Source organism: Arvicola amphibius, chromosome 11, assembly GCF_903992535.2.
Source record: "Arvicola amphibius chromosome 11, mArvAmp1.2, whole genome shotgun sequence".
NCBI lineage: Eukaryota > Metazoa > Chordata > Mammalia > Rodentia > Cricetidae > Arvicola > Arvicola amphibius.
The window spans coordinates 79,522,545-79,666,723 of record NC_052057.2 but is presented as its reverse complement, the minus strand read 5'-3'; the positions used below and the strand labels follow the sequence as shown (position 1 = coordinate 79,666,723).

Here is a 144,179-nt window from a genome sequence, read left to right as displayed (position 1 = left end):
AACCCCTACTACCTTCCCCTCAGGCTGAACTGTGCCTTTGAAACTGTGAGCCAAATAAACTATTCGACCCTTGTCTTAGTAACTTTCATATTGATGTGATAAAACACCACGACCAAAGAACCAAGTAATATGCATTTAAATATTTATTCTATTTTTAAGTATATTATGTATGTGTCTAGGTTAGTTAATGCCACATGGTGAAAGGTATCCATGAAAGCCAGAAAAGTGTGCTGAATCCCCTGGAACTGGAGCTACAGGTGGTTGTAAGCCACTTCTCATGGGTTCTGGGAACTGAACTAGGCCCCTTGGAAGAGTAGAAGGAACTCTTAACCATGGAACCAGATCTCCAGTCCCAAAGATCTGATTTATTTTTAGTTTAGTATATGAGTGAAAGGAGCATTCAAGATTGAGCACTTCAGCAGGTATCATGGTACAAAGCTAAAGTGTGTGTATGGGGAGAATGAGTTAGAATGGTAAGATTTTGTATTAAATTTTTTCATTTATTTTGCATACTAACCAGTTTCTCCTCTCCTCATTCCCATTCTTTCCCCGAGCCTCCCATCTACCCAGCCCCCCCCCCATCCACTCCTCCTCAGTTCAAAAGGGGGCAGACCACCATGGGAAGATTTTACAGGTAGTCAGAATAAAAGGATTAACTTTTATTCTGAATTATTTTAAATACCAAAAAGGTCTGTTTAACTACATCTTAAGGGAGATTCCAGTGAGTGTGTGTCGCACGTATGGCTGGTGCCATGGATCTTCTGTAGCTGAAGTTACAGGCAGTGTGAGCCACCATGTGGGTGCTGGGAATTGTATCCTGTCCTCTAGAGGAGCACCCAGTACTCACAACCACAGAGTCCTTTCTCTGGCCCCTTCAAGAACTTTTTTAGTGCACCAATAACAGACATGTTGAGAAAGAAATCAGGAAGATTATGTTGTTTACAATATTCTCAAAAATTAATTAAATATCTAGAGATCAACTGAGCCAAGGAAGCAGTGCATTTCCACAACGAACCTTTAAAACCACAGAAGAGAGAAAACTGACAAAGATACTAATCAATGGAAAGGCTTCCTACACTCATGGGTTGGGGGGACTAATACTGTAAAAATGAAAATATCACCAAAATACAGCTATATATTCATTTTAACTGTCATCAAAATTCCAGTAATACTCTATAAAAATGGAAAGAAAAGTTCAAAAATCCATATGGATTCTCAAAGCCCCCCAAATTGCCAAAACAGTTCCAAGTAAAACATCAATAGCAGAAGTATTTCAGTTCCTGGTTCAGATTGTATACAGAGCTGTATTATTACTAAGGGCAGCATGGTACTGGCACAGAAGTAGAGACCAATAGAACAAGAGACCCAGCAATAAAGTCCAACAGCTACAGCCATATGAATCCTGACAAGGGCGTCAAAAACATGTAGGAGGAAAGACGGACTCTTCAAACAAGGGTTCTGGGAAAGCTCAATAGCCATTTGTCAACAAATGAAACTAGACTCCTCCCTCTTACCATGTACAAAACCAGCTCAAAATGGTTCACATTTTAACATGCATTTTACTTGAGGCGTATACCAAATTTCAATTGTTTCAAAATTTGTCAACAAAACAAATTACTCAAAAGTAGCTTAAACCATAAAGTTACAATAGGAAAACTGAATTTAACAAGCATTTCTAATAATAAGCCAACTAAAAATCTAGTAGTGTGAGGTGATGCATGCCTGCAATCCCGGAATTCTGGAGGCTGAGTGAAGAGGATGAGCAATTTGAGGCCAGCTTGCACTACACAACAACACCCCTTCTTAAAAAACAAAATACAATGAAAAAAAAACAAGCCTTCATAATTCCTAACCTGAAACCCGTGTATATAGCATGGCTTTAAGTGACTCACACTTACTAAATTACTTGCTCTTCCATGTATTCTGCATACACGAAGACGCTGCATAGTTGTCCAAGGCTATGGACCTGAAAAACACAGAGCAGGGACTTTAACTTAGCATGCTGGGCACAGAACCTGTGTATCAAAGGTCTTAATTCAAGACCCGACACGTTGAAATTGCTCGAGGGAAGCAGAGGGGACTCTACAGGAATTGGGCAGTTTAATGGCTCTCTGAGAAGTGCTCCAACAGCTCAGGAAACAATTGCCAAGTTGACAAATGGGATAGCATGAAATTAAAAAGCTTCTTCAGAGACTGGAGAGATGACTCAGCAGTTAAGAGCACGTGCTCTTGCAGAGGTCCTGAGTGCTGTTCCCAGCACCCACCTGGCAGCTTAGAATGGTCCGTAACTCCATTTCCAGGGGATCCAACATCCTTTACCTGAATGAGGCTCACACGTGATGCACATATATGCATGCAGGCAAAACATACGCATAAAATAAAATAAATGAATAAATCAGATAGGATTCACTAAAAACCTTTACAGCAAAGGAAACAATCACCAGAGTCAAAAGACAGAAAAGAAAAAAATTACTAGCTGGGTATTGGCCTGGGGGTTTATAGCTGGGGGTGGGGTGCTTCATGCCTATAATACTAGCATTTGTGAGGCTGACATAGGAGCATTGCAATACGTTTGAGGCCATCCTGGACTATTGTGTGAAACCACCTCTAAATTGAAAAAAAAAAAAATAAGAATGAAAGAAAAGAAAAAAATGGGAAGATGGAAGATTGGGGATAAACTACACTGACCTCTGCTCCATTTCTCTGAAAGAAGTGAGACACATGGACAGTGGGTGGAGAAGAGCCCTAATCAGCGGACTGTGAAATTAGATGAAATGAAGAAATACTAAACGCTAGGTTCATAAGAGAAGCAGCGGACTGTAACCCAGAGCACGGTCCGAAACAGCAAGCAGCAAAGGGAGAGAATTCCCCTCCCTCACTTTTGGCTAACAAAGAAAAGAAAATGAAAATCCCTAGAAACAAAGACAACTGAAACAAAATCTTTCAAAACAGCCCCACAAACTGCAAGGGGCAGCTAGCATATTCCCAGGAACAATAATAAGTTGGCACAACTGAGTCAACAAAAGCCCCAAGCCTCACTTCTACCTACAGACAACACAAAATCCGGAGAAACACACGACCAAGTGAATACTATGCATCAGATGTCCTGAACTGAAACCTAGTGGATCAAATTCCAACTAAATCTGCAAATTCTGACTAGTAACTAACAAATCAGAGCCCCAGTAAGACAGGCATTTAAGACCAAAGATCCAATAATGAATGTGGCCACAAATTTAAAACCCACCAAAGAAAAGTGTGATTACCAGTCCATGTGGAAATCAGGATGGGCCTGCAGAGCACCCCAAGGGCCAAGAACTGCTGGGAAGGAGGGGTTAACCCTTGCTGACACCTGGGTAGACATTTAAATTACAGTATCTGGGAACAAATCTGTTCTGAATACACACCCAGCACACTTCTTAGAGCACAGTTTGCTCCCTAAGCCATCTCAGGGGGAGGAATGACCTGACACCTGTTCTTTAAGGAACAATATTGACTAATGCTATAGTTCTTTAAATTTTGCTTCTCTGTCCCTTTGGCTTTGTTTTTAAATCTTATGGATTCTCAAATATTTTGTTTTAATTTTTATATGCTCAATTATGTTAATGATAAGTCTATGTTTCTACACCTGTCCTATTTCTCTTCCTACAATGCATATACTTTTCATTTCTACCTCAATTTTATTTTGTTCATCCACCATCCTTCTTCCCTTTGCTTCTTAGTTACACATCTTTAAAATAACATTAACAATCTTTAAGCCTCACTTCTCCCAACTTCTCAACCCTCTTTCCTTACTTGGACTCCCTCTTCCATTTCTGTTGCTCTGCTACTAAATTGCTAGTCACACCAAGTTTATTGTTCTCCCATCCCTGCCTTTAGCAACTAATATCACGCCAATGGCTTTCCTCTCTTTATTCCCCCAAAGTTATTGGAGTTGATGGAACGATTATCTTTAATTGACTATTAAGGGCCTACTCCTCAGTTGCAGTTGCTGCTGTAGTTTGTGCTCTGCTCTCACAGTGGGGCTGGAGACTGCAGTTGGTGCTTTGAGCAAGTGGGCTAAGTTGTGAGTTACTGAGCAACACACCCAGACTCATGGGGAGGAATTACACCTCATCCCTGTTACAACCTAGTCTCACTTGAATATTATAAATGCTTCAAACGGAAAAGCAAAATGACATTTAAAAAGTCAAACCAGTGACCTAACCCCAGATGCACAAGTCTCAATTCAGAAACATAAGAAACATATAAAAACCAAAGCAACATGACTACTCCAAAAATGATCAGTTCGTCAGCAGTTAATCCAGTAAGAGTGAATTAGTTGAAATCCTAGAAAAAAAAATGATTGTAAAGTAGTGTAAGAACAATTAAGGAAGTCAAAGAGGGTACACTCTCCAGAAATAATTCACAGAAAAGAAATAAACAGCTGAATGGGATAGGGACACCAATACAGGAAATGAAAGGACAATTTAATGAGGAGAAAAAAAAATACTAAAAAAGTTGTGTTGAAATTTTGTAACTGAAAAGCTCAAAAAAATCAGATAAAATACTCAGTGAAAAGCTAACACTAACAGAATAGATCAAACAGAAGGCAGGATGTCAGGATTTGAAAAAATTAAAAATTCAGATATTGAGAAAGATATAATAATAAAGTAAAAGCAGAGCATATGAGATGCTACAAACACCAAAAGACAAGAGTTATGACTCACAAGTATAAAAGAACTACAATGTAAATGAAACAAAAATATAGCAGAGAAAAACAAATCTAAGAGATAGCCATTGAGATACGAAAGACATTTATAATGTCAGACAGACAAGAAAAAGCAAGTTCCCAATTAATATATTAAAATACTAATTACACAGAGCATAAAAGAATGAAGCTTCGAGAGAGGCACCAAGTCACATATAAAGGCAAATTCATTGCAGCAGCAGGAGAATTCTCAACAGAAATATCAATTCCAGGATGGCATAGAATGGAACATTCCAAAATCTCAAAGACAGTGCTTGCCAACCCAAATTTCAGTGCAGAGAAAAGTTACCCTTCCAATATGACTAACAAAGAACCTTTCCAAGATTAGTGCAAACTTGAATAATTTGTGACCACTTAGCCAGCATGCTATAGATGGCAGTTGAAGGAATCCATGAAGAGAAAGATCAGCACAACCATGAGGCCACAGGAAAGAACAAACTACATAAGAAGAGCAGCGCAATAAGGACTAGGAAAACACTAAGTATTAATACATACACGTGTGTGCGTGCACACACACATGCACCAGCAAAATTGGCAGGAAATAATACATACCTTTCAACAACAATTCAGTGTTAATGTTCTTAAATTTCCAATTAGAAAACATAAACAGACAGACTAGATTGGAAAGCAGGAACCATCTATTTGCTTTCTGTAAAAAGATCGTAACAGCTGGGCAGTGGTGGTGCACACCTTTAATCCCAGCATTCAGGAGGAAGAGGCAGGTGGATCTCTGAGTTTAAGGCCAGTCTGGTCTACAGAGCAAGTTCCAGGACAGCCAGGGTGGTTACACAGAGAAACCTAGTCTTGAAAAGACAAACAAACAAAAAAAGCTAAACACAGCTTTAGATTGAAAGGATGGAAAAAAAAAGTCACCCAGAGCAAATGGAATGAAAAAGCAAGTAGGCATCTCTATTTGAATAACTGAAAAAGTAAGGGGTGGGATTGCATCTCTGTGATAGAGAGCTTGTCTAGCATCCATGGGACCCTAGGAGCAGTCTATAATACTATGTCTCAGAGGGTAATACTACTTAATGCACAAGCATGAGGCCATGTGCACACCTATAACCCTAGTCCTGTGAGGAGCAGGATACTGCAGTATTGGTAGCTTCACGTTCAGTGAGAGACTGTGTCTCAAGGAAAATGAGAGGGTAAGATACCCACTCTCCTCCTTTGACCTTTGTGTACACGTATACGCATCTTCCCCATATGCCTCTATAACACATGCGTGCACATACTCACACGTATGGTTACACGGGTTTGTAATCTCAATACTGGAAAAGCAGAAATAGGTGAATGCTTGGGGGTCACTGGCCAGACAAACCTCTGAGTTCTAAGTTACATGAGAGACTGTCTCAAAAAACAAGGTGGACAGAACCTTATAGGCCAATCTCAAGGTTGACCTTTGGCCTTCACATGGAAGTGCCACGCATGTAAAAGTGCATATACTCAAAACATGCACACGCATAAAGAAACCTACTACTATGTACAATGAGTAAGCAATAATAAAAATATTTTTTAAAATAAATTAGTGTAAAAGCATCATATCCCAAATATAAAACTCAAAGATTATATACTGAACAGTCAAATAATCTAAGCAGTAAATAAATAAATTAACTATATACTTATTTCTCGAAAGAAGTGTAAATGGCTAATAATGCACAAAAGAAAAACATTTCAATGTCCCAGCCATCAGCAAAATGTACAATAAACCTCTCTAAGATTCCAGTCCCCAATCAGAATGGTTACCATCAAGAAAATTAAAAAGTAAAAACAACAAATATTTGCCTGCACATGGGTGGGAAAATTAATTCTTATTCATTACTGATATTAATATGCCCAGACCAGCCATTTAACTGAAGCTTAGTTTCCCTATAGAACTAAATAGCCTACGATCCAGGTATGCCAGCCCTGGATATGGACAAGAAAGACTTTTCTTCAGCATCTAAAGGATTTACCCACATATTCTATCTACATTTATTCCTGTGCTGTTCACATTAGCCAAGTTAGAAAATCATCTAGGTGCCCATTAATGGATGACTGCATTAATAAAATGCAGTACATATATACAATAGCGTATTTCGCCATTAAAAAAAATAAGATCAGATTATTTCGGAAAATGGATGGAACTGTAGAAGTATCATGCTAAATCAAAGACAGATTCAGAAAGATGAATCTTGTCTATGTTCTCTCACTTACAGAATCCTGATAGAGAGAAGACAGGAAAGCAGAAGGCAGCTCCCAGGGAAGGGGAGAGCATTAGAGGTTCCGGAGAAGGGGACTAAGGAACTGGATTGACGGTGAATGTGAGGCAGTCCATTGGTGCCTATGTTGCAGTGGCCCACTGTAACACTGTTGATATACTAGAGACAGTTCGCACGCTAGAAAGGGAATTACCATCCCCCAAATCAGCTGGAGCCATGTGGGCTCTGTCTGCCACCAGATTCTCAGTGTTTGTGGACTAGGAATTTACCTTTTAGACACTCTTTCCGCTTTTTTTTTCATAAATAATGATGTAAACAAACCTCCCAGTAACAACAGTATCTTAGTAATTTGCATATTTTAGAGCTAGTTAGGCTGAATTGAATATTAAAATTGAAAACAAGAGGAATATCACATTCTAGTACTTAATCTCCTATCCATTTTAATAAGGTGGCATATGAATAAAGAAACATTAAAATGCCATGGATCTGCCACAATTCTAGGAAAAATAATGAGTCAAAACTCAATAAAAATTGGAGAACAATGTGCATTGTTAACAAGATGTCAATAAATCAGCATTAGAATGAGCGCTTTACAGTGACAGTGGCCTTGGTAAGCTTGGGGGAAGCTTCCTTCTGAAACAGATGAAGATACTGTGACTGCAAGTTCAATGAAGGCCGAAAATTAGCACAGCATGGTCTGTGCCACCTTCTCTCCAGCTGTTCCACTGCTACATTATAATGACGTAGCCACATGTTTAGTGGCTTATCTGATTTCTTATGTCCCTCAGAATTCAGTGATGATCATATTTAGGAAAATGTTTTTATTTTTTTAACAACATGCAAGTAACAAAGATCCTTCCAAGAATTTTGAGTTTAAACGGATGAAATTAGTGGTACATTTCTTGGAAGATCACATCAATTGGTTATTCCATACAAAATGGTCAGCCCTAAATACATGCATACAGGAAACATTAGACAGACTGAGCAGGTTATAGCTATGTGTTTAGGAATGCACACACACACACACACACACACACACACACACACACCAATTAATGAAAAAAGAGGCCATGAATTTGAAAAAGAACAAAGCAAAGAGGAGTATATGGGAGGGCTTGAAGGGATGAAAAGGGGGAAATGATATAATTATATTAATCTCAAACAATTAAGGACATTTTTAAAAATCAAAAGGTTATTTTCCTTGCTGTTGACATATTTGGAGTACGTGGAGTCAGATGGAGTATTCACAGTCTTCCATACTGTGGAATATTCTTTTGCATTGTGTGAATATGTGTCACTGTGATTGGGTTAATAAAGAATCTGACTGACCAATAGTTGAACAGGCAGAGGTTAGGTGGGACTTGCAGAAAAAGAGTGTGTGAGGAAGAAGAGCAGGAGTGTTGGAGAATCGGAGGAGACTTGGAAAATGGCAAGGGGAAACGTGGGGAGAAAGAGATGAACTTGCTGTACTGAGAAAAGGGATTGAGCCACATGGCAGAGCATAGATAGGAAATATGGGTTAATTTAAAACGTAAGAGAGCCGGGCGGTGGTGGCGTACGCCTTTAATCCCAGCACTCGGGAGGCAGAGGCAGGCGGATCTCTGAGTTCCAGGCCAGCCTGGTCTACAAGAGCTAGTTCCAGGACAGGCTCTAGAAACTACAGGGAAACCCTGTCTCAAAAAACAAAATAAATAGATAGATAGATAGATAGATAGATAGATAGATAGATAGATAGATAGATAGATAGATAAAACAAAACGTAAGAGATTCCTTTGAGACTTCATTATTTTTATGTGTCCAGCACAAGGACTTGATTTGCTTTCTCATAATGTTTTTTTATCAAAACATTGACTATTCTGAAGAAAAGAAAAGTTATCTAGCAACAAGCCTGAGCTATTGGCCAAGAATTTACAATTTATAAAAAAAAAATTTCTGGAGAGATACCTCAGTTGTTAAGAGCACTGGCTGCTCTCCCAGAGGACCAGGGTTCAATTCCCAGCACCCACATGACAGTTCACAACTGTCTGAGTCTCCAAGATCTAACACCCTCACATAGACATACATGCAGGCGAAACACCAATGCACATAAAGTAAAAATAAATAAATTATTTTTAAAAAGAGTGCTTACTAAGTAATAATTCTCTGAATGGCTATTTGGGAGCAGCTGCTGAGACGCAGAGAAACTCCACCTACACTGTGTTACCTGCTTGTTCTTGCTTAGAAGTACAAGCATCCAAAGCCTTTGCATGTCATTTATACTGAATTCCTACAGGGAAAGGAGCTTATTATCTAATCACTGGTCTGACCACATAATCTTGGGCCAAGAGAATATAAACAAACTTGGTAACCACTGTATCCATTTAGAGGCTTTTCTGGTTCATTCCTGCTGTTCCCAGTTCTCTGCCACCATAGGGCTAAATTTTTAGTAAACCTCTGATTTGGCCCAGGCCCCAGATGACATGACTATGAACTTGGACTGTTGCCTGCACAGTCACTACAGCAACACAGGTCAGGCATGTCACAGCTGTGATAAAGACATTCTGTTTAAAACCACTGGAATTTTAGGTTTGCTGTTCACTGTGCCCAATGAAACCTCTGTATAAACGGACCTGAATCTAAATCTGCACCAAGACCTGGTGTCATTGTGGAAAGCTATCAAAAGCAAAAACGACGAAATCCAAGACCAGGGATTTTTTTTATAAAAATGAGCAAATATCAAAGTGCCTACAAATACATTAGTGATAGAATGTTTTTTATGCAGCTTAGAGCCTGGTGCATGATACATATTTGAATTATGGTCATTTGTGCTTAGAAATAGGAGTAATGAATCTATGTGACAATTCCATAATGTAAAATTATACCAACATGTAGGAAGGAAATGTCACAATTTATCTAGGGATACAATTTTCAAAGTCAATGAAAATTTTCAAACAATGGAAATATGGGGACTTTTATAACAAGTTAAAAGCTCACAAGGATGTGATGCTCTGTCAATTTACATGATTTATGTCAGATTTACATCAGCAAAAAATAATTTGCTTCTCCTTACAGTTTCAAAACATCGTTTCACGAGTCTGCCTTTGTATTAAATAATTACTAAACATCTTTGAGAAATTTTTCTTTTTCTTTTTTCTTCAAATCTATCCAAAGGCAAAGGATGCCATGGATTTTGAGGAAGACAGCCACAATCAGTCCACTTCCACTTATTTCTTCTCTTTCATTCATCCATTCTTTGCTTGTTTAAGATATGGTCACAGGCTTGCCTCAAACTCACGGAAACCCATGTGCCTCTGCTTCCCAGATGCTGGATTAAAGAACTGTACCACCACAACCACTCGCTTCCCCTTTTTTTTATAGAGTCTAGGTCCCCTGGATATGGTACCTCTCACGTTCAGAATGAGATTTCCCCGCTTCAAGCATGCCCAGATGCATCCTGTCTGAGTTTAGAGATCACCAGACTGATATATTAACCATTACAACTCATACCTAGTTCTTCAATAAACTCTGCTCACTCCCGAAACCCATGAGTTGGGCCTCCATGGTCCGTCTTTCTCTCAGCATGCCTGTCTTCCAAGCTCCCACCATGATGGTCCATTAAGCTCTTCTTGCAAGTCTCTACTGCTTTTGTAGCCCACAGTCGCACTGTTCCACAAACCAAAGGCCTAAAAACCACACAGTGAGACTTATTCCAGTATTGGTCCTATAGCTAGTGCTACAGTCAGCATTAGTCACGGTTCTCTAGAAGAACAGAACCAACAGAATGATTTCAATGGAAATATTACGAAGAGAATTTATTAGGTTCAGTTACATGATGCGGGCTGGGTAGTCCAATTATAGCCACCTGCATGCTGGAGAGATGGAGAACCTGGTATCTGCTTAGCTCATGAGGTTAGATGCCTTAGCAGTTCCTTTCTTGTAATGAAGGATGTCCCTGCGAGCATCAGCTTGCAGTAAAAAAAAAAAAGTTATCAGTGGAGAGGCAAGAAGAAGAACTGAGTTCAGTACAACATAGTCAGCCAGGCGGGATCAAACTCCTGGAGTCTGATGTCAGGACATCTATTGCAAGCAAAAGCACAATACAACCTGGAAAAAAGTTTCCTGATGTAATATAATCCCCTGTGCACAAGGAGGCATAATTACATTGAATCTCAATTCAAAGTACATGCCATTTCTTCCACAAAGGTAAGCTGTAGAGCCAGACCAAATGAATTAGCTTAAGGGCCTAGAGAAGGATCTGGCATGGTCTTGGCCATACAGATAGCATAGAGGTCATTTGGAATATTAGCCACCTCCAGTTCTGGTTGTGGGAACTTGGGGCAGCCCCTGGTTATACAGATAGCATAAGTGTCATCTAGACAATCAAGTATCTTTAGTTCTGGTTGGGGCAGCTTGATATGGCCTGGTCCTTTAGCTGATACACATAACTAGGCTCTTAATTATCTCCCATTTCTAGCTTTCTGGGTGAAAACAGGTTATACATCTTTTCTATGAAAAGACAACTCCACAGGTGCTTTACATTTTTGATTTCCCTGGTGATCTGTGGGATCAAAGACATTTGTGCTCCCAATAGAAGGCCAAGAGGAATCTGAGAAAGCTGCTGGAGACTAGCTCTGATAGCCATGAATCCAGAAAAGCCCTGCTTTTCTGAGCCCTTTATATCTGGGGACAACAGGAAGCTGCCACCCATGTTGGGGCAGGGTCTTCTCTTTACTCAGTAAGAACTGTGTCTTTCAGTTGATTCTAGCTCCAGGACTAACTAACTCAGCTTCTCTAACGGTTGGTATTTAAATGTTTAAAATAGTTACTAAAGCAGTTGAATTTGGTTTATGAGTGGGGTATTCAGTTGGGGATTGACAACTAGTGCTAGTAGCTGCTAAAAAAATACAGATGAACTCGAGGCACTGAATTATGTGGTCTGATGATGTTCCAGTCTTTCTCATAGTCCAGGCCCTGGGAAAGCCATGCACCCGGAGGAGGGAATGAAGCACCTGGCGTTGGCAAAGTGTGTGCAGGTGGGAAACAGAAGATGTTCAAGAGAAATACAGCCCTCCTCCAGCAACTTGACACTTTTCTCTTTGCTGTGTAATTATATGTGGTCATACACAGTTACTGACAAAATACATGATATGTTTACACACTGTACTGTTTTCCAGTGTCGTCAATTATAAGTACTTAAGGATATTTATTTGGGGCTGGACTGGGTAGAATTATTTTTAGAACTTTTAATATTACCAGAATTTCAAGACACATGAACTTTACTTAGAGCATCTGCTACCTAAAATATCTCAAGGAAGACAGATGTTGTGCCAGAGATACGTATTAACATTTCTTGGGTGTTGACCCAGGTTTCTGTCCCACCCAGTCCTTCAGTTGTTCAGCCCAAAAGAAACACACAGAGGTCTACATTAATTTTAAACTGATTGCCCTAGTACCTCGGGTTTTTCTTATTAACTGATTCTTACATCTTACATTAGCCCATTATTCCTGTCTATGTTAGCCACTTGTCTCTGTACCTTATTCAGCGAGGCAGTCACATCTTGCTTCCTCTGCGCCTGGGTGATGGCTGCAGACTGAGCTTTCCCATCCCTCCCCCTAATTCTTGTTGCCACGCCTCTACTTCCTGCCTGGTTGCCGTCACCCACCTTTACTACCTGTCTAGCTACTGGCTGATCAGCATTTTATTAAAAATAATACAAGTGAGAGGATAAAGGGCCATGGTCCCACAGCACTTTGGCCACTATTGTACTCTCATTACTGATCCGTAAGTATTCTAGAAAAAGAGCAGCAGAAACAACCTCCCGTGCAAAACGGTCCAACAAAATAAACACACATTTACCAGAGAGAATGGAAGAGTTGTATATGTATAAATATTTGTGAGTGCACATACGTGTGTCTGCTTTGGAAGAAGCTATTCTCAGGTAATACAGAAGTCACAGAAACCAACTATCATTTGGTTTAAGATGTCAAAAGTAAAATCTAATATAGGTATAAAAACTAAACTTAGTTACTTAGTCAAAGTGAGAAATGTCATACTGATTGGCTTGTTTTGTTTGTTCTTGTTATGCTGCGTACTGGACCCAGGCACCCACAGCCAAGAGATACATTATGACAATAATGTCACTAAAATTTTAATCCACTTTTAGGCCTTAAGTGACATGTAAAATATTTTATTAGGGATAACAAGGCATAGTCTTTGGCAGATTTGTTGAAAAGTTACTATAGTGAATACGACAATTTAATACGACTCCATGACATTTTTCAGACCACGTTCTGAAACGGTGAAGTCTCCAGTTAGGAACAGGTCATCCATGGGATCCTAAGAAGCATTAGAAACTTTGCAGCAGCACACCAGAGTGAGCGTCCACTGACTTCTCAAGGCCTTGAAGTTCAACTATCAAGACACCAGCTTAACTCCCACCAATACATAGAAAATGTCATTCTGTTGTTTAAGGTTATCATTTTATAGATCAGTGTTACTAAAAAAAATTTCCATTACTGACTCCTTTGCACCTCAGAAGTGGCTACATCAGCAATTCTCAACCTGTGGGTCACAACCCCTTTGCCAGTTATCTCCAAAAATATTTATGGTTCATAACAGCAGCAAAATTTAGTTATGAAGTAGGAATGAAAACAATTTTATGACTGGGGGGTTCATCTCAACATGAGGAACTGTATTAAAGGGTTGTAGCATTAGGAAGGTTGGGAACCATTGTTCTATATGAATCTGAATATATACTAGTATATAAAGTAGGTCTACAAATCCAATACTCACTGATAGTAAATCACAAGTAAATTTATTTTAAAATTAATTCTGTAAACATACAATTTTATTATTAAGTCAAAAGTAAATGTTGTATATCAATAAGGTGAATATGACGTATTTTTACACGAAGAATTAAAACTTACTTGAGTATTTGATTACATTTCCAAGAGATGATCAATATTTTATTTTATAATTGTTAATACTGAGAACACTGCTTAATGTAAACATGTAGTACAAAACAGCAAGGATATATTTCCAGTCTTTTCAGACATCATTGGAAATTCTTTTCTAATCCTAAGCTAAAGTTTGTTTAATGACTTTTGCATGAAATTTGTCAGCAACTCAAACAACAATTGTTAAGATCAAACATTCTGACAAATATAACTACTTTGATACTTATATACTAAGGAATAAAAGGGAAAATTGAGAATCTTTATTCTCAATAATTATATCATTGTCTTTATAATACCTATGCACAGTAAAGTGACCATAATTCACAGTATACAAAAGTCTGGAATCTGAACCAAGGTGAAGGTGTTCCAGGCAGTTTTTGTTCACTTTTGTTAGTCTGACGGCACTCACAGTACAATGTGCACACTTGTGTTCGGAACTAAATCTGCAAGACCACATACTGCATCATGGTTAAGTATTGCTAGAAACACTATAGATTCAAAGTACATTTAATTTTGAATTAATATTTGATGTCTGCGGGGCTGGAGAGATGGCTCAGTGGTTAAGAGCATTGCCTGCTCTTCCAAAGGTCCTGAGTTCAATCCCCAGCAACCACATGGTGGCTCACAACCATCTGTAATAAGGTCTGGCGCCCTCTTCTGGCCTGCAGACATACACACAGACAGAATATTGTATACATAATAAATAAATAAATATAAAAAATATTTGATGTCTGCACATTTGGAAAACTTTCACGGTAGCCAAATTGTGCTACCCCCCATTCAGTTACACATCATGACCTATGGATTAAGAAGCGGAGGTCTTGACCGTAAGGGCTGTGATACAAATCTCTTAGCCCAAGACTTCCATTATATTCTGAGATGTCCTGAATTGATCAGCTTCAAAAGTGAGCCAGGGAGACACTGATACATATTATTCCAAAATACACATCACAATGGGAGTCATTACACATGAACATTTTTATGCAAACGAAATCCAGAATGTCTTCTAGTTATCTGCACAGAGCCTTACCTGCGCCAGAAGAAATGGGGTTTTGTATATTCTGAAATCTTTCACATCATGAGATGATAATGCTGTAATAATTCTCATTGTTTTCATAGTGACGTCGTCACTTTTTATCACTTTACAAAACACATTGCAAAGCTCTCCGTGAAAGTGTCACTTCTGACAGAAATGCCCTTTTCATTTCGAAAACTGTCAAATACAAAAGCCTTACATCCAAAAGTCACAATTATAAGCAAGTATCTTGGATGTACTCTCTGCTATGCCGAGGGAAAACCCTGGCCCCTACCAATGCTTATATGAAATATATAACAATTATGACTTGTGATTAAAATAATGACCTTTGACAGAAGGCTAGCTCCCCCGCAACAGTGTCATAGCTGAAGCCCAGGAATGTAGGAATATATACTCAGCATGCAAATAAGGCAGCGGCTGGCACTTGAGGATCACTGACAAGGTTTTCAGAGCAGTTATCAAGTTATGACATATCCCATCAAATATGCCGAAAGAAAAGAAACTAAATATATGCTGATAGATGGATTAGCAATTAAAAAAAAGTCTGCTAGCAGTAACACTCTCTACAACCTCAAGTAAACTAAAAGATCAACATTCATTGCTAATACACATGACAGCCATATGCAATTTTTATTGATGCTCCTTACTCTGTTTTATTTACTCCCAAATACAAGCCTTTTAAAACATTTTTGTTTGCTCTCAATACATCCCCACTTCAGTCTCCCTCCCTCACACCTCACCTTCCCTCTTCCCCAGATCCATTTCTCCTTAATTTCCCTATAGAAAAGAACAGGCAACCCAACACACCCAACACACGTAACAAGTTAAATGACTAGGCGCAAACCCTTTTATCAAGGCTGGTCAAGACAACTCAATAGGAAGAAAAGGGTCCCAAGTGCAGGCAAATGCCCACTCCCACTATTAGGGTTCCCCCCAAAACACCAAGCTAGCAACCATAACAAATTCACAGGCCCTAACACAGGCTCCATTCAGGCTCCATGACTGTCATTTCAGTCAGTCTCTGTGAGTCCCTGTGAGTCCTGCTTAGTTGAAGTCTGTGGCTTGTGTTCTCCTGATGTCCTCTATCTCTCTGTCTCCTACATTTCTTCTTCCTCTTTTCCATGGAGTTCCCTGAGCTTCAAGGCAGGGTCCTAATGGAGAGCTCCTATTTGGGCTCTCTTCTTCCTGATGTTTAACTGTGCATTTCTGCATCTGCTCCCAGCAACTGCCAGTGGTAGCCTCTTTGGTGACAATTGGGTAGGCACTGATCTATGAGTATATAAGGATATGGTTAGGAATCATTTTATTGATTTTTGTTTTCTATCATAGATCTCTAACCTATCCAGCCTCCAATTCTCGGTCATCTAGTCAGTGTAGGGCATGTGCTCTGCCTCACATTGTACTGGTCATCGGTTGGCCACTCCCATAAGTTCTACTTCTCTATTTTCCTGGCACATCTTGCAGATGGGATAGATTATATGCTGAAGGCTATGTGAGTGGGTTTGTGTTCCAATCCCACCTCTGGAAATCTTGCTTTATAGAGGTTGGCCAGTTCTTCATTTCTAAGAGTCCTTGCTGGAGACGTCGTCATAGAATCCTGAGAATTTCCACTGAACCAGGTTTCTACATCACCCCACCCCCGCCCAAATATCCTCCAATTCCAGTTTTCTCTCCTAGTGCTCTCTTCTTCTATCCCCCCTGCCCACCTGATCCCACCTGCTCCCATCCCCACCCATTCCAAGTTCACCTGCAAAATCTATTCTATTTCTACTTCCCAGGAACATCCTTGTGTCTCTCTTAGAACCCTCCTTGTTACTTAGCCTTCCTGGGCCTGTGGATTATCGCATGATTATCTAATTAATAACTAAAGTCCATTTATGAGTGAGTAGATAATACATATGATGTTTGTCTTTCTGGATCTGGGTTACCTCACTCAAATGATTTTTTTTTAGTTCCTTCCATTTGTCTGCAAAATTCATGAAGTCATTTTTTTAAAACAACTCAGTGATATGCCATTGTGTAAATATACCACAGTGTCTTCATATATTCTTTGGTTCAGGGACATATAGGTTGCTTCCAGCTTCTAGAATATAAATATGAATAAAGTTGCTATGAACACAGTTGATCAAGTATCTTTGTGGTAAGATGAAGTATGCTTTGAGTTCCTAGTTATCTGAGGAACCACGATATTGATTTTCATAGTGGTTGCATTAATGTGCACTCCCATTAACAATGGAGGAGTATTCCCCTTGCTCTACATTCTTGCAAGCAGGAGTTGCCACTTTTGTTACTGATCTTATTCATTCTGTCAAGTGTAAAATGGAATCTTAAAAGCCGGGCGGTGGTGGCACATGCCTTTAATCCCAGCACTCGGGAGGCAGAGGCAGGCGGATCTCTGTGAGTTCAAGACCAGCCTGGTCTACAAGAGCTAGCTCCAGGACAGGCTCTAAAAGCTGCAGAGAAACCCTGTCTCGAAAAACCAAAAAAAAAAAAAAAAAAAAAGATGGAATCTCAAAAAGTTTTGATTTGCATTTCCCTGATGGTTAAGAATGTTGAACATTTAAATGTTTCTCAACCATTTTGTTTTTCTCTATTGAGAATTCTTTTTGTTGATCTGTACACCATTTTAAAAATTGGATTATTGCTTTTTTAATATCTAGTTTCTTGTACTCTTTATATGTTCTAGATATTAGCCCTTTATCTCATATGGAGTTTGTGAAAATATTTCCCATTCTGTAGGTTGTCCTTTTGTCCTATTGATAGTGTTCTTTGTTTTATATAAGCTTTTCATTTTCATAAGGTCCCATTTATTAATTGTTGATCTTAATCCCTATACTATTGATGTTCTGTTCAGGAAGTTGTCTCCTGTGCCCATATGTTCAAGGTTTCAAAGGCTTTTTCAGCATCTAATGAGATGATCATGTGTGTTTTTTTTTTAACTTGTTTATATGGAATGAAGCTTACTTGATCATGGTTTTTTTTTTTTTTTTTTGAAGCTTGGACTCAGTTTGCAAATATTTTATTGAGGATTTTCTCATCTATGTTCATAAGGAAAATTGGTTTATACTTTTCTTTCTTTGCTGAATCTTTTTATGGTTTGAGTATCAGGATGATTGTGGCCTCATAAAATGAATTTGGCAATGTTCCTTCTGTTTCTATTGTGTGAAATAAGTTGAGAAGTGTTAGAGTTAGTTCTTCTCTGAACGTCTGGTAGAATTGTGCACTAAAACTATCTGGCCCTGGGCTCTATTTTTGGTTGGGATACTCTTTATTTATTTATTTATTTATTTATTTATTTATTTATCTTTATGAGTATGTATTTTATATTAACAAAGGTAAGCTATGATGCCACAAAGTAGATGTCTGTGTAATGTTTATTTTTCATACCGTGCAAACATTTTGAAGTAGTATTCTGAAAGAATTATGTTTACATTTTGCTATAAACATTAAAATCTTATTATTTGTGGATTTCACATTATGCATCCCGATCCCTCCCATCTCTGTCTCCTCACATCCTTCCTCTATCCTTACAACCTCCCCCACAAAACAAAACAAAATTTTAAAAGAACAGCAAAAACCCAACCACACACACACACACACACACACACACACAAATTTCTTGATGTGGAAGCTGTAGTGTGGCCCAGTGAGTCACACAGTACACCCTTTAGTCCATGAATCTTTACTTGCAAGTGTTCATTGCTATGAGTCATGGCTCTGGTTTGAGGCCTCTGGCTTCTGTTGCACTATTGATAAAGAGCCCTTACTGTGACAACCCTTGAATATCTATCCTGTTGTTATTCTATGTCATGGCGATTCTGCAGCTTTGGATCTGCAGAACTGGTCCCTCAGTTCATAGATGAGGTAGATGCTGGGTGGGCCAACTCATAGCCCTGGTTCTGGGCCTGGGTTGGTCAGCTTTCCCTCACTGTCACCACCCAGGTGACCTCCCCAGTACTGCCCCAGCTAGCTCACACAATGCAGCAGGCAGCAAGGAATGGGCCAGTTTTCCTGCTTTCATGCCCTTGGGTCTGGCTCACCCACATTCACCCCACCAGAGACAGCTGCACCGTTTTGCCCAGGCGAGGTACAAGGCCCACTTTCCGAATTGCTGTGCGTGGGGGAATTAAAGAGGAGGAGGAGGGTCAGCTTTCCTGTTCTCATGCCATCAGGGCTGGCTCACCCACACTCCTGCCAACAAGGTCCTCTCTGTTGAGTTGTCCAGGAAAGGTGCAGAGCTGCTCTCCCAGGTGCTGCAGCTGGTGATGGAAAGTGTTGGCTCTCCAACTCATGGCTACTGGAAAGGGAGGGGGAGCTCTTCTCTTCCTCACCCATGCCCCAATATGGTAGGTGAGGGGTGGGGCTAGATTTCCCACCCAGGTTCACAAGGCAGAATCACCTTCCCCTATGCACACACCAATCAACAGGGTCAGCTCTAAGGTGTTGCCCTGGCAGGTGCAGGGCCCACTGTTGTTGGGAGACTTTTATCCGGTGCTTCTATGTCCTTAGGGGTTATAGATCAAGTAAAATTGTTTACCTGATTTTGATTTAACTTTGGTAAGTTGTATCTATTGAGAGAATTATCCATTTCTTGTAGGTTTTCTGATTTTATGGAATACAGGTTTCTAAAGTATGACCTATTGATTCTCTGAATTTCCTCAGTGTCTGCTGTTTTGTCCCATTTCCTTTCTGGTTTTAACTTGGGTATTATCTTGCTGCCTTGAAGTTAGTTTGGATAAGGGTTTGTCTATCTTGTTGATTGTCTCAAAGGGCCAACTCTGTTTCACTGACTCTTTGTGTGCTCTTATTGTTTCTGTTTTATTGATTTTGGCCCTCAGTTTTATTATTTCCTGCCATCTACTCCTCTTGGGTATGTTTGCTTCATGTTGTTCTAGAGCTTTCATATGTGCTAAGTTGCTAATATGAGATCTTTCCAGTTTCTTTATGTAGGCACTTAGTGATACAAACTTACCTCTTAGAGCTGCTTCACCGTGTTTCTTAAGTTTGGGTATGTTAAGCATTCATTTTCATTGAATTCTAGGAAGTCTTTAATTTTTTTTGATTCTGCCTTGGGCCAGAAATCATTCAGTCAATAGTTGCTCAGTTTCTATGAGGTTGTAGGCTTTCTGTTGTTGTTGCAATCCAACTTTAATCTGTGGTGAGCTGATAGGATGCAAGGGGTTATTTCAGTTTTCTTGTATCTGTTGAGATGGCTTTGTGACCAAGTATATGATCGATTTGGGAGAATGTTCTATGAGATGCTGAGAAGAAGCTGTATTCTTTTGTGTTTGGTAAAATGTTGTGTAGCTGTCTGTTAGGGCTATTTGTTTTATATTGTCTGTTAGCTCTGGTATTTCTCTGTTTAGTTTTTGTCTGAATGACCTGTTGTGAGAATAGGATATTGATAGTCTCCCACTATCAATATTTCTTTTACAATTGTGGGTGCCCTTGTATTTGGGGCATAGAACTGAAATATCATCTTGGTCAATTTTTCCTTTGATGAGTATGTAGTGTCCTTCTCTTTTCATTAGTTTTGGACTAAAGTCTATTTTTTTAGATATTAAAAATGGCTACACCAGCTTGCTTCTTAGTTCCCTTTACTTGAAAAATCTTTTTCTAGCCATTTACTCTGAGGTAATGTCTATCTTTGATGTCGAGGTATGCTTCTTGTATGCAGCAGAAGGATGGATCCTGTTTTCACATACATTCTGTTAGTCTGTGTCATTTTATTGGGGAATTGAGGCCATTAATGTTAAGAGGTATCAATGACCAGTATTTGTTGATTACTGTTACCTCATTCTTGCTGTTGTTAGTGGTGGTGCTTTGTGTCTGAGTGTAAATTGTGTTTACGTGTTCTTCCCTTCTTTTGGTTTTGATGGTGTGAAATTATTTATTTCCTGTGCTTTCTTGGGTTACATTAATCTCCTTAGATTGCTTTGTGTTAGAGTTTTCTTTCTAGGACCTTCTGTAGGGCTGATTTTTGGAACAGATATGTTTAAATATGACTTTATCATAAAATATCTTGTTTTTCCTTCTATGGTGATTCAAAGTTTTGCTGAGTATAGTAGTTTGTGCTGGCACTGTGGTCTCTTGGAATCTACAAGACATCTATCCAGGCCCTTCTGGCTTTTAGAGTCTCCGACAATTAGTTGGGTGTAATCTAATAAGTCTGACTTTGCATGTTATTTGCTCTTTTTCCTTGCAGCTTTTAATATTCTTTCTTCAGAATGTTTAGTGTTTTTATTATTATGTGGTGAGGGGACTTTCTTTTCTGGTCCAATCTATCTATTTCTGTAAGCTTCTTGTACCTTTATAGGCATCTCCTTCTTTAGGCTAGGAAAATTCTATGATTTTGTTGAAAATATTTTCTGGGTCTTTGAACTGGAAATCTTCTATTCTTATTATTCTTAGGTTTGATCTTTTCAAGTGTTCCAGATTTTATGGATATTTTGTGTCAGAATTGTTTCAGATTTAATATTTTATTTGACCAATGTATTTGTCCTATCATATCTTCAATGCCTGAGATTCCCTCTTCCATTTCTTATATTCTGTTGTTAATGTTTGCATCTGTAGTTCCTGTTGAATTCCCTCTTTTTTTTCAATTTTCATTTTCAGATCTTAAAAAGTTTTATTCATTTCCTTCAACTGAGTTTTCTTGGCTTTCTTTAAAGGGACTTGTTCATTTCTTCTAATTGTGTTTATCTGGATTTCTGTAAGAGATTTCTTCCTTTTTAAGGACTTCAACCATATTCATAAGTTGGTTTTAAGTTTTTTTTCTTTTGTTTCTGTTGCATTGGAATTTTCAGGGCTTGCTGTAGTAGGATATACATTAGGATAGGTGGGAACATATGTTGCCCTGGCTGTTGCTGATTGTGCTCTTATGCTGGCATCTAGGCTTCTGGGTTTGGGGTGATTATAGGTCTAGATGCTGATTTTTATGTTTGTCCTTGTGGGGTGGGTGTTTTGTTCCTTTGTTTCTGTTTCTTCTATGTTCTTCTTGGTTAGTGTGGCCTGTGGTTGAGTAGGTGGTCTTCACTTGAGTTAGGGGCTGGACTTCTAGCAGCCAGTATGTTCTCTAGTAGTGTTTGGGGTTGGGAAATGGCAATTAGAGGGGTGCCAGGATGGGGTATAACATGGGCAGGAAACTGAGAAAGTGAGAGACGGTGACTCAACAGCTTACCTGAACTTCTGGTGGCTGGTGTGGTCTCAGGTAGAGCAGGGAGTCTCCACTCCAGTTGGGGACTGGGGTATGATTAGATTAGGAGGGCACGAGACTGGGCATAGGGTGGGCAGACACTGAGACAGTAAGAGAGTGGGGGAGTTTGGCAGGTAGGCAGCTAACTTGGACTTCTAGCAACCTGTGTGTTTGGTTTCTCATTTTTTTTAATTTTTGAGATTATATAATTACATTTCTCCTTTCCCCTCCTCCCTTAATTCATGGACTCTTCTTGTCCATTGATTTTTTTTTTACATGCATATATGTATACACATTCCTAAATACAACTGGCTCAGTCTGTATAATGTTACTTTTATGGATGTTCTAAAAGCTTATCTTTGAGTATCAGGCAGCTAATTGGTATGCTATTCCCTTCAGAAGATGATTTCTCCTGCTCTCAGCATTTCATGGTTGTTTGTAGTTCTTTGTGTAGGGCTGTGACCTAATGGGATTTTCCCCATCTATTTTGCCATGGGTATTGGTGTCATTCTTATTCAGCTCATGTTTAGACAATAATATTGGTGAGACTTTATGGGTATCGCTTCTGACATTACTAGGAGACACAATCTCACAACAAACTCTCTGATCTGGCTCTTACCATTTTTCTGCCCCCTCTTCTTTGATGTTCCCTGAACATTAAACATCTAGGAATGGGACTGGGCTCTGCAACTCTACATTTTGACCAGTTGTGGTTTTCTGTTGTGGACTCTTTCCATTGCAAAGACAAGTTCCTTTGATGAGGGGTAAGGAGTACACTTATGTGCAGATATAAGGACAAATGTTTTGATTGTTGCTAGGGATTATGGTTAAAAAAAGTAGTAGTTGTAGATATTCCTCCAATATCCATGACTTCATTAGCACTGAATAGTTAACCAGGTTTCCAGTACCAGGCATGGTTTCCCTCTTATTAAATGGGTCTTAAGTTCAATTAGAGAGCTGTTGGTTAAAAGTATGTGTGCTGCTATGACCAAGAACCAAAGACTATCTAACGAAAACCCCAGTACCAAATATGAGAACTCTTTTAAATTGTTGGTCAGAGTTGTCCTAGAGACTCCCCAAACATACAGCCTATTGCTATTGCCCTAGGTTGCCCCCCAGATGTGGGAAGTAAATCCCTATGACTGAAGACACCATGCACTTTGTCTAAAGACCAAAGATACTTGAGCTGGCACTGACCTGAATGCCTTTTTCCTAAGGACCGGCTTTCATGGTATCAGAAGACACCATGCAAGTTTCCAAATGAGGGAGGAAGTCAGCAGTCCTGCCCAGCTATGACATCTTAGGCTTCACATTATTTGTGGCAAACCCTGGGGAAATAAAAACTACTTTCACCACCAATTTTACTTTTCTGCTTCAAACACTAATAGTAATACAAAACTTTATCAGTTACATAAAAGCTGACTAGTCATCTGTCTTCAAATTTTAATGACCAGAAGCTACAATAATTATTTATTAGGGCAAATACATCAGTTTTCTCTAACACAGTAAGTTATGATTTTTAAATTTTAATTTCCAAATGGTAAAATAAGAAAGATAATGACTGAGAACAGCTTGACTTTAGTTTAGAAAACGACAAAGAATCTTGTAGCAAATGACAAGGCATGGTGGCTAATGCCTTTCATCTCGGCACTCAAGAAGCTAAGGCAGAAGGATTACATTTAATGTGAAGTCAGCCTAGACTATATAATGAGACCCTGTCTCAAATATATCAAAACATCAAAACAAAAGACAATAATATCCTAGGGAGAGAGTTGCAATATTGGCTCAATACCTGAAAATTAAAAGAACTTTAAATTTGCAACACATGAAACGCAAGAAATTCAAGTTCTTCTGGCTACTGCTATACCTGAAAATAGTGAGGAGAAAGACCAAATCCATGATTACCCAATAAAAGCAAGCTGTCTTTTGGGGTGCACCCAGGACTGGACAGCTGGTCCAGTCTCACTCTAAGTTGGGACTGAAGGCAGTCCCCTGTCTCTTAAAGTCCCTTCCATAGGAGAGATAAAGTGTACACAGGGGTGAGAGAGGTGGCCGCTATACATTGTTCAAAAGATACAATGAACAGGAAGGAACAAAGGTAAGGATATATACATCATATGAATGGGTCACACATTAAGTGTAGGTTGAAAAACATATTTTGCAGATCTCGGAACAAAAGATCTAAGAAACAAGAACTTATTCTTTTTTCTTTTATAAATATTAGTAGGAGCTACAATTTTTATATTTTTTTTTCTTTCCCCTTTTATTCTCTCATATATAGCATCCAGACCTTAGCCTCCCCTTTCTCCAGTATCTCTGCCCCTCCCCCATCTCCAAAAAAGAGTAGGCCTCCCAGGGACATCAACCAAACACAGCACAACAAGCCACAATAAGACCAGGTGCTTACCATCACATCAATGCTGGACAAGGCAACCCAGTGGGAGGAAAAGGGCCCCACAAGTAGACAAAGGTCAAAGACAACCCCTGCTCCTACAGTTAGGAATCCCACAAGAACACCAAGACACTCAGCCCTCCAGGTCAGAACCTTAAAGACTCCCTGATCTCTGCAAGCCCCCATGAGCCCTGGTTAGTTGATTCTGTGAGCCGTGCAGGAACTTGTTCTTGATTACAAAGAGAAAACTAAACTTGTAAGGCCTTAACACGGGACAAACGAACTTATTCTTTAACAACAAACAGAAATGTTAACCTGCACAGGACAGAGAGGAACTTATTCTTAACTGTCTTAACAAAACACAGAATCCTTCACCTGCAAGCAATATTATTCCTGTTTTGATCTACCATTAACTTACAAGGTGTATCCTTCCTGTTTTGGTCTCGGACTATAGAAATTTGACTGTAACATGGCTCCATCCCTCACCTAGATATTGTCCAGACTGGTCTCACACTGAAGTTGCACCGTTGAGGAGATACCAAGGAGACTTAGGTGGTTCTCTGTTTGGTACATTATACACGGTAATGACTGAGTTGCGACCTTTAGCACTGTGGATGCCTCAGAGATCATCAGACCACATTTTTTTTTTTTTCACTTTCAGCACCAGTATCCAGAATTTCAAAATAAAAAAAAAAAAAATCAGGAAACTGCTGGGCGGTGGTGGCACACGCCTTTAATCCCAGCACTCGGGAGACAGAGGCAGGCAGATCTCTGAGTTCGAGGCCAGCCTGGTCTACAAGAGCTAGTTCCAGGACAGACTCTAGAAACTACAGGGAAACCCTGTCTCGAAAAACAAAACCAAACAAACAAACAAAAAAAAAAAACCAGGAAGCTTGAAATACCACGTGTCTAAGGCTCAGAAGAGCAAAGGTTCTCTGGTTAAAATTAGATGGCAAAGCTTGATATTTAACATGCACTGACACAATGGATACCCTAAAAGAATATCTTATGCATTAGAATTAACGAAACCTCACTGGAATATTTTTAATCCACAGGATCCAGTGATTAGAAAAATTTAAAACACGGTAATTCATCATGGTAGAATATACCATAATAAAAGATGAAAATTTCACCCAAGGAAGTCAAATGTTAGGAAAGCGACAAAAACCTTTTACCAATGGTAACCAACTTTTGTTTGATTTTTATCAGATGAATCAATGTGTGCAGAGTAAACTTGCTTAAGACTATCATACTAATTTTTTGGCAAGAACAGTTGAAGAATGGAGAACAAGGAACATCAATAGTCAAGAGTAGTGATTAAAAACAAGGGGGATGGTTTCCCTTGGATATTAATGAATCAAGGATTATAGTGTATTTGAGGAACTAATGCCTGGGATGAAATGACTGAAGAGCTGGTCTCCAAATTTTTGTATGGAACATTACAGGAAAGAATATTTTGTGCTGGGTGCTGGTGGCACATGCCTTTAATCCCAGCACTCGGGAAGCAGAGGAAGCTGTGAGTTTAAGGCCAGCCTGGTCTACAGAGCAAGTTCTAGGACTGGCTCCAAAGCTACACAAAGAAACTCTGCCTCAAATCTAAAAAGAAAAACAATATTCTGTAAGAAAGAGGGATTCCACACAACCTGCATTAGAAGCTGGGAAAAGCTGTCACTAGAGGTAATAAAATTATGTGTGGTAAAAAAGTGTTGATTAAACTTATAAACCTTATGAAAATGGAAGATGTTTACAACCTATGCTGGTTGCAGTTACTTTGTGCAATATATTTCACTCAGTCTTGTGCTATTGAACCAGGGATGTCAAAAGTGACCTTTGTCTGCTCTCTCAGGTTTAAACACTGAATATCCTGATTTATCCTCCCACAGAGCAGTTAATGGGATGAGTGTGTTTGGAACTCAGGGCTGATATGCCCTCAAATATTATAAGAATTGATGCGGTATTCAATATACTGAATGGCTTTTGATTTTAGCCTTTGATGCAGACGTGATTGTGTTTTGTAATAAATTCAACTAAAAACTGTAGTGCATATAATATTTAAATATGAAACACAGTTAAACATCTAGTTTTTCCATAGTTTCATATGCTATCAACAGGTAGACAAGACCTGTACTCTCACATAAAGCTGTAGTCAAATAAGTTTGAGCAACAAGTTAAGAACCTTGCTACAAAGGCAAATGCAACTTCCAGTGTCCAAATCCCCTCAATTATGTGATAGAGGGGCTTTTATCTGAAGTGATTAATCTATCACATGCTAAAGTAAACATATCAAGAGGAAAGAACCAAAAATTTCATCAATACCTTCCTTCCAGGTGATGAATATGCTTCATAAGACACATCTTTTACTCACCCCTGTAAATATTTGGAAATATCTATCTGCAAAAAACGACTCTCTCTCTCTCTCTCTCTCTCTCTCTCTCTCTCTCTCTCTCTCTCTCTCTCTCTCTCTCTCTCTCTCATGCCAACTCAGTATAGACCAGTGTCGGCACTAAGGAGTTTGTGTTTCTGGGTGTGGATGGTGTATATGTGCTGGAGACTGAATACAGGAGCACACACGTGGTAGGCAAGCTCTATTCTACTGAACTACTATGCTTAGTTGCTGGCGTTAATTTTGATGTTAGGGCACAATTAAGTGGAATCTTCCCATAAATGTATTTCATTCTTCCAATTAGTAGAGCCATGTTGCAAAAGGGTTTTCAGTTTTGCCTCTTAGCTACCAAAGCCTCAGAGTCGCTGTGTAGCGCCACAACACGTTTCCTGGCCTCTCTGTTCCAGAGTAGAAGCCACACTGAACACTTTCAGACCACAAGCTGACCATCGTCACTCCTCAAGCCTCTTCTGCTATAGTTGCCTCATTTGTAGATGAGGGTGAGCGATGGCATCAGTTTACAGTGTTAGTGTGAAGAATGAAGTGAGGGAGTAAACGCAAACCTCGTAGCAGTGCTTGGCACAGTCAGTGTTCAAGAGAAGGTAAGCTGCTAGATCAAGATCAAAGCTTGTAACCAATTACACATTCCCTAATCTTTGGATAAAACATTAGAAATCTCTATATCCATTCAGAGACAAAAATAACGTCCCAGTGTATGAAGATGGGAGCGAACCAAGCCTGCTCCCACCATGCTTGTCTCCATCAAATAGAAGAGCGGGCCGAGCATACCGCAGTCTCATCAGAATGGTAATTCTCACAGCCCCCTTTTCAGTGGACAGACTGTGCTAATCTTTTACTACTTTAAATTTCATATTACATTCTTTATAGTCTAAATAAGAATAAACACAGTAATAGTAATGTATGATGTTCACACTTTTAAAATGTGACAACTCAAAATACATACATTACTTGTTAAATAAATATATGCTGAATGCCTGCCATTTGCTTATGTATAAATTTACTAGTTTAACACCTTTGAGAGCAAAAGTGCCCTTATATGTACTAGTGAAAGTTGTAAATGAATTATACTATGAAAAAAATTTTCAGTTATTGCTATCCAAAAGCTTTCTGCAATGATAAGAATGTTCTACACCCCATGTCCAACATGGTAGCTACTAGCTGGCTGTATTCACCTAATGAGTTAACTGAGGTCTAGACCGTGCAAACTGGGAGGCAGCAGTTTAAATTAAAATACAATTAAACAGATAATCAGACAGTACAGATCTACAGGATTACCACAGGAGGACACATGGGTGTTGGAATATCACATTCCTGCATTGAGTAGAAAACTCTGCTACACTACAGGGTTAATAGGGCCCAACACCTGACTGCCACAAAGCATTTTTGTCTACCAAAGGAGGAAAATTCAATCAGTTCATTATGTAACAAATTTCCCCTCTCCTTCTGACCCTGAACTACAGCTGAATTTATTTAAGTTTTGAATCATAGAAAAAGTATAGATGCAATCCACATATATACTGTCATACATGTAACTGAGCAGTCTTAGGTGAAACCCACATGTATGTTTCCACACATGTAACCCAACAGCTTTAACTGAAGCCCACATATATGTTGTTATACATGTAACTGAACATCCTTAAGTGATGTTCACATATATGTAGTCATACATGTAAATGAGCAGCTTCACGTGAAATTCACATATATGCAACTGAGCAGCCTAAAGTGAAGTCCACATATGTTGTCATATAGGTAACTGAGCAACCTCACGTGAAATTCACATGTTGTCATGCATGTAACTGAGCAGTCTTAAGCCTCGAGGGCAGATCCATAGGGCATCTGCTCAGCAGCTGGAGAATGACTTCAGTTAGCAGTTTACCCCTTGTACTAGGATATGCCTCTGTTTTCATACAGCCAGCAGTCAAAGAAAGATAAAGACAGAGATGGGAAAAGCACTTATTTTCCAGCTTAACAATATAGCAGCTTTAAAAAGTCTCATAAGAAGCCTTACAACGTTGGATTTGAGGCTGGCCTGCGTTACACAGGTCTCAAAATAAACAACCAAACAACAACAAAAACCCAGTTATATTTACAAACAATAGTCTAGACAAAAGCAACTCTTCCCAATTGAATTTTTTTCACTTAATTTTTTGTTGCTTTGGCACTAGGTGAGCACTGTGACTCTGAGCTATGTTCTCAGTTCCTATACTTTTAACTGTGATGTGGGAGTCCCCTCTGCATGCTGTGAATACCATTGGTTAATAAAGAAGCTGCTTTCAGCCAAGACTTAACAGAATATAACCAGGCTGGAAGATATATATATATATATATATACACACACACAGAGAGAGAGAGAGAGAGAGAGAGTAGACTGTGTCAGAGAGATACCATGTAGCCTCTGCAGGAGACAGACACTGGATGCTGGACAGAACCCTGTGTAGGCCACAACCACATTGCGATACAAAGGATAATAGAAATGGGTTAATTTAAAATATAAGAAATAGCTAGGAATATGCATAAGTTAATAGGCCAAGCAGTGTTTTAATTAATACAGTTTCTGTGTGATTATTTCGTGTCTGGGTGGGTGGGAAACGAATGAGCAGTCTCTGCCTACATAACTGGCTCTCCCAATTTTCTATCTGGCAAGCTAAACACTTGCCAGGTCAGAAGGTTTAATAAAGACTCTTTACAAAGAGGAGATGTGCAAAATTACTTTATTTTCATAAACATTTTGATTATTTTATTGTTCAATGTATTCCTTTAAAATAAATTAGAGTATTTCCATATTATTCCTTTTACATACAATTATTGATTAAAGCATAGCATTGACCAACATAATGGGAAATAACATCAGCAAGTCACACATTTCTAAAGAAAAGTGCCTGCGATATTCTAAAGAACATTCTTTATATTTTAACTTGATTTAATGATTAATTTTACATTTTCCTTTAAATTTTACAAATGTCTTCATTCTCAATATTATATAAAATACCAAAGTCATCTCTCAAATAAAACCTCCCCAAAGCATGTTGATTTAATGACAGAACAGGTATGAAGTCACTGGGTAAAGCTCTTCTTTATGAACACTTTTGGAAAGCTGGCATTGAGTTCCAACACCGCCCTGCTGTCAATCTGAGAACAGAAGGACACGTCAAGGAGGGAAAGATCTTTGCAGGACTCCAGGAGCTTTCTCAACGACGCTGGACTCACCATTCTTGTTCCTGTTTAAGAAAACAAAGCATCAAAAAAAGTGCTAATAATGAGTTCCTCTGCTTTTAAGCTTATAGAAAATATACAAAATATAAGCTTATATTAAATAAGCAAACTTTCAAAGCAAAGCATTTTAAAACAAAATACTTCATATTAAACGATTTTGCTTAACAAAAGAAAAACTGACTATTCTCAGACAATTTGGCAATGAGAACCTCAACCTTGTCAACTCTCTACCATTCCTACGTCAACACCGTCCCTTTGTCCCCTCACTTCCCTGCATCACTGCCCCAGTGCAGAAAGGCTACTCACATCTCACCTAACTTAACTCATGGGCGACCCAATCCGCCCATTATGTAGCAAAGCTGATGATTCCCCTTCTATTACAGCTTAGCAGGAGCTACCATAGCAGACATGAGCATCTAGTTTAGGTCTGGGAAGGGAAAGTGATGCATCTGCCTTAGAGAGCTACTGATCAGGGCATAAAACAAACACAGCACAACTCGCTGTCCTCTAGTGGACGGCTGGAAGACAGATGAAGGACGACAAGTGACTTCTGCCAGGGTTAAATTTGCAGTGATTATAGTATATCCAATAGGAAGCTAAACTTAATAAATTATGAAAAGCATCTAATAACAATAGGCACTTAATAAATATCAAATATTACAAGAGTCTATGAGATGCTCTTTATAAAACACATCCTGTTTTAATTACAGCTTTTCTGGGAGAAACAATTACTGTCATAATACATAAGCACATTTACTGACAGAGGCATTAGGATCTGGGTTTGTCTTTTTGTCTGTTTGTTTGTTTTCTGTAGTGTTAGGGATCAAATCCAGAGCCTTGTGTACACTGAACAAGGGCTCTATACTAATCTACAAACCCAGACCAGGAAAACACAAACCTCATTCCATGTAACTCCTTTCCACACACCTTACTCTCATGGATTCCCATGCTGTAATTATAAGGTACTTCCTGCCACCTATTCGTACCTGGCCCCAAGTTAAACCTGCCCAGATTACCCCTGGAACTGGGATTCAGGACGGCCTCTACTTTCCATAACTTCAAGTTCCCTAAGACACAGAGAGCTGGACTGGCACTGCGATGTTTGGTTGTCTACACAGAAAAGCAGGAATAGCTTTTATGAGAAGAGAACAAGCTTCACCAGGAGGGAAGCATATACGGAAGTCATTGTGAAGAAACACTGGTCTAGGGCAGTGCAGGGCACAGGGGTAGGAGGAGCACGTAGGACAGGCAGACTGGCAGCACACAAGACCTTCAGAGGTCCAAGCCAGATTGGGGCCAGCACCAAGAGCGAGAGGAGGACACAGGCTCCACTTTAACCAAGAAGTTAAGTACAACTGATAACTACTGGCAAAGGAAATCAGTTTTCTCTAATGCAGCACCACATATATCAACCACAGTCCAGAGCAGGCGCCAAGCCAAGGCGCAGATGGCCAACACAAAACAGACTCCGTGGATGTGTGGTTTCAGTTTTTTTGTTTGTTTTTTAATCGTATTAGTGGTTTGGTTATTTATTTTAAATTTTGGTTTTGCTTTGTTTTTTGGCTTTTGAGAGAGAGAGAGACAGAGACAGAGACAGAGAGAAAGACAGAGACAGAACCAGGAAGGTTGGTGGGCATGAGACTCCTGAACTGAAGAAGAGTCCTGATGACAGAAGCAACATCCCAGCCTGAGGCTTTGTTCTGTCTCATAGTAAAAGCTAAGCTTCAACTATGGAAGACAACAATACAACTCCCTTAGATCAGGTAAAATATAACACAAGTGAAGCATTTTGTTCAAAATGTGTTAATTATGTATGACTTCCTGCTTAAAATTACTTAGAATCAGTCATATGCAACAACACAAGCATCATCTACTAATGTATCATAAATGTGGACATGGAGAAACATTAGCCCAAACCAAACCGAGATGCTGAAAATCTTCAGGTTTTTCCTTTGATGAATATTATGTAAAGAGGAAAGGATATGCAGGTACTCTATTAAAATTGAAACCCGTTATTATAAGTACTGACATATTACCAAAGACAGTTCAGGTGCTATGAGTTCATGTATTCTGTGATAATGTGTGAGCAATAATGGTAGCACCACTGGCACCTCTGGCGTGGGTTGCTTGCTGATGAATTCAGTGAAGACACACAGAATTCCAGGATTCTGAAGAATTATCAACAGATATATCTTGTGGTAGAACAATTCCTAAAAACTAGAATTGCCACAGGCAGAGATTGCAGGCTTTTTTTTATTTTTCTTTTTTCTTTTTTTGGTTTTTCGAGATTCTCTGTAGCTTTTTTTTTTTTTTTTTTTTTTTTTTTTTTGAGCCTGTCCTGGAACTAGCTCTTGTAGACCAGGCTGGCCTCGAACTCACAGAGATCCACCTGCCTCTGCCTCCCGAGTGCTGGGATTAAAGGCGTGCGCCACCACCGCCCGGCTCAGACTTTTTTTTAAAAAAACAAGAGTTTAACATTAAAACCTTTTCAACTCTAATTTGAATTCATTTTCTGTCCTTAATAAAATTGGAGAATACAACTCATGTAAATCTTACACTCTGACTGGACCCAAACTTGCTATTGAGAGCATGTAAAGCTTTTGGTTATAGTATACTCGCCATTGTATTCTCCCTGTGTCTGTCTTTCTCTCGCCCTAGGCCAATGTATCCATCCATCTTACAATGTATCCATCCATCTTACAATGTATCCATCATCTTACACTGTATCCATCATCTTACAATGTATCCATCCATCTTACAATGTATCCATCATCTTACACTGTATCCATCCATCTTACACTGTATCCATCCATCTTACAATGTATCCATCATCTTACAATGTATCCATCCATCTTACAATGTATCCATCATCTTACAATGTATCCATCCATCTTACACTTTCTACCAAGCAGTCATATCAGGACAACTGTTTATTACAAGTTGATTTGGCTTCCTTGCAAAAGGTCAACAATTAGGTGTTAGGTCAAAGAGGCAGACTTTATAACAAATTTATGGAAGAAATTCATCATGTCCAACAACAATAAAAATCCCCCAATACTAATAGAGAAGAAAAAAAAGAACAGATAATCACCCAATCAGCCAGGAGACAACCACTCAAATGACAGGACTTAGTAAGCACCTCTCACTAATAAAGTTACTTAAAGGTAACTACTCTCATCTCACCAATGAAGAGACATAGACTGGCTGGCTGACTAAACTAAAACACTAGCTCCAACTGTCTGCTGTGCTCAAGAAACACCCCTCACTGGGAAAGACATCCATAGACTGAGAGTCAAAGGAAAAAGTCAGTCTATCAAGCAAATGAAAGCCAAAATCAAGCTGGTACAAGCATTCTGATATCTAACAAAGTAGACTTCAAATGAAAACTAGCCAGGATAAAGCCCACTGCATATTAATAACTTTGAAGATACATCAATAACAATATATATGCAAAAATATTTGTACCAAATGTTAGAACTTATGATTTCATAAAATAAGCACTAATGGGCATAAGAAAATATGGCAGATACCCATTATAGTAACACTAGGTGACTTCAATATCCCCCTCTTATCTTTAATTAGGCAAAATTAAAAATCAAGAAAGAAATTTCAAAGTTGGGCAGTGGTGGCGCACATCTTTAATCCCAGCACTCGGGAGGCAGAGGCAGGCGGATTTCTGTGAGTTCGAGACCAGTCTGGTCTACAAGAGCTAGCTCCAGGACAGGCTCTAAAGCTGCAGAGAAACCCTGTCTCGAAAAACCAAAAAAAAAAAAAAAAAAAAAAAAAAAAAAAGAAAGAAATTTCAGAGTTAAACTATCTGGCAGATCAATTATTTAGCAAATGTCTTCAGATCCTTCCAACCAGAAGCAATGAAATACAGTCTTCTCATCAGTCCATGGAGTCATGTAGAGGGAGTCACATTCTAGGTCGCAGAGCAAGTGTTATCAAATACCCATGGCTTGAAATAATTTCCCACATCATCACAGTGAAATAACTGGAATCAACAGCAAGAAAATCTATAAAAATTCTTGGTGACTGAAGAATATACTTTTGAGTGATGAAAAGAGTCACTGAAGAACTCCAGAAATTTTTTTCTCAAATTCCTATAATCAAACAGAACTTAAAGCGCTACATACTAGAACCCTGAAAAATAGCTCAGGCAATCCTAAGTAAGGAAAAGAGCAATGTTTGGGTACCATAATACCTAACCTCAAACTGTTTACTATAGAGTGACAGTAACAAGCTGGCATGGTACTAGTACAAAAACAGATACACAGACTGTGTTGATTTTTGTCAACTTGACACAAACCTAGACATATCTGGATGGCAGAAATGTCAACTGACTGACTGACTTGTAAGAAAGTCTTTGGGAGAAGGGCCAAGTTCCCAGTGGGCAGTGCCACTTCTGGGCAGGTGGTCTTGGGTTTTATAGGAAAGCCACAAGGAAAGAGCAAGTAAGCAGCATGCGTCAATAGTCTCTGCTCCAGTTCAGGCCTCCACGCTCCCACATGAACTTCTGTCCTGACATCCCTCAGCAGCAGACTGTGATTTGTAAGTTACAAGATTAAATACCTTTTCCTCCCAAGTTGTTTCTGTTGTAGTGTTTATCATAGCAATAGAAAGCAAACAGGACAATGACCAATGTGGAAGAATACTTATTAAATAAATCCACATTATTTTTGTCACAGATGTCAAAAACATACATGAGAAAGAATGCTCTTCATTGAGGAAATCTAGCTACCCACCTGTAGGAGAATGAAACTAGATCCCTATCTCTTATTCTCTACAAAAATCAATTCAGACTGGATCAAAACCTTAAATGAAAGGCCTCTGGAAGGGCTAGGGGAAAACACTCCAGTAAACAAGGACTTTCTGAAAACACCCCAATCATAGAAAATTATCCCAAGACTGACAGACAGGATTACATGAAATTTAAAAACTTCAGCACAACAGATGAAATAATCACTAAAGAGACAACTTACAGAATGGTTAAAAAAAAAAAAAAAAAAAAAAAAAACCTTGCCAACTGCATGCTGGAAAGGAGATTAGAACCTATATGAAGAAATACGCAAAGAACACCAAAAGAGAAAGCCACCTAATCAATCAGTGTACTAATCAACTGCAGACAATCTCAACTACATTCCTGAAAAAAGTGTTAAACATCTTTAACCATCAAGGAAATGCAGATGGGAACCTCTTTTAGAGTGTGTCCACCCCCATCCCCAGCTCCTGAAGAATGGTTACCATCAAGCAAACAAATGTCAACAAATGACAGTAAATGTTGATGAGGGTGTGGGGAAAGAAAGTCTGTGGGTGAGATTGTAAACTGGTACAGCCACTATGAAAGTCAGTGCTGAGGTGCCTCAAAAAGCTAAAAACAGAAGCAACACACAACCCAACTATACTACTCCTGTGTACACATCTGATAGACTCAAGTCAACACACCAGAGTGATACCTTCAAATCTGTGTTATCACTGCATGTTCGCAGTAGTGACTGCAACCAGCCTAGATGTCCATCAATGCACAAAGGGATGAAGAAATTCTGGTAAACACATGTAATTTTATTCAGTTATGAAGAAAAAATGAAATCATGACACTTGCACGAAATGGAAGTCTTTAAATATAATTATGTTAAATGAAATAAAAGCTACATACCACAGGTTCTCTCTCATATGTGTACATTAGATTTACATTCACGCATTCCTGTTTACATTTAATTAGAAATTTTTATGACAGTAGAAAGGAGTAGTAGAGAGTTTAAGAGAGGAGAGCAGGGTAAATAAGAGTGGTGGAGCACATCTGACAAGGTAAGAGCCAGGAAGGGAGCTATGGTGTAATGAAGGGCTTTGGGGAGAGGGGAATGAGTAAGAATAAAGTAAACTGGTGAATGGATATAAAAATTCCATAACAAAACTCATCATTTTGTATACAAACTTAAAAATATTTATATATTGCTCCCTTACCTAATATGTCCAGTTGCTGTAATCTGGTACAGTTAGATGCCAGTTCTTCTATGTCTGTGTCACACACAGACCTGTTAGCTGTGAGAAAGAGTTTCTGCAAGTTTGGGAGCTGACGTGCCAGTCTGGCGAAGCACCCAGTGCTGCTCTGAAGGGTGGGACACCAGCCAAGGTCCAGTTCCTCGAGAAGCACGCACCCAGAAGCCAATTCTGCTATCCCGTTCTCTGTAAAATTCTTGCATCTCCACAGATCCAGGGTCCGGAGGTTTTTACACTTGGCTCCTATCATGCTGGCTATCACATCATAATCTTCAATCTGGAAATCAAACAATTCCAATTCTTTAGATGTCACATGCAGGGATATAAACAGCTTAAAACATTCTTTTTCTTCTTCTTTTTTCTGGTTTTTCGAGACAGGGTTTCTTTGTGTAGCACTGACTGTCAAGAAACTTATTCTGTAAACCATACTAGCCTTGAACTCAGAGATTTGCCTACCTCTGCCTCCCAAGTGCTGTGATTAAAGGCATGAGCTACCACTGCCAGCTCCTTAGAACATTCTTAATCATCTCTTATTGTTGCTTTCAAGTAAACACACCCATGTCCTTGCTAATACACATTTGGTTACTCATCCCACATCTCCCAATGCTTCAAAAAGCATGAGTTATGAGCTGGGCAGCCGGCTCATCTGATAAAGTGCCTGGCATGTGATCGTGAGGACCTGAGTGTGATCCCCAGCACCATGTAAAATCTAGGTGTGGAGTATACGCTTGTAATCACAACACTGGAGAAAGAAGAAATAGGAGGATACTGGGGCTTGACGGCTGGGTAATTTACCAAACAGGTGAGCTCTAGCTTTAGTGAGAGACTGTGCCTCAAAAAGAAAGTAAGAGGGGCTGGAGAAATGGCTCAGCGGTTAAGAGCACTGCCTGCTCTTCTAAAGGTCCTGAGTTCAGTTCCCGGCAATCACATGGTGGCTCACAACCATCTGTAATGAGGTCTGGAGCCCTCTTATGGCCTGCAGGCATACACACACACAGACAGAATATTGTATACATAATAAATAAATAAATATTTAAAAAAATAAACTAAGATGTCCACATTAACCTCTGGTTAATAATGACCTCTGGTAATAAAAGAGACGTCTTGATTGGGGTTGGGCTTTTTTGGGGTTAGGGAGAAACCTGGTGCCAGGGAAAACTCCAAGAACCCACAAGGATGACCACAATTAAGACTCCTAGTAATAGTGGAGAAAGTGCCTTAATTAGGGATCTATGGTGAGCAGACTGGTGACTTCCCTAACTGTCATCAGAGATACTCTATCCAGTAACTGATGGAAGCAGAGGCAGAGATCCACAGACAAGCACTATGTTGAGCTACAAGAGTCTTATGGAAGAAAGAGAGGAGGGATTATATGAGTCAGGGGGGTTATGATGGGGGAGGGACCCACAGAGGCAGCTGACCTGAGCTCATGGGAGCTCATGGATGCTGGACCAATAGTTGGGGAGCCTGCATGGGACGGATCTAGGCCTTCTACTTGTGTGTGACAATCATGTAGCTTGGTTTCTTAGTAAGGCTTCTAAGAGTGAGAGCAGAACCTCTCCCTGGAGCTTAGCTGACTTTTGGTAACGTGTACCCCATGCTGAATTACCTTGACTAAGGGGAGGAACTCAGTTCTGCCCCAATTTGATTTGCCACCTTTTGTGCAAGCCCATGGGAGGCCTACCCCTTTCTGAAGGCGACGGAAGAAGAGTGGATGGGGGGGCACAATGGGAAAGGGGAGGGGACGGGAGGAGAGGAGGGTGGGAAAACTGGTTGGTATGTAAAATAAATGAAAAAATGTTAACTAAAATTTAAAAGAAAAAAGAATGGAAAAAACCAAAAAGCAATGACTGTCAGGGTATACATGTATGTGCATATGCTTCTTCACAGACATGTGCACACTCATATAGACAAAAATTACTTAAAAACCCATTTAACAGAAGTAGAGAGAATATTAATGAATTAAATTCCACAGCAGTCCTCAGTCTCTCATGAACAAGTCGTATTTTTCTGCCGACCATTTTTGCATTGTCACAGCTATCTGTTGACAGGGCCTAGTTTCTTCTACTTTACATATGACTAGTGCACGCAGATGGATACTTCATCTCTCCCTGACAAACGTGTATACTTTGGTAGTTTCTAAACTGTGTGGAAATGCTGAGAGTAATAAGTAGGATGGTAGTTTGGGGCTCAGTAAGGATTTATAGACTGAACGTGCAACAGAAAAGGGCTTTAGACTATAGTATGCTAATCACTAGAGGTCCCCAGTACTTACTCATGATAAAGGATAGGCATCTAGTAACCAAGGATTAAACATTCCTACCCTTGTGCTTTCTATGCTTTAATGTTTCTTTCAAGGAGGTCATGTGACCTCATTATAATCAGGTATCAAAGTTACCACCAGAAGTCAGAAGGAAACAAAATAGTATTTATAATGACTTTTTCTTTTGGGTCATTTATGTATTCATTTTAAACATATATATACAGTCACTATGATAGACCACCCTATATGCTAGGAACAAGAATAACTTCCCCCATCCTTGAAACATTTTGCTTACAGTTTTAGAAAGACAAATAAATGAGGGGAAACAATTCAGTGATGCCAAGTGTGACGTAATAAAGCAGAGCGATGTAGGAACCCCAGAGGGTATCAGCGGAGGGTGGGAACGGTTCTCCAGGGATGAGGAGGCACATTCAAGGAACAGCACTGGGACTGAATGAGAACAGTGAGAGAGACAGGCTATGGAGAGAGCAGAGTTAAGCAGGGCCTGGAGATTTAGCTATGAAGGAGCTGAATTTTTATTTTATACACTGAGAAGAAAGGGACTATTTCAAGTTAAGGACAGGTATACGACTGACACTCAAGCAAATCCCTTTCTGGCTTTTGGAGGATGGAGATGCCCATGGCAAGTGAGAATGAGGAGGAAACATACCTGAGCGGACTGAGACAGTTCAATGTGACATCTCAGGGTCCTTGATGACGAGGACACTGAACAGATCTGGGGCTGTTTCTGAGTAGGGACTAAAGACTACACAACAGGTGTCCTCTAAGGTTCTGGTCTAACTAAGCAAGTGCATCTGGGGGACTCAAAGTCCACAACAAACCGGTCGGGGGAACACCACCACCTCTACAAGTGAGTTCACCTGCATAATTAGTACATCTGTTGCAGAATATTAGTTGAAGATGCATTACTTTTGTTTTTGCTGTTGAACATTTTTTCAACGATGTAAAGATGTGTTGCATTCTTTTATGCTGCATTTGTTAACTCTGTGAAGTTGTGATAGTATGCCTTTCTAAAACCTCTGATGGTCTAATAAAGAGCTGAATGGCCAATAGCTAGCAGGAGAAAGGATAAATAGGGTTGGCAAGCAATGAGAATAAATAGGAGGAGACATCTGGGAAGAGAGGATCGAGGAACATGAAAAGGAGAAGGAGAGAGGACTAAGAAGTAAAGAAAGATATAAGGGAATAGAGCAAGATAAAAACTCACAGGCAAAAGGTAGATGGAATAATTTAAGAAAAGCTGGTTAGGAACAAGTCAAGCTAAGGCCAGGCATTCATAAGAAGGAATGTCTCTGTGGAAGCTGGGTGGTAAGTCCCCCAAAGAGCCTAAGAGTAAAACAACAACAACAACAGCAACAGACATCCAATTAGTATCTTTAAAGAAGAATCGACCTTTCTGACATCCATGATATGATGGTGCTGATTCTGCCTTGGGGCACTCATTCACATGCAGAATGAGTCTCTACCAGCAGACCACAAAGGGGAAATCCTCCAACAGTCCTGGGTGTAAACTTTTCACAGCATCGTTAAACAAACAAGGAAAACAAAACCCAAGGCAGAAAAAATAACAATCTAACTGCCCATTTTTGTTAAATTGAAAGCAATCTATGTTTTTTTTAACTAGTGTGCAATATATTTTTATTTTGAACTTACTGAAAAATAGCTACATCGGGGTATTGAGAAGCATATGGCCCCCTGAAATTTTGGTTAAGGAGATGGCAAAAGATCCATTCTTAATAATGACAACTTTTCCATATAAAGTTGATTATTGTCCTCTCAATATCTGTGAAGAATTTTGATGGGACCTTGATGGGGATTGCATTGAATCTATAGATTGCTTTTGGTAGAATTGCCTTAATAATGACAACTTTTTCTAAATTACAGAAATAATTGAAAAGTGTTTAGATACAACTATTTTCTTTTTTGTTTTTATTGAGCTATACATTTTTCTCTGCTCCCTTCCCTTCCTCCCTTCTCCCTTTTTCCCCTCTTATGGCCCCCATGCTCCCAATTTACTCAGGGGATCTTGTCTTTTTCTCCATCCATGTATGTCTCTCTTAGGGTCCTCTTTGTTGTCTCGGTTCTCTGGGGTTGTGGACTCTAGGCTGGCTTTTCTTTGCTTTATGTCTAGAAGCCACTTATTAGCAAGTACCTACTATATTTGTCTTTCTGGGTCTGGATTACCTCATTCAGTATGGCACACCTATTTTTTTATTTAGTTATTTATTGAGACAGAGGGTCTCACTGTCTACAGTAGGCTGGTCTTGAACTCCCAATCATCCTGCCTCAGTCTCTCAAGCGCTGGGATTATAGGCATGGATAATTGTGCCTGGCTTTCATTGTCTAATTTTAAAGAGATATGTCAGGTGTCTCCAAGGAACTATCAGAAAGAAGACAGCTAATGTGACTAGGGGCAAGCAACAGGAAACCTAAGGAAATGCAAGCTGGTTCCAGGCAACTTTAAATTAGTCCAACAAACACCAAATAATGCAAAGAGCACATAGGCTATTTTTAATCATCCTTTCCATAGCAGAAAGAAACAACATTATTTTCAACAATACATTTTCCTTAGCCATAACTAACACTAACAATTCAACATGAAGATATTGCAACAGTTCAAATTTTTTGATACTAAGCCTTCAAAATTGGGCAGGTATCTTACACTTGTATCATACAAAAATTGAAACTAGTGTATTTCCAATCAGCTATCCGCTAACAGACTGGACAGCACAGCAGTAGAACCTACCGATGAATACAGTGTTCTCAGAGCATTACGTGTGTTCTCTTTTACACATGGTTCCTCTTCTGGTACCCACTGGGTAGAAAGTAGACAGAAATCCATTGACTGAGTTTTTACTTTTATTCTAAATTCTGCCTGCTCATGACTACTCAGAACATAGACTGTATTTCTTAGCTTCCCCTGCTACAAAGTGTGCCATGTGATTGAGTTCTGGATAGTATGAAGTAGTCTGAAAAGGCACGATATTTCTAGAAAAAGTCCTTAAGGGAGAGTACTGTGCCTTTGTCCCTTCCTCACAGTTTGGCATGGGAATGGGATGGGCAGAGCCCTATTCCTAACACCGAGGTCAAATGTGCAATGCAGTTTTCAAGAGCGAAGTCTAGATCTGTGAGGAATGAGGAGTCAAGCTGGCAAATCAGCCAGGCTTGTTTACTTCCTACACTCCACTTACAGGTAAGAGAAATAAACAGTCTTGTAGAAACAGTCATTGGAAGGTTTTACCCAATTTTAATCAGTATGCTTACAAATTTGCCAAAAGATTTTTAAAGATTAAAGATTGAAATAAACTAATAAAGCAAGCTTCAGATTGCTATGAGGCTTTATTACCTACATGGCATTGTTTTCTATTATAATAGATTATAAGATGTAAAGCTGGCTGGATATGAATGGTGTCCTGGAGCCTCTGGAGATATGCTGGGAATATGGCTTCTATGTGGTGCTGGCTATAAGCACATTTCCAAAGATAAAGGGGGCAGACAACAATTCCTAGAGCTGATGCTATTCATGCCTGAAATGGAGCTGAACTCTTCTTGGGAAAGAGGTGTGCTTACGCACATCAGAACGATACAGCAGAAAACTTGGTGGCAAACCAAGCAAAACCATAGTAATCTAGAAACAGAAATACAGTTCCTGTCAAATTCTGCAAACAACCTTCCCGACAAAGCTGCTGGACATGAGTTCATATGATACTGTGCTCCATGGGATTTAAACTAATGTAAAAGAAATAAATATGTAAAATAAATAAAACTAAAAATAAAACAAGCCCTCAAAACTTTAAAGGACTAATCATCTATTCAAAGTAATCGTTTTGTTCGCCTCACAAACTGCAGGACAACTCAGAGTTACCAAAGAGTGCTAACAACTAAAAGAGGGCCTAGGCTGTTAGGAGCATGGGCCAGTGTAGCAGCATCTCACAGTAACCACACACTTCATTGTGAAAACCGCCTGTTTACTGACAGGCTCCACTGCTCCTGTGTGCTACGCTCTAATCTATGTAGTATGGGAAAGTGAGTTCCATATTGAGGAAGGCTGGAAGGCAGGAGTTAAGCAAAGGCAAACTTTGTAGGGAACAATGCTACGTTAGCACCCCAAAGGGAAGGGACACCAGAGTCATTCCCTAAACTTCATCAGGAATCCCTGCTCTGCTCTAACCACATGGAAACTTTTATAATTCAATATTCTTCAGGGCTATTTTTCCACAGATCAATTTTGGGAAACATTGAATTAAAATACAGTATTTTAACTATAAATATTTATGTATATACATATACTCAATCACAAAAATTCTAACTCAAGCTGTGGCCAGAGGCCTGCTTTCCCAGAGAATGATGCTCCAATTTAAGAAAGGGGTAGGAATAACAAACAGACTAGAATACTCAGAGTGAAATGAAGTAGGGTCTTTATCATCTTAGTGGGGCAGCCTAGCAATATGTAAAGAGCAAAGCAGCTGATCTGTTGTCCCAGAAACTGTCATCAAGGGTCACTGGGTTCCTTTAGAACAGCAACAGAAGAGATCCAAAGAAGTCTGTGAAATGGCTCACAAAAGTAAGAATTTGACTTGAAGAATGAGAATCTACTGGGTTCCCAAGATTGTCTCTGGGAACTGGGACTCTTTTGGTCCACATATGTACTTTAATAAGACCTAGGCACTGAGTCTAGATGTGAAAGCACCTTATATACACCATTATAAAGGTTTGTCTAGACTCCATTGCCAAATTTTTGGACATCTTTGAAGTAATTGCTAAATGACAAAGAAGTCCAATTAGTATCCAATTAGTATCCAATTAGGATACCAGATTTCCCTGACTGCCAGCTTATTGAATGCCGGAAAGAAAGTGGATGCAGTGCTGGACAGGTCTGGGATTGTAGGCAGCAGAAGACATAATAACGGGCTGGTCCACAGGAAGACTCACTTCCTTTTCTGCCTATGTAGAAACACAGAGCCCAACAGTTCGACTGTCCTTTAAGTCTCAGAATAATTTATAGGCCATTTAACTACATAGTTTAGATCAACGAATTTACATTTTCTCATTACCTCTTCCAGGACAAATAAAGCTACAGTTTATATGTTGAAGGCCTTCAGAAGTTTTCTAATGTAAGAATCAGGCATCTGAATTCACACTAGTAAATTTTTAAAAAGACCAACCAAAACACAACTGAGTCCTAATATAGGACATCAGCCTTTTTATTGTGCCTGATAAAGAAGTAAAGAAGCTCACAGAAACAACACACCTATCATCTATCAAACTTCTAAGAGTTAATCGCAGGATTTAAATTGAGTTTTGTGAAATCTCACTAAGCCACCGACATCTGGGTGTGATACCTGTCAAACAGTTTTGTAAAGGATCCATACAGGTAAAGAGCCTGAGACAACACTCCTTGCACCCAAGGGAGTGATTTAAAGACATACCCTCCAGTGTGAGGAGGGGAAGTGTTTGAATGTGGGACACAAAGTATGCGGGTATGTATGTGGTGGGTGGGCCAGGTAAACCTCACCCCCGTAGTGAAAAGGTAACAAGGCATTAGGTATGAAGAATACTCAAGCACTTACCATCACACAGCTGCCCAGGCTGAGGTGCTGGAGCTCTGCACAGAAGTTCAAGATGCTCAGCAGTGCTGTTTGCTGCCATCGGGGACCACATCAGAGGCAAAGGCAGAAAGTGAATGAGCGTGAAACAAAGAGAAGAGGTCAATTAGACATTAAAGGCTGTCACTGCCTTTCCTGAAATACAGATGAAAACCTAGGTTACAGAGCCCACAGATGCCATTTAATGAGTCCCCAGGTGCTCGCACCATTGACTGGCTGGGTTTCAAGGTAATCATTAGCAGTCCCCGTGTAAGACATCACTTAGTGTGGCTTTACATCCTCTAAAGACATCTATGTTCCCCATGGCCTAGCAGTTTATTTCCCAGGTAAGCACTTGAGGAGTGAGAGAGAGCTAGAGCAAGAAAGCAATAGGGCAAAAGCAAGAGAGTGACAGAGGGAGGAGGGAGGGAGGGAGAGGAGGCGCCCCACAGGGGGCTGGTGACACTCCTGAAGAGCAGCTGCAGCTCTGACATTCACCCATCAGCTGTAGTCTGATGGAGCTGCCAATAGAGTCACCCCAAATCAGGACTGAGCTGGTGACTTTAATGTCAAAGGATTCTCTCTGCTGACAAGGATACCAACAACCATTGAGCACCTGTCAGTAGCAGATGCTGACGGAAACATACCTAACATGCACTTTCTAGTCATGTTCCTGCCATTTAATCCCGCCTATCCTCTGCTGTGAAAATGTCTGACCATTAAACATCCACAAGCATGCTAGACTGCTGTATAGTCAGAAGTAAAAAGACAGTTTTCAGTTTTGTGTGTGTGTGGGGTGTGTGTGTGTGTGTGTGTGTGTGTGTGTGTGTGTGTGTGTGTGCACGTGCGTGCAATGTACATTCTGAGGCCAGAGAAGAATGTCTGCTTTCTTCTGTCCCCACTCTCGCCTTATTCATTTGAGAAAGGGTCTGTCATTGAACAGGAGCCCACCGTTTCAGGTACACTATCTGGCCAGGAGCTTTCGTCTGCCTGGTTCTCCTTTTTCTACCCCAGTGCTGGGTTCCATCCAGGCACATGTCAGTCATTATTTTCTTTTCACATGGGTACAGAGGTTTGAGTCCTCATACTTGCATTTCAAGCACTCTTACCCACTGTGCCATACTGCCAGCCGCTAAGAATACATTTAAGGTGCCAACTCATTTCATAACATGTCTACCACAGAAAATGGTAAAAAAAAAAAAAGGCAAAAGACGTTCTAGTTTCTCTTAGAAGAAAAATATTCAAACATATGCATGACAATCTTTCTTTCTAAACATTTAAACTAATTTTTTTCTGTGACAAATTTAAGATATTAACAAATTATTAAGTCTTCCTGGTGTGGGAGAATGGTCTGTATTTTGTCAAATTTATTTTAAATAAACACTGATTGGCCAGTAGCCAGGCAGGAAGTACAGACAGGACATCCAGACAAAAAGTAGAGGCAGGTCAATAAGAACAGAAGAATTATGGGAAGGAGAAAGCCCATTCCTCTGAAGTCCCTGACCCAACCATAGAAGAAGCAAGATGTGACTGCCTTGTTGAAAAAGGTACTGAGCCATGTGGCTAACATATACTAGACTAATGGGCTAATGTAAACTATAAGAGTTAATAAGAAGCCTGAGCTAATGGGCCAATCAGTTTATACTTAATGTAGATCTCTGTGTGATTTCTTTGGGGGAACCTGGCAGGACAGAAACCCCAATCAACATCTTCCCTCTGTTCAGGAATTGAAAAGGATCAGTTGAGGGAGGGGTGAAGGTCTGGCTAAACCCCAGTTAGCTCTCAATAGGAATGTGGTAATTAAGTACCTCCTACAATGTAGAATCACTTAAAACAAGATTAAAATACTAATTATAAAAGGCATTATAAAATATTAGACTCCAGTCTATTATCCTATTAACTATTTTTCAAAGCTAAGCAAAAGATTATCTTTGACTTTATACCCAGTTCCTAACATAACACTTGTAAGACAATTGTAAGTAATTTTTAGACTTAATAGTAGACAGGCCATATGAGACAGGTTGACTTCGAGTTTAACCATTTCACCCAACTAACGATAACTGAGCCGTTTAAAAAAAAACGAACAACTTGCTTTATAGTAATTTTCGCTCCCAGTAATACTTTGGACATTCCTACTTCCTTTCTTCTGGAACTTCTGTTCAGTGAACACTAGACTCTCCCAAATGTTTGTAGTGGTTTAAAAATGTATATCTAGACTCCTACCTTTCAGATACAGAGCCAACTTCCTGTCTTTGGAGGGACTCTCTTTTAAGAGTGTGCAGTGACTATAACTGGTGACTGGATGCCTGGACCACAGAGTTCACAGCTATTTGATCAAGCACTATGCTGGGTGTTTCTATGTGGGGCTTGCTGGACAAGATTAACATTTAAACCTGCGGGCTGAGTAAGGCAGACTGTTCTCTCATGTATCAGCTACTCAGTTTAAAGCTTCAACAGAACAAAAGTGCAGAGTCCACCAAACACAACAGAGAGCCAATGTCTGCAGAGGAGTTCTGCCAGTTCCCAGGGAGTGAGCCCAGAAGCCCAGCAGACAGCGTGGCTGCAATCTCCCTTCCTTGAGTCTCCTTAGAGCCAAAACGACCAGCGGGAACACTCCACATTCCCCAGTCATAGAACTGTGTGAGATGATAAATGTAGGTTGTTTTGGTATAACTGATATATAATGAGTTTAATAATACAGTGATTGACACAAAGTGAATATAACATTTATGAAATGAATGAACAGGTTCCCTTTGACGATTAAAACTATATAAATTTATAGCAGTGCCTGATGTTCAGTGTCTATAAATGAACAGACTCTTCAAACTGTGCTAATTCAGTAATTTATTCTTTGTATCCAGTTTGGAATTCATCTCCTTTATTGACTTTAAAATTCCAATAAGTATCATTTACCTCCTAGACTTCAAATCACTTCCTTCTTACAAGTACATGTTTTTGTTTAGTCTACTTATATTCTGTTCATTTCTAGTTTTGTTTGAGACAGGTTCTCATTTCATAGCACTGGCTCTTCTGGAACTATGTAATCCTGGCTAGCCTCAAAGAGAGGTCTGCCTGCTTCTGCCCCCAGTGCTAGCACTATGCACCACCACACCCAGCTTTGCTTGTTTTCAATAGCTCTTTTTATTTACTTCTTGGAACCTCACGCCCAAGCCCAAACCCCACTTCCTACTTCTTAGGGTGGTGTCTTGACAGCATCCTTCCAGGACCAGGACTTGTAAGAAGGCCCCACTCTGCAGGAGACATGGGGATACTGCAGAACTACAAAGAAACTTAGCTCAGTTCTGACCATAACACATGACCAAGATGCAAGGCCCTTTTTGGTATACACGCATGGGGCCAGATTCTTTCTTTCTCTCATTCAATAGCCTGGCCCAGAGTAGCCAGGAAAACCAACATCACTCAGACCTGCTACCCAGCCCCAGGCTGGGACAGTAATGTTCTCTTGGAATAGTTTGAGATAAAGCTTTTGAACTTGTCTAGGCTATGCCTTAGAGGAAGCATATCCATCACTGGGTATCTACTTTAAAGACTATAATTTTTAAGGTATGTTTTTATTCTATGAAAAATTTCATACATGTACACAGTATATATTGATCATTCCCACCCCTGCTCCTCTTTCTGTCTTCTTCAAGACCTCCCCACTTCATCCCCACTCCCAACTTTAAGTTCTAATTTTTAATCTACTAAATCAAATTAGCTGCCTGTAGGATGTGCACGAGTACAGGGACAGCCACTGGAACATACCAGGGCCAAATACTCAAAGAAAACTGACCCTCCCACAGCAGTTATCAACTGCTAATAGTGCCTCAGTCAGCGGTGAGACTGAATCCTCCCCGTCCATGATGATGAGGTGAGACTGTGTGTCCTCCCCGTCCACACTGATGAGGTGCGACTGAGTCCTCCCCATCCACACTAGTGAGGTGAGACTGAGTCCTCCCCATCCACACTGATGGGTGAGACTGAGTCCTCCCCATCTACACTGATGAACTAGCTGTCTTCTTGCTCTGGTACCAGTCTTGTGCAGGAACCACATCGACTGAGTTCATGGATACAAAGGTTCAGTCATGACCAGAAGACACTGTTTCACCGAAGTCTTCCAATCTTTCAACCCTGTTTAGGGTTGATGTTCCACGAAAAGACTGTAACTTTAAGGTACAGGCTCCAAAATATATCTTCCCAACTCATTAAAAAAACAATTTATTATTTATTTTTATTTTATGTGTATGAATGTTTACTTGCATGTATGTATGTATGTTCACTACATGTGTGCCTGCTGTTTGTGGAGGTCAGAAGAGGGCACTGGATCTCCTGGAACTTGCTTTGCAGAGGCTTGTGAGCCATCAAATCCCAGGCCCTCTCCAGAGTGGTAAGTACTCTTGATACCTCTTCTTCCTGCCCAAATCACTTTTGAACTAAGAGTTCAACTAAGAGTCTAGAAAACATCTCAAAACGTTCTTTCCTCTGAACAAACTTTTTCCTTTTAAATTATATTCTTAGTATTTAAAACAATTTTTAAATTTAAATAGTCTTATCATATTCTTTCCACCCCCAAACCCTTCTATATCTTCTCCCACTCCATACTCACTCAACTTTAAGTTCTTTCTCAAAAAACGACAAAACGCCCAAATCATAATCTCCCCAAAACAACAAAAAACAAAATAAAACCACACCCCTCCCCCAAAAAACCAACAAAACAAGAAACCACCAAACTGTAATCAGATAAAAGCAGGCACACACATAGCTCTGTGGAGTCCACTTTTTGTTGGCCAACGACTCCTGAACATGAGGCCTGCCTGGTGTGGTTGCTATCCCCACTGTCCTTCTATTGACGAAATCTGATTTTCCCTTTCCCAGAAGGTATAAATGACAGTTCAGTTGTTAACCTTTACCCTAGTAGCTAGGTTTTCATTCATTTTTAAAAAAATAACAAATCATAGTAAGAAAAAAAATTCCACATCATCGATGGACAAGACAAGCAGCAGACGGAAAGGAATTCAAGAGACGGCACAAGAATCACACTCAGGAGTCCCATAAAAACATTAAACTGAATGCCATGACACACACACACACACACACAGAGGCCCTGTGTATGCTGCTTCGGTCTCTTTGCGTTCATAAGAGCTTTGCTCACATGACTCAGAGGCCTTGCATTCTTGGTGTCCTCCATTCCCTCTGGCCTTTACACTCTTTCAGACTCTACTTTCCAGAGGTTTCCTGAGCTCTGAGGGGATGGAATTGATGGAGACACCCCATTTAGACCTGAGTGTCTGCACTAACTTTAAAATATAGAAAAGGGAGTTATATCTGAATATTTTGGCAAATATTGCACAAAAATTTAAAGTCTTCATGTTAAATTGGAAATTACAAAAGTTATGAATAGTAAAGAAAACTATCATTTTTATTCTCACTTTAAAGGGGAACTATCACAGAACAAAAGAAGCCTCATGTTTAAGGATCTCATTCACCTTTGCTGAAAAGATGTGAGATCAAAGGAAGACTGCGGTGCAGAAGGATGAGGAGGATGGCAAAGACGGATGCTGCGAGGACTTAACAAGGAGCTAAAGATAAACCAAAGGCTGGAATGTAAGGGCGGAGTGAGCACACACAAAAGACCCTACGTTCAGGGTCCTCTCCAGCCAGGCTGAGGAGTGACGAGCCAATCCTAGGTTAGGAGACTGCAGTCTCGCTACCCCTAGTAAACTTTCCTCACAGGACAGGCGCAGAACAGTCTCTGTCTATGGCATTCATATCTAGAATGAAGGAATTACTACTAACGTCAAAGCAAAGAGAAGAACTGATTCTTTATATAGAAGATGGTTCGATTTTGAAAGCCTCAGCAGTTTAGAGTAAGAGTTGGCAAGCTACAACTCACAGGCAAAATACACTTTGCTACCCATTCTTGTAAATGAAGTTCTAAAGGAATCTTTTCAGCATTGACTACAGCTGTTCTCTCACTCAGCAATATAGTTAAGTGTGTATGATCTAAATATTTAGAGCCTATAGGATCCAAAATATTTGCCCACTCAAAACAATTCTACCATAGCAAGTATCTAACATTTCTATATATCTACAGCATACCAACAGGTGAATCAAAACGGCATAAAGTATACTATTAAAAAGAGACATTTGCCAGGTGGTGGTAGCATGCCTTTAACTCCAGAACTTGGGAAGCAAAGGCAGGTGGAGGCAGACCTCTGTGAGTTTGAGGCTAACCTGGTATACAGAGTGAGATCTAAGACAGCCAGGGCTATACAGTGAAACCCTGTCTCAGAAAACAAAGAAGCAAACAAAAACCCTGACACAACAAAACAAAATGAAAACAAACAGAAAAGATACTCAACAGTAAAAAGTTTTACAAAACTCCTTTTAAGGCTCTAAGTACCCTTTAGTATAATTTAACTCAATAGAAGCACATATAATTTTAAATAATTTAAATAGTAGCTTTAAGAATGCAAGGCAGCATATTCACTTTTAAATGAGTTTATCATTTTCATGTCTGAGTCAAATTGCTTTGAGAAGGAATATGCTAAGAAGTGATTGGAACCATGTTTTCTGCATAATGATCAAGCCAGACTCTAGGAAAGTAATGCTGTCTAGTAGAATATAAGTTCAGAAAAGACAGAATTCATCTACACTCTACCTAAAAATCTACCTAACCTATTCTGCAGCTTCAGAATCTAATGGACCAGTATTGGTAATAAATCAACAAGTCTATCAATACAGTTTCATAACCTAGTACCATATTATAAGAACAAATATGTAATCAAATATTCATGTAGATCACATGACTGTTGGTAAGCTACAAAGTAAAGCAGTCAATGGCAATGTACTGTAAAAGGTTGGAAATAGAGAGAAAAGCGAAAAGCACCAGGCAAAAATCCCCAAATGTCTGCCCATAGGGCGGAAGCGCCAGACTGTGAAGAAATCAAACCAAAATCGCACATTCCAGCTCTCGCAGCAGGGTGAAGGCTCCTCTCTAGCCTCTGCCCACTGCCACCCCCTCTTTGTTTCTTTAGCAGTTTTCCTAGCAATGTTCTCAGTGGGGCCCCCAAGTGGTGAGATGTAGAAAACACACAACTTCAAGAAGAGTGTTGACAGGTCAAAGAACAGAGAACAGACATGAAATTTTGGTTTAAGTCAATATGAAGTCTCATGTGGTTACAGAGGACTAATGCTAACACTTTTCTGTTACAAGGTAATTTATTAATAGGTAAAAGAAGGCATAAATTCAAATCTTCACTGATAGTTTTTTTAAGATGCCACCTATACACTTTGTCACTTCTCACCCTCTAGACTTCTAGAGTGCTGAGCAAAAACACTTGAAGTTATGACATTTATACTTGGATAACTTTAAGAAAGTCTAGATTTATGGATAAGTAGAGTTACCTAAGGATATTATGCACATTTCATAATCAATGTGTTTGGTACACTTGGTTTCTTACATATGGTAGCACAGGCTTATAACTGTTATAACTAGTTGGCACCCCCCTTTTTTAGCTTGCTGTTAAAAATTAATTGTTACTTATTTGTAATAACAAATGAAACCTCCAATTATACACACAATATTGCAAGACAGGATTACAAATCAATATTCTCTACTCTAAAACATGATTCCTAGAAAGCATATTGAAAAGGGGCATTTAACAATTTTATAAGCCGGGCGGTGGTGGCGCACGCCTTTAATCCCAGCACTCGGGAGGCAGATGTAGGGAGATCTCTGAGTTTGAGGCCAGCCTGGTCTACAAGAGCTAGTTTCAGGACAGGCTCTAGAAACTACAGGGAAACCCTGTCTCAAAAAACCAAAAAAAAAAAAAAAAAAAAAACCCAAAAAACCAATTTTATATATTACAGACAGAACCTAAAATATGGACTACTGACACTCATGATCACAAAAAAGTTATTTCACTGATAATAATATCTTCCAAACACTTCAGGGCAATATCTACAAGTAATAAATTTGGATTTTATTGAAGTATATTAACCAAATAAAAATTCATAAATGTACATGTAGATATTTTTGGCGAAATCCTAAGAACACAGTCACTTAGCTTAAAATACAGGCATACATGTGAATTTCTATGAACATTTTTTTTAATCTTTGAGTGCCAAATCACTAAATCTGAAGAAGGGAAAACTTGAAGTCTCTTAAGAACTATTTTGAGTACTTCAAACTATCTATACACAGAAGTAATCATTATTCTAGATTATTTAAATTTATTTAATAGATTTCCCATAAGCTATCTACTATAAATTATTCTCTTTATAGACTTCAGATATGCAACATAATCACAACTTGAAAATACTGTCTTTTACAAATTGAATTTTAAGATCAATCAATACTGTGGTGAAAAAGTTAGGCTTCTGCTTAAAAGGGTCAAAGATCATAAATGATATGAACAAATCTTACTCAGACCTTTGATGGGGAAAAGGAATGTTCTCTAAACCTAACTACAGGTACTGTAACTTTAGTCTCTCTAAACCAGAGACTTAGAATTTTAGCTTTAGGTTTCAATTTCAGTACAAAGTTAAGATGCCTGCCACATTCCAATAGCCTGTATCTATAAAGAAGCACAATCTAGGATTACACATTTACACCTCTGTCTTGCTCAACCCTCTCCCATCTGGACTTATCTTACCATGGTATACTAACACCATATACTCGCTATAAATACTTTTTTTTTTGTTTTGTTTTGTTTTTGTTTTTCGAGACAGGGTTTCTCTGTGGCTTTGGAGCCTGTCCTGGAACTAGCTCTTGTAGACCAGGCTGGTCTCGAACTCACAGAGATCCGCCTGCCTCTGCCTCCCGAGTGCTGGGATTAAAGGCGTGCGCCACCACCGCCCGGCTCGCTATAAATACTTGAACTTATCTTTCCTTATAGATGAGTAAACTGATCAATTTATTTACAACACACATGGAAAAAAATTGGAAAATTGCAGTAAAAATGATATGGTCAGCTGCCAAATAGGTTTGTTAATATCCTTACTGAAAACATAAGTCATGTTTTTATCAAAGGATAAGGGTTAGGCTGTCACAGAAACTTAAAAGAGGAATCTGAAACACACGTTGTTTGACACTATCCATCGAAATGAGGCCCAACTAAGATAGGCTAAAGACTTTCTTTATCTCCTGAAAGTAGTTCTTTCCTCTTTGTTAAGATGTCACAAAACAGCATTGGAAACCTAGCCAACTACCTGTGACTGGTGAGATCACAGAAAAGAACCTAGCAGTGTTGGTCACCTTCTTAAACCAGTATATTTCCTAACTGCATTTCAAATACTTACACTCAAAATTAAAAGGAGTTCTCCTCCCTCATTTTGCAGCAGATGGGGACCACGACAGAAATCAACAATGGTTAAAATGCAGACAACTGACTGTTGGTACACAACTCCAACTGCTACATCTACAACACAACTCCTTCACCTAAGGCTCAGTGAATATCATGGAAGAGGGGACAGAAAGATCGAAGCGCTAGAGGCCCAACTGTCTGCTGTGATGTAGTATCTTCGATATTTGGTAAGAAAGCTTCAGTCATGAAATCTCACCAATATGGTCAACTAAATAAGACCTATATAATATAATGACACCAATCATTGACATACTAGCCAGGTTGGAGAAAAGTCTCATAAGGCCTCACATCTACCACATGAATAGCTCAGGTAAAGGCAACTAATGGGTGCTGCGTGACAGATAATATGCCACAAGGGCCAAGTTATGAAATCTGCCAGGATAATCACCACAAGCTGAAGGGAAAAAGGAAATATGGTACATATTTATAATATAGTATTATTCAACCATAAAGAAGAGTAAAATTTGCACGGACATGGATAGAACTAGAAATTATGGTTATAACTTAGACTCAGAAAGACCTGTTCTCTCATATCCATAATCTAGGTTTTAAAAAATCGACATTAAAGTAGAAGATGAACTATGAGAAAGGGACCAGTGGACAAGAAAGGGTAATGGAGCAATGGCATTTTTCAGAGTACAAAACATGCATGCATAAAATGTCATAATCCATTGTTTTATACAACCATATGCACCAATAAAGACACCAACCTCTTTTATGGAGTCTTAAGAACTTTAATTCACTTAACTCTCAATGTCCTTCCATCCTCATCAAACAAATCTTATCATTTATTTACCCTAAAGACATACCAATGATAGAATGGGTATTTTAATTTCTTTTTCGGTTACTATGATAAAAGTAACTTAATGGAGAAAGTTTTGTTTCTGACTCTCAGTTCAAGGACTGAATCTGCCAGGCTGGGGCCCTGGTTAATTGTTTGTTAACTGACACAAGTCAGAGTCATTTGAGAAGAGGGAATCACAGTTGAGACAATTCCCCCACTAGACTGGCCTGTGGACAGGCTTGTGGGACATTTTCTTGATTGATGGTTTATGTGGGAGGGCCCAGATCACTGTGGATGGTGCCCTCTGAGCAAGTGGTCCTGAGCTGTCTAAGAAAACAGGCTTAGCAGCCACGAGGGGCAAACGGAGTTCCTCCACGCTTTCTGCTGCAGTTCTTCCAGATTCCTGGCCTGCTTGAGTCCAGGTCCTGATTCCCCTCAGTGATGGACTGTCACCTGAAAGTGTAAGCTGAAATAAACTCCTTCTCTCGGTCACTGTGAACAGAACAGAAGCCCTAAGACAGCAGGTAAGTCAAGGCAGCAAGAAGTAGAAACAGCTGGTTAAAAAAAATCCACAATCAGGAAGCAGAGGATGAATGCTGCTCTGCTCAGTTCTTTTTCTCCACTTTAGTTCAGGGAATGGCACCACCTGCAGTGGGTGGCTCTTCCCACCTCAATTAATGACCTGAGCTAATCCCCCACAGCCGCCTCTAGACTATCATCTTCCAGGTGAATCTAGATCTGTCAAATTCACAATTAACCACCACAATGAGCTAATCAATAGTGTCCTTTCCTGGCCAAATTTTTGGAAATTTCTCATACCTGTCTTCTGGTCATTATCATGACTATTGTCAATGTGGCTATAACCAAGGGATAACCTCCTTTTTCACTGTAGTGACCAAGTAGGCCCTGTGACCCTGACCACAACAACCTTCTCACTTAAGAAACACAAAACTAATGCCACCAAAAGCCTCAGTGTCTCCTTCAAGAGGTCGACCAGGTCAATCAGGAGAGGAGCATACAGATATAATCTGGTCTGGAGACACATGTCAAGGACTATAAAATGGCTGTTTATCATGTATTCTTTAGTTTATTGTCAACTTGACACCAACTAGAGTCACCTGGGAACAGGGAGCCTCAATTGAGGAACTGCCCCTAAAAGACTAGCCTGTGGACAAGTCTGGGACATTTTCACGACTGATGTGGGAAGGACAAGCCCAGTGTGTGGTCATGGGTTATAAGAAAGCAAACTGACCTAGCTGGGGGCGTCTTCCTGGACACCTGGGAACCCCTCTAGAGTCGAGCCTCTGCCGACCCTAGAATGGCTCCATTAAGTAAGATATATAATTCCTTGTTCCCATATCCACCCTTCCTATATCCCAACCATCCTATTCCCCCAAGCTCTTCCCATTCTACACTTCACACTTTTCTCGCCCCATCCCCCCTCCCCCCATCCCACCCCACCCCTATGTTCCCATTTTTTCTCCGGCAATCTTGTCTACTTCCAGTATCCAGGAGGATAACTATATGTTTTTCTTTGGGTTCACCTTCTTATATAGCTTCTCTAGGATTTTTACGAATTATAGGCTCGATGTCCTTTATTTATGGCTAGAACCCAATTATGAGTGAGTACATCCCATGTTCACCCACTGAGACGGCAGGACAGAACTAATGGGAGACCACCAAGTCCACTTGGAATGGGACTGATGGAACATGCGACCAAATCGGACTCTCTGAGGGTGGCTGATGGTGGAGGCTGACCGAGGAGCCAAGGACAATGGCGATGGGCTTGGTCTCTACGACATGGACGGGCTCGGTGTGAGCCTTGTCAGTTTGGTTGCTCACCTTCCTGGACCTGGAGGGAGTTGGGAAGACCTTGGACTCAACATAGTGTAGAGAACCCTGATGGCTGTTTGGCCTCAAGAAGGAGGGAGTGGGGGTGTGGGTGGAGGGGAGGGGAGGGAAGGGGGAGGAGGAGGGGAGGAGATGGCAATTTTTAATAAAAAATAAATAAACTGGAAAAAAAAAAGAAAGCAAACTGAGTGAGCCATGGCAGTAAACAACTTTGTTCTATGGATTCTGTGTCAGTTCCTGTTTCTGGGTTCCTGCCCTGGCTTCTCTCAATGAAGGACTGTGAATGGGATGTGTAAGCCAAACAAACCCTTTCCTTCCCAAGTTGCTTTTGGCCAGTGTTTCATCATAGCAACAGAGTAAATTGGAAGTGGGACCAGGATTTAAGTTCTCACATTCCACCCTAATCTTCCCAAAGAATGCCACCTCAAATGGGTGACAAAAGGCTAGTCCCTTACTGCGTCTGTTTGCTAGTTGCACTGTGCCTACCGGCACAGAATATGGTAGGGATATTTTGTTATTGTTGTTTTTGTTTTGTTTTGTTTTGTTTTAGTTTTTTGAGACAGGATTTCTACATAGCCTGTCTTGGAACCTACAGCTCTTGAAGACCAGGCTGACCTCAAACTCAGAGATCATCCTGTCTCTGCCTCCCGAGTGCTGGAATTAAAGGCTTTTTAAAAAATCAGATAAAAAAGCAGTAAGAAGGCCACCATATCTACGTGTCAGAAAATGAATTCATGGTACCAAACGAAAACATACTGCTTTCGATAGACAATTAATGCCTCTTGTGAAAAAACTTTCATCAATAGGCTGGTATGAAGTTTTACTTTGCAGATTAAAGAGGCACATAAAAAAGAAGAGAGGTACACTGTTCACCAACAGAAGGAAAGATCAACTACTTTTGTTGCATGCTAGTTCATCAAGATGTAGGCAAGGGGTTCTAGAAACTGTTGACACAGCCTAGCAGGCCGGTAAACAGCTGCTGAACTATACTTGTGGATTACTGACATATACTAGTCCCCTACAAAACCTATAATCAGTTTTTTCACTTCCTCAGATTCTTTCAATTTATGCTCTATCATTCTTGAAGTGAGGCAATCAAAACTGGATGCAGGTGTTCCATTTAAAACTCCAACTTTTAAAAACACTCTTGGTTTTCTCGCCTGCTGCTAAGCGACAGGATGGCATCCTTACTGAGCTATCTGCCATTCCATTCTCCAAAGTGTAAACAGGCTCAGACTGTTCACAGTAGCTCAGACTGCTCTGGGAAATGCACGGGACTTATCTGCAAGACACTCCTGATGCACAAATCAGAACAGAAATATGTGGAAAAGAGATTTTGTTGTTTTCAACAGAAGCCACCAGGTTTTTAGAGCAATTTTTCTATGATCTTATGTATTTTTACAAATTTAACTATACAACCATGGAGAGCAGACACAGATTCAAATATGAATGTGAAAACTGTTCTGGGCCATATCTTCTGAAATTTTAATAAATCTGTGAAATAGAAACACTGCCTACTCTCGCTGGAATGGTCAGAGGTAAATATCAATAGAGTGTCTGGCAAAGCAAACAGGATATATTCCAAAATTTATCAAACTTTACAACTAAAACATGTCTTCAAATCCCTTTAAGTCTTTGTTTGTTATAAACACAGACTTAAGTTTTACAAAACTACACAAGTATACTATATTTACTACTATGAATTATATAGGAATATAAAATATAACTTTATTGTATCATAATTTGATATGTAGCATCAATAATCCACAACAGAGTCAATACCCTGTAACATTGATATTTTCTTATTTTTTATTTCAAGTGTAAAGGTTGAGGTGGCATAGTGAATATACCTGTAGTCCCAGTCACTCAGATGATGGAGACAAAAAGACAGCTAGAGCCCAGGGGTTCAAGAACAGCCTGGGCTTCATAGTGAAAATTAAGATATTAAACAAGGCACTGTGAAATTGATGGCACTTTAAAAACAAAACAGTTTCTCTAAAAAGCTCAGTTTCATCCTTTTTTCCCCTCATATATATATCTTCAAGGCAATGAGGTACATTTAAAATCAGATCCAAACATTAGAACATGCTGCTGCTGATTTTGCAGAGAGCTAAGAGAGGTCAGTCCCCTTACTGCCATCTTTATCTGCTCATTTCCATTCACCAACACCATTGGCCATTCACCAACACCATTAACCATTCACCAACACCATTAACCATCAACCAACACCACTAGCCTTTCACCAACACCATTAGCCATTCACCAACACCATTAGCCATTCACCAATACCATTAATCATTCACCAATACCATTAAACATCAGGTCATTCAAAGGATGTAGGAGTAGAAGGGAGGAAGTGACAAATGCTTTACTTAATAAGGCCACACTCTGATGCCCTCTTGTGGCATGCAGGCAAACATGCAGACAGAATATTGTATAACAAATCTTTAAAAAGAAAAAAGTAAACCATATATATATATATATATATATATATATATATATATATATATATCAAACATTAAAAATTGTTAATTTAGCAGACAAATTGCCAAAAAGTAGGTAAGAGGTAAGATGAAGTACCATCTAAATTTTATATAATATATACATATAATATATACACACAGTGAATAGGTTTACATCAAAGTTTAAGCGAGTGGAGAAAGCTAGAACTGGTACTATCAAGACCTCCCCCCCCCCCCCGTGTGTGTATGTGTGTGTCTACTCTTATGATAGGAGATCTCAATCCCTTACATCACTTTACAAAACATAACCATAGTCCATCGGTCTCTTGAAGTAAATTTAAGAAAGCCATTGACTAATAATATATTTACAATTAGGTTGTATGAAAAAATAACATTTCAAAAGTTTATTTCCACAAATCATCACCAATGTAAGATGTCCTGCAAGTTTGGTTTTACCTTATTTTCATTTTCAAGACATCTTTAATAGTTAAATATATTGTAATTCTTCTTAAAGTCAAATAATCAAAGAAATGAAAACGGAGGTATTAGAAGGACCAAGACATCACAAGAAATCAGCCCAAAGAATGAATGAACCAGGACCCATAAAGGTTCACAGAGACTGAACTGACAGAGCCTGTATGGGTCAGACAGATGTCCTCTGCATATATGTTATGGTTGTGAAGGTGGGAATGGGGGCTTCCCGTGACTTGTTTGCCTACTTTTGGAACCCTTTCCCTCCTACTGGGTTGCCTTGTCCAGCCTTTTTATGAGGGTATTTGCATAGTCTTACTATTTCTTGATATGTCATGTTTGGTTGAAATCTCTGGAGGCCTGTGGGGAGAGATGAGTGGGAAAGACTAAGAGGAGGAGGTAGGGGAAGAAGAAGAAAGAGAAAGAAAGAGAAAAAGGATGGAAGGAAGGAAGGAAGGAAGGAAGGAAGGAAGGAAGGAAGGAAGGAAGGAAGGAAGGAAGGAAGGAAGGAAATGGATATCAAGGGCTATAATTCTGTTCAGTAAAAAGGCAATCTTGTTACAAAGTTGAAAGGTGGGCAAATAAGAAAGAAATTCACAAAATGTAAAAGAAAGTCTGGTAACTGATAATTGTTTTGTCCTTTAAAACATTTACATGAATGAATTATAAACTTAAGGAAGTCAGAGTAGGAACAATAAAATATAAATATTATGAAACCAGCATGGAAGCTCATAATAAATGAAATGTGTAGTAAAATAACACTATAACTATGCAATTATTATTACTTATTGATTTCCTCATATCATCAGGCAGATAATCTTTCCAAGATCAATGCGAATGAATTACAAAGTTGTCTAATCCAAAAATTTTAAGTAAAAAGTTTTTAAAAAGCAAGGCACTGAAAATATAAACAAACAAACAAACAAACAAAAGGCATTATCTCATTCAGGAGGTTTCAAGCTATACAGTACACTGACCAATAAAGTACAGATTTGCTTAAGTCTTTTAAAATAACTATAGTTTATTAATCTAAACTATACAGTCACATAAAATATAATTATCAAGCACAATAGCATAAAACATACATACCAACAAGTTGCATGCAAATATTATATACAGTAGATATAACAAACCATGGCATTTCAGAATAGATAATCCTATTTAAGACAGTAGACAAAAATTTTTGACAGTTAAAAATTTTACAGCCACATAATGGATGGCTCGTTTTCCACAGACAACTGAAACATTGGCTATACTTCACATGATACTTCATATGATACTTCACAGTCTTCTCATTTTACAGATAAAAGTCTCAGGGTGGGTGAATGACTTAGCCTAGATCACAAAGGCTACCACTGGCAGGATCATAACTGGAATAGCCTCTTTCCTATGATCCCAGATCACCTCTTACATTCCAGCTCAACAATCTGCACCAAACTGATCCCAACTGCATTTGATCAGAGCTCCTATCCACACGTTCAATGTCTATAAATTACGGGGGAAGCTATACTCCACATCTGCTATGAAATCAAGTGTCCACTCGGATGTGTTATTAAAAACGGCATAAGCCTACATAGTTTCTAAAGTGCATTCTGATTATTCACATTTATTCAAATCAAAGAAACAACTTCCTAAATACTTTACTAAACTGAGATAGCCCAAGCCTGATTAAGAATGAAAAGATCATAACTGATCTCGCTGAAGACAATATACATAACCAACATCTATAAGTATAGACCTTACTGTGAAGCTAGCTCTGTAGCAAATGCTTACATGCACTAAATAAAACATTCAATCCTCACAGCCTTTCAAGATGGTGTATGTCTCTAGTTTATAAAAGAGAAGAACTGGAAGATAATAACCTCAAGACATACAATTAGGAAGTGATCAACTGCATCCATAGCCATGCAATATAGTTCTAAAATTCTAGGAAACCAACCTAGCTATGCACTAACTTTAACACTTATGGAGGCAGCAGGAAGCACAGCTCTGTGGTAGAGGAAATGTTTTGCATATCCAAGGCTCTGGGCTCAATACCCAGACCCAAACATGAACAACAAACCACAAAGGGATTACCCAGCAATGTAGGGACTCTGTTAACTGAGGCCCAAAATTTTACTATATTTCCATATAACATTCTTAATTAAAATAAGGATGATCAAATCAAAACCACCTTCTGTATGAGATGTTGTCTGTTTAAGTCACATGGAACCTAATGATAGGTCCAGTCAAATATTTGGTATGTGATTAAAAAGAGAAAAGTTAGAGATTCCCATTGCATTAGGAAAAACACTGAGAAATCTGTCAAAACTCTAGGATTCTACATTTACAAAATTCTACCTAGTAAGCAATACTTCAAATACTAGAAAAAGTATTAATTTCCTGATTATGTAACTATAAGATAATAAAGTCCAAAAGTTGTAAATGAATCAGTAAGAGGGACACATATGAGAAAAATACATCTAAAGATCCAAATTTCCTTCTATATTAAAAATAACCAGTGAAAGTTACATGAAAGGGAAAACTAGCACCTGAAAGTGTAACATGCAACACATAAGTGGAGCCAGAACTACTCAGGAGCTAGGTGAGGAGAACAACAACGTATCTTTAGACGAAACAAGACCTCTGTGAGCAGATGGGAAGCTCTATCAGAGGAGCAACACAGAATAGAAGGTCGTCTCAGCGAAACCCCTGATAAGTGCATATACATAAGTATATAGACACACAAGAAGCTATTGAGCAGAATAGCGAGGAAGCCTTTCCTTTACAGTAAAACATTACACTACAAACTCCTCTGATAATGCTACATGACCTTGAATAATTGCTTATATTCTCTAGGAACGCATAAATACATTACACATAATTTAGTACTCATAATGACCCAGTGAGATCTGTATTTTTATCTTAGATGCTGAATACCCTGGACCAAGTAACATTCAAGACACGTAAAGGTCCACTACAGTGGGGATTACCAGTTCAAGAAATGTTCTGGGTTTGTTTATACACTCATTTAGTAGACAATTGCTTATGGTCAATCTTGACCAAATTCTGTTCTAGAACCCAGAAACAATGCAATGAAAAAGAAGGGCATTATTCACCACCACCTATAAAATTATGTATCCTAATGTGAAGAGACAGAATACAAACAGGAAAATAACAATCATACTAGAGCATTGCAGGGATATGAAAAAGGAAATAAAACTGGGTAATACAAGAGATGCAAACAGAAAAGAGGTTTCATTCTAGTCAGTGTTCAAGAAGCCATCTTAAAAAATGTAAATGAACTATGACTCTGCTAATTATTAAGAAATGTAGTATGTTGGGAATAAAGAGATGAACAAAGCCCTGTGTTGGGATTAAGAAAGAATGCTCAAAGAACCAAAAGCAGGCCTACATGTCTGAATGAGAAGGAACAAGTAAACAAAGTCGCTGTTTATTACGGGATCTTTCTATCTGTCTTTTAATCCAGAAATATCAGCATCCCATAGTGACGACAGCAAGAAGATGGAAACCATATATAGGCTGTTACTAGTTGACATTTTATAACATGGACATGCCAAGAAAAATAAAATTTTGATGATTTGGAGAATGGTTAGTAAACTATAGTACAACACACAGTGTACAATTAATGGAAAGTCAGAAACTAGCATGCACTGACCTGGAAAGGTGCCCTACAAATGTATGTGAAGAAAGCAAGCATATATATGACAAGATACTGTTTTACTAACATGAGATTTGGGATCTACAGTGCCATTAATTTTACCCCTATGGCTACTTCTAATACTATGCATTTTGCTTCCTACAACTGCAAGTAAAAGTCCTCCTGCATAGCACTTGCCAGCCCCTTGCTCTAAATCATTCCCTTCACTCACTCCCCCACCCCTACTCATTTCGTTCCCTGGGATCATGAGAAGCATCACATTGGTAACATTTAAAAGTTTATAATTTAAAGTAACAATATATTATAACTTTGAAGTGACTAACTAAGCTCTAATGATTCTAGAGTATCCAGATGACATCCTAACCTTTGCTTTAAAAGTGAGAAACCACATGAATAATTGAAGACAACTAAATATGCAACTGGATGCTTCATTAAGAACACAAATGAGTTATTCTTACCTCTACTTTTGTACGATAGAGAATGAGCCGCTTAAGGCCGCGTAACTTGGCAATGTGACCGAAGGCCTGAGGCGGCAGTTTATCACAGGATGAGAGATTTAAGTCTTGTAGATTTGGGCACATTTCAGAAATAACCTCCAAGCAAGTTTCATTAAGAAAGTGGCTGCAAGATAACTCAAGGCGTAATAATTCAGATCCACACACCTTTAGAAACCTGTGAAAAAAATATTCAATGAAAATTTTATAAAATTTATAAAACAATTTTCCAAGAATTTTGAAATTATATCACCCCTTAACAGACATGCTTAGGAGAATAGACTGCTAAATAAAATACATAACTTGATTCACTTAAGTTCTTTCTTACTGCATGCTGAAATGTCCATGACTAATTAAAATAAATCAAGCCGGGAAGATGATGGATTCACATGGCACAAAGTCTGCTGCTATTAAGTGGGAATTAAGATGGCAGAGGAGATAGTTCTACACACCTGTAATTCACATCGGAGTTGTAAAACCAAAAATATAAAAACCCAGGCTCTTGGAAAATATATCACTCTCTTAACAATGGCCTTTCAGAATGGGGTAATATATTTTGAATAAAGCATACAAAATGGCAGATTTAATTAAAGGGCCTTGAAGTCAGTCAGACTGGCTTCCTCTTCATTCAAAAACTATAGAGGTTGGTTTAACTGTACTATGTTCCCCCTAGCTGTTGCCATTTAGTAACTGAACTGCTTAATTTCAGAATTAATATAAAACATCCAAATTCTGACAAATACATAGAAATAAGAAAAGATAAAAGAACAGAAAATGTTTTATCCTAAATTGCATTACCTATCTTGAGTGAATGAAAATTGGTGCTGAATTGTTTGTTCACAGCTGTCATAGAAAACAATCTGATTCAACGTGAACGTGAAGGTGGAACTCTATGAAGCTTTAGCAACTGAGCAAGCTGTGCCCTCAAACAACGCACCCACTATCCCCGGCCAGTGCTTACCCTCCACTGCCAACAAACCACGTTAGCACTCTTAACTTCATCACAACTTTTTCTAAGTGATTTAAGAAACTCCAAACACACATTCAAAATAAAATCCAACTAAATCAGATAGCTCAAGCTTTTAATGAATGACATGGGGCTAACAGCAAATATGGACTGCTTTCCTTTCGTCCTGTTGTACTCTTTTCCTACCAACTACCTGGGGGTGGGATGGGGATTCGCTCGCTGTAAAGAGACACCATGGCCATGACAACGCATAAAGGAAAACCTGTAGTTGGGTCTGGCTTACAGGTTCAGAGGTTTAGTCTATTACCATTGCTGTGGGAAGCTGGTGGGACACAGAGAGACATGTGCTCGAGAGAAACTGGACTACATCTGGCTGGCAGGCGGCAGGAAGGGAGCAAGCCACTAGGTCTTCTGAAGCCCCAAAGCCCACCTCCCTCCAACACACTTCCTCCAACATGGCCAGATCTCATAATCCCTGTCATGCAGCGCCACTCCCTGCTGACCAACCACTCCAATATATTGGCCTATGGGGAGCATTTTTAGTCAAACCACACACACGTCTCATCATTTTCTGTGTATCAAAGGCAGACTTGAACAGTACTCACTACAGTGCCTCATGGTTTTGAACATTAAATGGTACATGAAAGCAGTTCGCAAAGCATCCCATAAACATTAAAAATGTAAGTTAAACCTTGACTAGCGAAGTTTTAATCTCTGAAAAATTTATATGCACATGTGTGGAGTCAGAGAAGACTTTATGACGCCAGTTCTCTCTTTCTGCCTCATTGCTGGTTCTGGGGAAGAACTCAGGCAGCAGGCTTGCACAGCAAGGACTTCGACAGGACTGAGCCATCTTGGCACTCTGTAGCTCACTTTTAAACAGAAGAATGTGGTTGCTCCTGATTTGCTTTAAATTCCCATTCCTTGCTAATCTTCAGCAATCTGTCTTCAGCTCTTCCTAAATTCACCTTTTCTTTTTAAACTCTGAATTCAAACAGCCTACCTTATTACTGTGATTATCTGTGACATTTCTGCTCTCGCCTTCCTCAACACTCAGAGGCTTCTCCTGTGACTCCCGCCCCCACCCCCGGCCTCCTACAGCTCTATCTCCTCTGCTAATCTTCATCCTGCACATTCATTCACCCAGTAAATAGTTACTAAACTTCCACTAGGACATGCAGTGTACAGAGGGAGACACCATGGATAAAACAGTTCCCACTTTCAGAAAGCTGACTTACATTTTAGTGAGAGGAGACTAGAAACAAAGAAGTAAAATAAACAGTATATGATAGAGTGAAAAGTGTCAGGGGGAAAATAAAAGCATAAGAAGGCCATAGAAGCATGGTCAGAGAAGTCTCAGCAAGCGGGCAAGGTAGGCCTGAAGCAAAAGGAGGTAAGCAAAGCAGGCATCTAGAGAAGGAACATTCCAGCCAGAGGGAAGGGCAAGTGTACTGGCTGGGGCAGAAACTGATGCAGAAGGCAAAAGGGAGGGGCAAGAAATACATCAGAGGATAGGAAACACTTTCCTACGCCGCTATAAAGGCTCTGGCTTTCATTTGGGGAGAGAAGGGTTCCCATTTGCCAGAATCTATGAGCAGAGGAGTGAGGTCACTTCTCTTGGTGCCGGGCTCCTATGTGGCTTAGACCTGTGCAGACTCATTCCTAAAGTGTTAGTGATATAAGGTACTTTTCTATTCATGGGATCAAACTAGTCCCTCAGATTGGACAAATTAATATTGTTACTTTACTGTGTGTGCACAAATGGTTATGGTGAGCCATTCACTTACAAATCAGCAATCTAAGAATAAATGCTGGGTTTCATAAATCAAAAAGTCCTATTTTTAATTTAATAATTTCCAAAATGATTTTCAGATTAGAAAAGCTAAACAGAACACGTGGACTCTGAGAACAACATGCCTTAGTGTTCTCTTACCTCTTAATGGTCTTTGCTACCAGGCAAAGCACTTTTACCTGCATTTTTCCCCATACTTGAGTTAGAATGACTGCACATTTCTTTCCTTTCTTTGCTTTCATTATGGTAAACTTTTCCTCCAAAGAATGTACAGAGGAGGGTCGAGCTAATCACTAAAAACCTCATCAAGCAGAAAGGAGAACTTCAAGCTGACCTGGATGACAGAATTGGACAGCAACACAAAGACAATGGCTATCCTCCTCCTCCTCCATTTTTTTTGAGACAAGGTTTCTCTGTGTGGTACTGCCTGTCCTGTAACTCACTCTGTATGTAGACCAGCCTGTCCTCAAACTCACAGAGATCCACCTACCTCTGCCTCCTGAGTGCTAGGATTAATGGTGTGCACCACCACTGCCAGCAGAATTGCCATTCTTATACTCTCTTTTTTTCCCAGATATGTACTATTTTTTACTCTCAGTAGGTTATCTAATCAACATCTTCATATTCTCTCTTTCTAACTTTACATAAGATATCGATCCTGCAAAGGCAGTAGCAACAGACCCAACAATCATACATGAATCATTTCTTAATGCACCCCATGGAAATTTTCTTTTAATGAAGTTACACTGTTTTTTTTTTTTTTGATTGATCAATAGGTATTCAGCTCAATTACGACATGGGCCATATGATTTGGAAGGAAATAACTTATTTCCCCCAGTCTGTTTGTTCTACATTGTGAATTCTCATCTAGTATTACTTGATATTAAGGGGTTTATTTACTTCCATTTTTTCGAACTTTCTTTTTTAATCTTCCCCCTTTTACTAAAAATATTCTTTTCTCATACAGAATATCCTGATTATAGTTTCCCCTCCTCTACTCCTCTAAGTTCCTCCCCATTTTCCTTCCCATCTGGATCTACTTCCTTTCTGTTTCTCAATAGAAAAGAACAGGCTTCTAAGAGATTACATCAAAACATAACAAAAATATAATGTAATAAAATAAAGCAAAACTATCATATCAAAGTTGGACAGAGAAAATAAACAAGAAAAAGCACAAGAATCAGACCCCCTCTTTCACACACTCAGGAGTCGCATAAAGACAATGACCTGGAAGCCACACATACACTCAGAGGACCTGGTGCAGACCTCTGGGTGCTGGACATGCGGCTTTAGTCTCTGTGAGTTCATATGAGCTCTGCTCATGGTGGTTTAGAGGCCTTGCTCTCCTGGTGTCCTCCATGCCCTGTGGCCTTTACACTCTTCCAACCTCCTCTTCCATGGGGTTCCCTGAGCTCTGATGGCTAGGATTTGGTAGAGACATCTCATCTGTGTATTCCAAGCACTCTCTCTTTAAGAGTTTTATGACTCTGATAAACAATCCTGAATTAAGTCTGCTGCATGATAAAGGGGGTCTCTGGAAAGAAATAAATTACCTATTGTTACAAGCTGAATTAATTTGTCCATCTAGAGCAGTGGTTTTCAAGCTTCTTAATGCTGTGACTCTTTAATACAGTTCTTTGTGTTATGGTGACCCTCAACCATAAAATTATTCTGTTGCTACTTCATAAGTGTAATTTTGCTACTGTTATGAACTGTAATGTAAATATCTCATATGTGACTCCCAAAGGGGGCACAACCCAGTTTGAGAACCATTGTTCTAAAGGAATATATATATATATATATATATATATATATATATATATATATATATATATAAAAAATACTAAATAACTTGTACCCTAAAATAATTAACATCGCATGAATGAGTATTTTAATATGAGTTTATTCACCACAAAATAAAAGGCAGTGATGATCAAAATCTTTCTGATGCATAGAGATAAAGAGAGAACTAGCTATAAATGTCCATGGTTTCTGAATTTTAAAATTGTTTTGTTACCTGAGCCTACAAGTGTTATAATACAGAATACTTAAGATATTTTTTAATTTCAAATAACTCAGAACATTATTTAATAAATATGTTCCAAAAATAAAACCATTGGGGCTGGAGAGATGGCTCAGTGGTTAAGAGCATTGCCTGCTCTTCCAAAGGTCCTGAGTTCAATTCCCGGCAACCACATGGTGGCTCACAACCATCTGTAATGAGGTTTGGTGCCCTCTTCTGGCCTGCAAACATACACACAGACAGAATATTGTATACATAATAAATAAATAAACAAACAAACAAACAAATATTTTTTAAAAAAAAACAAAAATAAAGCCATTAAACTCCAAACTTCTTAGTTATTCTGTATGGTAGTACCCTTCAATAGTAGCTCTCCTAGTTAGGCTTAATACTGCTGTGATGAACCACCAGGATCAAAGCAAGTTGAGGAGGAAAGGCCTACACTTTCAAATCACAGTCCATCACTGAAGGAAGTCAGGACAGGATCCTAGAAGCAGGAGCTGATGTAGAGCTCATAGCGGGTGTTGCTTACTTGATCTTCATGGCTTGCTTAGCCTGCTTTCTTACAGAACCAGGACAACCCACTTGGGGATGGGATCACCAATAATATTGGGCCTTTCCCATCAATCACTTATTTAAAATTTAAAAAGTGCCCTACAGGCTTGCCCTTAGCATGATTTTATGAAGACATTTGTGCCAAATGGATATAAAATTAGCCAGAACATAGGGATAAGAGAGAAGGAAGTTTCAAAACCGCACTTAATAGAAGCCAGCAAGCCTCACTGGAGGTAGTGCGCCACTGGCCTTGGTATGGAGAAGCAGGGGAATGTGGCTCTATAGATCTGACTGCTATTCCTTCTGCTTCCTTGGTATAGAAGACAGCCAGCCTTCTCCTCCTGCTACCATGCCTCACTCACTCCATCTCTTCCTCATCTTGATGGTCGCAGTCCTCGAGAACTGCAAAACAAAACAACTCCCTTCCCCAAAAGGGTATCTGTCTTATATGAAATCAAATAAGACAATACTTAATAAAGTTCTTGGTTCTAAAAAGCATCCAAACATGTTTCCTAATGAGATGAGTATGAATTATTAAGCAGAGATCTAGAGGCTAGGGATAAAATCCCACATAGAGGAAGGGGTATCAGAGAGACTCGGCACCTACTGAAAAAAAAACTGGCACTGCTAAAGTGGACCCTAGGCTTTTAACAGAATACTATGATTAAGCTTTAAAGCACAAACAGGCAGAGAGGCAAGTGAATACACAAGACCTCAGAGATGGGGATGCAGAGCAAAGTGGAATTAAATAGAATTGATTTTTTCAAGTAATGACATGCATGGGCAGTACTTGTAAATCTGGGGATGGAAGTAGGTTTTAATAACTGGTTAAAATTTTTCTTTATTCCAATTTAACCATTTTTTCTGTTCTTCTGATGATAAGAGATCCTAAAAAGTTTTTTAAAATCTACCCAGTTCTAACTTTCACAAATAAGGTTTTTAGACCACAAATAACAGCAAACTTCTCCCCAAATCCTTATCCAGAACAGCACCAATGGTCTCTGCTGTAAAATGTGCTTTTTTTTCTTTGAAGTATTATATAAATCTTCACAGTAATGCATATAAATAGAGCACCACTTATTCATAGATGATTCATTAATAATCAAGCTATGCATATTTATTGTTTATTCTGAGAAGGCTGCCTCCAAGTCATAATGACTGTCAATTCAGTCAAGTCGAAGAGCCAAAAGCAATCAGCAGACAAAGTTGCAGCATGCCCCTACCCCTACCTTTCTCTCTTTGTATTTAAATATATTTCTAAATGGGAGCAGTGGCTGTGCTCAAAGGAATGCTAGCAAATGTATGGTTTGACTGAATGACATACTGCAGTAAGATAGGGTAACTTAAATGGATATACATATTCTGTGACCCTGGAGACAGCCCCACCACAACAAAGCAAGGTGAACTGAAAACCAGAAGCAGAATTGCTGATGAGAAAGAAGACTGAAGCTCTAACGGCAAACAAGACTCTATCCACTGCCAGTCTAAATAAATAGCACTGTTGAGATTTCTCCTCACAAGCGATGCTTCTTCTCTTGCTTATTCACACTACAGTTTCTGGAAACTTGTTTAATATAACTTCTCCAGTGCACCGGCTGTTGTCATCATCACACACATCACTGTGCCAAAGTCATACCTCAGCTTCTCACCACGACTCTTTTCCTTAACTTCTACAGTCACTAGCTGCCACCCTCTCATTTTGTTTTGTTTTGTTTTTCAAGAAAGGGTTCCTCTGTGTAACCTTGAGTATCCTAGAACTCACTCTGTAGACCAGACTGGTCTTGAACTCAGAGATCTGCCTGCCTCTGCCTCCCAAATTCTGGGATTAAAGGCATGTGCCATCACCACCCAGCCCCAGTCACTTGAAAGTATGCAAAGACTATGCTTATATGTTCATCTTATCTTTTCTTCATTTGTAGAAGGAAGGACTATATCAGATGTCACAAATATCTCTTTACATGGTCAACAATACCTGCTACCATGCCTTGACACATAGGTGAAGCAAGGCTCTACTGAAAATTATTTGTATTACACTTATTCATCATGGGTATCAATATGTGTGGGTGCATGCACACCTTGCAGTTTGTGACAGAGGACAATTGGAGGACTCCATTTTCTCATTCCATCTTGTAGATCCTAGAGATCCAGCTCAAGTTTTCAGCTTAGGCAGCAAGAGCCCTTATCCACTAAGCCATTTTGTCAGCCCTAAATTCCTAATTTTAAAAATAGAAAATTAATTTCTTCAGTGGAATCATTGAGGCATGATCTGGGCCTTTATAATGTAAACCAATATTTACTGACACCCTTGTTCCAGCTCATGCTGTTTGTCTGAAGTTTATGATGAACAGTATATGCTCAAACAGCCATAATTAGCTTCAGTTTTTATCAGTCTTATTAGCAGTGAGGAAACTTTGCAGATGGAATGTTTGAGGCAGAGAGAACCAGCATTAGACTAAGATCCTGCTGAAATTCAAAGACCCCAATACAGAAACTTGGCCTGCAAAGTCCTTTGCAAGGGCAGTGAAAGGTCTGAGAAGTGGCCTCAGAAGCAAAGTCCATCTGGTTTCTCCTGCCTGCGTGTCTCTTCCCCTTAGAATGAGTTACAGAGAGCTGCATTCCTCTTATCCAAGACAGTTTTGAGAAACTTAACTTCATTCTCTCAACTAAAACCACGAAACCTATTATTCTAACTTTTCTTTACCTTACTCCATAGATATGCTCTATGTCCCTAGCAGCACAGACCACAATCCCAGCTGCCTAGGGGCTGAAGGAGGAAGATTCCAAGTCAGATATTTACTTGGACTACAAAGCAGTTCAAAGCCACCTGGGTACTGTAGCAAGACCTTGTCTCAAAATAGAAAGTAAAATCACAGTAACAAGTAGAGCTAGGGATGTACAGATGAGGGCAAGAGCAGTTGTTTGGCGTGTGTGAGGCCTTAGGCGCAGCCCCAGTAACAGGATAAAAGAGTACTATGAATTTAAAATAACAGAGAGTGTCTGAAAGTTCCTACTCCATGTTTGACTTTATGAAAATGATGGGATCATATGGCAATACAAGAATAACTATCAAGGTTAAGAAAAAAGCACCTGTTTGTATCCTATGGAAAATTACTATGGCATTACTAAATGAATATGCACTTCCGCAAGCTTTCAAATGTTTAACAGGTGACATTTAATACCAAGGAAACTAAATGCTTAAATAGAAAGGAGCAGAAACACCTGGGCAGGTCTGCAAGCGCCGTCCTCTATTTAGCATGCAATTTCATTTTCAACATAATTAGCTTAAATGAGCTTCTAAATTTGGGTGATGTATTGCACATGTAATTAAGATTTAATTAAAAATGTTCTGTAATAAATTGTTTTCCATTTCTGACAAATCACATTAGAGAGGTAGATTTTGATTTGGAAATAGTTTTTTAAATGTGTTAATCATCTGTGCTGAAAATACGAGAAAGAAAAAAAGCAGTTCGGTTGAAAGTCATTTGAGACCTAAACAAGAAGTAAAGGATACAGTTGGCCCTTACGTCATTATGAAGTTTAGCTGAGAGGATAGTTAACACTCATTCATTTTTATAAATACCAATATTCTAACCATGAACTCTAATTCTTTTTATTCTTAAAATGTACAAATACAGCTTATAAATTGTACTGTGAGAGCACTTTTCCATAAGTCTAGTCTCTTAATAAAAAGCTTCAACAAGGTTTTGTAAGTACCTGCTAAATCCTGTCACGGAGATGAAACCCCTGTTGCCAGTCCAAGACAGATTAAGCCACTGGACGAGAGCACAGCGAGCCTGTAGGAACTCCAGTGAAGTATCGTCTAGCTTTGCCCAGTATGGCTGCAGATTAAGGTGGATGTACTGCAGAGGATCGCAGCAATGCTGGTGTAGAAGTCTGCAAGTCTGTGCTAATCTACACAGGTCTGGTAGTGAAAGATGATTCAGAATCAGTTGAATGAGCTATATAAAACAGAAAGCCAAGATCATCAAGAGTGAAGAACGGTATCACTTTTTACAAACACATAATGTGCTCTAATAAAGAGCAGTATCACAGTTTCAAGCAATATCTTCACATAGTAGATAAATCAATATTCACCAAAGTGTCCAAATAGAAACAAACTACACATACATTAGATTTTACTGAATTTAAAAACTGCTCAAATTCTCAACTTAAATTGACAACTCATTTTCATACTGTACAAGGATATATACACTAGTAATTGTTGAATAATAAAAATTTTCATGGACAACATTTTCTATATGGCAGATACTGGTTGTAACAATAGAAAAGAGCTTCCACTCAGTTGTGGTGGAATCAGTAAGTAGGATGATTTAATAACACTGACAAAGAGAAGCCCACAGTGTTACTGAAGACCTATGAGGACCTTATTCCAGAGAGCAGGTATACTCCTGTCAGACAAGTGCCATTTAGAGGTGAGGGCAAAGTAGGTGAAGAGAGTCTAGTGGTGAGAATGGGTTACATGGAGCTTCACTTGGATTTATCCTAAAGGAATGAGGGCCGTGGAAAGGATTCAAACTACAGTGGCACAGCAAGCTTGCGAAAGAAAAGGAGTAACACAGGGTACTCCAGGAGCTGAAAGGGAACAGCCAGGAGCTGATACACAATTCTAGAAAAGGGAGAAAAGAGGGACCTCTTAATTTCAGTCATCTTCCAATTAGTCAGAGATTTGCTTTCCAGCTGGGGCTTTCAAAACTAGTTTTCAAAGAACAATGTTTTAAGCAGCCTAAACTGAACCAAGAATCTTAATAAAAAAATTGCACATTAGCTTAAAAAATCTTTAGATGAGAGATGTTAAGTTTTTTAATTTAACAAAGTATCAAACTGAATTTTCTCTGTAAGCAATTATACCCTTTAAAATAAATGATCTTTTTCAACTTATATAAACTCAGCATTAATGTTAGATCAGAATTTCACTGCTTTGAGTCAAATATTCTAACATTCAGATGAACAATATAATCTTTAAAATAAGTTTCAAGATTATAAAACAAGAGCAGTTGCTGATTAACATGCTATATCTAATAAGGCTTGCTATTTATTTTTAGCATTTAAATTAGGCTATAAAAATGACTTGAGGATGTTTGCATGTCTGCATATGTACTTATAAAAATGGAAATAAAAACTATTCGTATAAAAGCTGAAATATTCTATTTGATCAATACTCAATCCATTTTATAGACATTATCTAGACTTCTCCTGTGTCCTTATATAGCTTTCTAAAATCCAGTTTTACCAAACAAACAAAATCCAAAACCACTAAGTGAGCAAGAACCCTCCTCCCCGTCCATGATGATGTAGGTAGCTGATCACCTGTCCCTAAGCACAAATCCCATCATTTCAGGTCAGCTCAAATCGCCCCTTCTCCTGCAGTACTTCTTAGCGATTCCCCACCCCCTGATCCTCAACTTGCTCAATGGCTTTAAGTACCCATGATGCATTCAACAAGAACCCAGTCTCACTGAAGAATCCCTATCATATGCCATGTATTGTTGACTCCCATGGGAGGCCTCATCCTTTCTGAGGAGTGGATAGGAGGGGGGTAAGGAAGGAGATGGGAGGAGAGAAGGGAAGGAAACTGTGGCTGGTCCGTAAAATAAATTTTAAAAATTAATTTTAAAAGAATGCATATCATAATCAAATATTTTAACAAATTTCCATCATCCAGATAACCCTGTAGACATATATAAGCAAAAATATGCAGTTAAAAAATTAGAAAAGTCAAACGCAGAAATGTGGAAATGAGGTAACCTCTCCCCCCAAGCATACACATACATCAGAGAAAAAGTATTATTAACACTTTTTTTCCATTTCTTCCAGATAAATGAACCGTTCTTGGGTATGCACTAAAAGAATGAGACTATGTTTGTTGTTTAGCATCTTGCTTTTATATTCAATGACATACTCTGTAGGTCTTTATCTGTACAAACAGACCCACCTTATTCCATTTCACACACATGACACAATAACAATAAAATAGTTGTTTATTGATGTATTTCCTGCTGTTCTCTTATTACAAATAATACTGCAATATCACTGTGTGTATGTATTATGTATGCATGTTCATCCTGGCAAACTGGCAAATATATCTTGAGAGTAAGTTACACAAATTTAAAAGTTGTTCTGAGTGTTCACATCAATCTATATATTCATAGTGTATATACATATCCATTCACCTATGTGTTTGACAATACTGATATTAAAATGTTACCATTCTGAAAGGCAGAGACGCGGGAACATACTGAACTGTCTTTATCTCTCCAGTCCTCTTCCTCATCATCCACCACCTCCTCTTCATAGTCTCTTTTATTTTTGCGATTGTTGCTAATTACAGAAATTTAATCCCAAGTGTTTTTTTCTTTCCTCTTGGTCTATTCAAGGACTCAGCTATTTATCACCTCTCTCATTTCATTAACCTTCAATGAAACCCAAGTCTACTATAATTTTAGTGTGCATGTTAGAATCAAAGTGAGAATCATGATCACTTTTCCAGAATTTTCTTCATTATTTTCATTTTTCTTAGGTGAACTTTTCATATAAATCTGTTTATATTTCAATTGGGACTTATTAAGTACAGATCTTTAAGAAAAGCTGACGCTGTCTTTGTGGGATCCACGTGCATGTGGATAAACATGCATGACACTTTTGCCTTAGTTTGTCTCTCTACTCAAGGGCATAGTATGACTTAACATTTAATAATCTTTTATGGCCCAGGCATTTCTAAAGCTATGGCTATTTATCTATTACTGTGCAACTGTCAACTTACTTTTATCTCCTAATTCTCCTGAATATTCTAATATGTAATCATCTTGTCTGCAAATGATTTTATAGCCTACTTTTCAAAAATTACACCTTTTCTATGTCTCATGTCTACAGTATTAACTAGAACTTTCACAATGGTATTGTGAAAGTAAGTAATGTTTTTAGATCCAATTTAATTCTGATACCCAATATAACATTCTGAGAAAATAGCATAATATAAAAAGAATGAAAAGTCATCAAAACCATGACACTAACATGTGAAGAAGCTTTTTTGGAGTTTGATTAAATAAAAAAGAATGACAAATTTTAGACTAAATATCCATAGCTCTTAATCACTGCTAATGTAGTATCTAATGTCTATCAAGCTGTGTTCATAGGGACATCTTAGCATAAAGTTCCTTTAGGGGATCACAGTGAACAGAAGATGTGATGTGTTTAAAAGGATCCCAAACAGCTGATCTCCCTGCTCTTGCACCTCTATCTACTCCATAAGACTGCTCAGCCTGTTTTACAGAACTGATGTTTTACGTGAAACCCTTTTCATTACACCTAATCAGTGCCCCTTCACTAATACAGGTTCTGTCTCCTAGCTTCTTCTAGAGAGTGTGTTGCATCATGTATTTGAAACTCTATACAGGCTCTTACCTTTTACTATACAAAGAAGTTAAAATTTCACAATCCACTCCACAGAGAACTTCTGACTCTACTGAAGCTCCCATTGCTTCCTTTCACTGAGAAAGATTACACCTACAAAAAATTTACACATCCTCTCTCTCATTTATACCTCTGTTTTGTTTTTTGTTTTTGTTTTTGTTTTTGTTTTTTCCAGACAGGGTTTCTCTGCGGAGTCCTGACTGCCTGGAACTCACTCTGTAGAACTGGCTGGCTTCAAACTCATAGAGATCCACCTGACTCTGCCTCCCAGAATGTTGGGATTAAAGGCATGCGCTACCACCACCCAGCTCATTTATATATGCTTGATTATGGAATAAAGCACATATATAAAATTGCCTGAATATTATGGGCAATTTCTGAAATATTACCTATTATTCTATAGCCTTTTCTCCCATTCAAAAATTTATACAAAAGTGTAAAACATAACATTATAATCATGCATCTCCTCTAGACTTTCAGCAAATTATTTACTAATTCTAAAGTATCTATGACCCCATCTCAGCCAATTTTGCTAAGCATTGGGGAAACACAGCACCCTGAAGATCACTGGTTGGATGGAGACTGGGCAAACTCTGAGGATGCTCTTTGGTGCAGTGGAGCAGGAGGTTCTGCAATACAAGAGTGGCCCTACTGCTCTTCTCATCTCTGGATAGTTACTTTTCTCTGTCTCCATCATTCCTTTTAATGCTACAAGCTAGGTATTTTATCAAGTTTGGATAAAAGTAAAAATTATTTAAAATGTATTAAATCTAAATTCCTATTTGAACAGCTTTTGGAAGTAGGTGAAAATGGAAAGCAATGCACTTTCTATGGTGAATGCTGCCACACAGACCTCAGAGCCCACGGAGCAGCACTATCACATCTGTGCCCCTCTCCCCCAAACCAATCTTCCCATGCAGCCTCCCTCTCCCAGCTAAGGTATTAATCATCTTGCTTAATCCGTGCTGTTTCTGTCCAGAAAGGCCTGGGTGAAACCTTGGGTCCGTGCCTCTCAACTGACACTGCAGACCCTTAAACTCTATACCGAACAACTTTAGCCACTTTACACAGCAGCTTAACTCTTAACTACTCAACAGATGGAGGTGCTATGACGCCTTGACATTCAAGAGGCTGACTAATCATTCCATGCAAGTTTAGCTACTAGTATCACTATACTGAAAAGTAAAATGCCCATCTAGTTATAAGAATGATATCTGGATGGGTTATTTGGATCTAAAATTGTCATTAAAAAGGAATCACGTTTTATTGAACAATAGACATAAATGCCAGGGCTACCTGACTCCAGGGCATTAGGAACAGCTGCAGAGAGATTTTGGCATCTCATTTCTACAGAATACTCCTGGCATTTGACGTCTAGAGGAAGGGAGGACAAATAACCACAGAAAGTCCCAAAGAGACACACAGAAAAGAAGATTTCAAACTAGGTATCAAACAGGTATTTCTAATAAAAGGAATACTGGGTCAGTCTAGATCAAGGTTTATAGTTTGAATATAGACTAGAGCTGTTAAAGAAGATGGTCCTCAGGGAAGCTGTGACTAGTAAGTGGGATAAACATTCACATACCGATCTTCAATCCAACAGGAATAACGTCAAGCATGAACTGCTATACTACACCACTAAGAGAAGTAAAGTACAGTTTATTATTGGTGTATGTTCTGGTTTCTGACTAAGTACTGACGGAACAACACACATTTAATAGTTTATCCAGAGTCTCTGAAATCAATCCAAAACAAAGTGAAAATTACTTAAAATAAATTTCTTTAGTTTTTTTTCCATACTGAAACCTCTAACATATCAGGTTTTATGTGCCTCACCAATGCTGATACCTAGCAAAACAAGCAATCATTCCAGCATAAAACTCTGTAGTGCTATATCCAATATTGCAACTACTTTTGGCTTACCTCATATGGTAGTTTATCAAAATACCCATTATTTGGCCCATCCCCAAGGGCAGCACTGCTAAACTTTTTGTTAAGGCCGTCCATTCCACAGCCGTCCTTTTCTTCATAGTCATCCTCTAGATCACTCATATCAACAAGGGAAGTCTTGAGAGAGAGCAGGGGCTTCTCATTCGTACCATGGAGCACAACTGCATCTAATTCGGTGTAATAATCCAGAAGAGAACTATTTACTTCCAGTCGTATAAGATTTGTGGGGAAATTTATCTGCTTAATACAAGGTTTAAACTGGCGAGCCTGGGAAGCATTCACCTTCGTAGGTCTCTCTGACCAAAGAATCTCCCACCTGCCAAAGAAAGAAATGCCGCTGCAGTTTAGAATGAGGTGTGCTGGTGCTGCTAGGGTGCATCCCCGACCCAACTCATACAGTGTGAAACAAAGGAAAAATAAGGTGAACAGAGTCAAACACAGAGTCACTTCAAAAATATTATTTTTAAAAATTAAAAATACTAAATGTCAGATATCTCTACTTAAAATATTTTGACAAGTCCTCCAAATTTCGGCTGCATTTCCCCCAAAATTTCACATTGGCTAAAGATGAGAATCAATAGTTAAAGGTATCTGAAGAACCAAATTCAGTATTACAGAATGATAAATACCGAGAGAGAAGACACAGAGGACAAACTGTCCGCTGTGCACGTTCTCCAGTCAGAAGCAAAGCCGATCCTTTTACTTAACAAAGGTCTCCTCTCCAGCATTTCTATTTTTGTTACTAGCCTCTTACAAAACTCAAAATTCCATGTTCCTTTTGTGTATAGGAGGGCATGTGTGTGTGGAGGCCGAAGGATAACCATGAGTATCATTCCTCAATCACCACCCACTTTATTCTGTTTAGTTTTTAATCACCGTCTCCATTTCTGCCCACACTGAGCTCACAAGTGCACACGACCATGCCTGGCAGTGTTCTGGGAAGGAAAATCAGGTCCTCAGCACTTTACTGACCCAACCATCTCCTTAGCCTTCAAGAAATGTTTTCCTGTTCTTGAAATTCAGTCATTAAATTCTCTCCAGATTTCAGGAAACTGTCTCATATGCCCTTATCCTGAATAGCCATTTCATTATTCTTTTAGCCATACCTATATCCCTAATATGTAGCAAGTATCTAACAAATAGCAAAAGAATAACATCCTCCCCTGTCCTCACAATAGGACTCCCACTTCTCCGGCAAACTACCCTTACTTTTTTCTCAGCACATTTATAACTAGCTCATTCCAGTGGAATGTCCAATGTACTTCTATTACTATCCCATGTCCATGCAGAGCTTCTTATAAAATTTTTCTTCAAAATCCATGTCTCCTGCCTAGTTCTGCACACCTGCAGCAGCCTCCCCTCCCTCTCTGTCCTCATTCCCAGAAACTAAGCGGACCCCACCACTTCCTCCTAGCCCATCCCCATTCCTAAACGTCAGCTCCAAAAATCTATAATTAATTAATTAATTAAAATAAATTAAATTAGAATTACACCAGACTTCTCAGTGGATACTCTGAAAACAAAAGAGCCTGGGGCAGATGTGCTGCAGATTCCAAGAAACTATAGTTGCCAGCACAGATTACTATATCCACCAAAACTTTCAATCACCAGAGATTGAGAAAATAACACATTACATGATAAAACCAAATTTAATCAGGATCAAAATAATACAAAATAATATAAAAGCAGCCATGCTAGAAGAAAAAAATCTAACCAAAAGAGGTTCACTACATAAAAGAGAGAAAAGAATAATAAGAAAACAGGAAATAAATAATCCCAGACAAGCAATGTCAAAAAGGGAAACACACACACACACAAACATCACACACACACATACACACACACACACACACACACACCATCATCACTATCACCATCATTGGTCACTGATATGTCTCAACATCAATAGTCTCAACTCCCCAATAAAAAGAAACACACAGACTAACAGAATGGATGTGAAAACAGTATCCATCCTTCTGCTACATCCAAGAAACACATCATAACATCAAGGATAGACATCACCTCAGGGTGAAATGATGGGAAAAGATTACAAATAGACAGACCTAAGAAGAAAGCTGTTGCAGCAATCTTAATTTATGAAATTATGAAATTAAGACTTCCTAGAATTCAATGAAAATGAAGGCACAATGTTATGCAAACCTATGGGACACTATGAAAGCAGTGCTAAGAAAGTTCATAGCACTAAGAGCCCACATTAAAAAAAATGGAGAAAGCTCATTCAGTGACTTAACAGCACACCTGAAAGCTCTAGAGCAAAAAGAAGCAGACTCACCAAGGACAAGTAGAAGACAGGAAATAATCAAATTGAGTGCTGAAATCAACAAAATAGAAACAAAGAAAACAATACAAAGAATCAAAGAAACAAAGAGCTGGTACTTTGAGAAAATCAACAAGATTGACAAACCCTTATCCAAACTAATCAAAAGGCAGAGAACATGCAAATTAACAAAATCAGAAATAAAAAGAGGGACATAACAACAGACACTGAGGAAATTGAGAGAATCATTAGGTCATACTACAAAAACGTATACTCCACAAAATTGGAAAAGGTAAATGAAACGGACAATTTTCTATATAGATACCATATATCAAAATTAAATCAAGACCAGGTGAGCAATTTAAATAGACCTATAACTTACAAGGAAATAGAAGTTGTCATCAAAAACCTCCCAACCAAAAAATGCCCAAGGCCAGATGGTTTAAGAGCAGAATTCTACCAGAACTTCCAAGAACTAATACCTATACTCCTCAAAGTGTCCCACATAATAGAAACAGAAGGAACATTGCCAAACTCTTTTTATGAGGCTACAGTTACCCCGATACCAAAACCACACAAAGACTAGTTTCTTTAACCAAGAAAGAGAATTACAGACCAACCTCAATCATGAACATGGATGTAAAAATACTGACAAACAGAATCCAAGAATACATAAAAAAAATTCATCCACCATGATCAAGTAGGCTTCATCCCAGAGATTCAGGACTGGTTCAACATACAAAATCTATCAATGTAATCCATCATATAAATAAACTGAAAGAAAAAAATTAGATGCTTAAAAAGCATTTGACAAAATCCAATACCCCTTCATGATAAAGGTCTTGAAGAGATCAGGAATACAAGGAACACAACTAAATATAATAAAAGCAATATACAGCAAGCTGACAGCTAACATCCAATTAAATGGTGAGAAACTCAAAGCCATTCCACTAAAATCAGGAACAAGACAAGGCTGTCCACTCTCTCCATATCTCTTCAACATAGTTCTTAAAGTTCTGGCTATAGCAATAAGACAACAAAAGGAGATCAATGGAATTCAAATTGGAAATGAAGAAGTCAAACTTTCATTATTTGCAAATGATATGACAGTATATATAATTGACCCCAAAAACTCTACCAAAGAACTCCTACAGCTGATAAATACCACCAGTGATGTGACAGAATACAAGACCAAATCAAAAAAGTCAGTAGCCCTCCTATATACAAATGATAAAAAGCTGAGAGGGAAATCAGAGAAACAACACTTTTCACAATATCCACAAATAACATAAAATATTCTGGGGTAACACTAACCAAAGAAGTGAAAGACCTATTCAACAAGAACTTTAATCTTTAAAGAACGACATTAAAGAAGATACCAGAAAATGGAAAGATCTCCCATGCTCTTGGGTAGGTAGGATCAACATAGTAAAAAAAATGGCAATCCTACCGAAAGCAATTTATAAATTCAATACAGTCACCATCAAAATCCCAACACAATTCTTCACAGACCTTGAAAGAACAATAATCAACTTCATATGGAAATCAAAAACCCAGAATAGCCAAAACAATTCTATACAATAAAGGAACTTCCAGAAGGATCACCATCACTGACATCAATCTCTATTACAGAGCTACAGTAAGGACTGGCATAAAAACAAGGAGGTTGACCAATGGAATTGAATTGAAGACCCAGATATTCATCCATACACCTATGGACACCTGATTTTTGACAAAGAAACTAAAATTATATAATGGAAAAAAGAAAGTATCTTCAACAAATGATGTTGACATAACTGGATGTCAACATGTAGAAGAATGGAAATAGATCCATATCTATCACCATGCATAAAACTCAAGTCCAAATGGACTAAAGACCTCAATATAAATCTGACCACACTGAAAAAGTGGGAAGTAGTCTTCAATATATGGCACAGGAGACCATTTCCTAAATATAACCCCAGTAACACAGACAATAAGAGCAACAATAAATAAATGGGACCTCCTGAAACTGAGAAGCTTCTGTAAAGCAAAGGACACAGTAAATAAGACAAAAAGGCAGCCTACTGAAAGGAAAAAGATCTTCACCATCCCCACATCAGACAGAGGACTGATCTCCAAACTATATAAAGAACTCAAGAAATTAGACATCAAAATTCTAAATAACTCATTTAAAAGATGGGGTACAGAACTAAGCAAAGAATTCTCAACAGAAGAATTTCAAATGGCCAAAAGATACTTAAGGACATGTTCAACTTCCTTAGCTATCAGGAAAATGCAAATAAATCAAAACAACTCTGAGATACCATCTTACACCTGTCAGAATGGATAAAATCAAGAACATGAATGATAACCTATGCTGGAGAGGATGTGGAGTAAGGGGAACACTCATCAATTGCTGGTGGGAATGCAAAATTGTACAACCACTTTAGATATTAGCAGTTTCTCACTCATAAGTGGTTTTTAAATGTAAAGCAAAGAAAACCAGTCTACAAATCACAACCCCAAAGAATTTAGACAACAATGAGGACACCAAGAGAGACTTACATAGATCTAATCTACATGGAAAATAGAAAAAGACAAGATCTCCTGAATAAATTGGGAGCATGGGGTCCTTAAAGGAGGGGAGAGACAGGGAGGGGAGAGGCAGGGAGAAGAGCAGAGAAAAATGTAGAGTTCAATAAAAATCAATTAAAAATTGATTAATTAATTAATGCAAAAATTCATGATCAAGTAGACTTCATCCCAGAGATGAAGGGATGGTTAAACATGTATAAATCAATAAATGTAATCCACCATATAAACAAACTGAAAGACAAGAACTATATGATCATCTCATAAGATACAGAAAATTTACTTAAAATTAAATTCAAAACCCCTCCATTACTAAATTCCTAGAGAGATTAGGCATAATCTCTCTACAAGGGATAAGCCTAAATATAATAAAGGCAGTTTACAACAAGACTACTGCCAACATCAACTTAAATTAGAGAAACTCAAAGTAATTCCACTAAAATCAGGGACAAGTCAGCCCACTCTCTTCATACATAGAGGACTTATCTAAAGCATTACGACAACACAAGGAAATCAAGGGTATAAAATTGGGGAAAAAAAAGAAGTCAAGGTACCTTTATTTGCAGATGTATACACATTAATGACCCTAAAAATTTCAACAAAGTTTCCATATCCAACAACTAATAAACATTTTGAGTAAAGTAGCTGGATATAGAGTAAATTAAAAAAAAAAACAGTACCCTCCAATATATAAATGATAAATGGACAAAGAAATCGGGGAAACAACACTTTTCACAATAGTCTCAAATAATATAAAATAGCTTGGGGTAACTCTAACCAAGGAAGCAAAGACTTCTACAATAAAAATGCCAAGTCGTTGAAGATAGAAATTAAAGATATTAGAAGATGGAAAATTCTATGCTCATAGATCAGTAGTATTAATACAGTAAGAATGGCCATCCTAACAAAAGCAACCTGCAGATTCAATTTAATATCCACCAAAATTCCAACACAATTCTTTGAAAGACAGACTTTGAAAGGACAGTTCTCAACTTCATAAGAAAAAAAAATCCAGGATAGCATAAATAAATAAAATAATAAAATAACTACATGAGACATCACCATCCCAATTTCAAGCTGTACTACAAAGTTACACTGATAAATACTGCGTGGTATTGGCACAAAAAGTTACATCAATCAATGGTATTGAATTGAAAACCCAGACATAAATCCAAACACCTATGGACACCTTATGTTTATAAAGAAACACACATTGGAGTGAAAAAAAAAAGACAGCATCTTCAACAAATGATGCTGGTCAAAGTGGATAGCTATATGTAGAAGAATTCAAATAAATCCCTACTTTTCACCCTGCACAAAACTCAATAACCAATGGATCAAAGACCTCAACATAAAGCCAGATAAACTAAGCTGGGAAGAAGAGAGAGTGGGGAACAGCTTCAAATTCACTGGAACAGGAAAAGACTTTCTCAAGAACACTGTTACCACAGGCAGTAAGATCAACAATTAATAAATGAGACCTCATGACTGAGAAGTCTGCACGGCAAAGGACACTGTCATATAGAAAAAGCAGCAGTCAACAGTATAGGTACAGATTTTACCAAATACACGTCTGACAGATGGCTAATATCCAAAATATATAAAGAACTCAAAAAGCTAGATATCAAAAAAAGATAAACTAATTAAAAAATGGGGCACAGTTCTAAACAGAAAATTCTCAACAGAAAAATCTCAAATGGCTGAAAAAACACTTAAAGAAATGTTCAACATCCTTAGCCATCAGAGAAATGCAAATCAAAACTACACTGAGATTGCATCTTACGCCTGTTATAATGGTTAATATCAATAAAATAAGCGATAGCTCATGCTTGTGAGGATGTGGAGCATGTGTGATGCTGGTGGGAGTGTAGACTTGTACAGCCACTGTGAAAATCAGTGTGGAGGTTCCTCAGGAAGATGGGAGTCTATGATTCTTGAGCATATACCCAAACAATGTTTCATCCTACCCACAGAAACACTTGCTCAACTCTATTTCACTGATGCTCTATTGATAATAGCCAGAAAATGGAAAACAACCTAGATGCCCCTCAACAGAAAAATTGATCAAGAATATACGGTACATTTGCACGAAGGATTATTACTCGGCTGTTTGAAAAAATGAAATCATGAATTTTGAGACAAATGGATGAAATTAGAAAAAAAAATCACCTTGTATGAGTTATCCCAGACCCAGAAAGATAAAATGGTTTGTATTCACTTAAATGTTCTATTGCTGTGAAGAAACACATGCCCATGGTAACTCTTATGATGGAAAGCATTTAATTGGGGCTTGCTTACAATTCAGAGATTCATCCATTATCAGCATGGTAAGAAACATGGTAGTACACAGGAAGAAATGATGCTGGAGAAGGAACAGAGAGTTCTACATCTAGATTGGCAGGCAGCAGGAAGAGAGAGTGTCACTGGACCTAAAACCCCAACACCCACAGTGAAAGACTTCCTACAACAAGGCCATACCTCCTAATCCCCCTCAAGTAGTGCCACTGCCTAATGCCAAAGCATTCAAATATATGAGCCTATGGGGGCCTTACCTTTTCAAATTATCACATTTTATTCCCCTGACCCCACTGGCTTATAGCCCTATCACAAGGTAAGCATGCATTCAGACCAACTTCAAAAGTTCCTATAGTCTAAAACAGTCTCAACACTGTATAATAGACCAAAGTTCAAAGTCTCTTCTGAGACTCAAGGCAATCTTTTAAGTGTAACCCCTGCAGAATAAAAAAATCAAAAAGTTGATCACATACTTCCAACATGACAAAATTTTATTCTTATTTATTGTTGACTAATATCGACTGATCATATATGTCCTGTTTTCTTTATCAGTTCATCTGTTGCTGAGCACTTAGGCTGATTCTGTATCTGAGCTACTATGAACAGTGCTGCAGTGGCCATGGGAATACGACTGTTTCTGGTTAGATGATTTTGCATATGTTCTGAAGTGGAATGCTCCATGGGAATTCCAGTAAACTTATCCCCAGAGGGATTAAGAACCATAAAACAAGGAACAGTAACAGGAACTTTTATAGTTCATAGACCGTAATAATCACCCCTCTCTGTTATCCTTAGGTTTTCTTCTGAAGATTAAAAACAAAACACATTCCATAAAAGACCTTGCATTTGAACTTAGAAACATCAGTCCAGGCCATCGCTAACTGGAAAGTAACAAGCTGCCATTCTCTGTGAAAGGTCTGGCCAATTCTGACTTCATGATAAAATCACGGTCCTTGAGCTACAAGGACAAGAGAACTGGACTTGGCAATTCATGAAACTGCTGTTTAAGCAACTTTCTTTGGCAGCAAATTCTCCCATGGCAGCCTCTGCGGCTCTCCTAACTTCTCTGCATTTTAAAAGTGTTTTGAGCACTCAAAAAACAAACAAATCTCTACGCTTTATCCCCAAATAATATAATCCTAGTTTCTTTAGTATGACATAAATTTGTTTTCTTCCCAACCTTCTTTCTCTTTTTTCCAAACTGGAAATCCGAGCTAGTCTATTTTCTGATCCTCAGCCACGGGTCACTGTGTACTATCTCTTTTCCTTTCCTTTTAAGAAGGCACTAGGCAAAAAGCCCAAAAGACACTGAAATCTAGCAGAACCGCCTATAACTTCCTATGCTGTTGGCAAACAATGAAAATCACAAAAAATAGGAAAGCATGGCTTTTAAATTTTTGAGTGTTTGAGACTGTACAAAGTTCATTCCTGCATACAATTCCTGGACTACTCCAACACATTCTTTTACCTAAGTGTTTGTTTTAACTCCTAAAGGTCATGAAACTGGTCAATTAAAACAAGAGGCAACTGTCAAGACATGACAGCTCTCTTGACCACAAGAGAAAGGGAACTACCTTTTTACGCAAATACAAAGGCACATGAATAATTGTAAAACTGTTCTTTATTCAAGATTCATGCTCATTTCATGTAAGTGATAGTAATTTGATGATAAATGGTATTATTATTTCATTTGTCTTCTAATGCCTATGTATTTAGAAAGTAAGTGGTCTGACAATTATCATGTATTCTAGTTGGCAGCAGCTGACTCCTTTCTCCCACTCCTTGCTGGTGTCTCCCAGAACACGTCCACAGTAAATAACTGCACAGGAGTAGGAATCTTCCCATAGCGTCTAGAACACTACAGTCAAGACAGCTCTGAGTACTCAAATTCCAGAAAACATTGTTTAGAACGTAAATCATTCTTCTGAGGTTTGCAGCCCCCAATAGCTTTGGCTTTTCTCACTTCTTCAAACACTGATCTCACCATTGAAGGTGCTATCCTTCTCTACCGTTCTTACCCCTGATGGAGTTACCCTCCACCCTGCATAAGTTCACTTTCTTGAAGAAGAAACTTCTAGGTTAGACTTCCCAGAGCTCCACACACATCAAGTTTTTCTCTGGCCAGCACATATCCCCAAAAATGTCCCAGCCTCTTCCAGGATGGCCTATAAGCTCAGAACAAAAGCCATCTTTGTGTGCTTTGTTTCCAGCAGAGAAAGGATGTCCAATGAATGTTTCCCACTGTCTAAGGAAACACACCCAAATGGTAAGAGTCACTGAATCTGAGCAGAACTGTAGATACCTTTCTTTTTGTTTTGTTTTAGACAATGAAGCATCTATTAAGCTCACAATCAGTGAAACTTAAAGAAGCCTTTCTTGAGCTTCGTGTTGGAGGTTCCTGTCTGTAAACCCAGCACTTGGAATAGGAGGAAGGAGGACTGCTGTGAGTTCCAGGCCAGCCTGGGGCTAGAATGAAACCCCAAAAACCAAAACAAAACAACATTTCTAATACTGCAGGAATAAACATTGATCTGACTCCTTTTCTCTTAATATTCATTCAAGTTTTCTGAGGAATAAAGCTAAAATATAATCAGTAAAGCAAATCAGAGGCATCTACAAATTAAGTTTTAAAATTACACAATATAATCAACTATGCAGCAATGCCTGGGATCAGAGAAAAGACAGCACGTGTTCCATAGATCTCAAATCTGTTCACAGTTTTAAAAATGCAAAGAACTTCATAAGTAAAGAATGACAATATTATAAATAATTCTCATATGAGAAAAGATACAAATTCTTGCTTTTTTTCTTTCAGGAAATAGCCTATATATAAAGCATTGATGGTTTTGTATTTTCATTAGCAATACTGTACACAATAAATTATCAAAGTAGGTTCCAGTAATACTTGAGCTGACCTCTGTAATTGTTTGGTGGCAAGATAGGAACTTGCCTTAGAACTAAGGACAGAGACACAAGCCAGCAGTGTGTCTTGGGAACTGCTCTCCACTTTGCTTCTCCTACACTAGCACTGGGGTCCCACAGTTCATTGGTACCTGCTAAAAAAGGGCCTATGAACCACTGTCAGCTCGAATAAGCTCATAGGGCAAAGGTTTTTATTCTGTACATGCTGCTGATGTATTCTCAATACTCAAAACAAGACGGAACATGACCGACACTATGAGCAATGAATGCATAGCTAAGATTGACATAAAGATCTGAAAACTGAAGGATCAATAAGCAACAGAAAAATAGACAAAACAATGATCAGATAAGCCGAGGAAAAGGTTATATAAATGGTTCTTAGATATAGGAAAAGATATTCCACCTCAGAGACAACAAAAGAATTTTAACAAAGATAATAAAACATAACATTTTCACCTAATAAATTACAAAACTATGAAATTTATTAATACTGCAAGTCTTTTGGCAAAGCTATCCTACATTTCTTGTGGAAATATAAACAGGTACAGACCCTTTCGAGGGAAGTTTGGCTCCATGCATCAAAATACAAATTTGTACCCTCTTGGTCAAGCATTTCTTCTGAGACTGACGAAAGAAGGAAGCCATGTGTGGTAACTTTATTCTCTGCATTAATGTATAATAGCAGAAGACTGGCAAAAGCTAAGTGCCTATCGGTTAAGGAGTAGTTAACAAACAGGATACACAGGTGGGACACATTACATGCAGCTATAGGAAAGAAACAAAGGAGCATTCTGCTTCATGAATACTGCTCAGGAGAGAAACAAGCCAGATACAAAATGACCTGAGTAGTAATTATTGTGTAGACAAAGAAAAATGCAAAATGTATTTGATTCCGTTATATCTGCACAGCAAAATGAAACAATACAAAGAAAACCTTACAAGAGGGGAAAGGGTGGGTTGCAGGCACCTGGAGAGCACATGTATGGAGGGCTATGTTGTGATCATTTAGACAACTAACCTATGAGAGCATATCACTTCCTTAAGGAATTATATATGGGCGGTGGTGGCGCACGCCTTTAATCCCAGCACTCGGGAGGCAGAGGCAGGCGGACCTCTGAGTTCGAGGCCAGCCTGGTCTACAAGAGCTAGTTCCAGGACAGGCTCTAGAAACTGCAGGGAAACCCTGTCTCGAAAAACAAAAAAAAACAAAACAAAACAAAACAAAAAAAAAAAAAAAAAGGAATTATATAAAAGCAAGAGTCGGGTGTTGCTCTACAGGTTAATGATATAAACAGACTGCTGGGGGAACACAGCAATTCCTTAGAAGTTAGCATTTATTTTTAAATGACTGTGCTGACCATGAAAGCAGTCACCTACCATCAAGGCTAACCTGCTAAGGCATCACTCCATAGGCCTATTTTGATTGCACTTAAAAGTACTTAAAACAATTAGCATGACACTGGTTGAAACTCAGTTTAGAAATACTGATACCCACTGACACGCAGATAGCATCTGGTCCCCATTGTGTTAAACTATGCTTTTCATTTATGGTGAATTCTGTGACAAGCAAATAACACGAACTATGATCATAACGTGTGGTGTTTTAGGTAAGAAACATGCACTAAATTTTCATGTGACTGATCTCTCTTCTTCATCGGGACCTTAAAAAATAAATCTCAAAACCATAGGTGTTTAAGTGACTGCAGAGGATGTTGCCGAAAAGAAAACAGAAAGGAAAAATACACCTCCAGTACTGGCACAACCACTTCCATCCACATGACTCGGATCATTAACAATGAGAAAATGAGTCTCACCTTACTTCCGTTGGGGGGCTTGGGGAGTAGGGATTTGCGGAACAAGCCAGAATTCTGATGACCGCTCCGGGATGGTAGGTTTCCAGGACATGAACAGCTGTAGGATACACTTGGTGCTCAAAAGTAAGTTCCACGTAGTCCTGGCTCTGAAAATCGGATGGTGTTCTTCTGAAGGGCAAGGAGGCGCTAGGACACTGATCCCACCATGTTCCGTACGTTCGGAACACAGCTGTCTGAGTAAAGTCACCAGAACTTGGGAAGACATTTGGTACACCTGCCAAATTCCACATGGTATAGGACAAGCTATTCTCACTGCCATAGTGGGAACTGAAATCCACCACTTCTTTGGCATACTGGACCACCTCTGCATTGAGAGGGGAAGTCCGGCTGTTTGACACTACAGTCCTATGGCTGTTCATCATATCTCCTCTTGTAGCTGTCCTGGCTCGGCGCCGAAGGCACATATAATAAAACATGGTCAGAACTGTTAACATGGGAAAGACTGGTGACATCTAGTCGTGAATTATGAAGCTTCAAAAGGTCAGGTGTCCTCAGTGAGATGCATGAATTCTGAAGGATGGTCTACAAAATGAATGGCTTGGTGAAGTAAAATAATTTAAATAAGCGAGAAAGAAAAAAGCATGGATACAGCAACAAAGAGGCTTATCCCCAGTGTCATTTCCCAAAATGAAATTGAAAATGCAAGTTTTCAACTACAAATATCATCTCTGGCATGAACAATTTACCAAATGTAATTTGTAAGAAACTTGTATACATAAGTTTATGCTAAAGGGAGAACAAACTGCTAATATAAGGCAATGAAAGACATATGAATCCCAAAGCCATATTTTATATAAAATAATCAAAATTCAAGAAATACCAAATCCTTGAACTTTTAAAATTAGTTATTGAAAATGCATGATGAACTATTAAAACATTACTTTTACCCCAAATCATCTTAGGCCCTGACATGTTAACCTCCTATTGTTAAGCACCACAAGCACCTTTACCTGCTAAGCCAACCCCCAGTCCTATGTTCCCTGTTTTTAATTATTCTTCTGTCCCAAACATGCTACATGCAGATTCTACATTATGGCAATACAGTTTTTTTGAGATGACAGTTAATTCAGACCAACATAATTAACTGCAATACATATCACAGCCCAAAAGACAGGATTTAATTTATACCCACAGCAGTGTTTGTGAGGGCAGTTCTCAGCTGCCTGGCATCTGATTAGTGGCCAGCTACTCACCCTCGCTAGAATGGTCACGGAACACACACAGGAAGAGCAGGAGCTGGCACCCATCCACGTGTCTGAACCACACATGCTGCTTTAGGGTACAGATGCTGAAACGAGGTGGCCTGAAACAGAGTTTAAACAAGCATTTTTATTTCTAAGTTAGGAAGCATTCCAAGAGAAATACATTTACAAAATTTTGTCAGGTTGATAGAAAAGTGAGGTGGTAGGAAAAAAGCAGAAAATAATTAAAAACAAAACCTCCCAACTAGGCTATATTTTTCAGAATTTTTTGGATAATCCTGAATTAATATTTTGTTTGTTTTGTTTTTGTTTTTCGAGACATGGTTTCTCTGTAGTTCTGGAGTCTTATCCTGGAACTCGCTCTGTAGTCAGGCTGACCTTGAACTCACAGAGACCCACCTGTCTCTGCCTCCTGAGTGCTGAGATTAAAGGCGTGCACCACCACTGCTCAGCTCTGAATTCATAATTTTTTTAAAATTTGTTTATCAGAATTTGATAAAAGAGTAGCAAATCACACCTAACGGGGGGGTTTAAACTGTGGCTTTGTTTCAAACTATGCCTGAAGAAATATCCTAGGGGAGGCACGTGTCCAGACAATCTAGACCAGTTTGTAACCCTCAACAGTCAAGAAGAGGCCAGGCAGCCACGCGGGTTTCAAGCCATCTCTACTTGCTTGCAACACATCCTCACCAAAGAGCTACCCAGTCAATACCGACGAGGAAAACGAACACTTGTTTTGTACTTGTAAAGCCCTGGTGTACCGGCAAATGTACCGGCAAGTAACGGCGGTACCGGCGGTCGGAGGAATTAGGAAGTGACCCAGATAGTCCTTTTATAATAAATCAGTTTTAATAAAAGGGGATATAAGGGAACTTACAGAACCAAGGAGGACCCTCCTATTAGTGCCAGCAAAGTATGGCATATCAAGTTAAGGTAGGGCTAAGCGCCTCTCCTTGTGTTAAGGCTGGGCAACACAACCTGGCAGGTCTTCATTTCTCAATATGCAGCTTGGTGAATATTCTGTATTTCAGCATGCTGATAGAAAAAGGTGATGTGAAACAAACCAAGAGAGCATAAACTAATCTGAAAACATGTAGTATCTTCTGCATCTCCATCCTGGTCTAAACACACAGAGATGCTATATAAAATGCTAACTAGTGCAATAGTAGAGGATTAAGCTTAAAACAACTGTAGAAAATACAGTTGTGAGAAACAGGAAGGTCCAGAGCAGGAAGACTGACTTGGGCTAACCTGACTAGTGGATTACTTCATCAGCCAGAATGCTTGCAACAGAACACACTAACCAGAGAGAAAATTACTAGTGTCCACAGACGCGGGTCATGTTTAGAAAGAGCTTTACGAAGCCCAGTTCAGGAGGAATCCTGTCTATGGAACCAGGGATAAAAACAGGCTCTCCTGCCAAACATCTGTACACATAGCATCAACTCAAATCAGGTGTGTGCCATGCACAGGGCCTAAATTTGTACCACCTTCACAGTGTGTGATTCCTCCCAACAGAGTAAAAATACTGGAAAAGCAAAACTAGTTCCAAACTGGGGACATTTTTGGACATGGAAGGCACAAATATGGAACCTCTTTATAAAGTTGTTTTCACACAGGAAAAAAAACTGAACCCCTACTTAAGATGCATGTCGGTGAAAAAGCAGTCACTATAAAATAAAATTACAAAGGGAGTAAGCTGGTGAAGCCAGCAAAGAGGAATTTGCATCCTCAGGGACAAGGAAATTTAGGACAAGCAGAGCAAGACCTTGTGGGGAAAGGCGGTGAGGCACTCAGGGAGGGAGAGCCATGTACCAGATGACAGCACTCTGGTCAAGTGGAAAGTCAGCAAAGCCTTCAGACATGGCCTCACACTCCAAACTAAGCTTTTCCTTCAATTCTCAAACTGTTCCTCAGAAGCAGTCAATTAAATGGAACTAGGAGACATCTACAAAATAAGGTGTCTTCAATTATGTCAGCCTCACAAGCACTCTTGGCCAAAAGAGGAGGAAGGCAAACTGTAAGAGTTAAATTTTGGCTGGTGCACCACAATACAAATTCTACAACGCTTTCTCAGCTGGTTTATATTGTTGCAGATTACAGGATAATATAAAAATCAACAGGACTGTCATATGGACAATATCATTTTTAAGTTGTGTAAAAGTTAAGCACAATTTGCATTGAAGTAACATATGTAAAATCTGGGTTATAAATTGTAAATATAGTTATACTGTCAGATTTCTTCAGCTTAGAAATGTAAAATGGAAATTTTGTTTTCTCCAATTCTAGATAAAAGGAATCTTTAGGATTTTTTTTTTTTTGTAAAGTAAAGTTAAAAATGAATGAAATACTGGAATACTACAGAAAAGAGATTATAAAATGTACCTCTAGGGAGAAATGTTCAAGTTTATACAAAAATTATTCTAAAGACTCTCATAGCATATAAAACATGGCACTGCAGATAATAAGCCAAAATTAGCAACAGTGGCCTTCGTCTTATTTGTTGCTTAATCCAATTTCTTACTAACAGTGATTATGAGGTGAGAAACTGTGAGGTCTCTACAAAACACCAGCATAGGAATAACCCTCATGAGGCGAGAAAGAAATCCAACTCAACACGACTTAGCTGCTCTTCTAGAGTATGTCACCAGGCAGTTTATTTTAAACATATTTAAGTACGGTACAGTTTGAGGGAAAATGTTTCCTGGTAACAATTATCCCAATCCCACGTGCACAATAAAGCTTAAGGCATGACTACATCAAAACCCTTTGCAAAGTCCATGTGACCTCCACCATGAAGGTGAGTTCTATAGCTTAAGAGCCTAGGATCCGGTGAGATCTTGGTCATAAAGATGGTGTAGAGGTCACTAGGCTGTAAAGTATAAGTGACATTTCCCCTAAGGATGGGTTCTATTGACTATGGATCAAAGCTAAAGATAAAGGTCTAGGAAAGGAGAGTCTGGGATACACGTAATAGTCTGGGGAATTCGGGTATGGCCTGGTCCTACAGATAGCAAGATCACCGGGCTATTAGCTACACCCACTCCCAGCCTTGTGTTGAAGAGACAAGTCTTCGCGCTTGCTCAACATTCCCGATTTCTCTAGAGCTTGCCCTCTACAAGAAACTCCCCAGGACACAGCAAACCTCACACAAGTACGATCAAGGAACACAAAGAAACGGCCATTTTAAACTGTATCTTGAGACTCTCATGTTCCTTGGGAAATAGCTTGTGTTTTACAACATGGTTTTAATATAATACAACTTTATTTTCAATCACATCTTTCACATTATAAAACACTTACCCAAGTTAAATAATACAATCACATAGAAAGCACCAACAGTGGAAAAGAGAAATTAAGAGGTATAGACCAGTAAACATGCGTTTACTAGCAAGACTGGAAGTGAGAAGGAAGTCAATGAAGCAGAGAGAAGCAGGATCGCAGGAGCCACTAGAAGTTGGATCAGAGTCATGCTCTGGCACCCGAGAAAAGGACTTCACAAAAATAAACAAAAAAATGGCAACAGAATGATCCACAGCCAGAATCTGGAAAACAAGTTTAAAACTCAAAAGTGGATTCTCAACTTATAAGAAAGTGAAAAGACCCGGGGAAAAGAGAGGAAACAGGCATTAAAGCACAGGCAGGTCACACAAAATACTTTAAAAGCCATCTAAAAATGTGCCCCTAAGTGACCGGAGAAATGATGGAGCCCATCCATAGCACAATACCAAGGCAGCAGTATGATCAGTGTGGTGACAGATCAAGAAGAGGTGCCTGTCATCTCTAAATCTGACTGAAAATTGTCAAGAAAGGCTATTCAAGGAAAGGACTCTGGGGTTCAATCTAGAAATCCAAACATACAAAAAGTTATGAGAGTGAATTTATATTTGAGTGTGGCTTGTACAGCACTCCACTAGTTGTATTTGAAATAGTTCCAACAGTCATGTGCAATGACACACATCCTTGTATACAGACATGTACAATGACACGCATCCTTATATACAGACATGTACAATGACACGCATCCTTATATACAGACATGTACAATGACACGCATCCTTATATACAGACATGTACAATGACACGCATCCTTATATACAGACATGTACAATGACACACATCCTTATATACAGACATGTACAATGACACACATCCTTATATACAGACATGTACAATGACACGCATCCTTATATACAGACATGTACAATGACACGCATCCTTATATACAGACATGTACAATGACATGCATCCTTATATCCTCTTTGCTTCTCTAAGAACTTTTCAGTCTCCCCCAAGATGTTCTTTCTCCTTCTCAACTGTACAGAAGGGAAAATGCTCAAGGAAGGGTTTGGAGTATGACAGGTACCACAAAGTTCAACTCCCTTGGCATCTGTCTTCCCTGTCTTCTCTCTTCACAGCCCCCGACTCTTCCTGTCTTCCCTGTCCTTTCTCTTCCACAGGCCCTCCACTCATCCTGTCTTCCCTGTCCTCTCTTCCATAGTACCCCACTCTGTCTTCCCCACCTCTTCTTTCCACAACCTCCCACTCTTCCTATCTTCCCCATCCCTCCTCTTCCACTGCCCCCCACTCTTCCTGTCTTCCCCGTCCCTCCTCTTCTACTGCCCCCCACTCTTCCTGTCTTCCCCGTCCCTCCTCTTCCACTGCCCCCCACTCTTCCTGCAGACCCATGGTCCTACCCACAATTGCACTGAGTATCCATGCCTGGTATCTTCGAGTCTTCTGCTGAGGTGAGGCTGGGCATGCCTCCTTCCTCTCATGCAGTGTCAGGTAGAGGATGTATGAACCATTCATGTTTTCTTTGCCTTCTCTTAGCCCCATTTCTCACCTGCAAAGATATGTTTCTTTCCAACAGACTATGAGTTCCTCAAATTCAGAGAATGTACCCTACTTTTAACTATGCCTGATCTTGGGTATGACACTATAAGCTCAATACACAGTTCCTGTTTTATATAGATTTACACAAGAAGAAAAATAAAGAGCTTCGAAAAACAGAAAAATGAAATCAGTGATTCTTCAAGACAAGGTTCATATGAAAAAATTTCCATATCTTGATATGAAGAAAAAGAAGAAAATGGATAATAAAAACTGAAACACAATAGGAAAGAATCAAATGCATGAACTTCCCTGAAGCCATCCAAGAAGGAATAGGATACATATTGAAATTTTACTGTTCAAAGAGAATGTAAAAAAGCGGCAACTTCTGTTAGTACAAAAGCAGTCCCTGAATACATAAAAGAGACTTGACTCTGGCCACAAAGGAACTCTGATTGAAATTAAAGAAAGATTCATGAGAGATATGATTGGAGAAGTAAAAGAAAGCTATTCTCTCAAATATGAAACAGCTTTTGCACTCCAAATCTGTGATAAGACTGCAGGATGATTACAGAGAACTAGAAAAAAATACAAGGAAAAAGTTCTCCAAAAAGAAAAAGAAAGGAAGGAAGGAAGCAATAAGTTAAGAGCAACAGCCCAAGACAAGAGAGAAACCAAGAACAAGACAGAAGGTCAGACTGAAAAGCAAGGTTACCGCTGTTCTGGAGTTAGACACACTACTCAGGAGCAAAGATCAAGAGCTGGCCTCTCATTTCTTTCATCATAATTAGTTACATTCCAATCCTATATGTTTAAAACATAAGGAAAAATGTAGAGCACAGGAAAAAGATATGAAGATGGCATCTTAAACCTTTCAGTGCCTCTCTTTCTCTAAATCAAAGCTCCAATTAAGCACTGTATTGTTTGGAGAGGGAGCTGGTGGAGAGAGGGCTCAGACATCAGGAGTGCATAGCACTCTGGCTTTGGACTGAAGTTCTCTGAACCCACCTCATTGGCTCACCATCAGCTGTAACTTCAGCTTCAGGGAACCCAATACCCTCTTACGGCCTCCAAGAACACTGCACTTATATTCATAAATCCCGATACTGAAAAACATACACAAACATATTTTAAAACAGAATTTTTGTAATGCCTTAAGAACAAAAATATTTTCAAAATTACACCAGGGACTGCTATGATTTGGTTCAATGTTCTCCACCCCTGGCACAAGGCTGATGTGTAGAAGGCTTAGTTTCTGGCCTCTCAGTACTATAGGAGATAACTGATTCTTTCAGAGGTGAGGTAAATTAAAGTGGTCATTGGAGACAAAGCGTTGAACAAAAGATGGGAACCTTGAGTCCTTCTATGCTTCCCAACTTCCACGAGGTCAAAAGGCAGTCTCCACATGCTCTATGTCACCACTGGCCTAAAGGAACAAGAACAATTGACCACTACTAGAATCTCTAAAATCCCGATCTAAAATAAACCCTTTCTCTTCTTAAACCGATTGTCTCAGGTATTTTGTTATAGTGACAAAAACTGACGAGCACAAAGCTCCAATACAGATTACAAAGGAGGAGTTTTTAAACGGGGCAACGGAGGAAAAACAACCATTGCCCAGTTTTAAAGCCTCTGGAAAATCCAGGCAAATGAAACAAGGGGAAAGGGCAGGGAAATCCACATGATTTGAAACTTAAAAGGAGTAGGGGGTGCTCTCCCAGCTTTCAAAGTATCCCCCAAAAAAGCAAGGAGGTGGCACAAAGGGTCTGGGCTACAGCAGGCTCCTCAAAAGCCTGCCGTCTAAAGGGTGTGTCTCGTGAGAAAGTGAAGCATGAGCTTGGACTCACACTCAACGAGAATGAAGAATTAATAATGGTTAGTTCTACAGAATCTGCTCCCATTCCCCTGATTCTCCACACTTCTTTAACAAGCAAATCTAAGCTTCTAAAACATTTCACATCACACTTTGTTTAGTTAAACAAATAGAAAACATGATTAAAACAACAAGAAAACATTTCTTAAGAATGAATGATGCCTTTCTGAGGCACAGATGTGGGAAGCCTCCTCCCGCAGACCATGCTTTCTGGCACAGCAAAGGTGTTACAAGACAAAGGATCTTACAGATCTACTCAATACACTATATGCATTTAACCATTCTCTTCATTGTCTCATCACGGACAAAAGGGGTAAGTAGGAAGACTGAGGATTTAGAAGACCCCTGAATTTTTAATGAGCATGTGCATGCACAAGCGTACACTTGCACACACAGACACGCGCTCATACAAGTTTAACTAAAAGAGTATAAACTAGGAATGTGGGTTTGAAGAGAAAACAAAAACAAAAACAAAGAAAAAAACCAGCGTCCCCAATTATTAGCACTATAATAAGTCTAGGAATATATATAGTTTAACCGAATATTAGCTAGCCATTTTTGTATAGCAAAATAGAGTATATTTACTTCATTAACAAAAAGAAAGAAAGGAGGGGCTGGAGAGATGGCTCACAGGTTAAGAGCACCAAATATTCTTTCAGAGGACCTGGGTTCAATCCCCAGCACCACATGGCAGTTCTTAACAATACTTTTTTTAATTTATTTTTTAGATTTATATATTTTATGTGGACAAATATTATGACTGCATGCATGCATGTGTACCATGTGCATTTCTGGTGACTGCAGAGGTCAGAAGAGAGTATCTCCTGGAACTGGAGTGCCTGTAGGTGCCAGGACCCAAATCCAGGTCTCCTGCAAAAGCAACAAACACTCTTAACTATGGACCCATCTCCCTAGTCTCCTTATCAACAATCTACTTAAAGAGTACGGAGGCAGAATCTGCAAATTTAAAAGCTATAAATAGCCTTTCACCCAGGATTTTAATCACTTGCACCAAGAAAATAAACAAATATGCAAATACATGCAGTAATATCCCTCAACCTCCCTGGAGATGTTTTAAGATTCCACTGTGGACCATGTCGGTAGCAGAGAATCCTAGGCAGACCATGCTTTTTTCTAGACACACAAACTTCCTATGCATAACACAGTCACCTATTCATCCAAGGAAGCACTTAATGACTGGCTTCTCTTTGACATACTTCAATTTTTAACATTAGTACTCTTGAGCCAAATTGGGCAACATTAAATAAAAAAGGTTACTTGCACACAGCTGATCTGATAGCCAGGAATGTCACTGAATCGTGATGGGCACAGGGTGTGTACAGGGACTAGACAAGATAAGGCTCACAGATAGGAATGCGTACAATCCCATCACACTACTCAGAACAGTGCAGGACTAAAAACTGTTTACCCTTGGAATTTTCCACTTAGTATTTTTCAGACTAAGACTAACAGAAACCAAGAAAAGGGAAACAGGAAACAAGGAAGGATTACTCACACATGGAAACCGTTCCACCATGTCACTGTAACAGAAATAAATCTGTAATATTCTTAATATCAAGAGATTGAAAATGGTAAGTTGCTCCACAATAATGTACCAAAAAGACCTTTAAAAGACAAGATGTCTTACGTACCTATATAAAGACAAGATCATCAATGATTATTACTAACTAGAAGCTGCAGAAAGTGACACCACAAACTATATGAAAAACACTTACGCACATATTTCTATGTCTAGAAAGAACAAAACATTAAGCAGTGTTTACTACTTATATACCTACTATAGCAACACAAGAAACTATTCTAATTGGGATACCCTATTGGAATGGTGAAACTCAAGGGCACATCTGAGAAGGGCCTTCAGCTTGCAGGGATGGAAGTTGGCACAGAACACGTATATGATCACCGATAAAAAAAAAAAAAAAAAGACGTGAGTCAACAGAAGTGCAGACTGTGAAACACCTTATGTGTACTACTGTGGGGAGCAACTCTACAGGGTGAAGGAAAGTAGTCAGCAACAGAAGGTTTATTTAATAATGGCCATTAATTCAAGTGACCAAGGGGAAGGCAAACTTAAAAAAAAAATAAATACTGGCAAGGCATTTTAAAGGAATGAAGCAAGACACAAAGGAATTCAACTGGGTGTGGTGTGCACACCTTTCAGGAGCCAGAGGCAACCAGACCTTTAAGGGAGCCAGCCAAGACTGCCTTGTGAGTTCCAGCTCAACAAACAAACACAAAACAGAATCCCACTTGCCCCCAACTTAGTTTGCCACAAAAATATTCAGTGATCTGCACAATAGGCCAGGCCAGGTTGAAATCACTAGACTTTAGAACACAGTTTAAAGCTGGAGTAACAAGAGCAGCATGGCATTACCACAGGAAGTAGGTCGCCGCTAACAGTTCAGACTGTCTCAGGAGTAAACAGGAACAAGTGCCCGCCATATACAAATACGCACTTGTCAGGAAGAAAACGCACAGAATTCGACAAATGATGGAAGTCATTGGTTAGTAATAACCAAAAAGGTATGGCATTTTTTAATCTCACACCCAAACTGAGTGAGACTTCGAACCATGGGGGTGGGGAGACTCCACACACAATTCAATGATGAAAGTCCAAAGAAGACTCCAAAGCTGGATCCGTAAAGATGGCAAATACTAACTCCACCAAAATTGAGAGGACTGGGCAATGAGGCTGGCATGCTAAAGACGGAAACGCTTCTATTCAAGACCGAATTCGGGCGAAATACAGCTGTAAACAGTACTGTAATATAGTAGTGAGAGAGGAACACAATTAGCATCACGGTGTAAACACAAGAATTGACCATCTTAAGCGCCCACCTCTCTGACTTTCAAACCAAAGACAGAACAGGGTTCAAAAGAGCCAAGACGTGGGTCAGGAGTTCTAAAAGTTGGTACTCAAGTGTGGAAATAATGCAATTCAATGAATATTCAGACAGTAGTACGGTGGCTGTCAGGGGCACTAGTTAAAGACTGCGCTATCACCCAAGAATTTACTTCAGGATAAGAGGCTCTCAAGGGCTGGCTCTCTACTCAATACCTTGTAGGACAAGAGCATGCCAGATAAGCAATGTGCCTGTCTTCTGAACTTAAACCCGGGAGTGTGTGAGGGTCGCAGAGGGAGCAAGTAGCTCCCAACAAGAGCCAACTAGAGAGCAACAAGCATGTGACCCCAGGTTTCACCCATCTAACTCCCTACTCCTAAGCAGATGGCAGGTAGGACTGCGTCCCCAAAGCTCGGCTGCTAAAGATCACTTGGAACAACCAGGGAAATGCAAAACCAGCCCCAAGGCCAAACATAGCGTCGAGTGGCTGGGCCCACCCCTGACGGTGAAAAGAAGGCTACAGGCTCGCATCTCGTGGCATGGGACTGCGTGGGCAGAATCGGTCGGGGTTGTGCGACCCGCGGGCCCCGAGTCCGCAGCTAGCCACGCGGGCATCAGGCCCAAGAGAGCCGCGGGAGAAGGCGGCGGCACCCACGTCCCGTCCCAGCCAGCGCAGCCGCGTAGCACCGCGGACATAAACAAGCCTGGGCCAAGGGGCCTCCGCCCCGCGCTCCACGGAGTGACGCGCGCCCGGCCCCGCCCACGGCCGAGAAGACTTGGAGACCTTGAGTGGGGAGGGAGGGAGGAAGAAAGGGCCGTACCCTGCAGGGTCCGGGACGGGCGCGCGCAGGGCTTCGCCCCAAGCCGGCGGCGTGGGCAGCCGGACGCCGCTCCCAGGATCCCGCACTGCTGCCGCTGCGAGCCCGGCACAGCGCGACCCGGAAGGAAGACCGAGGCCGCGGGGCGGGGCGGGGCCGGGCCTTGCGGAGGGCGGGGCTTGAAAAGGGCGGGGCCAGGGCCGGGGTGGCAGCTACTGAACTGCTCTGGTGGCCTGAGCAACTTAGTTAGCAAAGCCGGCGATGGTCTATAAATGGAGTGTTTGCTCCCTGGCTGGCAGTAGTTACAAAACCTTCATAGCCCTCGTTCCTCCAAGGACAGCCTTCCATATGTGGTGTAGTTCTGCTGGGGCTTCTTCGGGATCGGTGACTCAACTCTGGTATTATGCAAAGGGCATTTCTGCATAGAGCAGTGGAAAGTATGTTTTAACTGCTCAGCAGACACGTTCCACCAATTAATTAGCAAACTCCAACCCCAGAAACAAATGTTCCCTGCAGGCTCATATTCAGCCTCACATCCACAAGCCCAAGCTACCTCTGATGAAGATGCTGTCAAGGGTCTTCCTTTGTCATTTCATCTCTTTTCTTTAGTTGGTGTTGTATATGTCTTCACAAGGTTTCCGCTAAAAACTGTTTACAAGATTTATTTTAATTTTTTTTGCTAGCGTGTATGTGTGTGTATATGGGTGTCCCCGAGCGCTAGTGTGCCAATGGAGGCCAGAAGAGAACAAGAATGAACTGACAAGCAGGTGTGAACTGCCAGATGTGGGTGCTGAGAACGGAACAGCCCCCATCATTCTCCAGCCCCATTCATGGGAAACTTTCAATAATATGCTCATCATCTCCAAATTTCTCTTGAAGAAGCAAAACAGAAAGGATGCTTGTTAAGTTTATACACATAGTATATTACTTACTTGTCTATTGCTGTGGCAAAACATCATGACCAAAGCTATTCATGCAAGTTTTGGGCTTAGGGGTTCCAGGTGGTTAAGAATCCAACACAATTACAGGCAGGGAGCCTTGCAGCAAGCACCAGGCATGGTGGCATGAACAACTGAGAGCTCACATCTCCAAGAGCAAGCATGAACTAGAAAGAACAAACGGGTATTATTAGTCTTTGAACTCTCAAAGCCAGGTCCTGGTGACTTACTTCCTTTAGCAAAACCATACCTTCTAAACCTACCATAGGAACCAGGTATCCAAATGCCCCAAAATATAGGAGGTTTCTTAGTCAAACCAGGACATGAAGTGAAGCCACTTATGGTGTAGTGAAATTTCACGATACCAAAGTGAAATTTTTGTCAAGGAATTCAAACTGAATTTCCATCTTCCACACTTAACTGTGGCACTTAGTACTTGGTGAACTGCTTCCTAAGAGGAGAGTATTGGAGCCAATTGTGGAACGCACCTTTAATCCGGACTATTCTGAGGTGGAGGCAGACAGATTTTGGTGAGTTCGAGGCCAGCAGGAAGGGCTTTTCATCTTGTTACCAGAAAGACATGACCATACAGTCAACTTTTCTGTACATCTCAATCTACTCACCCCAAGGCTTCTGTAAAATTGAATTTATTCTAAAATAAAACTTGGGTTAAATTATGCTCATTCATTAAAAAGTAAAAATAAAAACCTGACTCTTTGTATATCCTGATAGGACCCCAATTAATGCCTATAAAAGAACTCAAACCCTATGTAAACTACAGAAGTTTCTCATTATAAAATGAAGTATGATTTCTATCTGAAAGATAAAACTCTGTGGTGGTTTGAAAGAAAATGGCTCCCCAAAAGGAATAACACTATTAAGAGGTGTGGCTTTGTTGAAGTAGTGTGGCCTCATTGGAAGAAGTATGTCACCTCCTATGCTTAAGCTACTCCCAGTGTCAGAGACCATTTCCAGTTGCCTGCCAAAGACTCTCAGCTACGTCTCCAGCACCACATCTGCCTGCACACTGCCATGCACCCCAACATGATGATAATAGACTGAACCTCTGAAACTGTAAGTGAGCAACCCCAATTAAGTGCTTTCCTTTATAAGAGTTACCTAGGTTGTGGCGTCTCTTCACGGCAATAGAAACCCTAATTAAGACAAATACATTGAGAAAAGAACACAAAAGTTGGATATAGTGATTGTGCGCCTGCAATCCCAGCACTTGGGAAGCAGAGATAGAAGACTCAGGAGTTCAAGGTAAGCCTCAACTACATAGCAAATTCAGTGCTTATCCTGAATGCTAATACAAGAGATTAATGTTGCCAACTTTTGACCCTGAGATAAATAGAATCATATACACTATCCATTTTATTTGGCCTGGTTTCTTTCAGCATAAGGTTGGTGAAAACAATTCATGTTTTGAGTGCATGGTAGTTTCTTGAGTTACTCATATAAATAAACCACTGTTTAGTGTATTCTTCATAGGTGTTGAGCAGTTTTTTTATTATTACAAACTGCTGCTTTTAACATTTGTGTTTATGTATGTTAGTGCATGTCCTTCTATAGGCATCTTCATTTCTTCGCTTTCTACTCTGTTTCAAAGATGTAGCTGGTGCTATTGTTTGCTTTCTTTTGGAGCATATATTGGGGTTGGAGTGATAGAGGTTGAAATCAGGGACTCTGAGGTTTTGGTTAGACTGTCCCTTAAAATACTGCTTCCAAAGTAGACAGATTCATACTTAAGAAAAAGAAACACTCAGAGTGACATTTTATTTCTGCAACTAAGTAGTATTATCAAAGCTCAGGCAAATCTCCTTTCCCAAGGACCATACTTTGTTTTCTGAGCAGGGGCATAAGTGAGGCCAAAGAAAAGAGTGATGCTTATCAGTTAGTGGTGCCCTGATTTAGTGGGTGAACTAATGCCTAGTTATTAAATGGAATGCTTTTCAGAGCTGAAAAGCATCCCACGCTGTAACGGCACTATTAAAAATAAAGTCTCAACAAGGCTTAATTGTGCATAAAGTCACCAGCTCAGCGAGTTGGTTATGATCCATCTATGTGAATTTCAAAAGTTACAATGTTCTATTGCCGTGGGGAGGCGGGCACAGAAGCAGCAGGTTCAAAACTCTTCTTTGTCCTGACTTCTTGAAGTACCATCCTACCCACCACTATTCTCAAATGGCTTTTCTTCATCTTAAAATGAAATGTCTAGCAGTTAGATACCTTTTGGGATCATGAGGGTGCGTGTCCCTAAAATTCTATATCAGGAAGATAAAGACATCATTCAAGATAACAATGTCCCCACAATGAACTCCTTTTAGTTTTCTGTCATTGATTTCAAGTAGTTGTTCTCTCTAATCAAGGTTTCTTAGAAAAATGCAACTCCACACATACTCCCTCTCTCATGTGTGTGTATGTGCCACTATGTGTGTCTGTGTGCCTGCATCTTTCTGTGTGTGTGCCTGTGTATATGTGTTGTACCTCTGTGTGCCTGTATGTACCTGCATGTGCCTGTGTGTGTATGTACCTATGTGTGCCTCTATGCGTGTGTGTGCCTCTGTGTGTGTGCCTGTGTGTGCCTGTGTGTGTCTCTCTGTGTGTGTGTGTGCTTGCCTGTGTGTCTGTGTGTGCCTGTGTGTGTGGTGTGTTGCTGAGATTGAGACATTGAACCCAGGTCATCATTTGTCTCAGACGGGTCCTCTCCAACTAAAATACCCGGGCTTGTGTTTACTTTTTCTTTTAAGAGATGCTCTCCCTAAGTTTCCCACACTATCATTGAGCTCACTCTGTACTCTAGTCAGGATTAGAATTTGCAGCCTTCCTGCCTCACCCTTACACTCCCGAGTAGTCTGGACTATGGGCCTGCACTACTGCCAAGTTTAACCCTGTGAAATCTCAAATGAACTAATTTGTTGAAAAACAGAATTCAGGCAGTAATGATAGTTTATGATTTTCAATATGCTAGTGGCTAAATAGCATGAATCATAGTCACTGAGAGTAGTAATCTTTTAGTCTGTTTTCAACATCATACTGCTAATAATTTTTCATTTTCATTTTAACATTTCATGATATCAATCTAAAAATAGTCATAGTAATTAATAAGAAAATCAGAATTTTAGACAAAAAGAAAGCCATTAAGAAAAAAAAAAACCAAGCTTATATACTTCAAACCCCCTTTTTACAGACCTGGAAGCAGGCTCTGAAATTAAAAGAATTGCCCACATCACAGTGTCAGAGCTGTCAATGATCCCTGGTCCTCCACCTCTAAATCAAAAGGGCTCTCTGAAAATGATAATGAATTACTTTACAATTCAATAACAACTAATCATGTTCCCGTATTACCATAACCTTGAAGTAACTGTGTGAAATAGGTAGAAAAATGAAACGTTCTCGGGAGCCGGAAGAACTGTCTGTCCAGCATTGCCATGTTCAGTAACCTGTGATCCTCGATAAGTTCTAACTTCTCCGAGCTTGTCGGCCGTTCTGTGAAATGTGCCTGATTCACAGGCACTAGAGAAATTTAAAAGAGATCATATAGGTGAAAGCACTTTGTGAGTGATAAAATAGTATGCAAATGGATGAATAATATTAATATTTATTAAAATATGGTGAAGATCAGTAATTGAGCCTCTCCAATGCAAAATGTCACTGTAGCGCCTTCAAGATCATTCTAGTTAAACTTTTTAAATCGTTATCAGCCACGAGAAGAGCCTACAGCGACTCAGTGATTTATCGAGATTTAGATTCGCAGCAAGTGGCTTATAAACCTGAGACCTGAGTGCAGGCCTCCTTGCACCTCCCAGTGAACAAATTCAAATATATTTAATATGTGAACATAAACTAAAGTCACTAAGATAGGCTAAAGCAACTTCATAAAGCTGTAAGCCAAATTGGCAGTGGCCTAAAAAACATATGCTAAAATACATTAAAGAAATCAAAACCTACTCTGCATGTACAGTTTTCATTTCTGCCTTTCTTTTTCTCAAACTTTCTTCATTTACTTAAAAACTTAGCGTTAATAAAGGTTTTCAGTACTTGGGAGTAATGGAGAGAAGAATCACAGAGATGAAAGATGAGACATCCAAGGTCTTTTTTTCTAAGGTATCTTCACTTCTGTGGTTCCAGGATGGGTAAAACCCAAACCCAGGAAACTCAAGCCAGGTTGAGCACCCAGGTTCCATAGCCCCCTTCAACTTTCTTTTTCCTTTATGTGGTGCCACTTTTGAAAGAGTTGTATCTGCTTGAGTTGTGTCATTTTTTCAGAATGACAAGGCAATCAACAGAAGAACAAAGACTTTTAACCACCCCTTTAACCACCAGTGACAGGGTGGTAGGTGGTCCCCGCCCAGTCTCAGCTTCGACACCTGACATAGATCAAGGTCTTTAGTTCTCACCGCTGTCACATCCTCATTGGAAGATGCTTTCCATCACTGAGGCTCCAACCCAAGTTCTCACACATGATTGGCAAGTACCCTACCCAGACTTTCAGTAGATCTGAAGAGAGCAGGTGATTTTGCTAAACTTTCAGTATTCGCCTATCTATTTGTACTTCTGCCCAACTATTACTACATCTTTCCTATAATAGCACAACCTACACATTTAAACAAAAAATTTAAAGACCACGATTTTTGGGGTTACCCATCTCCCTTGATACATGAAACATATATCCTGCTTTTGTTATTGAGTCATAAATATTTCTCCATATTCTTAAAATAGGTCATACCATTTATATTCTTAACACAAATGATTCAAAACGAGCTGTGTGGAACTTGAAATTAATCTTTATAATTGCGGGTGAGCCTTTATTATAAAGTTTTTCCCGAGCCCATTACCTTTTGACAATGCAGTCTTTATCATAAATGCATGTCTTTGGTGTCTCTCATGAATGCTTTGTCAGAATAAAATGACAATTTCACAAGTATCTCCTTCAAAAATGTTTTTTAGGGGCTGCAGATAGTTCAGTGGTAAGAGCACTTGTTGGTAAGAGGTAAGAGGATCTGGATTCAGCACCCACATCTGAATTCATTTGTCACTCACAACTGTCTATAACTCTAGTTCCAACAGATCTGACACCCTCTTCTGACCTCCATGGACACTAAGAATGTACATGGTGCACACCAATACATCCAAGCAAAACATTCATACACAGAAAATCAGATAAAACATTTAGGAAACCTGTTACATACAGTTTTAAATAGCATCCTTTGTGCTAATTGCTGAGTAGAGTTTCTTTTCTTTCTGGTAGACTAGGTCTTGCTGTGTCCCTCGTTCTGGTCTTGAACTCAAAGAGAAGAAGTAATAAACTTTCAATATTCACCTAATTATTTATACGTCTGCCCAACTATTAATATCCCTTCCCCGTTATAACACAGAGTGGAGTAGTTTGAATGTAAGTGAGCCCCATAAGCTCACTGACAGTAGCACTATTAAGAGGTGTGGTCTCGTTGGAGGATTGTGTGTCACTGTGGGGAAAGGTTTCCTATGTTCAAGCCATGCCTAGTTCATCCAATTCACATTTAGTTGCCAATGGATCAAGATGCAGGACTCTCAGCTCCTTCTCCAGCACCATGTCTGCCTGCAGACCACCATGCCCTGCCATGATGATAATGGACTAACCCTCTGAACTATAAGTTACTCAATTAAATGTTTTTCTTTATAAGAGTTGCCATGGTCATGATAGTTCTTCACAGCAACATAAACCCTAACTGAGATAAACCTATACATTTAAGTAAAATGTATGGTAACTTCACTTCTGAGTTCTAGCATGGATAGAACCCAACACCAGGAAACCCAAGCCAGAAACTCAAGAACCCAGGGTATAGTCCTCACTCCAGCATTCTCTTTTCTTTATGTGGTGACACTTTTGAAGAGTTATATCTGCATTAGGTAGCTGTGTCATCTAATGGAGTGCTCAGATATAAATGGGCATCTATATAACCCCATTCCCCAAAAGTCCAGGGACCACTGTGAAGAGGTGGCAGAAAGCAAGGGTCAGATATCAGAAGGGCTGCTGCAGCTCAGTATCTTCTGATTCTTAGAGTCATTGCCCTCAGGAACCCACAGCAACTGTGCCTATACATGTAAGACTTGCCTAAGATTAAAATGGTCAACATCCAGTGTTGATGCAGAAGAGCACAGGAGGTCCTGCCTCCCAGCTGGGGAGCTACTGAAGTTAGTGGCCACTGGAAGAGGGAGAGTCGCTCTTTTTTTAGGGGCATAGCTCCTGATAGGTTGACCATGCTCCAGTGGATGGCCCCACTCCTGTGCACATGGGTCAGCCCTGAACGGACTCACTAGTTTAAAAAAGGAGGCACAACCTTGAGAGGAGGACATTGCAGAGGAGTTAGAGGGAAGAAGTGCAGGGAGCATGGCAGGTAAAATCAAAATGCATTGCTTACATCTACAAATTTCTCCAAGAATAGGTACAAAAATATCAGTTTTAAAATTCCTCATGCTTCAGTTTCCTAACTGCCAGGACTTTCAGCCTATGCTGCCATGTAGGGCTTGGGATTTCTTTGTTAAGTTCTTTGATACCTTTTTTAGGGAAAAAATTCTCTATTTCAAAATCATTAAAAATATTGAAAAATATTTTAAAATAGACTTTCATTTTCCCTTGTAGTTAAAAATTGGGAGAAGAGTTTCAGAATTTTAAAGAAAAATATTCTTGCTTCTTTAATAAATATCAAAATATCACCAAGAATCCTTCGTACCCAGTATTCTCTTACTGTTCTTTTCTTGCTTATTATTTCAGCCTCAATGCTAAAAGATTTGGTTTCTCTAGAGTAGGAGGGTTCATTTTATTCCTCCAAATTAAGTGATTTACAGAGGCCACTGAGCAGAAAAGGGCAAGGGGCCAGAATCTGCTACATGTAGGCTGCATTCCTACTTCCGCCTGCTCCTGGTCTCCTGCCCCCTCAAAGCCAGCAGCTGCCAGGATAGCACAAACAGCCTGGAGATGGGCCAGATAAAATTTAATGATGGCCAGTTGGGATCAGTCTGTAATAGAGCCCAGCACTTCATTTACTATCTACTCAGAATGCTGCCGTTCACATAGTGGGCTACTGCATAAGAGGAGAGATTGTGAGCTAATTTCATATGTATGTACCTCTTTCCTATTGATAACTATTTTTCTATAGTTTTTCGGTGCAATCGCTTCTCAGCCTTTTGGCTAAGATCAAGTGTAGTTTTTTGGTGCAGATGAAAGAAAATGTCAAAGCAGCCGCTGTAAAAGTACCTTCCTGGAAGACCAACACAAACATTAAAGGGTAGAGCTTTGAGATACTTTCTTTGAAGTGAAATCTTGATATTGGAAATTTTTCTAGTTACTTTTCTTGATGCTGTGACCCACAATGTAACAAGTAACTTACAGGACTATAGTGTTTTAAACGTGAAATGTCCCCCAGAGTCTCATTGCACACTTGATCCCCGGTTAGTGGAGCTACTGGAGATGACTCCGATCATGTTACCCTGAAGAGCCTTGGTGGAAGAAGGCCACATGATGGGATGGCTTTGAAGGTTTATAACCTCATTTTACTTTCTGTTCCCTGCATTTACTTACTGTGTACAGACGAAAACATCATCAACCCGTCTCCTGCTCTCGCTGCCATGCTTTCCTGGTGGGCTACCTTCCCACAAGGATGAAATCTGGATTCAGGAGCCAAAATAAACTCTTCCTTCCCAAAGTTGCTTTCTGTCAGGGTTTTCTATTACAGCCACAGTAAAGAAAGCACTTTTATGTTGGCTACAGTAAATCATGTTGGGGAAGGCATAAGGCTGGAGAAGGAGGATTACATTACACATACAATTCCAAAGGTTCTGTAACCTTCCCAAATACCACCACCAACTAGAGACTTAGTGCTCAAAGACATGAACCTATGGGAGTGTTTCTCAATTAAACAGGGTTGTTCGGGAGAATCAAAATATCAATAGTCTACTCATTCACTATTAAAATTGTAGTGATGAGGCAAGCAGGCCTGCTTTTCGTCCCGCCCAGCTCCTGCATGGCTAGCTTTACACCTGAAATAACAACACACAAACTGTATTCATTTAAACACTGCCTGGACCATTAACTCTAGCCTCTTACTCACTAACTCTCACATCTTGATTAACCCATTTCTATTTATGTGTGTAGCACCACAAGGTGATGGCTTACCGAGAAGATTCTAACCTTTGTCCATCTTGGACCAGAGCTTCATGGCGACTGCCTCACTGCCTTCTACCCAGCATCCTGTTCTTTTTATTCCACCTACCTAATTTCTGTTCTATCAAAGGGCCAAGGCAGTTTCTTTATTTAACCAATGAAATCAATACAAAACAGAAGACCCTCCCACATCCCCTTTTTCTGTTTAAACAAAAAAGAAAGGCTTTAACTTTAACATAGTAAAATTACATATAACAAAACAGTTATCAAGCAAGAATTACAATTATAATATTTATATCTACTTTATCTTTTATCATAACAATGGAAAACTATAAGTATCTATTTATTCTTCAACTCCATCAAAGACTCTAGAAGGATATAATACTACCTAAGTAAACAAGAAATAAGCAACTTCCAAACTCTAGAAATGACAGAGACATCTCGCTGCCTAGACAGTCACCCAAAGTTCTTTTGTACCATTGGGGCATCCATCTTCGGCCTTCAGGGCCATAGTATCCAGCAGACATTTCCATGAAGCAGGAAATTTCAAAGGCAGTTCAGTCACTTTTTTCTTTGTCCTCCAGAATGTCTCGCAGACTCTTTCATGAAACAGGAACCCCAAAGGATCATCTCACCTTTAGACAAGTTCAGCAATCCTCTCTCTGTGGGTTCTTTGTGTCCAGTTTATGCAACAGTCCAGACAAGAGCAGTTTCTTGCCCAAATGGCTATCAAACTCCATAAGGAGCCTCTTCAGTGCCTATCTTCCTCTTGAAGTAGTTGGTGCTGCCAGGAGCAGATGTGTCTCATTGTCATGAAAAGCTCTAAGTTATTAAAACATTTAAATGCCATATTCTGTAGTCTTTGAAAGATATGAAAAATGCCTATCTGAAATATATCTATGCACATCTAGAAAATCTAACTAACATGACTACAAGCTTGATTATTATCGATGATTATCCATTAACAACCTATATTTCCTAATTATATATTACATTTTTAAATGAACTACACAATCAAAATACCTTAATCAAGATCAGAAATACATATACATATATCAAGATTGACCTTAAATTTATATCAATAAACCAAGATTTATACCAATGCAAATTATTCATATCTATATCATATCCCCCTTTAAATGTAAAAACACTTATAGACAATATTTGGGAATATGGGCACAGTTATTTCTCTCCAAACTGCTTGGTGCTGAATGGGGGTGCTGTTATTTAGGTCTTTCATGGTATAACCTATCTGCTAGATTCATCTCAGTCAGCAGTTGAGCAAAGTAATTTTTTTGAGGCTGTTCACAGCAACATTTCAGGAGGGTGTGTGGTCTATCATACCATATGGGGATAGAAGTAATCCACAGGGTCTCATCCTCTGTGAAAACAAAAGAAGAATTTTTCCAAAGCATCATAACCTTATCCAAATTTTGATGTCAAGGTATTTTCAAAATATCTATCTTGGATTAGTTCAGCAGCACTTATAAGCAAATATCTTTTAGCAGCTGTTGCTCCTTCCTCATCATTCAAGCAATTCAAAGAGAGCATAATAACATACAGTATCAAGATTCTCTGTGTATTTTCCATCTTTGTGAGGCTTTATTTTAACCTCTATTTCATTAATTTTTACTTTTTGAGACAGGTTCTCTGTATATCTTTGTTCTGGAATAACTCTGTAGACCAGGTTGTCCTTGAACTCACAGAGATCCTCCTGTCTGCCTCCCAAGTGCTGGGATTAAAGGTATGTGTTACCACACCTTAAACTCTCAGAGATCTGTCTGTCTCTGCCTCCCAGGCATTGGGATTAAAGGCGTGTGCTACAACACCTTGAAGTCACAGAGGTCAATCTACCTCTGCCTCCCAAGTGTTGGGATTAAAGGTGTGTACTACAACACTCAATTACTCTATTTTTTTTAATTTAAGAACTTTAACCTTTAGCTTACATATATTTTAACACACTGTAAAACATTTAGATGTTTTCTTAGACTTTGAATCTTTCTTTTATTGTATATCTCTCTTTTTGTAACCACATGAGTCTTTAATTTACCAAGCAATATGGGTAGGACTAAAGCCATGGCTTTGACGGCTGGATCCAGCCCATTCTTTAACTTTTCAGCCTCGTGGCGGAGGTACCTCTGGAGCCATTTTTATTGCCACAACTCTGTGGCGTTTCAAGGTCCCTGCCAGCAAGCAAGCTGCAGCATTCTGCTCCCAGACCACACTCAGTCAGACTGCCTGCCTGAAAGAGTCAGAGTTTGCCCTGGCAGGACGGCCCAGAAAGCCGGCATTTTAGAATGGCACAGCTTTTTTCCTGCTACAGCCGAAAACCAAAAAGCACGCAGTCAACATTTTATCAACACTATTTAAGTGTTTCTTGGCAGGACCTTTTAAAAGAGCTGTGAGGTTTTGCAGCTAAAGCTGAGTCAGGAAGCCTCTCTTAAATGAGAGTGCTTTCTTGCCTCTAGCAAGCAGAGCAGACCTGAGAAATTGCTGCTACCAAAAAAACATGCTTTACTCTATTCTTTCTCAAGCTTTCTCAGGCTTTTTGTGGATTTAGTTATCCACGTCTGGGCGCCATTTGTAATGATGAGGCAAACAGGCCTGCTTTTTGTCCCACCCAGCTCCCGCATGGCTAGCTTTACACCGAAATAACAACACACAAATTGTATTCTTTTAAACACTGCTTGGCCCATTAGCTCTAGCCTCTTACTGGCTAACTCTCACTTCTTGATTAACCCATTTCTATTAAATGTGTGTAGCACCACAAGGTGGTGGCTTACCAGGAAGATTCTACCCTATGTCCATCTTGGGCCGGAACTTCATGGCGACTTCCTCACTGCCTTCTTCCTCCCAGCATTCTGTTCTGTCTTCCCTGCCTACCTATGTTCTGACTTATCAGGCCAAGCAGTTTTCTTTATTAATTAACCAATGAAGGCAACAGATAGAAGACCCACCTACATCACAAAAATGCTCATTAAAATACTGGCAAACCAAATTCAAGAACACATTAGAAAACTCATCCACCATGATCAAGAAGGCTTCATCCCAGAGATACAGGGATGGTTCAACATATAAAAATCTGTCAATGTAACCCACCATATAAACAAACTGAAAGGAAAAAAACACATGGTCATCTCATTGGATGCTGAAATAACCGTTGACAAAATTCAACATCCCTTCATGATAAAAGTCTTAGAGAGATCAGGGATATGAGGAACAGACCTAGATATAATACATTAAGCCAACAGGAACATCAAACTAAATGGGAGGAAAACTCAAAGCAATCTCACTGAAATCAGAAACAAGACAAGGTTGTTCACTCTCTCTATATCTATTTAATATAGTATTTGAAATCCTAGCTAGAGTAATAAGACAACAAAAGGAGATCAAGGGAATACAAATTAGAAAATAGGAAGTCAAGATTTTGCTATTTACTGATGATAAGATAGTATAAATAGTGATCCCAAAAACTCTACTAGGGAACTCTTACAGTTGATAAACACCTTCAGTAATGTGAGGGGATACAAGATTAACTAAAAAAAGAAAAAGAAGAAAGAAAAAGAAAAAAACAGTAGCTTATTTTTATATGGAAAAACAAAAAACCTAGAATAGCCAAAGTAAACCAGTACAATAAAGGAACTTCTGGAGGCATCACCATCCCTGACTTCATCTCTACTATAGAGTTATAGTAATGAAAACGACTTGGTATTGGCATGAAAACAGACAGGATGCCCAATGGAATTGAATTGAAGACCCATATATCAATCCACACACCTATAAAAACCTTATTTTTGACAATTAAATTAAAAATATCAAAAAGAAACTGTAATCAAATAAGTAGTGTTGGTATAACTGGATATCAATAAGTAGATGGTGAATAGATCCATATATGGCACCATACATATAGACATACATTTAGACAGATTTGTCATCAAGTCTAAATGGATCAAAGACCTCAACATAAAACCAACCTCATAGAAGAGAAAGTAAGAAGTACACTTGAATGCCTTGGCACAGGAGATCACTTCCTAAATATAACTCCGGTATCACAGACATTGAGAGCAACAATTAATAAGTGAGACCCCCTGAAACTGAGAAGCTTCTGTAAAGCAAAGGAAACAGGCAACAAGACAAAACAGTAATCTACAGAATGGGAAAACATCTTCACCAACCCCTCATCAGAGAGGACCGATCTCCAAAATATACAAAGAACTCAGGAAACTTGACACCAAAAAAACAAATAACCCAATAAAAAATGGGGTACATATCTAAACAGAGAGCTGTCAAAAGACTAATCTCAAATGGCTGAAAGAAACTTAATGAGCCAGGCAATGGTGGCATATGCCTTTAATCTCAGTACTCGGGTCTCAGTACTCAGGAGACAGAGGCAGACAGATCTCTGTGAGTTCAAGGCCAGCCTGGTCTACAAGAACTAGTTCCAGTACAGCTAGAATTGTTACACAGAAAAACCCTGTCTCAAAAAAACAAAACAAAACAAAACAAACAATTTATAAACTTAAGGAAATGTTCAACATCCTTAGGAATCAGAGAAAAGCAAAGCAAAACAACTCTAAGATTCCATCTTACCCCTGTCAGAATGGCCAAGATAAAAAAAAAAAAAAACACTGATGATAGCTTATGCTGGAGAGAATGCGGGGTTAGGGGAACAATCCTCCATTGCTGGTGGGAGTATAAACTTGTACAGCTGCTTTGGAAATCAGTATGGTGATTTCTCAGAAAATTAGGAAACTATCTCAAGACCCAGCAATAACACTTTTGGGTATAACCCAAAGGATGCTCAATCATACCACAAGGACATGTGCTCAACTACATTCATAGCAGCATTAATCATAATAGCCAGAACCTGGAAAGAACCTTGTTGTCCCTCAACTGAAGAATGGATAAAGAAAATATGCCATACTTACACAATGAAGTGTTACTCAGTTGTATGCAAATTTCCAGATGTCATTGCTTTTTACATATTGGGCGAGGTAACCCAGACCCAGAAAGACAAATATTATATGCACTCACTCATAAGTGACTTTTAGACATAAAGCAAAGAAAAACTAGACTATAGTCTACAACCTAAGAGAACCTAGACAACAAAGAGGACCCTAAGAGAGACATGTATGGATCTACATAGGAAGGAGAAAAACACACAATCTCCTGATTAAATTGGGAGCATAGAGTTTATGGAAGAGGATAGGAGAGAAGAAAGGAGGAAGGAAAGAGCGGCGGAAATGTATAGCTCAATAAAAACAACAAAAAATAAAAATCATTAACCTCTAGAGCACCATAAAATTTTCAAAATATTTGACAGGTCTTTTACTAGCTATTTGTGAGCTACTTATTCCCAATTTTCTTCTTTTTCCTTAATGATAATGCTTATGAGACATTTCCATAATCTATAATGTGTAATGTCATTATTAATTTTCAAATTATATTGGAGAGAAAATATTTATTAGATACATTTTGTGGATGAACAAATGATTTAGTTTACATAAAACTAATACAATTTGCAATTTTAAATGGGAAAAAATAATAGCAAGAGGTTGGAAACCACTTAGACATTTCTCAACAGAAAAATGGATGAACGGAAAATAAGGAGGTATGTGAAAAGTGTGTGTGTGTGTGTGTGTGTGTGTGTGTGTGTAAGGGGAGAGAGAGAGAATTTAAATATTTTAGGTGAAGTTACACCACTTGGGGTAATAATTTTCCCACCCAGAGATATACACTAGCTAACAGAAACATCAGTATTAGGAATAAGTAATCTCCTTTTAAGTTGTTAGAGCCATCCAAGAGACTCCCAAAATAATATAGGCTATTTCTATTGCCCTTGATTATGTCTAAGAAGTTGAGATTAAGTCTCTACAGTTGAAGATACCAAGCACTTCAGAGACAGGACTTGAAGGAGTTAAGCTGGATCCTACACAAAATCCTCCTTCCCAAGGACTAATTTCCGTAGAACTGCACTATGATATGCAAGCTGCTGATGAGGAACTCAATCAACAGTCCTGCCCAGATGTGATGCCTATGAACTACAACAGTGTCCAGCATGGGAAGATATCTGAAAGGGTTGAAATAGTGGCATTTATATCTCTTTTGTAACCAGCAACTGTCTAATTGGATGTAAGGTCCCCTTGACAAGAGGGAAATCATATCTGATACTGCATTCAGTCAGCCGCTCAAGGCTAGCAAGATCTTGGATCTTAGAGAAGGATATACTACTGCCAATTTTTTCAGCTAATATAATTCCTAGCTGCATGCTACATACTTATACCTATAGATAAGTGTAGCCATCGCTCCTCATCACATGCCTCATTTTACAGCAGAATAGGCGCATTACAGAAAGCCACACTATTCAAACTAAAGAGATCATATAACTGTGGGGTGCCCTCCTGACAAATAATATATTTACAACATGATCCCTAGTCTTCAGGTTCTGTAAACATTGTAGAAGAGGTGGCAGAGGAGGTGGTAAGAACCATAGAACAGGGAAGTCTTTTCCAAGATCCTATCTTCTAGATATGACAGGGAAGACATACCCATGAAATTTCAAACTATGGCCATCTAAACAAGACCTGAACAATGACAACACCAGTTGACATGGCAACATAAATGGGGAAAATCCACACAAACCCAACCCCAAATGAAGAGCTACAGGCATATATTGACCGCTAAGAGAGGGACAACTAGTTTTCCCCAGGGATAATCTCCTAACTTAGTGGACAATAGTAAGCTGTCAACCTCAAAAACATAAACATACATAAAACATGAAAGCTGATGCAAGATAAAAGCATGAGGTGGCAGGAATAGGTATCACTTTAATCTCAGAAGACTCCAGCTGAACCAATATCACAAGTAATCAAGACATCCAGTAGCCCACATTAACAGAATTTAGGGACTAGCATTTTGGATGGTTGCATTCATATATTTACTAACAATAACAATAAAGAAAAAGAGACTATGAACTCAAGGTAACAGGGGAACATGAGAGGGGTTGAAGGGAGAAGAAGAGGGGAAATGCCATCTTTATTTAATTAATATAAAATTTAAAAATTTATGCTCACTTCAAATGAGGGGCGAATCTCAAATACAAATAGTATAGTTTATTCCAATAGTTTGTGCCTTTTTGGATAAGAATATGACCAGGTCTAGTTTCAGAGTACCAGCTAGTATGACTCAAGCTTCATGTGCCTGTGAATCTTTCAAGGACCATGGTAAGAGGAAGAATCGGATTTGGGGAGTGGTGGGTTCTGATTTGTGAACTTATAACAAGCTCCCAGATGACAAGGATGCAGGAAACCCTCAATTACATCTTGATCAGAGAACTTAAGGTCATTTGATTTATAAAATATTGTGCCTAAATATTAAAGACTTATCATGAACAGGTACCAATATTATAAAGCAATATTTGAACTTCAGCTCAAGACTGGAGTGAAGCAAATTAATCCACTCACATCAAACATTTATTTTCATTCCTTTAGACTGTTTCAGATGTCCCGAGAGCTTGGAAGAGTCAATCTGTGTTCTATGTTCATTTTCTGTGAAACCTGATGCAAGATAAGAGCCAAGACGATATGAGGAGATATTTTTTAATCGCAGAAGACTTCAACTGTCCCAGTCTCGCAAATGATTGAAAAGTCCAGTAGACAACATTAGCTGAATCTAGGGGATAAAATTTTGGCTGATGTTGTGAAGACCTGAGTTTGACACTTTAACTTCTATGTGTCGGAGCTCTGATGCTGTAAGGTCACCTCTGCACCTGCTATCCATTCTGGCCTGCTTTTGTTTTCAGCAAGTGTGAGAGTAAGCCAATGCCTTGGAAATGAGGGCATAAGAAAAAAACATTACACTTGTTATTCAGAACAGCAGCTCCAAGTCCAGACAGCTTCAAAGTAAATCTGCATAAGGACTTGGTATGACTTTGTGACCAAAGTCTTAATGTTCTCATACCATTAGTAAGCTCTGGCACTTTATCAACCCTATGATATTGAATAACTACCAGTAATTACTGATTTATGGCCAAAGTTTCCTCAGCCTTCTTTTCTTCAGGAATCTAATATGCCTTTCTCCTTTGGAAACACATTGAATCAGTCAGATCACGTTCTCTGCAAACTTTACTGTGTACATATATAAACAGAGGACATTTTGCTCTCTTTCTTGGTGCTGTTGATATGATCTCATGGTGCTTCATTTAAAATTAACAACATTTCTCTATATTCAAGAAAGACAAGTAACGAGCATATGGCATTTAGAGGATACACTGAATTTTTCTATAATTTTTAGAAGTGTTTTGTCAACTTTGGTAAAGGCAATCATATATGTAGAAGGATTCCTGAAGCCCATGTAGTCCAAGATGGGAAGCGGTTTTTATTTCCAGTGTCATAGGGCAGAGAAATGTGAGTAGATATGCCTCTTATTTTTCAATCCAGAGCTGGTTGTACCAACCTTAACTGGAGAGCATAATTTTCTTTCCTTTCCATTATCTACCACTCTTTACCTAGATGCATGTACCAGCCACACACCAAAATTAGTCTCATGCCAGTTGTCTGGACAACCCCAGCACCTTTATTTTACCTTCAATTCCCTATACCCAAGTACTTGGGGGCTTCCCAGAATCATGTCCATGACATTTGTCCTTCATGGTTTCAAGAGAGGCCTCTATTACCACAGGATGCATTTTGTCATACTCCACAATCGTGAGTGGGCAAGTGACTGAAATCCTTACGCCTTAAAAATACCAAATATTTATGATCATATTATCACTCACATTAGTTGGATACACAATGTGTGACAGGTTTCTATCTATATTATTTTCTGAAATGGGGCCACCAAACTCCCATAGAGTTTACCTTATCATTTGTTCCCCACCCTTTCTCACCCACTACATGCATAGTTGGGAGGAAAGCAAAGGTTAATGACACAGTACTTCTGAGACCCCACAATAGCCTAGAAGGGTCCAGATATAGAAATTTAAGGTTCAGGAATGGGCTGATTACAGCAGGATGTCTAGAACTGATTTAGACCTTTCTCTGTCATTGTGACCTTGGCTGAGTTACATTTTTCATACATTGTCAAGTGTGGATGACAGCTTGCTTTTAAATATGACTAATCAAAGCAAATAAGCAAAAGACCTGTGCCCTTCCCACAGGAAAGTTCTAGTCCTTATAAGCATGCCAAATTATTAAGATAGTGATATTTTCAGATTGTGCTTCATGTGACTGAATTTTTCACCTTTAAATGTGGATGTGCAGTGATGCTGTTGTTGACGGGATGATTCTTAGTATATTCATAAAGAACTATGCATCATTTTCTTGATTAACACATAGCTCAGGACCTGTTACCCCAGACACCAAGAAAGATGAAGCTTTTCGACACATTGCATCCAATATCTCAATTATTCATTTTAAGAATTAGTGTAAAATTAGCACCGACCCCTGTTCCTACGAAAATAGATAATTATGTAAATTGGAATGCTATAGCTGGAGAATCTTGCATAATGAAAGGGGTGATATTAATATCTTTGAATGGATGATGTATATCATATTGTTAGTTAGGAATAATTCATTTATGCACACTTGTTCTAAACAATTATTTTATGAAGTTTTTCTCACTCCCAATGTCAAAATGTTTCAATATATCTGGTAAATACTTGGGAATAGCAAAATGCTAATATTTTTTTCAAATTTAGGTAAGAGTAAAAAGTATTAAAATGTCTTTTCTTTTATTTTCTATCACTTATGATGTTCAAATGTTCACCCTCAGACAGATGTTACAAGGATTTGTTAATTCTTTTTAAGCATAATTCTTTATTAATTCTTTGAAAATTTTACATCATGCACCCCAAACCTACTGGCCTCCCAGTCCCTCTGTATCTACCCCTCACCCCTGTGGAATGACCCCCAAAATAAAATTAATTTAAAACAAAACAAAACAAACAAAATCCCACCTCGATCCTTCATCTTTCCAACACCTCTTCATTCATCCTACTAGCATTGGGAGCTGCTGTGTGCCACACACTACCCAATTTGTCCAATCAGCCCCACCATGAAAAATGTTTATTGCAGTGAGGTTTTGATCTGGTTCAATGCCTCTTGTTTCTGGTACACCATAATCACTGGGGGCCCACCAAAACTCCTCTCGGATATCCTGCTGTTGCCCTGAGTCATGGAGATCCTGCAGATGCTGTTCTGAAGGACCAGTCTCTTTGCCCACTCCGAAAGCTGTTAGGATTAGCCAACCCAAGGTCCAGCATTCGGGTCTCGGTGGTACCTGACCTGGTTGGTCTGGGCCACTGGGATTACTTCCTCAGCAGAGGGGCAGAGCCAACTGAACTAGGCCCATGTCATTGGGGCCAGCTCTCCTGCTGCAGTGTCCAGCAAGGATGGAGCCAACTATCACGGCCAGTGAAGGACAGGGCTGATTCAGCACTGCTGTCTGATTTCAACACACACGGTTCCTATGACCTGTTGTAACATAAAGCCATGGACTTCAGTCCAGACCTTTGCTGCTACTGGGAGCTTTGTTAATTCTTAAGTTAAACTAAATGATTACTATGAGCTTCCACTGATTACTCAGAATAAACACTAAGAGCAATAGCTTTCTCCACCAAAGTAGGCCCTTAGATATTTTTCTGAATTTGCACACAAAATAAAAGCTATATAATGAGAAAAAAATAGTTTCTAGGTATGTTGAGGGAAATGGCACAGCAACTTACATCATATGTAAATATATTTGTATACCTGCAACCTCCTCTTTTGTAGGAGTCCCTGAGCTCAGAAGGAAGAGACTTGATGAACCTCTAAACACAATATCTGGCAGTGGGTCTCTGCATTTGTTCCTGTCTGATGTCTGAGGAAGCCTGTCTGATGTTGACTGCACAAGGCACTGATATATGAGTATAGCAGAATATTGTTAGAAATCATTTTATTGATATTTCTAATGACCAGTAATGCTTGGTTTTACCCTAGGTCTCTGGGTTACCTCGTTTCGGCTTCTTGGTTACTCAAACAGTAATGGATATGAGTTCCTTTTCATGGAGTGGGACTTAGGTCAAATCTGGCATTGGTTGGCTACTCCTACAAGTTCTGTGGCACCATTGCCCTAGGGTATTTTATAGGCCAGACAGTTTGTCAGTTGAAGATTTTGTGACTGGGTTAGTATCTACGTTTCTCTTTTAGTAGCTTGCAGAGAATCTTCCCACAACAAAGAATCTTGAATGTATGGATGGGTGCTCCATATAGGAACCAACTTGGCTTTTCCATGTTCAAGGAGTTTTGTTGGTGTTGTCCTAGGGTCTGCTTCAGTTTAAGGAGAGCAACCTTCTTCTTGGCTTACAACCTAGGTTGTTTGGGTATTTCCATGGGATGCTCTTAGCCAACAACTCCATTGAATGTAATCTAGTCCTGTTGTTGGAAGCTTTGCCTAGCTACAAGAGATACCAGATGAGACTCCATATCCCCGTTTTTAGGAATCATCATTAAGATCAGCTTCATAGATTCCAGTAAGTTTCCACTGTGCTATGTTTCCACATGACCCCTCAATTCTTCCCCCAGTTCCAATTGTCTCTCCTTGCACCCAATCTCCCTGATGTCTGATTCGCATGTTCCCATCCTCGCCTGCCTCCAGTTTATCTGGAAAATCTATTTTATTTTCCCCTCACAGGGAGATCCCTACATCCTTACCTCTCAACCTTTCTGAATCTATAGATTATAGTTTGGTCATCATTTATTTAATGGCTAATATCCACTTTAAATACCATTATAAATTTCTGAGCCTGGGTTACCTCACTCAGGATGATTTTTGTCTAGTTCCATTTATTTGCCTGCAAATTTCATGATGTTATTTTTTTCTTAACAGCTGAATAATACTCCACTGTGTAAATGTACCACATTTTCTTTATCCATTCATCAGTTGAGATACGTCTAGAATGCTTCCAGTTTCTAGGTATTATGAATAAAGTAACAATAAACATAGTTGAGCAAGTTTCCTTGTGGTAGGATGGAGTGTCCTTTGGGTATATGCCTAAGAATGGTATTGTAGGTTCTTTTTATTTATTTTTATTTTTTATTTTATTTTTTGTAGGTTCTTAAGGTAGATCAATTCCCAACTTTCCGAAGAACCACCATATTGATTTCCATAGCGACTGTATGTGTTCATACAATGAAGGAGTGTTCCCCTAGCTTCACATCCTCACCAGCATTAGTTGTCAATTGTTACTGACCTTAGAAGTTCTGATAGGTGTAAGATAGAATCTCATTTGCATTTCCATGATAGGTAAGGATGCTGAACATTTCTCTAAGGGTTTCTCAATCATGTGATACTTCTCTATTAAAAATAAAACCTCTGTTTAGATCTGTTCCCCAATTTTTAATTGAATTATTTGTTTTTTATATCTAGTTTCTGAAGTCTTTATATATTTTGTGTATTAGTCCTCTATTGGATGTGGAGTTGGTAAGTTTCCTTTCCCATTCTGTGGGCTGCATATCCAACTGACCATGTCCTTTGTCTTACAGAAGCTTTTCAGTTTTATGAGGTCCATTTTTTTAATTGTTGATCTTAGTGCCTGGGCAATCAGTGTTCTGTCCAGAAAGTCTTTTCCTGTGCCAATGAGTTCAAGGCTATTCCCCACTTTCTATTCTATCAGGTTCAGTGCATGTGGTTTTGTGTTGAGATCTTTGATCTATTTGGACTTGAGTTTTGTCAAGATAAATATACATCTATCTGCATTTTTCTGTATTAAGGTATCCAGTTTGAGCAGCATCATTTGTTGAAGATGCTATGTTTTTCCAAGTGTGTATTTCTGGCTTCTTCATCAACAATCAGGTTTCATATATGTTTGAATGTATGTCTGGGTCTTCAGTTTGATTCCATTTATCAGCATTCTGTTTTTATGCCCATACCATATGGTTTTTATTCCTATAGCTCTGTAATACAACTTGAAATGAGGGTTGGTGATACCTTCTGCAGTTATTTTACTTGTCAGGGTTGGTTTAGCTATCCTAGTTTTTTGTGTTTCCATGTGAAGTTGAGAAATGACCTTTCAAGGTCTTTAAACGACTGTGTTGGACTTTTAATGTGGATTGCATTGAATCTGTAGATTGCTTTTTGTAGAATCTACAGGATGTCATTTTACTATGTTAATCATGCCAATACATGAGCATGGGAGATGTTTCTATTTTCTGAAATCTTCCTCAATTTCTTTCTTCAAAGACAGGTCTTTATCATTCAAGTCTTTCATTTGCTTGGTTAGCGTTACCTCTAAGCTATTTTATATTATTTGAGGCTATTGTAAGAGGTGTTGTTTCCCTGGTTTCTTTCTCAGTCTTTTTGTCATGTGTATATAGAAGGGCTACTGCTACTTCTCAGTTAATTTTGTATCCAGCTACTTTGCTGAAAGTATTAATCAGCTGTGGGAGCTTCATGGTGGTGTTTTGAGGGTCACTTATGTATACTATCATATCATCTTCATATAAAGATACTTCGACTTCTTCTTTTCCAATTTGTATCCCATTGGTCATGCTGAGATGTCTTATTGCTGTAGCTGAGACTTCAGATACTATATTGAATAGGTATGTAAAGAGTGGACAGCCTTTTCTTATTCCTAATTTTAGTGGAATTGCTTTGAGTTTCTCTCCATATAAGTTTATTTTAGCTATAGCCTTGCTCTACATTGCCTTTATTATATCACTTGTATCCTGAATATCTCCAGGACTTTTAACATGAAAGGGTGTTGGAATTTTGTCAAAGGTTTTTTTTTTCCAGCATCTAATAAGATGATCATATTTTCTTTATATGGTGGATTACATTTGCTGAATTTTATGTATTGAACCATCCCTATAGATCAAGGATAGATGATCTTTTTTATGTTTCCTTGGAATTTTGTTTGCAATTATTTTATTGAGTATTTTGTATGTAGGTTCATAAAGGATCTGTAATTCTCTTTCTTTGTTGAGTCTTTATAGTTTGGCTATCAGGATACCTGTAGCCTCATAGAATGTCCCATAAATATATATTGTGGAGTAATTTGAGGAGTATTAGACTTAACTCTTTCTTGAATGCCTGGTAGAATTCTATACCAAAACTATCTGGCCATGGACATTTTCTGGTTGGAAGACTGCTTCTACTTTTTTTGTGGTTATAGGTCTATTTAAATTGTTTGTCTGATCTTGATTTTACTTTGGTAAGTGATAGCCACTTAGAAAATTTGTCTTTTTTTCAGAATTTACAATCTGGTAGTGTATATATTTTTAAAATATTGTCTAATGATTCTTTCTATTTCCTTGGTGCCTGCTGTTATGTGCCCCTTTTCATTTCTGATTTTGTTAGTTTGGATATTCTTTCTGTCTTCTAGGTGGTTTGGTTAAGGGTTTGTATATCTTGTTGGTTTTCTCAGAGTACTTATTTTCTTTGTATTGTTCTCATTGTTCTTCATTGTTTCTATTTTGTTGATTCTGCCCTGAGTCTGGTTATTTCTTGCTATCTACTCCTCTTAGGTGTGATAACTTATTTTTTTTTCCAGAGCTTTCAGGTCTGCTGTTGACAGTGTGAGATCTCCCCAGTTTTGTTATTTAGGCTAATGCTATGAACTTTCCTCTTTGCACTACTTACATTGTTTACTATAAATTTGGGTATTCTGTGAATTCCTTGAATTCTAGAAAACCTTTAATTTCTCTTGTTCTGTCTTTACTTATTTATCATTCAGTTGTTTAGTTTCCATGTATTTGTAAGCTTTTGTTGTTTCTGCTCTTGTTGATATCCAACTTTAATATAAGGTGGTCTCATAGCATTCTAGGAGTTTTTCCAATATTTGTGTATTTATTGAGACTTGTTTTGTGTCTGAGTATATGATCAATTTTGGAGAAGGTTCCATGAGATGCAAAGTAGAAAGTATATTCTTTTGTGTTTTGATGACATGTTCTGTAAGTATATGTTAGGTCCATTTAGTTTATAACATCTGTTAGGTCCAGTATTTCTCCGCTTAGTTTTTGTCTGAGGATGGGATATTGAAGTCTTGCATCATAAATGTTTGAGGGTCAATATGTGATTTAAGCTGTAGTGGTGTTTCTTTTACAAACTTGGGTGCCCTTTTGTTTGGGGCATAGATATTAAGAACTCAAATGTCCTCTTGGTGGTTTTTCCTTTGATGAGAAAGTAGTATACTTCTCTGTCTCTTTTGATTATATTTGAAGTCCATTTTGTTCTATATTATATTGGCAATACCTCTTCACTTTTTTGGGTTTATTTGCTTGGAATATCTTTTTCCACTTCCTCACCCCTGAAGTAAAGTATCTATTCTTGATGTTGAGGTGTGTTTCTTACATACAGCAGAAAACTGGATCCTGTTTTCACATCCAGTCTGCTAGTCTGTGTCTGTTTATTGGGTGCTTGAGACCATTGATGTTGAGAGATATCAATGATCAATGATTGCTGATTCTTGTTATTTTGTTGTTGTACGTCATTGTGGTGGAGGTGGTGGTGGTGGTGGTGGTGTGTGTGTGCATGCTTCCCTTCCCTTCTTTGAATTTGCTGATGTCAGATTATTTTCTGTATTTTTATGGGTATGGCTATCCTCCTTAAGTTGGAATTTTCCTTTTAGAACCTTCTGAAGGGCTGAATTTGTAGACAGATGTTGTTTAAATTTGACTTTGTCATGCAATACCTTGTTTTCTTAGCAATTGTAAGTTTTGCTGGTTGTAGTAATCTGATCTGGCATTAGTGGTCTTAGAGTCCACAGCTCATCTTTTCAGGTCTTTCTTGCTTTTAGAGTCTCCATTGAGAAGCCAAGTGTAATCCTAATAGGCCTGCGCTTATATGTTACTATTTTTTGATGTTGTTTGTGTTTAGTGTTTGATTATTAGGTGGCAAGGGAACTGTCTCTTCTAGTCTAATCTATTTGATATTGTATATGCTTCTTGTACCTTTCTAGACATAAATCTCCTTTAGGTTAGGAAAAATTTCTTCTATGATTTTGTTGAAAATATTTTCTGGGTCTTTGAGGTGGGTTTTTTTCTCCTTCCTTTTCTATCTATTATTCTTAGTTTTGGTCTTTCATAGGGTCCCAGAATTTCTGGATGCTTTTGGTTTTGTCAGGAGATTTTCAGATTTAACATTTTCTTTGATTGATATATCAATTTCTTCTATTGTATCTTCAACACCTGATATTCTCTCTTCCATCTCTTGTATTCTGTTTGTGAAGCTTGCCTTTGTCATCCCTGTTTGAATTCCTAAATTTTTCATTTCCAGAATTCCCTCTCAGTTTCGGTTTTGTTTACTGTGTTTATTGACTCTATTTCCAGGTTAAGATCTAGAACAGTTTTCTTTCATTGTTTTGGAGGGGGGTGCTTTTGTTTTTGTTTTGTTGTTTTCTCTCTCTCTCTCTCTTTCTCTCTCTCTCCCCTCCCCCTCCCTCCCTCCCTCTTCCTCTCCCTCCCTCTCCCTCCCTCTCCCTCCCTCTCCCTCTCCCCCCCCTCTGTGGTGTGTGTGCGTGCGTGCGTGCGTGCGTGCGTGCGTGTGTGTGTGTGTGTGTGTGTGTGTGTGGCATGTGCCATCCTGCAGGTATGGTGGTTGAAGGGTGACTTGTGAGAGTTGTTTTTCCTTCCACCATGGGGTCCCAGAAGTGGAACTGTCTTCAGACTTGATGCCAAGATCCTTTCTTCTGTTGATCCATCTCACAGCCCCCAAAGTGACTTTTCTAGAGAGCACTTAAAAAATAATTTTACTTCTTCAAATTACCCGAAACAATTGAGGATTGCAACTGACAACATTTTAAGTGTTCACCAGGGACATTATGGTGCCCAAAGGAGCCACCTGACAAACATATGGCGCAGAGACTGTGAGCAGCTGCAAGGGGGAACTGAAGTGAGAGTCTGTCAGTGGAGACCTGCAGGCACCAGGTAGCATTTCAAACTTTGGTGTGAAACGCCAAGTAAAAGAATCTCAAGACAGAGGAGGTTCTCAGCCACTTCTCTAAAATGCTGTTTTTCTGCTTCTTTGCCCAAAGGACTTATTCTTACTGTGACTGAAAAAAAATCACTCCAAAACTAGAAGAGTAAGGCAGTTTGTTATGCTGGGAAACTGGAAGTCAGAATTTGAAACAAGATAATGGGGTTGCCTTGTCTCCGCCCTACTCCTCGGCTTGGAAGCTGATGACTGGACTTCCCACCAAGCCTTACAGTTCAACCCTGAGTTCAGCTAGAGACCCGAGTTCCTCTCACTTCTGTAACTCCATGAGACTCCCCTGTAAAAAAAAAAAAAAGTCTAGTCTGGCTTCATTACAAGACACTGGCAGAGTTCAAAAGCCAAAGGCCTAGGGACAGGCAAAGTGTAGCTTCTTCTTATCCAGTGACCTACCTTTGCAAATCAAATCGTGCCAGTATTTCTGTCACTTCTGTTGTCTGGAAGTGTTTTCAGGGTCCAGATTCATGGTGTGTAAGAATATGCCTCACCAAGAATGGTAGAAGTAGGGACTGTCCAGATGGCTCAGCAGGTAAAGGTACCTGTAGCCAAGTCCAAAGACCAGCGTTCAGTCCTCGGACCTGTATGATGGGAAAAGAGAATGACTCCTGAAATTTGTCATTTGACTTCTACATATACAACACACGATATATAAATACACACATACACACACAAATAAACTGTAACAAAACATTTTTAATAATAATGATGAAAGTAGGCAGATCAAGATATCGCCATAGCTGTATTTGGAAAGTACAATCTGATACCTAGAAAATAATTGCTATGTTCTTTCTCTTCCTTTTCCTGCTCTTTTAAGATCTCTTACTATTTGAAGGAAGGGGGCAGCAGAAGATTTAAATATGATTGGTCTTTGCTTAGGGAAATTATTAGTAAGGTTTATTAATGGATTCTCAAAGTTTAAACTCTGTTTAGATTAATATTCCTGGAGCATAGAAGAGATAAGTGGCAAACGTCTTTGGAGTGGTGGTTTGGGATAAATCACTGAGAGTTTTAAATGCCATGCTGAGAATTTGAGTCTGTGCTGGCCTCGGGACTTGGTTCAGTGGCAATGGAGAAATGGATGCATGTCTTTCATCAGTGAATGACATAACCATTAGAAAATTGCCTCTTTCCGAATGCCCTGAGCAAGATGAATCAGTCTGGCAAGTCTGGAAACAGAAACTGGTAGAGTTTCTCTTTACTGACCTCTTCTTGATTAAATGCCCTTTTAACCTTGCTCTCAGTGTGCTCTCCAAAATCCACAGGCTAATTTAGGTATGGTGATATACACGTACAATCCCATCACTCAAGAATTAGTGGCAGGATGATGACACACTCACAAGAACAGTAAAATTCTGTCTCAAAAGAAATATTCATAGACTAGTACACAGGGCCTACTGGGTGCTAAGACACTAATACATATTACAATATACTTGCTCCTTCCAGAGGAGGAATTTCTTAATGAGAGTCAGAGCACATGCTTTCATGGAAGGTTCTGAGCTTTAGCTGTAATACATAATATAATAAGTATGTTTTAAAAATTGTGAATACAGAAAGAAAAAAGGTAAGTGTTTTTTTATGAAATCCAAATTATCTGCTTAGGAAAGACTGAACTAGTAATTAAGAATGAGTGAGACAGAGGTAAAAGAATGGGAAGAAAACTGGAGTCATGTAGGATTTCACGGTCTTTGCAAATTTTGCATTTTCAGAGGCAATGACACAGGGTAGCAGAGACTTAGAGCCAACAGAGCCAGCCTTAGCACGTCCAACTTCAAATATATCCTTTGTTGTTGTATATATGTACTTGGGTTAATTTGCTTAACCATAATGCCCTGTGATTTATTTTATTACTAGAAATCCTTACAATACCTACTTTATAGCTGACAGTAGTAACTAATACAGTTAAAATGGTAAAGTTTATAAAAGATTATTTGCTTGAAGTTTTTTAAACTATTGTTTTTGTGCACCATGGGAGTGATTTTTAAGAGAAGGGCCATGCAGAATGCTTGCTTAAACAAAACTGATAAACTGTTGGTCCAAGGGCCCAACTAAGAGGCCTCTATGTCTAGAAGGCTCTTCTCAGGTGGGTAAAGATAGGGGAAATAGAAAGCAAGGGGCAGAGGTAAGAAATTGGTTACAAAAAATACTTAACAGTAGTTTTTTAAAAATTGATTAATTTATTTTTTGCATACCAATTGCAGTTCCTCCTCAGTCCTCTCCTACCACTTCCCCCTTTCCCTCCTCTCATTTGCTCCTCAGAGAGGTTAAGACCTCCCCTAGGAGGTCAACTAAGACTGTCGCTTCTCCTGTTGAGACAGAACCAAGGTCCTCTCCCCAACATCCCCCACCCTCTATACCCTAATCCCTCACCCCCTCGGCCCCTCATCCTTGAGCCTAGGCTGAGCAATGGCCTGAGAATGGGTTCTATACAATCAGTTCATGCATTAGAGTTAGATCCTGGTCCCACTGCCAGTGTCCCCATCTACTGCCCAAGCCACACCCCTGTTAATTGTATTCAGGGGCCCTAGTTCAGTCCTATGCAAGTTCTCCAGTTGTCATTCAGGAGTCAGTGATCTTGCACAAGTTTGGGTCCTTTGTTCATATTATCACTCGTCTCTCTTTGCCTCTAGCTTGGCCCAGTGGTTAGCTGTGGATCTCTGTATCTGCTTCCATCTGTTTCTGGAATAGGGTTCTAGCTTCTCTGGGGCTGTGGACTGTAGGCTGGCTATCCTTTGGTTTATGTCTGATATCCACTTATGAGTGAGTACATGCTATAGGCTAGGGTATGTTTCGCAAGCTGGGCAAGGGACTGGAGATTGAAACACACACACACACACACACACACACACACACATACACGCACGCACACATACACGCACGCACACATACACGCACGCACAGAGAGAGAGAGAGAGAGAGAGAGAGAGAGAGAGAGAGAGAGAGAGAGAGAGAGAGAGGTGGAGCAGCACCAAGAATGCCCCAAATGCCCCTTTATAGTGTTTCAAGGCAGCCTATATAGGGTCTCCTTGACTAAATGGCCACACCCTAAATCTCAGCTGCAAGCCCCCCAGAAACCACTCCCCTGCCATCAGGAACTCCTGCAAAACAAGTTCTTTGCTCAGAGCAGTTGCAAGCATAGGAAAACAAGTTGTTTACTCTGGCAGGCAGGGGATCACAGGAAATTCAGGATCTGGGGGTCCACAGTCCCCAACAGGTTACCTCACTGAGGATGTTTTTTTCTGCATCTGTCCATTTGCCTGCAAATTTAAAAATGACATTTTTTTAACCACTGAATAGTACCCTATTGTATAAATGTACCACATTGTCTAGTTTTTAATGAGCATAGAAGGAAGACAAAAAGTTGAATTTTGACTTCAGGCCTTAGATCTGAGTTCCTAGGGAGATATTTATCAGAAAAGAGGACCCAGTTTGGAAAGGGAATAATGGAAACACTTCACGGAAATATAGTTGTTTTTACAGTTCAGTGTTTTTCAGGCTTTGGTACTGAACCCTTTTTCTGACTTACATAGAACATCTTCTTTAGACAAACCCATGTCAATTGTTAGACTATTCTAGTCAATCTTGTTTCACCAAAATGCTTAATCCAGCCCTAACCTCCCCACTGAACTTTAGAATATGCAGCTGGTTCTAAATAATATTGATTGAAAGTAAATTTCAACATTTTCAAAGCTAGTTCTTCCAATGAACACCCAATATTTTTTTTTCCAAATTATCTTAATTACTGATGCCATCATTTACCCAAGACTTGGACCTTGGGTGACCTAGAAACCCATATGAATAACTTTACCTTTGTCTTAACTCTCACATTTAGATTCTTTCTAAAATATGCTGTTCTTTGTTTCTAAGTGTTATTTGTGTCTAACCCTCTGGATTCCAAACTCATTTCCTTACTGTAGTATTTAGCTGGATTTTTTTTCCGCTTTGGGGGCCTACCACCTAACACCAAATAAACACACGGAGACTTTTTCTTACTTAACAATGCCTGGCCTTAGGTTGGCTTGTTTTTAGCCAGTTTTTTTTTTTTTTTTTTTAACTTAAATTAGCTTATCTATCTTTAACTACATTTCACCTCTGGGCTTTTTACTTTTTTTAAATTCTATGTATTTCTTTTTTTCTTACTCCATGGTAGGCTGGGTGACTGAGTGGTTGGCCCCCGGCATCCTCCTCTCCTCCTTTTCTTACGCCCCCTCTTCTTTTTTCTCTCAAGCCTAGATTTTTCCTTCTATTTATTATCTCTGCCTCCCAACCCTGCCTCTTTCTCTTTCCTGCCTTGCTATGGGCCGTTAAGCTCATTATTAGACCAATCAGGTGTTTTAGGCAAGCAAAGTAACACAGCTTTACAGAGTTAAACAAATGCAACATAAAAAATGCAGCACATCTTTGCATCACTAAACAGATATTATACAGCATAAATGAATGTAACACATCTTAAATTTATATTCTACAACACTGTAGTAGCTTGGATTCTTGACTTCATACTTCCTTCTTCTAAACCATACTCCACAGTGCTGTCACCACCAAACACTGCAGATACACCACGATCTGGCTTTACAAATGAGTGAAGCCCTCAAAGAGTTTTCCCAACATCTACAGATGCTGGCCCGAAATTCTATAGATGACACTATAAATATATATACAACACAAGAATACCCCTTGTGTCCTAGGATCACCCATAAAGAATCAGCATAAAACAACCCAGCTTCCAGAATTTAATAACTTTGTATAGTAGAAATATTCAAAACAGAGCGTCTTCTGTTTACCACAATGAATCTTTCAGAAAAATAAAACAAATAAGTCTCTCCAATCACAACTTGCTGAATTAATTTTTGAGAAATCTTACATGGTCTAATTACATAAGAAAAAAATTCTTTGAAAAGAATGTACTTTATTCTGAGCATTTTGTCTATGTATTTATAAATACTTCTACTTACCAAATATATTTTGTACTTTCTTTGTATTTACTTTCATAATTGTCTTTTATAATTTACTTTTATAATTTTATAATAGTAGAGTTACCACATGAATGACCTCTAATTTGGAATGTCTTATATATAGGATGACAAGAACTTGCCTAAGCATTACCTGAACTCTATCATAGAAGAACAAATTATGCTGTTGTAATTACACTATCCTAAAATTAGAACTTAAAAAAGAGCAGATAGGATATTAAAATAACTCCAGTAAAATACTTTGCATACATCTATATTAGTAAAACCTGAAAGAAATGAACAGTAGGCAAGTATAAACTACTAAAATTGTCCCTTCAAGAGGTAGAAAACCTAAATAAATCGATTTTCATGGAAAAAAATAAAGTTGTCATAGAAGTACTCCTCAAAAATGTGCAGGGTCCAGATGGTTCTGCAAACAATTTATTTCAAGCTTTCCAGGAATGAATTGTTTCTACGCTGTATAAATTGGTTCAGAACATAGATAAAGAAAGGAGCTGTCTGTGTTCCTTGTTTGAAGCCATCATCCATCCAACAAAGGGAGCACAGACTCGGGGCTGCACCCTAAAGAGCTAACACGAAACTGGTGAGAAAATGATAAGTTCAACATTACTTTAGCTTTAAGTATTAAAGAAGAAATGGTGATTCACTTCAAAACTTAAGAGATAATTCAACAGTGGAAAACTTAAAAGACCAGAAAAGGAAAATGAAAACAAACAAACAAAAAAACAAAAAACCCTACACTATGATCCTGTGATAGAAAAAGCCTTTGTTTTCATAAATTTGGATGAGGACAAGACACTCACACCCCCTGGTTGATGTAACTATTGTCCTCTTTTTAAATAATCGGAAAATAAAGCTGAGACACTGAAGACATCAAAGCCCATGTGTTGTAAAAGTGGATGAGCCTGCTCCAGTTCAGCTCCACTGTCCCTGCCTCTCAGAAATGTAGAGATGCACAGTGCTTTGTACAGGATTGCACTCCCTGGGAGGTTCCGGAGTTCAAGAAGGCGCGATGGGGGCGAGAAAAAACTGTGTGGCTGTATGCTCACCATTCCTAGGGAAGCGAGCAGTCGTGACAGGCATTTTTATGAGTCTGCTGCCGGGGAGAAAACAGCTGACAGGGAAGCAGACGCTGCTGGAAAGCTGCTTGTGCTTTGGATTGACATCGCCAGCTCTGTTGCGAAGAGGTTGTCATGAAGCAGACGATAAGGAACATAAACAGTGAAGAACAATGAATCACGGGTCCAGTTCAATACAAGAAGATCAACCACCTTAGGCAGGACGATGTTACCTTGGCGATGCCTGGAACACACTGGAGTTTCAGGTGTTTCTTTCTAGTAAGTTACTATCCAACCTGCATGGCAAAGGAGGAGGAATGTCTGTTAGTCCGTGAAGATGAGCCATAAAGGCCTTCAGAGCACTTGGCTACTGTTTAGGGATGGTCTCCCACAGTACCCATTCCCTCTCAAGAGCTGACAAGCCTTTCAGTTAGAATGACAATGACCCTGCCACTTTAGTTGCTCCTGACTGGGAAAGAGACTGGCATGTGAAGCAAAGGCTCCAGAATTGAGTCAAATCCAACTGGACCGCGACATGCCCAACTACTTGATGTCATCCGAGGTCAGGTGTTGGGATACCTCTGCACTCCTCTTTCAAGTTAGAATAACCAGTTATGGATGGCCTTTTGTGTTTCTATATGAGTTTTTAAATTGTTTTTTTTTTTCTAATTCTGGGAAGAATGTCATTGGAATTTTAATGGGGATTGAATTGAACCTGTAGATAAGGCCATTTTTACACTATTAATTCTGCCTCTACCAGTGTATGGAAGGTCCCTCCATACAATCTTGAACTTCTGGTCCTTTTGCCTTTCCCTCCCAAATGCTGGGATTAGAGACATGTGCCACCACACCCATTGCCAGTACTAGGGACACTCACTCTGCCAACCTGGGAACATCCCGAGCTCAAAGTGTTACGAGAGAAAACTCTGCATGAATTCCCTCAGGCCTCTTCCTTGTTCTCTCAGAATTGCTGTACACTCTCTGTCATCCACAACCCAGAAAGCTAATTTACTTGTTTTACACATGTAGATTCAAGCATGTGTGTGGACTCTGTTGTTGTTTCTGATTTTTCAAGACAGGATACCAACTATGTAGCTGGTCTAGAACTCACTATATAGACGCTGCTCACTTTTAGAGCAGAACTATGTTTTCAGGGTTGGCACTGACTAGATTCTTCTTGGCAGACGTGTTGCAGTTTCTTCGACAAACAGAGAGTCATTGAACTTGTGGTTTCTAGATATTTTTTCTTTAAAAATGTCAGGTAGCAAATTTATCCAATTCTTCACTATTGGGGGACTGATTGGGCACACAGTTTTTGAAGAATTTAGACAAAACAAAATTATCTGGCTTGTTTTCCTTCTAACTTCTACTTTTGGTGTCATTTTAAAAATTATATTAACATATGCCTAATAAAGCTTGTCATTTTAGCAAAAAAAGAAATAGTCATCTTGAAAATATGGTTCTGTAGCTTTGTGTGTGGACCAACGTCAAGAGTGAAAAAGCTACTACACTCCTATTGCTGGTTAACGTCAGTGAGATGAAAGTGAAGATCAAGAAAGGGGAAAAGGAAACTGGTCAAAATCTAGAAATGCTAAACATAATCACATAGCTTTCTCCTGCTAATCCCATTGATCTCAGGAAGAACTTGGCCTGCATCCAATTAATACCCTAAGACTACCACCCTAAGACTGTTCCTCAGGCAGCCTGGGGTAACAAGAAGCACATACGTGCTGAAATATTGGTCCTTAAGCTCAGTTAGAGTGTTTTAATAATTTCTGGGGTGATATTACTCCACACTTTAATTCTAACCTACACTCTGGTTTACTCCATGTAAAGACATAGAACTTGAAGATCTTCACTGTGCTTTGGGATGAAAATATAACCTCTTTTCACCTTTGGGCCAATGGATGCTGGTGTGTAACAACTGCCTGGGTTCCTTCTGGACTTGATGAAGCTGATGTGAAAGACACTATTTGATCAGAAGAGAAGAAGCTACTTCCAGCACTTCCAGCTCATCCACTGGGCACTTTGGAGACTGTTTTCAAAGCCAGAGTCCTGCTGAGGAAGGAAGCACGTTCTTTATACAATGCTCCATCTCTATCATCACCAGTATGCTTGGGTTTGAGGCACAGAAGATAGAAGTAATAATGATGTTGAGGACAAGCTCAAGACAAGTCCAGACCAGGACAGATGGTATATACCACAGCAAAGAAGTTGAATTTTATACTGGAAGAAATGGGAAACTCTTGAAAAGGTTTATATTGCCCAAGACAAATTTAGGCTTATATATTTAAAGTATGCTCTAAAAGTAGTGAAGATTCAAAGAGACACACAAAGATGTCAATTTCAGAGATCACAGTATTGATTGAGGAAAGGCTGATATTAAACTAACATATTATCAGCAGAAATTAGTGAAAAATTGGATTTACAAAAATTCAGAGAGGAAAATGGACCAGCACTGGAAAGAATCTATCCTGACACCCATTTTCTCAGTTAGATGAAATGAGAGATGGGCCATGGTCCAAAGCCTCTAGCATATTGCTTACAGAGGATACAGAACATATGTCAGTTCACATACAAAAGGTTAATGTGGCTTTACTAAGTTGGAGGAGAAATTTTAGGGAGATTGTTTTGGAGGCAATAAATAACAGCCTTAGGTAAGAAAGACATGAAAGCTACAGATCCTTTCTGGAGATGTAGCAATGGAAATAGAAAAAAATATTAGACAAGGGAGTTTTCAGGAGAAAATCTCACAGGCTTTAATCCTTGGCTAATAGATTTTAGTGAATTAAAAGAGAAAGATAACTCTTATGTTCCAACTTCATTTCTGGCTAAATAGCTAAAGTCAAATGAAAAGACAGCCACAGACAAACAGCATTATGAATTACAGTAAGAAACTCTGAACTTCCAGAGGATGGTTAAATTACCTCCATTTGGCACAGAATTCTCCTTATACTTTAGAGCTATTATGCCCACTGGGGAGAAAAGCGTTTCTTGCCCAGACTGGGGTGATTGTCAAGTTACTATGTGTGTACCAATGTTTCAGTGCCATGTCGTTTTTCCTAAGTTACTCTTGCCCGTCTATGGTGAGCTGTTGGGCAGAACTGTTTGAAGGGAGGAGATTTCAAACCAGACAGTAACTTTTAGTTCAGGATGTTTGACCTTTTATCCACATTTAAATATCTGAAAAAGACTTGGAAATCTCAGCTGAAAGATCAAACAAAATTCTGTCACCAAGGTTCCTGGCCTTTCTCCCTTTCTGAGAAAAGGAATTAAGGCTTCAGGCTTTCTTAATACACATTTGAAACCAAGTTCATTGATTGAGAGCTTTCGGTTCTGCATTTATTTTCTCTGCTTTAGTCAATATTAGTGGGAAATCTGTGCCCCTGTCCCGATTAGTTTCTCCTTTTTCTTCTTTCCTCCATAAAGTGAGAGACTTTCAGCAGAGCAAATGAGTAAAGAACTACAACCCAGATTCTGTTTAAGTTTAAGTAGCTTTTACTAAAATGGCCAGACTAGGAAACTAAAACATTAGTAACCTAATACTAGCTGAGAGAGGGGTTTCTTAAATTGAAACCTTACTCTTGTTTCTATTTTTTTTAAATATTTATTTATTTTAGAGTCCCTCTCTCTGTGTGTCTAATCATTCTATGTGGCATGTATGTGGCATGTATGTACAAGAATGTGCAGAGATCGAAAGAAGACCCTTGGAACTGGTTACAGACAGTTCAGACAGATGTAAACAACCACGGGGTTGCTGGGAACTGAACCCAGATCCTATGAAGAGCAGTCAGTGCTCTTAACTACTGGGCCATCTCTCCAGCCCCATCTTTTAATTCTAGCACAACTGGAATTTTTTTTTCTAATTGAAAGATTGCTTATCAGGCCTAATGTGCACTAGATCTTTAAGAATCATCACTGAGCAAAACTAAGGCATTTACACACAGCAATGCAAAACAACATGCCCAACAAAGATGCAAATTGGTGTTCATAGGGGAGAAAGTGCTATGGGGAAAAGAAAATATTAAGCAAAGTGGGGAAGAACAAAGGAAACATATGAATAGTTGGGTGAATGAAGGAACTGTAGGATTAAATGTGAAGGTCAAGTAGACCTCACTGGAAAAGTAAGAACAGAGAGCAAAACTGAAGGGTGAGGGACATTACTACAAAAATATCCAGGCAAAGAGCACTACAGACAAATAAAATAGCAAGAACAAAGACAGTAGCAGCTTGATGCCCAGAATGTTCCAGAAATAGTTAAAAAGAAAAAGAAAAGGAAAAAAATCACCAGTGCTAAGTTGCATGCATGAGTAAGAGAAGTCAGAGCAAACCGATGAGATGCACACACCAGCAGGGCTAAGGAGGCTGCTGTGCAGACTTGTAAGCTTTAGTCCTTGGTCTAACATTTCTAATGCTTTGTTCTTTTGTTTAGCAAAAGATGTCGGCTGCTGATAGCTTTGACATTCATGGAAATTCAAGAATCACTTTGTTCTGACCATAATTAAATGATCTTGTTCTTTTCTTCCCCCAAGGATTTTTCTGTTGTGTCTTTTTCGCCATGCCTGGAAGAGACTCATGTCTGTTTCTACTTCTTTACCTTTATACGTTCATCTTGGAATTTAACTTGTATGCCTCCCTAGTGCTAAGATCCTCTCTTTGCCGAGATCTACCTCATCCATTCTCAATGGCCTTTCCTCCACCTTTATTTACTCTTTTTAGAAAAATTAATGTTTGTTGTCTTATGTAATTAATCATATCACATACCACTCTTTCAAAGTACCTGCTTCCTAAAGTTTGAGCACTTATCTTCTACTTTATCTGTACTGATTTTTCTTTTCAGGGCTTATGAGTCATAAGGCACTGGTTACACGGAAGAGAGAGGTGTCTCACCCTTGCCCTGGGGAAATTCAAACAAGGGAGGCAATGAATAGCAAATCAATGGTGATGATATTACATCATTAATATACAGTTATGGTTCTGATAGTGATGACATCGGGAACTAGGGAGAAAAGCAACCAATAAACCAATGCATGTTAGATGCCCGTTGTACACATTCTTACCCCTTATCTCGGTGAACCCTACTAGTTTGCTAGTAGTTTGCTAGATAGAAGTTGCACACTGCAGTTTAGAGCAGCATGGGAATTAAAATACAGAGAGGTAAGGTGAACTGATTGTAGCTATTCAGGCAAGCCCAAGATAGGAAGAAGGCCTATGGCCTGTGCTTAAATGTAGAGTCATACTAATCCTATTATCCAGTTCATAGAAACAGCAATTTAAATATGTTTTGTATCAGTAATAATATAGTGATTTCTTTCATTTTCTTCTCTTTCCTTTTTTTTGTTTTTGTTTTTCAATACAGGGTTTCTCTATGTAGCCCTGGCTGTCTTGAAACTTGCTCTGTAGATGAGGCTGGCCTTGAACACACAGAGATTCACCTCCCTCTGCCTCCCAAATGTTGGGATTAAAGGCATGCCTGGCCTTTCCTTTATTTTTCAACTTCACCCTTGTCTCTCCAAAGACCGAGTTAAAAATAAAGCCTGGTTGCCGCCTTATTTTTTCTTACCATTTCCATTATAGTTTTAAAGATTAATTATGAGTCAAAAATGTCAGGTTTGAATGTTGATTCTGACTCTCCTTCACTGTAAATTATTAGCACTTAGTGGTTTGGGGTTCTTCATTAGAAATATAAAGATAGCAGTATTTGGATCCTGGCAAAATTAATGTGGTTTTGTTTGTTTCTTTGTTTGTTTTTTTTCTTTTGGTTTGGAATGCAGCTTAATGATTGATGGAACACTTGCCTAGCAGGTGTGAGTCCTGGATTAATCCCAGCTCTCCGTTATATGCACACTTTAATTAATTAATTAATTAAGTAGGGAAATTAAACATATAACTGAAACATTATTTTGGTCAATAGAGTTCCAGGTTTCTTTTTATTCAGAGAAAAGGCTACAGGATGCATACATTAAACAGCTAGGTGGTTTCCCAGATGATGGCTGTGGAAATGAATGAAGACAATCAAATCCTAACAAGCACAGGCTACTTTTTCAAAAACTCCTATAACATAGCAAGTCAGCCATTGTTTGCATTTTGGCGAAAAACTCAAACATAGGGAAAGGAGTGAAAAAACCATCACACAAAAGGGAATCACTGTGCAGACCCCACTGGAAGCTGTACACATAGGCTGGTTATAAAAGGGATGTTCTATGCAACTGGCTAAAAGTGCAGGCTTAGCTTTCTCAGGTTGAATATAAAATGGGAAACTGCCCATTTAATAAAACTACAACAGAATTTTATGGCTGGCTCATTGGTCTTACTGTCTATGGATCATACTTATGCATTTCTAGTCCAGCCACCGACTGATTTATTGGTAGTTTCTGCTGCTTATGGGGGCAGAGTCAGATATACATACATACAAACATACATTCATACATACATACATGCATACATACATCACACACATCTGCATATACACACACACACACACATATCCTGTTTCTGTTTGTGTGTCCAGTCTCTCATTGTATCTCTATCAACAGTTGATTTAGAAGTCTCTATAATTTAGAGAAGAACATTTGTGTATTGTTTTGCCCTTTGGACAAGGTCTAGGACAGGTTATCCTCAAGCTTACTAGATAGCAGCATGTGACTACCCCAAGTAGCAGCTTTCGGGTCTGCTGACTCTACCTCCAGAGTTCTACAATTATAGGTGAGCACCAATATGCCTGATTTTATGTGATACTAGGACTTTGTAAACACCAGGCACTCTACCCACTCTGCTCCATAACCAGGCCTCTACACATTGTAGTTGACTCTTAATTTATTAATCCAATTCTGTAGCCAAACTAGAAGCATAAATTTTTCTAAATATTAACCTTATTAGAATTAGCAAACTAATAATTGAGTTGTTGATTAGGATATTAATAACTTGCTCTTTTCAAACTTCTAACTAAATATTCCACTCTAAGTTGAATCACAGGATGATGAACATGGTGAAGAAAAGTCATTGTTAGGTTCTAAAGAGTTTGCTTCCTTGTTTGTTTGTTAAGACAGGCTTATCCCATGTCAATAACCTGGCAGCCTTGAACTTCACTATGTAGAACAGACTGACCTGAATGTACAAGGATACTCCTGTCTCTGCCTCCCAAAAAGGAGTTGGATTACCTTGGAGGTAGAGTAATAAGTAGTTGTGAGGTTGTGAGTTGCCTGACATGGGTTCTAGAAACCAAACAGATTCTCTAGAAAAGAATCAAATGTTCTATTTTTAAAATTGATTTTTATTGAGCTCTACATTTTTCTCTGCTCCCCTCCCTGCTTCTCCCTTCCCTCCCTTCAACCCTTCCCCAAGGTCCCCATGATCCCAATTTACTACTTCCCATGTAGATTAGATCTGTGTAAGTCTCTCTTAGTGTCCGTATTGTTGTCTAAATTCTCTGAATTGTGTTTGTAGGCTGTTTTTTTTTTTGCTTTATGTTTAAAAACCACCTATGAATGAGTACATGTGCCATCGATCAATCTCTTTAATCTATATACCTGTTTGTCTACTTTTCTTTTTTTCCTTCCTTCCTTCTTTCCTTCCTTTTCCTCCTTTCTTTTTTCTTCTTGGAAACAAGATCTCATATAATCAAAGCTGTTCTCAAACTGAACCTCAAAGAACACCTTAAACTCCTGATCCTCCTCTCTCTGCCTTTTGAGTGCCAGAATTACAGATTTGCACTATCACAGCTGATTTATTAACCTTTTAAATTTTCTTTTATTATTTTTAATTGTGTGAGTGTGTGTGTGTGAGAGAGAGAGAGAAAGAGAGAGAGAGAGAGAGAGAGAGAGAGAGAGAGAGAGAAGAGAGAGAGAGAGAGAGGTGAATGGTATACATGAGTTCCAAGGTCCTCAGAGGTCAATGACTTTGGATCCCCAGGAGCTGAAGTAACAGGCAGTTATGAACCACTCATCAAAGATGCTGGGAACCAAACTCGGGTCCTCTGTAAGAGTGGTACATGTTCTTAATCACTTTCTAACTCCTCCCCAAAATATTTTGAGATAGGGATTCACCATACTATGTAGCCTATATTGACCTAAAACTCACTATGCAGTTCCAGGCTGGTCTTGAACTCATACACACCCAACTGCCTTTGCCTCTAGTGCTGTGATTAAGCTAGGCATCACTATGCCCATATTTACAGTTTAAATCACAATTGTTTGTTGTCATTTTCTAGAAAAGTATGGCTAACCATATATGTGCAGATTTTAATTATTCAATTTTAGATGGGGGATCTCACAACATTGATCAATATGGTCTCAAATAAGTTGGTCATCAGTCTCTGCTCCCTAAGTAGCTGAGACCATCAACACAAGCACCACATCCCCTTGTTCCCATGTCCCTCACCGTCACCATTTGTGCCCATATCCCTCACTATACCTACCTTGTGTTAATATTCCTTGAAGGATTATACTAAGCAAAGAAACAAAACCAAAAAAAAGTCCCCAGTGGAACTCAATATGCTATACATATATATATATATATATATATATATATATATATATATATATATATATATATACATAAACACTATGAAATTTCTAGAAAATGAAATACATTTAAAATTTCTCTAAGAAAAAAAATCATGGTAGTCAATACTGTGAAATTCAATTCTGTGAATACCATTGGTTAATAAAGAAACTGCCTTGGTCTGATAGGGTAGAAATTAGGTAGGCAGGGAAAACTAAGCTGAATGCTGAGAGAAAAAAAGAACAGAGTCAGAGAGAAGCCATGTAGCCCTGCCGTAGATAGATGCCAAAACTTTAATCGGTAAGCCACAGCCATGTGGTGATACACAGATTAATAAAAATAGGTTAAATTAATATGTAAGAGCCAATAAGAAGCTAGAGCTAATGGGCCAACCAGTGATTTAAATAATATAGTTTTGTGTGATTATTTCAGGGCTAGGTGGCTGAGAACCAACAAGCAACACAATACAGAGAGGATGTGCTAAGAATATCCTAAAAGCAGTATCATGCTGTGGTCTTAGTAACTGCTCTGGCTACTTTACAAGACAGTACAGAGAAATAGTGTGAGCATGTGATATTTTCCTGCTTGGGTGACTTCTGATTAGTGATAAGCCACAGTGCACTCACAGTTCTCACTGTCATTGGCGAGATAAGGATCCTTCCCAGCCCTAGGCAGGAGACTGAAGCTCAAGTCAATCAATCCATCAAATTCAGAGATCACAATAATTAGTGCAAATGGGCTCATGACCTAAACTGGTCCAATCGAAGGATTTCAAGGTTTTTAATGAGAATGCTGGAACCAGTACTGTCATATTTTCTTATTGGACTGACTCAGGAAAGATTGTGACTCGCAGGACCCCTGGCAGTCATTTTGGAACCACGTGAGTTATGAGAGGTTTAGGATAAGACTGTTGGAGATCAAGCAGCAGAGACTGTCAGTGGAGAGAGAAGGAACTCTTACATCAAGAAGCATCTTTTGAACCTGATTGTTTTCTGTTTGTAGCTGTCTAGTCTCTTTCTAATCGTTAAACAATTGGGGAAAGCATAAATAATATCCAAAAAGGCTAACAAAGCAAATGACCCTATGGCTCAGGATCCTCCCACACAAAGGTGAGAAAGCTTCAATTCCAGAGGCTAGAATTTCAATAGGTAGGGTCAATGGAAGAAAGACATGCTTGTAGCTAAATAAGAAATGAGGAGCAGAATGTCACATTGTACCAAGCATCAATAACAATAGACAGAAATAACCATTCCAGAAAGAATGATTTTTCAGAAAAGCATTTGATGAAAAAATGGCCATTTCTTCAATACATGTAGACTAAAAGGCAGACTTGAGCTTCAGACAGTATAAGAAATAATGAAAATCCAGTTGAGTCCAGGTTTGATCAGTTACATTTGCAAAAGGCGTCCCATTGTCAGTGAAAAATCTTCAAAACTGACAGCTGAAGCCAAGCCAAAAACCTTGTGAGGTGATGCCCTTGGGAAACTTTCCATCAAGAAATGTGTTTCTCAGTCCCAGCAGAAGGACACAGACAGGAATCTTCTTAAAATCATTTCAGGGCTGTGCAGTTTTGATCATAAAACTGCTTTTACTTGGTATCTTTCATATGGCCTCCTACCCAAGCCAAAGAAACTCATTGCTACCCCCACCCTGAGGAACTGGAGTGAGGTGAAGAGTAAAGTCTAGTGTGCACACGTAGCCACTAAGTGAAATTCAGTTTGCATGATCCAGAGACAGTACCTGTGTATTAGCCTAAAATGGCCCAAATGTGATTTATTTCTTCATAGCGTGCTGGGGCTGTCAACAACAATGTCTATCTATCCCAAACTGACATTGTCATGTGGCTAACCGCTTTAGAATTTTTCCACAAGGCTGAGATGGTTCAGTGGATAAAGGGTTTTCCTTCATAATCATGAGGCTAGAATTAGAATTCTTAGAAACATAAAAAAGCCTAGACGCCCAGCACTTAGAGGTGGAGGCAGGAAATCCCCAGCCAAGATTGCCAGCTAGCCATGCTGGAAAAAAACAAGATCTGGATTTAATGAGAGACCCTGACTCAGTAAATAGAGAACTATAGAGGAAGACATTTGATGTCAACTTTGAGCCTCCATAGGTATATACACACATATATGTCCACACACAGGCAGATACACATTAATACACATTAGACACATGAACACACCATATATATACAAAATTAGTTCTCAAATAAACATACTTTTAGTTTATAGTTTACTAACTATACTTTACATATCCCATGAAATGGCA

The 144,179-nt window shown here is 39.1% G+C and overlaps 1 protein-coding gene across 2 annotated transcripts; it reads right to left on the bottom strand.

The window, feature by feature from the left end:
- Positions 1-29,605: 29,605 nt before the first annotated feature.
- Positions 29,606-101,468, bottom strand: Fbxl4 (F-box and leucine rich repeat protein 4). 2 transcript variants are annotated; one of them, XM_038347649.1, is made up of 9 exons: positions 101,339-101,468; positions 90,939-91,048; positions 89,686-90,282; positions 77,776-78,118; positions 72,136-72,380; positions 63,049-63,262; positions 43,979-44,050; positions 36,089-36,401; positions 29,606-30,129 (listed from the first exon to the last, which is right to left on the bottom strand). In XM_038347649.1, the coding sequence occupies exons 3-9, from the start codon at positions 90,195-90,197 to the stop codon at positions 29,966-29,968; spliced, it is 1,863 nt and encodes a 620-aa protein (XP_038203577.1). In that variant the 5' UTR covers positions 90,198-90,282; positions 90,939-91,048; positions 101,339-101,468; the 3' UTR covers positions 29,606-29,965. The 2 variants fall into 2 exon arrangements, with proteins under 2 accessions (XP_038203577.1, XP_038203576.1); XM_038347648.1 differs by having other exon boundaries at positions 89,686-90,267.
- Positions 101,469-144,179: the final 42,711 nt, after the last annotated feature.

Bases quoted from the DNA above. Each gene is read 5' to 3' on its own strand.
- Fbxl4 (XM_038347649.1), bottom strand. From the start codon at position 90,197: ATGTCACCAGTCTTTCCCATGTTAACAGTTCTGACCATGTTTTATTAT. The intron at 63,263-72,135 runs GTACTTACAAAA...TTTTTTTCACAG, and splicing joins TCCGTGACAGGATTTAGCAG to GTTTCTAAAGGTGTGTGGAT. The intron at 36,402-43,978 runs GTAAGTGCTTGA...TTTGATTTCCAG, and splicing joins GCCTGGGCAGCTGTGTGATG to ATTGAAGATTATGATGTGAT.